The sequence below is a fragment of the Vipera ursinii genome, assembly GCF_947247035.1.
Source record: "Vipera ursinii genome assembly, chromosome: 3".
Lineage (NCBI taxonomy): Eukaryota > Metazoa > Chordata > Lepidosauria > Squamata > Viperidae > Vipera > Vipera ursinii.
Genome location: NC_139516.1, coordinates 79,300,596 through 79,439,502, shown reverse-complemented (window position 1 = coordinate 79,439,502; position 138,907 = coordinate 79,300,596). Strand labels below are relative to the sequence as shown.

General features: G+C 38.0%; 3 protein-coding genes and 1 long non-coding RNA gene across 4 annotated transcripts in view; 3 read left to right on the top strand and 1 right to left on the bottom strand.

The window, feature by feature from the left end:
• Nucleotides 1–41,350: 41,350 nt before the first annotated feature.
• DDAH1 (dimethylarginine dimethylaminohydrolase 1) lies at nt 41,351–101,321 on the top strand (the record flags this gene model as incomplete). Its single annotated transcript, XM_083357693.1, has 6 exons — nt 41,351–41,656; nt 84,132–84,231; nt 84,825–84,898; nt 85,277–85,396; nt 98,756–98,899; nt 101,096–101,321. The coding sequence occupies 6 exons, from the start codon at nt 41,351–41,353 to the stop codon at nt 101,210–101,212; spliced, it is 861 nt and encodes a 286-aa protein (XP_083213819.1). The 3' UTR covers nt 101,213–101,321.
• Nucleotides 98,907–107,341, bottom strand: LOC310637333. Its single transcript, XR_014491914.1, has 3 exons — nt 107,302–107,341; nt 103,966–104,048; nt 98,907–99,010 (listed from the first exon to the last, which is right to left on the bottom strand). It is a non-coding gene; the product is annotated as an uncharacterized lncRNA (long non-coding RNA).
• An 18,068-nt stretch (nt 107,342–125,409) lies between these two features.
• Nucleotides 125,410–134,519, top strand: BCL10 (BCL10 immune signaling adaptor). The gene is made up of 3 exons (XM_083358484.1): nt 125,410–125,592; nt 130,032–130,320; nt 131,564–134,519. Exons 1-3 carry the CDS (start codon nt 125,521–125,523, stop codon nt 131,917–131,919), a joined length of 717 nt encoding a protein of 238 aa, XP_083214610.1. The 5' UTR covers nt 125,410–125,520; the 3' UTR covers nt 131,920–134,519.
• A 2,800-nt stretch (nt 134,520–137,319) lies between these two features.
• LOC310637881 (UPF0690 protein C1orf52 homolog) overlaps nt 137,320–138,907 on the top strand; it is a 5,985-nt gene continuing 4,397 nt past the window's right edge. Inside the window, exons 1-2 of the mRNA XM_083358485.1 lie at nt 137,320–137,858; nt 138,634–138,841. Coding sequence (XP_083214611.1) covers nt 137,535–137,858; nt 138,634–138,841 — 532 coding nt within the window. The 5' untranslated portion in view covers nt 137,320–137,534. The remainder of the gene's footprint in view (nt 137,859–138,633; nt 138,842–138,907) is intronic.

The following is a 138,907-nucleotide window of genomic DNA, read 5'->3' as shown; positions in this document are numbered from 1 at the left end:
CCAGGCACTACCCACAAGCTTTGCAGGGTTCCCGTATTGATAAATAAATGATTTGCTTCAATTTCAAATAAACTGGAACAGAACCAAAAGAAAAAAGAGAAATTTCTTAAACGTCGAATGTCCATTGAGGTTCTCACAATGCACTAAGGACATTCAGATTGTTCCTATCTAATATTCAAGTTCATATAAGACTATTCCTTAGAAATACTACCGTATATTAGTATGAAGTTCTACACACCTTTTACTCCACAATTAATCCTGAAGTCTAGGAACTATGCTTGTCAGCCCACGTTGATAATATAGATAACTTATTTTTTCATCTTTTAGCAGATTATATGGCAGTTAACCAAGGGACGCGGTGGCTCAGTGGGTTAGGACGCTGAGCTTGTTGATCAGAAGGTCGGCAGTTTGGCGGGTCGAATCCCGAGTGCCACATAACAGAGTGAGCGCCTGTTACTCGTCCCAGCTTCTGCCAATCTAGCAGTTCGAAAGCACATAAAAAATGCAAGTACAAAAATAGGGACCACTACGGTGGGAAGGTAACAGCATTCTGTGTGCCTTTGGCGTCTAGTCATGCCAGCCACATGACCACGGAAACAACCTCAGGGGAACCTTTACCTTTTTATGGCAGTTAAAAGAAAACTTGCTCTTTCTTTCATTATGCATAAAATATGACAAAAAATAACAACCCAGAATTGATAATGTTATATTACCTAGAGAAGAAAGTTGTCACCATGGACTGAGGCACGTTAAACGAAAGGAAATGGTCCTGTCACATACCGACACCACTTCTTCCTGTGGAACAGGAAATAAAACCCCTTTCATGGACATTGAAGCTTTTCACATACTGAGCATTTCATGGCTAGAGCAGAAGAGCTGACAGCTAACATGTCTGCGATCTTTCCCCTCTACATCTTCACCTCCCGTCTGATGAAATCAGCCAAGAACAGCATCTTCTCAAGTAACACAAGAACTTGACTCAAGGTCTTGAAAGGAATTCTCACTATATCGGGTGTATCTCTTGGCGAAGGCCTTGGGTCAAGTACTGCAAGCTGTAATAATAAAACTTGGTTAAGAATGGTTACCCTGACCTGCAGTTGCTGCTGTCACCATAAATTTTTAAACTGCTTAAAATACAGGAAAGATGAAGTGAGGCTTTATTAGTCCTGTGTGTGTGTATGTGAGAGAGAGAGACTATTAATAGAACATAACTTACTGCAATGTTGTGAATGCTTATTCAGGGCTTCTGCTGAGGAAGATGATGGAATACTCCAGTTAAATTGTGGTGCTACCAGTTGAGACCGTACACCTCATAGTTTGCCTCTGGTAATCTTTTGGGGACTGGGATTCAAATATGTGAACAACCTGTTTGGATGCCGCTTCTGGAAGTCTATTCTGGGACTGGGCAACAAAAAATTAGCTATTGGTTCTGCTCAAGTGGTGTAAACCAGCTGAATCCCACCACTGGACTGGGCCCTGAGCCCTTAGGCCCCTAAGATCTCTTGAGTGAAGAATGGGATACAGGATGCAACATTTGTCCTTATGATAGGCTGGTAATAGAAAGCCTCTGGATTGATGACCTCTTATATAAATGTTCTCGATATTATAGGGAAAAAAAGCTTTCCTATTATTTTTGCATCATCTACAGAAAGCACAGGTAGTCCTCGACTTACAACAGTTCACTTAGCGATCATTCAAAGTTACAAGGGCAATGAAAAAAGTTATGAACATTTTTCACACTTATGACCTTTCCAGAATCCCCATGGCTGCATGATCAATGCTTGGCAATTGATTCATATTTATGACGGTTGCAGTGTCTTGGGGGTGGTGGTCCTGTGATCACCTTTTGCAAACTTCTGACAAGCAAAGTCAATGGAGAAGCCTGACTCACTGAACAACCATGTTGCTAACTTAACAACTACCGTGGCTCACTTAACCATTGTGGCAAGAAAGGTCATAAAATGGGGCAAAATTCACTTAGCCAAAGTTTCCCTTTACAACAGAAATTTGGGGCTCAACTGTGGTCTAAGTTGAAGACTACCTGTATTACTTAAGTTGAAAAACTGTTTTCAAATTGGTAGTGATCTACTTTGATCTCTGCACAGATCATTGCCCATGATCCTGTAGAGCAAGAGCAGAACAAGGCATATTGGATTTCATTCTCACAGTACATTTGATGGGTAGCATCTATGGAGAAAAGTCAAAACAGGAAAGATGGTGGATGTTGCATCACAATCCAAGCCGGGTGATTGGGTTGTCGTGCACACGCTCACCTCTGTAGATACCACCACATTTAATATAAATTTCCTCTCCTTCCCTCTGCATTTTTTACTCTGTCTTTTTTTCCTCATCTTCACTTAAGTAATTAATGTTCATACATTTGATTAAATATTTGTTTACTTTTCTGTGTATCTGTAATTTTGAAAATAGCTTGTGGACACAATAAGGTATTTCATTAATATCAAATATGCTACATGCTAACTTGAATTTTTGGGGAGTATCAAACAATGCAGGGGAACTAAGTAGGAAACTTGGAGATGACAGCATTTGTGATTTATTTTGAATCTTAGTGAGAAGTTCATGCTATCTGTAGATTGTAAATGTTATTTTAAATACTTCTTGAACTTCAGACAGTTAATTTTTTTCTATGAGTGATCAGAGATAATTTCTCCCAGTTATTCATTTCAACAAGCTAATGGTATTTTAATGAATAAATAAGACAAAATTGAAACAACAGCCTGTTTCTTTCAAAAGAATCTTCCTGGATCTTCATCAGACAAATTCTTCCCAATTAATGTCTTTTTGTGACAACTCAGAAAGTTAATTGGAGAAAGAAATATTTATATAGAGAGAGTAACATTCTTAGGAATGTTTAACAAGCCTTTGAAAAAAATTCTTGTTCCTTTTATTAGAATTTGGGGGAGGTTAGAAATAATCTCATCTCATATTTTGCTAAATTGCAAATACTGTTTGATTTAAAAAAAAAACCAAAACCCTGGAATACTGACTTTTAATGAATAACATTTTTTACTGTTAAAAAAATAAAATTCACTATTCATACCAGCATCACGCCCAGAGAACAGAGGTTAATTAAGTAGTGAAAGGAAGAGGGCTGTTGCCTTGATGTCTTTCTTGGGGCTTCCTGATAAGAATGAAGAAAAATCTTTCTTTGATTTTTCTGTGCAACACAAATACCATAATCTACTAAAACAACCAATTGTGACATTTACAGGGATGATAATGTCCATAATTTATGAAATCCTTTGGTATCAACCTGACATATGCTGGTTAGTACAAGCCATGTATATTTTATTGAGCAGTCATTTAACTTTTATTGGTTCACCCCCCCCCCATGGTTGCAATGTTGTGTAAGAATGTGGCTATTTTTGCAACACCCTTTCTTCTCCTCGAGCAAATTAATTTCTTTTTTGTCATAAATACCCATTTTATTCATCTAAATCAATAGAATTTATATTAATCATGGTTTAAGTCCCACTCTTTTAAAGAGACTTTGCATCCTCTGCCATGATTAATACTTTCTGAGGTTGCAGAGTTTCAACATCAGAAATCACCCAAAGGAAATTACAGGGCAGGGGTGTGGAAGGTGTGGAAGCTAAATTCTCAGTCCAAGAAAGATTTAGATCAGGTGTTCGTATGTCAATTAGACATTGTTTTCAGGTTTGCATCATGTGGGGTTTTGAAGAAATTACATTATTTCAGTTTCAGAACGTTGTTCTTTAACAGTGGCATTGTTTTATTGTAACATCTGAAAAATACTTCGATACGGAACATATGAGATGTATAGAAAAATAATATGACAGATACTTTTGAAATAAAACGCAACTGGGATTTACTGTTGTGATATAAGAAAAACTCAGGTAACATGGCATGGCAACTCCCTGATTACAGGTAGTCCTTGATTTACAACCATTTGAAGTTACAACAACACTGAAAAGAGTGACTTATGACCATTTTATATACTTATGACCTTTGCAGCATTCCCATGATCATGTGATGAAAATGACAAGTGGCATGTATTTATGACAATTGTGCAGTCCTGGGGTCATGTGTAAAACACCCAGCTGGCTTCCAACAAGTGAAGTCAATGGGGGAAACCAGATGACTCACTTAACAATCCACTTAAAAACTGTCTTGCTTAGTAATAGAGATTTGGGGTTCCATCGTGGTGAGAAGTTGAGGATCAGAAACAGACTGTACTTGCAAAGATACCACAGATGGCAAATAGCAGTTTAACAACATTACCAGTCGCTAACTCAAGATGCATGATGCAATATTTTAATCTTCTCTCTGTTACTTGTGTTCTTAAAATAGTAATCATCTCAGCAAGCAAAAGCACCATGCATTAATGTTTCCAAAAATAGGCATAATTGTTTCAGAAATAGTTTTTTTAAGTAGTTTTGCATTAGGATATTTTCTGGCCTAAAGTTACTTGCACTTCATTTCATTTGAACCAAAAATTCAAAGCACCGATCATGCTCTTGAATATTGGGTTTGAGAAGGAATATAGAGGAAAGGAGATGAAATTTAGGAGTTATGGGTGCTAGTTCTAAATATCAGGGGTAGTTAGGTTAAAGGAATAGAGGATCATCGATATTGCTACCAGTAATTATTTTAAGTTCTGTCCCTTTCATGCAAGCATGAAATGTCTTGCTGCAATACAAAAAGGGTAGGTTTTGCATCACGATTGGAAGACACTTTTGTTATTCTGGCTTCTTTGCCTCCAGGGGACTCCAGTGCAGAGGATGGTATAATGAGAGATGCTTCTAAACAGCAGTTTAACAAGAAAGCATTGTTAGAGAATCTGAAATGATATGCCTCTTGGTGAAATAGAAAGTGATGTTGCCTTGATATCTTCCTCAGGATGTCATTATAAGGATGTACAGAAATATCTCCTAGATTTTTCTCCCCTGCAGAAATAACGGGATCTGCTGAAACAATTCACTCTGACATTTTCAGAGCACATAATGTCCATAGGTTATGGAAATCACTGGTATCAACCTGACATATTTTTTAGCTCGAATATTGTGTTTAAAATGTGGATACTTGGGAAACGCTGAAAGAAATTCATATATTTAGGAAATTCTAAAAATTCATATATATTTTTTTAAAAAGCAGAATAAAGAATTTTGATAAAAGTTAAATATATGTGATACTGATACAGCTCTTTTTTCTCATAAGCATTTGGTTTACCATTATAGCAACTGAATGGTTGCTATAAATAATCATTTGGCCTGGTCCAGCTCAGGAAAAATAAGGCATGACATTTATTTAAAAACAGATACTGTGTAGTTTCAACATTTTCTGGCCACCCCTTAATGCCATATAACTATGATATCAGGCAAGTGAAGACCAGAAATGCTTGTCTTGAATACCATTTCCAAACCAGGCATCGAACTACAGCCATCTACCATTTTCATTTATTTGAATGTCTATGTGGAACTCAGAAAATATTGTTGTGAATTAAGGCTCTCCAGAATGCTAATATCTATTATGTAATTAAAATTATGTAGTGTGCTGGCAGGCTGAGAGAAAGGCGTTGTATAATGGGCTGTGAGAATAGCCTTGGGAGAAAGAAGGAAGGGCCATAGCCTAGACCAGGGGTAGGCAACCTTGGCTCTTTTATGGCTCGTGGACTTCAACTCCCAGGGAGTTGAAGTCCACGAGCCATAAAAGAGCCAAGGTTGCCTACCCCTGGCCTAAACAATGGTCTGGTAAGAGAAACCTAAGTCCAAAGTAGGGATAGGGATGCAGAAAGATCTCAGAAGGGACCCTTCCTAGTTGTCTGAAAAGTAAAGACAGGGTAGGGGAGCACTGCTTTCAGATTTGCAAGGTCCTGTTACTGTAACTTTACAATAGAGGTAGTATTACTACTCATTTTTTGATTTCCTATCTGGACTATCTCAAAGGGCTGATATTCCCTGGGATTCACAGGTATCAGATTGCCTATTAGAACAAAAAGAGTTCAGGTAACTGCACACCAATTTTTTAGATAATGATAAGATTAGGAATACAGATACATTAGTCATGATCAGGGGTGGGATTCAGCCGGTTTGCACCACTTTGGCAGAACTGGTAGCTAATTTTTGGTTGCTCAGTCCCAGAATGGACTTCCGGAAGCAGCATCCACACAGAGAACCGGTTGTTCACATATTTGAATCCCACTACTGGTCATGATCCAAAGATATACAAGTAAGTGTATAAGCAAACATATTTATACGCTCTTAGTTTAGATTAGACATCTTGTTTACAGTAAACAGATATATAGATTTTCAAGCTATGTACCTTTTTATGTATGTCTAGATTCAATTTTGATTTTTTTGGGGTTGAACTATGCAAAGAATTCATTGATGTTACATCCCTGGAAATAGTTCATTTTGCTATAATTTAGTTTTTACTGCTTCACAATTTGTCTGCCATTTCATGATTAAGACAATCTGTTCTTTTATAAAGTACATGTAAGTACTTGTACATTTTTTGCTACTTTGGTACACATTATGCTTTTCTACGCAGATTATTTCAGCACATATTTTTATTAGCTTATTTTATTCATATTTTAATCACTACTGCACTTTTAGATGCTTTCTCCCAGGATGGAACAGTCATTTTTCATCAGTTATTTCCTATTTGTCACATTTAGTGTTAATTATTGACTTCCAGAGAGATGCCATCCTAACAACTGATGAAAAATTACTGAGGAATATACAGACATATGGAGACTGTAAACATGGTGGGAGAGATCAGGATAAATTCCCACTGGCCCCACTCTTTGACAATAGCCATATTTGAATATATATGCAAAAGTGTTCTACAAAAGTGGAAAATAAAAATGTTCCAATAGAATTACAAATTTGTGTGCATATGATAGAGAATGGACCTCAAATGCATATGAAATACACAAACACACACACACATCTCTCTCTCTCTCTCTCTCTCTCTCTCTCTCTCTCTCTCTCTCTCTCTCTCTCTCTCTCTCTCTGTGTGTGTGTGTGTGTGTGTGTGTGTGTGTGTATTTGTGTGTGAGTGTATGTCTTCACAGATCAAATATATGAATAGAGGCTAGCCCTAGGCTAGACTGATATCTGATCTGTAGTTTCAGAAGCAAGGAATATAGGCTGAAATCTCTGAGAGGCTGGATAGATATGGAAGAAGCCATAAATATCTGAGATAAGAGAAACCGGAGTCAGTGGAATGCTACTACTACTACTACTACTGCTACTACTACAGCAGACTTAATGAGATAGGATATATGAAACATATGAGGGAACTATGAGATGGACAGAAGACTGATGTCTACACTAACTGAAAAACCCAATGCTTTCACATAATGCTTTAGCGTAATGAAGAGGAAGCTGCTTTGAGATAGAGCAATGATGTGCAGCCAACACCTGGAGCTGGGTGTGAAGATTAGAGGACTCAGCTATTGAGAAAATACAAGGGCCTGCATATCCATCTGAAGACCTGGAACCTGCTAAACAAAGGTTGACAGCACTGACTACCAGTCTAAGGAGATGTACTAGAGAAATACAGGGCAAGAAGATAAATGCTCTGTTTTCCAAAGAACCATCCAAGATGCGCTCCCAACTGCAGTGCAACAACACAGTAACACACAGCCACCAACACTTGAAACTGAACAATATTGGAAGAACATCTGGGACAAAGAGAAGTCACATAAAACCAGTGCAAGTAGAGAGGGTGTGGAAAATAAAGGCGAAAGTAGTCCCTGGTGATAGGAACACTTAGAGCTATGACACCTAAGTTGGGAGAATAGCTCAAACAAATCCCAACAACAGCTTTCTGTCCAGTGCTAGAACAGTTAATATACTGCACAGAACCCTCAAATTTCCAGGCCTCTGGTAGAGGACGCAAACTAAGGAAGACACTAATCACCCATCAGGGTGAGAAGGGATTTTTTACAGGCCTCTTCACAGATCAAATATCTGATCAGAGCTTAGGATGATATCCAATATGTAGTCTCGGAATCAAGGCAGATAGACTGAAACCTGTTGTTCAGAAGAGGAGTGCCAGCAGTTTTTGGAGACTCGTGGCCCTGTTCCTCTTCATGCTATTGTCTGATCACCTGCCCTCTTTAAACAAGAGAGCTGTAGGAAAGGAGTGACAGTCTACAGATATTTTCTCTTTCTGTACATGGTGTCCATTGATTTCAGAGAGGGCCAAGCAAATGGGCAATGGCAAAGAGAAGATGCACTCAAGAATAGTGCCCATTGGGAGCACCTTGATCTACCATTTCACAAAACCCGAAACAAATATTTACAGTCTGATTTTTATGTATTTTGTCACAATCATTTAAAAATGCTCTTCAATTCAGTAGCAAACACTTTGGTGTCTCAAACATATTGTGCTGCCTCTGATATTGGTAATATTGACAAAAATAATATTAGAGGAGTAAATGTGAAAAGATGCTCTTTTTCATTTGCCTCCTAAGCTACAAAGAGGTGTTGTTGAGATGGCACATCAGTGAAATTCTTATTTAGATTTCAGAATTTAATTAATAGATTTCATTCATGGCCCAGAAGCATCCTTTTATTTCACTGTGTTTCTATGGCTCCATTACTTACACCACTATCTCAAGTTTGCTTAATCTGCTACTGTCTGTTTAAAGTGAACTGTAATTCCCAGGGAAAAATGACTACAGCTAAGTAGGGATTGTGTAAATTGCATTCTAACTAACAGTTTTGCAAATATATAGCCTCGACATATAGGATGTATCTGCAACAACCTAATATCTCGACATATGGGAGGTGTCTGTAAATTCATGCTCTTTTTCCACGTAGATCCTACGACCTGAGAATATAAGAATTATGTAATATATGCTCATTGTACAGGTGCACATAGTGATACTGGAAACAATGTGTGGTCCATACATTAGCGCTCTCCTCTATAATCAAGACTGTAGAACTGCAGATGTCCTCTACATCTCCAGTTAAACAGGATCTCCAGCAATGGAGGCTGCTTCCAACTTTGAAGAACCACTACCAGTCAGTGTGAAAACATTGGCTGGACCAATGTTCTGTCTCAATAAAAAGCTGATTCATTTCACTGTTTATACACACTGTGCTATGCAATGGAGGAGACGATGTCAGTCCAAACATTCCAATGGCCTGCCACACACATAACCAAAGTGCTCATATACTGTGCTTCTCTACATAAAAAATTCTCTGCAAAGGAGCACAGTTTGATAGAATAAAAATCTGTGTAGCAGAACTTAATTGGGATAGTTCACAGTGATACTGAATTAGACTTTCTGAAGATACTGAGACATTTGACATAGTGCTTGCTTACATGTACTACATAGCATGTGGTAAAGCAGGTACAGCTTTGTACAAATTTGCCTAATTCTTCTGATTGTTTCATTCCTGTACTGAGGTACCAAAGGAATTAATCACAATTGTATACAGATGTATTCATCTGCAAGTAGGAGGGCCATTTGGCCTGGACTTCAGAGTCAAAAGAGATTTTCAAATTTAGGCAGTTGGCTTTGTAATTCTAGAATAATATATAAATTATTGTTCCTGCCCCCCAGCCCATTTTCAATGTGTACTTTATTTTCAAGGGTCTCATTTTAATTTTTATTACAGCTAGGGGCCATAACAAAACAAGCATCTATGGTTTTCTTAACAAGCTTTTGTGTATGTGTATGTGCACTGTGCATCACCGATTTTACTATATACTATAAAATGAATGTCCAAGTATGTGAAAGTCAGAGCTTTGATACTTGAAAGTCCTTCTGATGTACAGATGTTATACCACACAGCTGGTCAGCCAGGAGTTATTTGTCATTTATGTTGCCAAATTCTAGCACTATATTCTGTAACTAATTATTGGTTGAGTACTCAGCCAACATTGGGTGCTTCTAGATGAAACTTTCATTGCGTACCATCCTATCTCATTCTAGATAATATAATCTTATATTTGTAAGTCTTTCGTACTTTATCATCTTTACTTCTATAATTTTTACATACATATAACAATCATCTAAGAAGAGAGAAATACCTTATATTTTTGCTGGAAGAGGTAGAAAGAATCTATCTGGCAGCTCTTGTCTTGCTTTAGTTTGAGTCTTCTATCTTGTCCAATAAGATGTTTGAAGAGCCAGAAAAAATAAACTCTGTAAAAAGTAGACTACAGGATATAACTTTAAATCAGGAAGTTGCAGGCTGAAGGAAATGCCTCATTTGAAAAAATGTATTCAGCAGAGGTTGCTAGTCAAAATAGACAGATCTTTCCTTACCCATTCTAAATTTCTTTTAAGACAAAATTTATTTTTGAGGTGTTGGCCTTGAAGGTAGTTTGTGGAAAAAGAAGTCATGATGATTTGCTGGTTGGAAAAATACATTTTAAACTACTTAAACGTCAACATTTCATCTTATGTGTGGCTTTTGTTGAGTAAGTTGTCTGCATGACAGAGTAAGTGGTGGGATGTTCTGGTAACTAGTAATGACCCTTAATATTTTGGTTTACCACAGTACAGAACACCAAATTCAGGACCTTTTCCAGGAAAATGATACCCATCCTCAGAATTAACTGTAAGTATCTGATTTCAGTAACTTTTCTATTATTTCAGCCCTCAGTTTTGGAGTTTTATCCCTGGAAGAAAAAAAGGTTTTTTGACATTTGATTTTTTTTCCAAGGGAGAGGGTATTTTGTATGTTACAGTATATTCTTTGTAATATAGTATGAAGTTATACAAGTGAGATAGATTGGAGGGAAATCTTTCACTTGTTCTACAATTTTTTTAAAAAAAATCTAATATCTTTCATTGGGAATTCTTGGAATTATAAAACAACCAATTTTGTCCTGATTTCTTGCTCAGGACCCCCCAGAATCCAGTTTGGGTCCCACTGCTAACATTTGTATTGTTCAGAAAAAGAACAAAATGCTATATCCTTGGTTTTATTTCTTCCATAAAGAAAGGCAAATCTGTATGTGAAGTAACATATATTATACTGCTTTTCAGATATAAATATAAACCAGAAAATGAAATCTGAACTTAGTTTTCTCAAAATGACTCAAATTACAACTGGAATATGTAAGTCACTCATGCCATAAACAGAAGAGGTTTCAAGAGCCCATTATAACCAACCTTGATGAGCTCTGCTTTGTGACTCTTATGAATATAAAACAAAAGGATAGAATTAACTCCATTTCCTCCCATCTGGCATAATAAAAAGAATGCAGTGCAAATCTTCAAACACTTAAAAGGTTTATTGTCATTTATTTTCTTTGGAGTCCCATAATTATGGTAATGATTCACACATACTCAATAAGGCTTTGGGAGAGGGGATGTGACTCATGAAGTTAAAATGGCATATCATAGCATGTCTACTAGCAGCCAATAATATTAAACCTCAGAAAAACTATAATTTCTTTTCCAGGTTCATAAACATTTTTAAAAGGAATACGGTTACTTTTACAAACAACAAAAGGAGACAAACACAAATAAGGAAGATAACACTTTGCTCTTTTTCCACCTGACCTCCGTTAAATATGTCTGTCTTGCCGAAGAGTTAAAATCTCACACAGCTGCACGTCTCCGTCTGAAAACTGGAATTTTGGAATAATGGCTAGATCAGTCTGATGAGCTGAGAAGTAATATAATTTCAGGTCAGAGGTGAAATTAGGGCTGGTTATACTGCATAGTTGATACTGTAATGCTATTGTGACAATCACTCTGTACTAACATTTTGTGGCAGGAGCAGAATAAAGTGAAGTGGTCAACCACTTCAAGCAAACTCTCAGTGGTCTCACCGAGCAATGCAGATGGTGATATTACCTCTACAGCTGCATTGGTTGTTAGTAAACAAGCCATCTGCTAGCTCACTTTCCTCTTCTTGCACAGCAACTTTGCGCCATCTGAGAAAAGGCAACCCGGAGAAAATCCTATCCTTTCTGTGGAAGGGCACAGCAGTTGGCACAACATCTTAAGGATCTAGAAACCAAAGCCTCTTTCTTGCTTTCTGTTTGTCTGCTGGACCAGTCTAGCTTTTCAGTAACTTATAATAGATTTATTGCTGCTTTTTTTGTCTGGTGTTCTAAGTGGAAAATATCCAAGAAGCACAAATCACCATCATAGTGGGCACCAAATCATTTCCTTTTGAAAAACTGCATTACCAAAACAGAAGCCTAGGGAGTTTGCATGGTGGATTCCCCCCCCCCTGGCTACTTTTACAGACACCCTTTGGTGGAAAGAGCTACTGAGGTTAGTTTTGTAAAAAGTGTGTTAAATTGTATCCAAGTTTTTTAGAACAAATAGGAGAATTGAATCAGGAAAAAGAAATCTTCAGGTTCTTTAAAAATACTTTTCGCAAAGCACTATAAAATAATCCAATCGATAATACTAATGCAGGAACTTTATGTATGAAAATAGCAAAATATTGTATTTTCAACCAATTACAGTCTAAGCAGGAACAAAACTGGTCCAATATTTTCTTAACTATATGCAGACACAGCTGCCAATTAAGTTCCATTTGTGGCCTTGATAAGTATATCTAGATAGATAAAATTTTGCAACAAGTTAAAATATGAAAAAAGAACTGACTTGCGCCCATAATTTACAGTAAAACGTCATTAAAAGGCCCTGTATGTATGAAGTTTTAATATGTGGTTACTAATGGTGCATAATCTGCAACCAAAACTGCCAGACTGTTAATCTGTACCAGTTTCTGCTTTAATAACATAAAACTATAACTATTTGGGACATCAGATCATCATAGGTGATAAAGCTTTACACATATCTAGTGAAGAAAATTACTGATTATTTAAAACTTAATTTTTCTTAATCTTTTAGAGAACATTAAAAGCTGCGCTTATTATTCTCTCTGTAAAAAATTAAGAGTACAGGTAGTCCTCAACCATGGTCATCTGATCAAAATTCAGAGGCTTGGCAACTGGTATGTATTTATGACGGTGGCAGTGTCCCAGGATCATGTTATCACCTTTTGCAATCTTCTGACCAGCAAAGTCAATGGGGAAGCCAGATTCACTTAACAACTGTGTTACTAACTTAACAGCTGCAGTGAGTCACAGTTAACAACTGTGGCAAAAAAGGTTATAAAACAACTCTCTTGCTTAACAACAGAAATTTTGGGCTCAACTGTGGTCCTAAGTCAAAGACAACCTGTACGTTATGCCTTCTTACCCCTGCCATTAGCTAAGAAAGAGTTATTGCATCATCAACATCAGTACCTGTAAAATTGAGTGCCCAATGCGCAATTTTAGGTGAAGTTTCATTTTTGGTTAAACATTCAACTATCAAGTTAATATAAAAGTTATATAGAGGGAGACTAAGGATACATCCTTGTTTAACCCATTTTATGTAGGGCATGTTTAAGGGCAAATGACCTGTGTGTAAATAAGAGTGAATAAGTGGCAATCAATTGTTAGGTTTATTCCATATTTTATATCTTTGTTTAGCTTTTTCATCCATTTCTTCATTACATTAGTTAAACATACTGGGAACTGGTTAATTATAATGAAACAGGCTATAAAGTTGACTTGTTCCTCTGCCAGTATGTTTACTAAGTCCACCAGTCTCACAGTTTTAAATAGAGATGTCTACCATAGATAATATTGATTGTGTTTAGTAGCCTAATTGATTGTATATCATAGGATGGTCTAATAGAAATTATTATTAGCACCCAGTATTTTGAAATTCAGGCTGAACTTGTTCACATAAAGCCAGAATTGTAGCCCACCTCACAATATACCTTTTTTAATCCACAAGAGGGTCAATTTTGTTCTGGATAACTTAATAAGTTTCAGCAGGCTGACCAGTTAAACCTCCCCTGAAACCAGTTGGAGCCAAAGACTCTTTATTGGGGAAGCAAAGTTTTTCCAATGAACATAGAAATTATATGTTCCTCTCCCACATTACTGCTGGCACATGGCTTTCTAATAAGGTGATTCAGTGCCAAAAGGAGAAAAAAGATGGTGGAATGGTTGGATTTGGCAGCTGAAACTCATTGCTTCCTTGCTTTATTAAATCCATTTTCTGTGTTGTTACTATCAGTTGTTTATAGTGCTTTTTATTTTGTGTGGCATTCTGATGGGGGAAGATTTAATGCATTCATGGTGAAATCAGAGTTTTGAATTATAAAAGGGCAACTTGTAGTGCAACTTGCAGTCCACTTATTTGGCGGGTTTGCAATAATGGATGTTCTAAACTGTGAAATGCAATTGGAATTCCCAGTCTGTATAAGAAAAATATATATTTTTTTCACCATTTTACATAGGAGGACCTAATAGCTGTTGTTAGAGTGAACTGGAATAGATTTTTCACAAGTAGCTCCCAAGACAACAACAAAAAAGATTTAAAACTACTGAGAGATTACCACTATCAAAACTGCAATCAATCTTAAAGCTGCCAGAGAACTATAGCAAGCTAGAAAGGTTTGCTCAAGGTACATGGTATTCAGAGTAACTTTCAAACAGTTCGTAAATTCTCCAAGATAGTTCCTCCTGATTGCTCTATTTAAAACATTTAAATCTAAATTTCTGTAAGACTGCTAAAATATTACATACATGGTTAGCTTGGTGCACTACAATAGAGAGTGCTCTCATTTCTCAGGTTGCTATTAGAATTTAAGGGGAAAGGACATATTATTACATCTTATTAGGATTTTAATTTACCTCCTACAATCCTATGGGTTTAAAATATAAATAGTATGTTATTTTTTTCACTGCAATAATCGTTTCTTCTAGGGTGAAGTTTTATGGGAAACTCTTAATGCTAAATAGAGCAAGCAGGCTGATTTCATTCCATTTTGAAGATCACTCAATGTACAGATGGCACTCAATGTACAGTAGTTCTGAGGAAGAGCTAAGATCTTTCAGAGTACTAATAGTTTTTATGACATAGTTAGATTAAAGCCTTCAGGACATCTAGTGGCTGATTTTGCCATATACGAGAAGAAAACCTGGAGGTGCAAAGACAGGTTTACAGTGGGAACATGGAACATAGGAGGCATGAGTATGGGAAATCTCAACACAGTGAAAAGTGAATTAATTAATCTGTAATTTGACATTTTAGGCACCAGTGAATTGAAATGGACTGATACTACACATGTTAAATCAGAATTTACCCTATTTACTATTCAGGACCTGAAAACCAAAGAAGGAAGGAACAATCCTGCTTTTATAGTTAGGATGGGTACAGCAAGAACAGTATCTGACTATAACGCAATCAATGACTGAACTACATCAATTAGACTTTGTGGATATCCTTTAATATAATGATTGTTCAAGTTTTTTGTCCAACCATTGTTGCAGAAGAAAAGGTTAATGAGTTTTATCATCAAGTTCAATTTGAAATTGACAAAACATGCAAATACAATATGTTGCTTGTGATTAGAGGCTGGAAGGCCAACATTGGAAGTATTAAAAAGGAAAACCTAGTTGGATTGCATGGCTTAGGTCTTAGGACACCAAAATGAAGCAAGAGAATTACTTAACAGTTTCTACATTTAATCACGTTCTACATTAAGCTAAAGAAGAAGAAAGGCAATCAGTTTCCATGATATAATCTTCAAGATATACATATTTTCAAAGAGAACATCAGGAATTGCTTTGAAGCTCTGAACCTTATTGATAGAGAGCCGGAGCAAATATGTAATGAACTTAAAGAAGTCGTTAAGGATGAATATGAAAAGAGACTGCCAAAGAGGAAAAAAACCTCCTCAGGGTGCCGTTGGCCAGACAATGTCGGCTGGCGACCCCCAGGGGGAGGGCCTTCTCTGTGGGAGCGCCAGCCCTGTGAAACCAACTTCCCCTTGAGCTTCGGACAGCCCCGGATCTCCAGTCCTTTCGCCGCAGCCTTAAAACATTTCTTTTCCATCAGGCTGACCTGGACTGACGATAGGGATTTTTAAAATGTTTTTAATTTTTAATTTTTAGTTTTAATTATTTTATTGGGGCTGTTTGTTTAATTCTTTTTAACTTTTGCATTGCTGTATTTTTATTGTTGTTAGCCGCCCTGAGTCCTTCGGGAGATAGGGCGGTATATAAGTCCCAAAAATAAATAAATAAATAAATAAATAAATAAATAAATAAATAAATAAATAATCAATCAATCAATCAATCAGCTAAGAATTATCTCTCAAGAAAAAAATGACCAGGCTCAAATTATCCTACTTTGGGCACATTATGTGAAGAGCTAGTTTTCTGGAGAAGGTGCTAAAGCTAGAAAACGTGGAAGAAAGATTGGAAGACCTGAAGGACTTGGTTAGGGTCAGTTGTCATCTATCAATCTATCTTTGCAGACACTAAATGTCGAGATTGACATGATGGCACATAATCAATCAATTGATCGATCAGTCCATGTTTTTACAGAGAGCTCAATCGTCGTTTCACATTAGGTAGGCTTTCCTACTGCTGTAAGTTGTTTTCTATGAGTTGATCTATATTTTAATACCAAAATATGTATATTGACATCTTCTGCATTGATAATATATTTTGCAATTTAGATTCTATCCCCAAAGAATAAGATGAGGATTGTAACAGATTTGAAATTGTAAGAAACTTTACCATATGATGAATTCTATAAATCTATTATTTTCTGTTACATACATTTTTTACCTATTTCTTTTCCCCTTCAGTGATATATTTAAATTTCTAGAAGTTTCCTCAGCATTATTAAGACTGACATCTTGGATTTAGATAATTCAGTTTATACTGCTTGTTGCAACAGCTCAGACAAGGCAAAGTAAGAAAATGATATCTTTATCTTCAGCTACAATGCAACAAAATTAAGTGACAAGATTTGTAATCTCTAGACACAAAGGAAAATAAATTTTGCCTTAACTTGCTTTTTATGATATTTAGTTTTTTATTTGCAGTGTTTATCCTTTTAAACAGTGGGAAACTTTTCTGATCCTGGGAGATTTATGCCATACAGTTAGAATTACTGGGATTCTACCTATATAATTATGTAGCACAATATAGCTGCTAGACAACTACCGGTAAATTAAATATTACTGAACATTGAATTAAATAATATTGTTTTGTAACTGTATTAAAAGATAAACTTTCTCTAAATTTATTTAGGGATTTTTGACCATTTGTTTCTGGCTGATTTAACAGGGCTCATACTGGGCTGATATCTTTGTGATGATGTTGGGGATATGGCATCTTTGAAGATGAAGACTACTGAACAATCTTTGAAGATGAAGACTACTGAACAATCAAAAATATTTGTCATGGAAATTAGAATCATTGTAACAAATTACTATGTACAAAGAAAAAGAGATGCTTAGATATAGATTTCAGAAAAATCTTAGATTTCTTGTAATTAATATCAACTGCTTGCCAGATACAATGTACATATCTTTAAAAAAATTCACATACTACTCAGCTGAAAATGTGTGGTATTCTGTTCAAACAATTTCTGATATATGCCTTTCTAAAATATAGATTTTAAGGATATTACAGTGGAATTTGCAGAATTGGGGATTTTAATTATTGATCTAGGCCCTTTATACTTACAGATTCCACAGAAATATCATAAATTTATTGCTGCTGTTTGCATTTCATGACTTTTGAATTTCACTGTTCATATTTTTTCCTAAGTATGCACAGATATATCCATACAATCTGATATATATAATATACCAATTGAATAATAGTGCATGCTGCCAACTAGTGGTGGGATTCAAATATGTGAAGAACTGGTTCTCTGTGTGGATGCGGCTTCCGGAAGTTCATTCTGGACCTGGGCAACAAAAAATTAGCTACTGGTTCTGCCAAACTGGTGCGAACTGGCTGAATCCCACCACTGCTGCCAACCCTTCCCCTGTAGCCTGGTTTTTCTTCAAGAGGACACAGAATAATTATTTGTTTATTTAAGCCAGTTAAATAGCCCATTGCCATGTTAGTAGTTGAAGCAGTTCATTTAGCCTCATATCTTCATGAATAACCTTGTACACCTGGGATGTATCTTAATTTTTCATGTTCCTGAAATAATGTATTTTCTGTTTTGTAAGTTTTTCTAGGATAATATGCTTTTAGCTGTATTGTATTTAGAGGGCACAGCACTCAATCTCTTTCAGGGAATATTGCCAGAATAAAAGCTTGCATAATGGAATAAGTAATAGTTTGTGTACAAGAGGTCCAGATTCAGACTATAAAATAAGTCTGCAAAACAATATACAGCACATTTATTGATGAATAATTTAAACCATAGCGCCATGCACATTTGATAGCTCATTTCATTTTTTGTGAATTGTCTGATTTTTTTTTTCAGGCAGAAGTTGTGCTATGCATCAGGGAATATGAATATAATAGGAACAGAATGATCAGAAACAAGGACAGTGAGGGAAAAACATATAGATAATAAAGCTGTTTTTTCTAACTGCAAAACGCCTTAGAATAAGCCATTCTATTTGGCTGTACAAATAGGAATATAAAATATAAAATGTCTGCCAACCTTGGCTTATTTTTTTACTTTATTTGTAAAACTATACAAATTATAGAAAAAATAGAAATAAAACAGACATGTTAACTACATTGATTTCTTAGATTTCAGCTTAGGATGGTTGGATATGAGGAAGTACATTGATAACATATAAAGTTCATTGATTAATACAAAATCCAGCGTTGTATATAGCAATAACCCTCCCTACTACCCATAGGCATTATAGCAGACATGTCAAACACAAGGCCCAGGGGATCTGGATCTGGCCTGCGAAGTGGTTTCATGTGGCCTGTGAAGCCATCCTGGAAACAGTGAGGGAATGGCCCCCACTGCCTTGGCCCCAGCCCAAGCCAGCCAGGAGCCAATGTACAATTTTGTGGTGGTCATCTATGCTGAAATACATTCAGTCTTAGCTCCACAAGGCCATCTGGAAACAGTGAGGGACTAGCCCCTGTTGCATTGGCACTGCCCCCTGGCGCATGCTGGGGAGGTATCACCCTTTGTGAGGAATGAAGAAATGCACCATTGCCTGGAAGTGGCCAGCACACGGCCCTGCCTACTTCGGGCAGGCTAGGGGCTGGGCAGCATTGTGCTTCTCTTCAGATTCGTGCCACCTGGCTCAGCCTCTCGGCACTGTGAGGAGAACACCCCGCTGCCTGCCAAAACTGGGCAGGCTGGGGGCTGGGCAGCATTGCATAGGTAACATTGACTCTCACGCTGCTCATGGCATCCCCTCCCCCAGAGCCCACCAAGCAGGATATGTGAAGTAGGTGAGGGCCATGTGTTGGACACTTCCAGACAATGGTGAAGGAAGGAAGGAAGGAAGGAAGGAAGGAAGGAAGGAAGGAAGAAAGAAAGAAGAAGGAGGGTCTGAGGGAAGTCCTGCCTTAGTCCTTTCACCATCCCTGCCTTAGTCCTTTCACCATCCTAGCCTATCCTGGGGGGCCTATTGCTAAGGAAGCTTTGGATACAAAGTCAGGTCTCCTCACATGGAGAGGGAGTGGGCCTCCCTCTTTACTTTGCCCTTGTACCCATCGTGAGCAACTTGGCTAAGGAGAGCAAGCACAGCAACAGCAGCCTTGAGAAGGTAAGTGCAGCTGGGCGCCCCCTTGGGAAAGGGGCTGGGCTTAGTGCCATGGGTGCTTGAGGACTGGGCTGGGCATTTGACCTCCATGCCACCATCCAGCCCACCTCCCCACCCCCGCATGGCCTGAGAGGAACAGTTAGGCTCCTCCACTGGACCATGCCTTGGCATTTGCCCCAGTCCCATCTCCTTCTGCCAGAGACCCTCAGATCTGTCCCACTCCTGCCCAGGCAGCACAAAAAAAACATGCCGTCTCCGGTTCGTGGAAAAACCGCTCTCCATGGAATTAGTCCCTGGTACCCTAAAGGTTGGGGGTCTCTGAGCTAGATGAAGGAAACCAAAATCTTTCTTATGAGTATAAAAAGGCAGATGTCCAAACTTTGTTTTCCTATCCTATGTCATTTTTTTTAAAAAAATATTTTGTTGTCTAATCAGGGTCTTTGCTGAGGAGAGATATTAAGGTCAACTTCTGTCCATAGAGGATGGGGCATTATTTACAATAAGTGGTCAGACTGGTACTTTTACAGGTAGTTCTTGCTTCACAAACCGGTTGCTTATCCATCATTCGAAGTTATGACAGACTTCCCCAGAACTACTTATGACTCAATTTTGAAGTTCCAATAGCTGCATCACAGCATCCCATAAATTTTCGGCATTTTTTTTGCTGGTTTTGATGGTTTTCAGTGCTCGTTTGTTTTCAGCAAAAAATGCCTGTTGGGGAAAATGGGTTTTTTTTAATGATCACTGTATTAGTTTAATGACTGCCCCATTTACATAACATCCATTGCCAAAAGATTGGGTGTGGCCACGTTACCTGCTTAATGATTGCCACAACTTTTGACTTCCTGTAATTCAAAGTAATAAAACTAATCAGTAAAAAATATGATCAAAATATTAACAGATGCTTTAAAATTATTGTGATGTGGTGCAGTATGAAGAAAATGAATGTGGTCATAACTGAGCATTCTTCTCTGCTTGGTTCTTAAAGTCTTGCAAGGATCTGGAAAACTTTATTAAACATAATGACTGAAGAGTTTAGGAATTCTGCTTGGACAATAAAAAATTAAGAAACTGTGGGAAAAGAAAGTGAATTCTGCAAAATCTTGTGGTAGAAAACTAGTGAGTTAACTGGTTGCTACTTCCAAATCTGAGTTAAATTATTAGAATGTCAACTATGGTAAAAAAAAATCCTGCTTTTTGAATATCTATGGAGATTCTTGCTCATCCAGGTCATAGAATCAGGACAAGAGTCAGCAGTCCATCTGCATTTAAAAGACAAAGGACACTTTTTGAAGACAGCAAAATCCACATTTTGGACAGAGAGGACTGCTGGTTTGAAAGAGGGGTTAAGGAGGCCATCTATGTCAAAATTGAACAGTCCTCTCTCAACAGAGGGGAAGGGATACAACATCATCTATTTCTAGTCTACCACACAGTCCTTTCAGCAGTTCCAAGAAGGCTCCACATCCATTTGCACTACTCAGGTGACCCTGAAGACACAGATAAACCTGCAGGTAGCCTCAACAACTGTCTAAAAGAATGCAAATGACCAGCTATCTGCAAGGACTATACATCTTTCCATTCCCCACCATCCAGTCAGAGCTGAACAAGTTTCTTGGATGAGAAGTGAAATGTCTTCAAAGAAAAGTCCAGTTTCCTTGTAAAAAAGCACCATTTGGGTTACCTGCTTTTTGAAGATAACCAGAGATTGTATAGTACTGGTAGGTGCATTAAAAACTTCTAGTTCTGGAATAACTTGACATGAAGATAAGAGAGCGAGAAGAACTAACAGCTCATATACACAGAAAGATGGCTCCAATTTATTCATAAGTTGCTTGTCAATCCAAAATCTAAAAATCTCATCTCATATGATGGAAAATAAATATTAATAAATAGGATGTAACAAGGAAAATGTATAATCTATCTTTTTCATTTTTATTCAGAACAATTTTATTTTAGTTAAATAAATAATAACTTCATATTGAGTACTTGGACCTTGATCAAGTTGTCCACCTAGGGAAGTTTTGCAAAACTCCCAACAACTGGCATAATTTATTATAAGGACATTTGGAAGTCATTTTTAACATGAGCCAAACTTACTTGCTTAACACAAGAATGCCCCCCACTTACTTAAAAGCATTGATCCAAATTTAATGGGTTATGATTTTGTGCAGCTTTTTAACCTGATTTGTGATTGATTGATTGATTGATTGATTGATTGCATGCTATCAAGTCAATATCAACTCTTAGCAGATGCATTTTTCTACGTGATGATCTGCCTCTAACCTGGTCCTTGAAGTCTTTTTAATAGTACACCATTGGTATTGTAATTCGAATTGTCCACCTTGCTCTTGATCATACCAATTTGAGGTTAGAATCTCCTTCTGAGCTGAGAGTTTTTTGGAAGACTTTTCTTCTTTTCCATGTCTGTTCACATCTTTGAATGACTTTACAGATGTTATTTTTATACTACTTCTTGTCTCTTCTATGAGTTCTCTGAAAGTCTTTCTTAAATTCCTTCCTAAAATTTTTATCTTTTTTTTTTTGCATTGACTTCTATTCATTTCATGGCAATTTCCACAATTCTGACGTCCAGTTTGACTTCGTTTTTCCATCTTTGAGTGTCTCTTCACATTCATACTTTTCAAATACATACACATTTTATAAATACATATTTTTTGTAAATATATATATTAACAAGCATTTGACATATATCTCCCCTTGCTTCTCAGCTAACAAAGCGAGAGAGATCCTGTGGCTTAGAGGTGAAAACAACTGCCTAATGTGCAATCAGCCCAGGTTCGAATCTCAGAAGGGTATGGCTGACTGATGAAAACTAATAAGTTTGAAATGCATATCAGTCTCCCTTAATTCTTTGTTAGCAATTTAAAATGTACACAAATATGAGCTGTCACCGGTGTGACTACTGCCTGTCGATGGCCTTCAGGTTAGGCTGACACAGGAAATAAAGATTTGTCCCATGTTTGGGGCCTAGCAAGGTAATCTAAAAATAGTTAACAAGCATTTGACATATGCGTATATATATGCATATGTATATGTATATGTATATGTATATGTATATGTATATGTATATGTATATGTATATGTATATGTATATGTATATGTATATTAACATTGCATTGTTTTATTTATATTTATATTTGCTTGTTTTCTGTACTAGTTCTATATGGTCAGTTTATAATTTTAATGGTAGGTTTATTTTAACAGTGAGAGACAGAATAATAAAATGTCCAGAAAAATGCATTTCAAAAAGTTATAAATTGGTTTGCATTTTAATATATGAAATAAGTATTTGATTCCCTGTCAATCAGCCAGATTTCTGGCTCCCAGGGGTCATTTATACAGATAACGAGCAGAAATCATGATTAAAGGGAGTGCTTCTAATCTCAGCTTGTTACCTGTATAAAAGACACCTGTCCACAGAAGCAATCAATCAATCAGATTCCAAACTCTCCACCATGGCCAAGACCAAAGAGCTGTCCAAGGATGTCAGGGACGAGATTGTAGAGCTACACAAGGCTGGAATGGCTACAAGACTATCGCCAAGCAGCTTGGTGAGAAGGTAACAACAGTTGGTGTGATTATTCACAAATGGAAGAAACGCAAAATAACTGTCAATCTCCCTCATTCTGGGGCTCCATGCAAGATGTCACCTTGTGGAGTTGCAATGATCATGAGAATTGTGAGGAATCAGCTCAGAACTACACGGGAGGATCTTTTCAATGATCTCAAGACACCTGGGACCATAGTCACCAAGAAAACAATTGGTGACAGACTATGTCGTGAAGGACTGAAATCCTGAAGCACCAGCAAGGCCCCCCTGCTCAAGAAAGCACATGTACAGGCAAATCTGAAGATTGCCAATGAACATCTGAATGATTCAGAGGAGAACTGGGTGAAAGTATTGTGGTCAGATGAGACCAAAATCGAGCTCTTTGGCATCAGTTCAACTTGCTGTGTTTGGAGGAATGCTGCCTATGACCCCAAGAACACTATCCCCACTGTCAAACATGGAGGTGGAAACATTATTCTTTGGGGGTGTTTTCTGCTAAGGGGACAGGACAACTTCATCACATTAAAGAGATGATGGATGGGGCCCTGTACCATCAAATCTTGGATGAGAACCTCCTTCCCTCAGCCAGGGCATTGAAAATGGGTCATGAATGGGTATTCCAGCATGACAATGACCCAAATCACACAGCCAAGGCAACAGAGAAGTAGCTCAAGAAGAAGCACATTAAGGTCCTGGAGTGGCCTAGCCAGTCTCCAGAGCTTAATCCCATAGAAAATCTGTGCAAGGAGCTGAAGGTTCAAGCTGCCAAATGTCAGCATCGAAACCTTAATGACTTGGAGAGAATCAGCAAAGAGGACTGGGAAAAATCCCTCCTGAGATCTGTGCAAACTTGGTTGCCAACTACAAGAAACATCTGACCTCTATGACTGTCAACAAGGGTTTTGCCACCAAGTACTAAGTCGTGTTTGGTGAAGGGGTCAAATACTTATTTCACTCATTAAAATCAATTTATAACTTTTATGACGTGTTTTTCTGGATTTTTGTTGTTATTCTCTCTATTACTGTTAAAATAAACCTACCATTAAAATTATAGACTGATCATTTCTTTGTCAGTGGACAAATATACAAAATCAGCAGGGGATCAAATAATTTTCCCCCTCACTGTATATAATTGTTTTTGTAAAGATATACATTTTAACTATATTTTAATCTTTTTTTAAATAGGGCCTGAATTCCCTATGATGGGTCTTGTGTGCTTATTTTCCCCATGTTTTATCATCCTTTGCTTTTTATATTGTAGACTTATATTTCTATACCCATTTTATGTTGCATTACTTAATGCTGGTCTTTGCCCATAATAAAGTTTGTTCACTTGAGGAAAAAACATCATGTCATATAATAATAATAATAATAATAATAATAATAATAATAATAATAATAATAATAATAATAATAATAATAATAATAGTAATAATAATAATAATAAAGTTGGAAGGGACCTTGGAGGTCATCTAGTCCAACCCCCTGCTCAGGCAGGAAACCTTATACCATTTCAGGCAAATGGCTGTCCAGTCTCTTCTGGAAAACCTCCAGTGTTGGAGTTTTCACAGAAGAGATTTAGTTGTAATAGATTAATTGGTCCAATAAATAGAAGCTAGACTTTTAAAAAATCACCTAAAAATCATTTTGCTAATAAAGCAGATGGTTTTTATCTTTTAAAAAATTTATCCTGTAGGAATATGGAACCAAACAAAAAAAAGCTACGTTAACTCAAGTATGTCAGAAATGTGACAAAGTTTCATAGTAACAGAAAAATATGCTGATATGTCAGATGTTTCACAGTGCAATTAAAGAAGAAAGCTACTGTTACTGTTATCTGTAAATATCTCACAAATCATTAGTTACATTTAATAAGACATTTTTCTCCTTTTGTTCATACAGATAAAGGGGAACAGCTATTTTCACTCCAGAACTTTCAGAATTATCTGTATTTATTCATGTTTAACCACATGATATATGTAAAATATAATTCAAGGCTTTGATTAAAATATACTATGCATTTTTTGATGAAACATTATTTTTCTAGACGAATATATAGGACCTACAAAGTCATTTTACAAAATTAGTGAATTGATCTCAAATTTTGTGTTTCCCTCTGACTTCTTGTGTGTTGGACAAGGATAGGTTTGAACATTTTGACTTCTGCTTCTAGTTAATAGCAATGAATTGCCTTCAATGGATAAGAACATGATCTTGAAAAAGTTAAGGAATGTCAAACCTAGTTAATACTTGGATGGGGGAATCAATTGAGAATTCCAGGAATGCTGCCTAGACTAAAAAGAGAAAAAAAAACAATTCAAAAGAAGACAATGGCAAATCACTTCATTAAGTAATGATTAAGTAAAAGTGGTTAAGGTTCCAGCCTAGAAACCAGGAGACTGCGAGGTCTAGTCCCACCTTAGACACGAAAGATGGCTGGATGACTTGTGATTTATGACCCAATTTTGATTAATCATTCTATCAGCCCAACCCACCTCACAGGTTGTTGTGATGGGAAAAATAGGAGGAGGAAGGAGCATTAAGTGTTTTTTTTTAATCCCATTTATATCCCGCCCTTCTCCAAAGACTCAGGGCGGCTTACAATCTAAGAAGCACAACTCAATGTGCTTAGCAATAGCCTTCATTCTATGTATATGCCTGCTTATTAGGGCTTTCCCCCCTCCAAGCGGCATTTTTACAAAGTCAGCTTATTGCCCCCAACAATCTGGGTCCTCATTTTACCTACCTCAGAAGGATGGAAGGCTGAGTCGACCTTGAGCCTGGTGGGACTCGAACCTGAACTAATTGCAGGTAGCTGGTGTTTCTTAAGGAGGAATTAGCCCACTGCTCCACCAAGGCTCTTTTGTTTGCTGTCTTGAGTTTTTTATAATGTAATAAAGGAAGGATTGGAAAAAATCTAATAATAAATAATATGTATTTATTTATTTATTTTTTATTTTATTAAATTTATATACCGCCCTTTCCCAAAGGACTCAGGGTGGTTTACAGGGCATTTAAAACAACATTTAATATTGCCAAGGAAATGGCATAGAGGAATCCCAATAATCCCAAACAGCTAAGCATAACCCAAGATACCTTGTGTGCTTGCATCTCATCCATACCTTTAAGTCATGGCTAACAGGTACAGTGACTCTCAGAACAGGAAATCTCAAACTGAAATAGCATATTTGAAGTAATCACAACTGATTTTAAGCACAGAGTACACACATTTCAGCAAATTTCAGGCAGATATTTCTTTACCAAATTGCAAGCACCATCTTGACTTTTTTTGACTGCATTCTGCAGACATCTCTGCTTGTATGTATTATTAGTAGATGCTATGATTTTAGCTCTAGAACAGGGGTGTCAAACTGCCGGCCCGCGGGCTGGACGCATCATCGGGAAACCACGCCTACCCCATTGCCGGCAATGGCGAAAAAGCTCCAATACGTTGTGCGACGTCACGTGACATTGTGAGTTTGACATGTCTGCTCTAGAATAAAGTAGGAGATAGCAACATCTTACCAGGTAATCAGGCCTGCTTATATTAATCATTAGACATCTCTATATGTCATAACAAGCAAACACAAAGTAGTGTTTACAACTGGTTGTCATAGTCCAGTTAATTAGATCTATCCCAATAATATCCCTTGAAGAAAAGCTTACCTTTACTGAATAGAATATTTTGGTGGGAGTAGGCATTAACAAAGTTCAGGAAATCAACTTTTCCCATAGTGAACATTTTAAATAAGTAAATGTTACTTTTTCCTTCAGGAACAGTTGAACCATTTTAAGAGTCATGGCAGAAAACCCACCAATAGCACCACGTCAGGCAAGTCAAATGGCAAATTCTTAGAGGCTGAAAATAGAAGATTTTATGTATGCATGTATTCATCTTGTAACTGTTGTAATTTGCTAGCACACCTGGTGGCCGACAAACCAATGTACATCACAAAAAATGCCCTTGATAAATATAAATCAAATGCCAATCAACAAATAAGAGTTTCCCAAACCAACCCCAAATTTAACACAATACAAAAATAAAAGAGCTGACTGAACCCACCAAAATTTTGTTTTCCATTTTCTGAATTCAGCATATTGAGGTGCCAGCTTGATTTTAATCAAGACTAATGCTGCTAGAGAAAGTTGTCAAAAAAAACACCAACTACTTTCCTACACTTCCATGAGGTAGGGTGCTATCAATAACTTTTCTAGGGACAAGAAGCAAATTATTGTGCCATTAAAAAAAAGTCTGGAAATATTTACAAAATAATTGCCAAAATTATATTCACAACATTTGGAAATGTTAGAAGCAGTACTGAAAACAAAATTACAAAAATTAAAGGACTTATTTTCTGAAGGCAGATTTTGAAAGTAAAAAGGAAACAGTTAAAGAGATGTGAAAAGGTCATTGGGAGATTGAATTAAAGTTTTTTTTAAACTATTATGAAGAATGGAGAAAGACCAAATAAATATCAATTATTTTCTTTTTTTAAAACAAACAAACAGTAGAATTCTAGATGTTCAATGAAACTGAATGGCTTTCTGATTACTTTGTGAATATTAATAACAACAATAACAAACAGGCTTTTTTGCAATGCTTTCGCTATTTATAAATTATAATTTAGATCAGGGGTGTCAAACTCAATTTCATTGAGGGCCGCATCAGCATTGCGGTTGCCCTCAGGGGGCCGGGTGGGTATGGCCAGGGTGGGCATGGCCTACTGGGTGGGCATGGCTAGAGTGCATATGGCCTACTGGGTGGGCATGGCCAGCTCTACATCGTTCGCATCAAGGGTGCCTATGGAGTCCTGGGCAGGAGTGGGACAGGTCTGAGGGTCTCTGGCAGAAGGAGGGTCTCTGGGCCAGGGCCAAGGCAGTGGGGGCCGTTCCCTCACTGTTTCCAGGATGGCTTCGTGGGCCACATGAAACCACTTTGCGTTGTGTTTGACATGTCTGTTTTAGATTATATAAAAGAAACTACAGCTTGACTAGAACTTTGTGGTAATCAGCCTTTCAGACGTAAGCTTACTGTGCTGTGACCCTATTTCTATGCTGCTTTCAAATTCTTCAATTACTTGGCTGAATTTTAGACAAAAATCCATCTAATTCTGGGATCATTTCTGGAGCTGTGTTTTGTCACTCTGGCCTATCAAAAAGTATGCTTGCCTCTCTTTTTTTTCATTTCCTAAGCAGAATTTTTGCACTTTACAATGTCTTGGTGTTACAGATTTATGACTGCAATAAATACCTTGTGTGTGTAATTGGCAAGCACAAAACATGTAGACGCTTCCCCAAGTCTCAAGTAGTTCAGCTTTCAGAGAAATCAGCAACATAAAATGAGAACCTCTACCTTCATAAGAAAAAATTATGGGCACAGTATATGCTGACATTAAGAAAAAAGAAATTGACACCTGGTTGCTTAAAAAGTACTCATGTTTTTTATCCTTCAAAGAAAAAGAATAGGTCTATTGTAAAATATGTTAGGTAAACAATATTAGATCCGGTTACTGATTGATTTCATAATGATTTCAGGAAGTTGCCTCTCTTTGTCCTACTCTAACACTGCAGATGTAATTGCTTATACAGTTAATTGAATAGTGAGTGATTTATGCCCAAACTTTCTCAGCTTGCTCTAAATAACTTGGAGATAATGCTGCTTTTACAATATGCCTCATAGAATGAAGAAGATGGTTCCTCTTCTGACATCTTGAGCCAAAGAAAAAAGGCTGGATGAACTTACTCTATTGAAATCCTGCATAAAGAGTATGGAGCAATGGATTAAACAGAGTACTATTAACCTCTGAGGTATTGCTGCCTCCTCGGCAAGAAGACCAAATGACTAGTATTGCATTAATGGTCAAACTTCAGTCCATTTCTAAGTGGATGGATAATAAATTACAACTATAAAAACTGTCATATATGGACTCCAGGGAGATCTTTTGAAAGCACAGAAGTACAGGTTCTGACATTTGAGAAAGATTTCAAAGCTTGGTATACATACACGCACGCGTGCACACGCACACGCACACACGCACACACACACAGAGACAGACAGCCAGACAGACAGTAATTTTACATTAAATTGTAATTAAGCTCTTAGAAGTAAAAGATCAGTGTTTTGATAAAATTAATTATACATTTACAAACTGAATTACTTGTTGTATGGGGGAACTCAAAAATAATTCAAAAATAATTAATATTTATTTATTTTATTTTATTTTAATTCCATTTATATCCCGCCCTTCTCCGAAGACTCAGGGCGGCTTACAAACTTAGCAGTAGCCTTCATTCTATGTATATGCCTGCTTATTAGGGCTTTCACACACACCCCGAGCGGCATTATTACAAAGTCAGCTTAATTGCCCCCAACAATCTGGGTCCTCATTTTACCTACCTCAGAAGGATGGAAGGCTGAGTCAACCTTGAGCCTGGTGGGATGCGAACCTGCAATAATTGCAGGCAGCTGGTCTGCTGAACTGTACATGAAAGAAATCTCATTGGGACTTCCGGTGGCGATGCGACGCCGAAGACAGCCGTTTTCGGGCTGCCCGCTCCACAGCTGTGTTTTTCCATCGTAAACAGCGCCGATCAGCTGTTTAGATGGATTTGAAGCCCCCTCCTCGGGAGAAGAGGAGGGGGTGAAGCCCCAGGTAGGGGTTGAGCTCTCCGGGGCCGCCTGAGCTGAGAGTTTGGGTGGCTGAAGGATGAGCCCCCCCGAAGCCTGGGTTGCTCCGAGCTGCGCAGCGCCCCTGCTCTGGGATTTTTGGAGCAGAGCCAGGCGTTAGCAACCACCCCTGCCAAAAGGAAATACTTTTGATTATCAAGATGCAGGCAGAGCGGTACAGGAGGTCAAGGTGATGTGGACTCTTATCTTTACTCTCTAGCTCAATGGATTTTATAGCTTTAAAGTGAAAGTGCGTAATAAGTGAAAGTGGGGGAAGATGGCGGCTAAAACTTCTAAAGCTCTTCAGAATGCGGGGTCTTCTCTGGTGCAACAGACCTCATTGCAAGCTTTGCTTCCTCCTGCATCTCCTCCGGTATTGACGCTTAAGGATTTACAAGATGCTCTTGGAAAGCATTCACAATTGATGTCTGACATGATGGATGAAAAGTTGAAAAAGCTGGAGGAGAAAATGGAGGAGAAATTGGAGAAATTGGAGAAGAAGATGGAAGAGAAGTTTAGAGCAATGAGGGTGGACATGTTGTCTATGATTGAATCCGTAGCTGAATGTGTGCAACAGCTGGATGTAAAAGTGGAGGATCTCAGTCAAAAGAACTCTATATTAGAAGCAAAGGTATTAGAAAATGAAAATATAAGGGATAAAATGGACGGAGAATTGAGCCTTGTTCAGTATCATCAGATGCAGTATGCTATTAGAATCAGGGGTTTAAAGGAGAATTGTAAAGAAGATTTAAAGCAGCTGATTTCTGAGGCTCTGGAAGGGGTACTGGGCCAGCCAGCATCTGAAATTGAGGAAAATATGGACAAAATTTTTCGTGTAAATTCATGGATTGCAAGACAGAGGAAGTTACCCAGAGATGTGGTGGTCTATTTTACAAAGAGAGTAATTAGAGATGAAGTCATTCAAGCTGCTTATGATACTAAATTGGTAGTGGCTGAGCAAGAAGTCTTGGTTTTAAAAGAGATTCCTCCGAAGATCCTAAGGAGAAGGAAAGATTTTGCATTTTTAGTACAGGAACTTAAGAAATGTGATATTAAGTTTAGATGGGAGATTCCAGTTGGACTGGTGGTGACGCACGAAGGTAAAAGACATCGTCTGGTTACTGTGGCTCAGGCACGTGATTTTTATAGCAATGTGTTAAAAGCAACCCCCCTATCATTTTTGGAAGCTGTAAAGGGATACGGCGAGGGAAAGCTTCAAGATGTTGCAGATAGACAGACAGAGGACAATGGTGTTGGAGGGGATCAAGTCACAGTCTCATCGGTTGTTGCAGGAGGCCAGAAGATGACGCGTGCCGCCCTAAGAAGAGCGAGACGAGAGCAAGAGCAAGACCAGCAGAAAGTTATGGAATCTCCAAAGCGTACTTACAGTGAAGATGTGGGAGGGGCGCGGTCTAAAGAAGTTTTGGGGGTCATGACAGACGTGCTCCAAAAGCTTTGGAGCATTAAGATTGGTGATTAAATTTTTAAATTAGAATGTCAATGGATTAAATTTATCATAGAGGAGAAAGAAAGTTTTTTTTTAATATTTAACACAATTTAAGATTGATGTTATTTGTTTGCTAGAAAAGTATATTAGGGTTATGGACTAAAAGTATGTGTTGAACACTGCGAGACATTTGGCGTGATACATGCAAGAACTATTTTTGATCATAGTTTAGTTTGGTTGGAGATTATTAAGGTTAACAGAGATAGGCGCTTTTGGCGCGTAACTGAGAATTTGTTTAGAAATTAGAGAAAGGTGGGAGAATGCAAATAGTAGGTGAAAGTTTGGTTTTTTTTGAAATTAATATGAATAAGGACTGGGATTAAGAAAATCTATTCTGAGTAAAGCTCTTTTTCTGTTTTCCTCTTTTTCTTTTTTACTTTATTTGTAATATTAATATTGTTTGTATTCATTTTATATGAGCTAGAGGGAGATAGAATTAATAGTTTATTGTTGATAACATAGGGGTGCTTACGTTTGTTTTTCGATTTTATACCCTGTATTTAGCTCTGGGAAGTCGGGGGGGGAGGAGGGAATGGGGGAGAGGGATAGGGAGGGCTAGATAGGGGTGGGGGAGGGGGGATTAAAGTCAAAATGTATTGTAAAACTTTTTAAATAAAAAAAAGAAAGAAATCTCATTGTAAGGTGATTTGAAACAAGAAAAATGGACACTTACAGATTAAAAGCAAGAGACAATCTCCCACAGATATTTGTACCTGTAATTGTTAAATTTCAGATATTGGAGATCATCCTTTACAACCTTCAAGACAAGCTGCCTCTTTAAAACTGTATGAACATAAAATTATGATCTATTTGTATCTTTCTTAATATTCATAGAAAGATTTGTATTTGGTACTGATACTTGAAAGAAATTAGACACTTAAATATATGTTCTGTTTCACTCCTGAAGATAAAATCAGAAGATTTACAAACCCCTTTGCTGCTATGGATTTTTTTCCTACTTTGTGCTTTTCTAATGAGTAATAACTATGAGTTTCCAAGCTACTTTCATGCTTTCTTCCCAGGGTTTGAGAAGTGAGAGGTGGGTATATAGTTGCCTAAGCCATCTTACATTTTATGCTATTTTTATCAACAATTTAATATGCTTAGTACAATACAAAATGGCTGTATTGCTGAAAGAGAACTAACCTTGAAATATTTTATCTGCATGAAAATCTGATTCTTCAGATAGTTAGTTGTGATGTAAATCGATTCAAATAAAAATAAATTAAGGGACCAATTGGCAACAAGTTGGAAAAATTACAGATAGCATTAAGTGTCAAACAAGATATACAGCATTCTATGTTTGGAGCCTAGAATAGGGGAATCTATAATAGTGACTACTCAAATACAGCATAGGGTATTTGTTTTAAAATTGGTATGTAATTGTCAGTACTTTGAGGTAGACAAGTCTGGGAATCCAAAATTATGAATACAGGTAGTCTTTGACACCAATTATTTAATGCAGCAGTCTCCAACCTTTTTGGCACCAGGGACAATTTCATGGAAGACCATTTTCCTATGGACTGGGGTGGGACAAGAAGCATGCCATCTAGATCCCTCGCATGGACAATTTACAATTTACAATTCACACTCCTATGAGAATCTAATGCCTGATAATTTGAAGTGACACTGAGCAAGTGATGCTAGCATTGGGAAGCGGCTGCAAATACAGATGAGGCTTCACTCGCTCGCCTGCCACTCACCTACAGCTGTGCAGCCTGGTTCCTAACAGGCCATGGACCTGTATTGGTAACCTGGATTACTAAATTTGATGCTGGTTACCAGCATCAAATTTCTGGGTGTGCAGTTAACATGTAGGCTGGCGTGGTCGCTCAACATGGAGACACTGGTGAAGCGGGCACAGCGGCGCCTGCATTTTCTGTGTCACATGGGAAAAGCACATCTTCCTTCCCCTGTCCTTACCACTTTCTACAGAGGGACGATTGAGAGCATCCTGTCATACAGCATCACAGTCTGGTTTAGAAGCATCACTGCTTCAGACAGGAAGGCGGTGCAGAGAGTGGTGAGGATGGCTGAAAAGATAATTGGCAGTTCCCTCCCTTCCATCCAGGCCATATCACATAAGCGTTGCTTGAGCAGGGTCTGCAAGATTATCTGGGACATTACACATCCTCTTCATGACCTGTTTTCCTTGTTATCTTCTGGGAAGAGGCTCTGTGGTATCTGAAGCAGAACATCCAGATTCAGTCACACGTTTGTTCCATACAGTATTAACTTTGTGAACTCTAAAGCTTTCTCTTTCCGTTATGTACTCAAGATGGACAGTGATTAATATTTATATCTTACTTATATGTAAGGGTGTAGATCTATACATACGTTGTAGAACAGTATGTTTTAAATGTGTGTTATGTATGTGTACACTTTGAGAGGAAGCAACTAAATTTCATTTTTAATGTGTGCCATTGTGCCCATAGGAAAAAATGACAATAAAGGTTATCTAATCTATTGGTCCATGGGTCAGGGTTTGGAGACTCCTGATTTAATGGCAAAAAATGCCCATTCAGGAGAGTGGATTTGGACTGACAAGATTTATTAGCAACTGCCATAAAAATGGTTGAAAAATCAGGTCAGGTGCCTTGACTTAGGACCACAATGACTTACGAGTGGAATTCTGATGCCAATTGTGGTTGTAAGTACTAATACTACTTTTATTATAAAGTTACAGTAACAAAATCTTGCAAGTTTGGATGTATCTCTCCCCTCATTCCCTTTAGAATTAACTTGGGATAGTTAAACCTGAGACATTTTTTCAAATTACATTCCTACCTCAGACTCAGATTTCTTTTATCTGACTTTTGTCTTGGTTGCTGTTCTTTCTCCTCCTCAAGGTTATTCCTACAGTCTATTACAGTCCGTATCTCAGAGTAATATGAATATTGCAATGAGAAAGAATATATTATTTTTTTGATAATAACTAATTATAGTGCTAATTAACTTTTATTGCCCCATTAAGAATATTTCTGAAACGTTACATGCCTGTTTCTCTAAGCTATATTCTGCAAACTATCAACATATAATCTGTCTGGAAGATTTTAACTTAATTCAAGCTTTTCAGTTAGATAGGAGTGCTTCAAAAACTTTTGTTTTTTTTCAAAAACACGAAGGTCAGTAGAATTATATATACTGAAAAGCGACAATTAAATGTTATAAGGAATTAAGAAGGAAAAGGAAATCTACAATAAGGTATATATTTCAATTCTGGAATAAAGAGATTCAGTAGGTACAAATTTTAACAAATGTGAAATATACTTCTGTTTTAAAAATAAAATTCATTTGTCAGAAAATACTACTTGTTAATTGGATCCTCCAGGAATGTTTTAAAAAGGATGGGCATTACTTTTTTTAATGACATAAAAATAAATAGGTTTTTTTCATTCACATAATCTCATTTTGCCAACTATAGTCAGTTTTGGTTTCAAATCACTAATATATCAATACATTTTTTGAAGAAATATTATGGAGGAGGCAGAAGAGGGGAAGGATTTAGTCGTATTAAGGTCAAAGACTCTAATTACATATAAAATTACATTTTAATTATATTAAAATAAAAATAAAAGCAGGATAAAAATATATTACAATTTGGGCAAAGTCTGATTTTACAAGCAGCATAACAAAATTTCTCTGTGTTCAAGGAGACTGAATCATATTGATAAGGAAAGCTGTACATTAAAAAGATTAGAATTTCCCAGTTATTTTACCAGATAAGGAGATAGAGGGTCGTAGGATCCTTATGGAAAATAGAGTACAGCAGAATGTGACCTGTAGTTTCAATACCCCTCATCCACAGGAGCACGGTTTTAGCTGATAAAGGACTTTTTTATATGGGCTTGTCCAAAACTACTCTGGGGAGAGCATTGAAGTGTGTTAAAGTTAATATTCTTTGGAATTTGGCAGTGGTTATATGACATAAGTATCTTGCTGTTTTGTACAGGATGATTTGACCGCTTAGGAAATTTTCTTAAGTAGAGCAGACTGGTTCTCTTAATACAATACTGAGGTATTTGTCTGAGATGAGCAGTTTGTCATTACATGAAAAGTTTTCTTTTTAATTAAGCCTGGGGCACAGCAAAGATGTAATTGAAAGAAACTTAATCTTTTGTTTTTAAAGAACAGATGCAGAAATGGAGCTTGTAATCTATTTTTGAAAAAACTTTGTATTCTAAAAATAAAATAATACAATATGCTTCTATATCATGCAGATAAGCTTAAGAATTCAATTAATTTTTATGGAGCTTTTTTCCCTGTTGTTTTTTTGTCATAGTCAAGTTATCTTAATCACTGTCATATAATTAATTAGGTTTTCATTCTTCATTGTATAAGCTCTATATTTTTGAGATGTTGTTTTTTGCATTGTATTATTTTAATTTTAAAAACTTGTTTGTAGCAGTATAAAATGGCAAACTCATAACTAATAAAAAGTGTGTTAAAGGTTTCTTACAATAAAGGTTGAAATAATATTTTTGTTCTATCTAATCTTGTTAAAATTACTGAATTTATTAAATTAAGTATGGATCTCAATTGTAAAATTTAATTTAATGTTCTTTAAGGTGCTGATATGGCAATGGTAATTTATTTCTATTTCTGCAGAAAAAATGAATCAAACTTGGTGACCATGTGACAAAAGTCACACTGTTGACCTGAATTTTTGGTGAGTGGTGGCAGCAAGGTGATTCAGCATTCTGTCAATAGGAAATTGCCCATTTGATAGTTTCAAAAGAAACACTGTAAGACTGATATTGGAGATTTCTTCTAAATCAACAGTTGAGCTAAATGTTAATTGGATCAGCTTGCCAACTGTGGTGACAACTCCATAATTTCATGAAGATACCAAAGTGTTTGCGTGGAAAAGGTTTAATTTTAGAGCGGTGTGGTAGCAAGACAGTCCTCTTGGATATTCAAATAGCATCCAACAATGGGTTATTCAAATTAAAAAATGCCTTAGTTACTGAAAACATACATTTAAAATGACACATTGGTAACACTTCCTACTCCTAAAGAAAATGGGACTTTTTGTAACAACTCCGTTCTTCTGGAACACTTCTAGGATTAGGACAACTCCCAACCTTTTACAGTCCAGGAAGGCTACTAAGACCTAGTTGATTCAAGAGGTCTTCAGAAAGTAAAGTAGATGTGGGCCCCAGCAGTTTGCTGGTGCCTTGTGTATATATTGTTAAATGATTGTTATGGTTGGAGTGTACCCCATATAGAGTCTCTATGGTTAAAGTGGCTTTTAAGGCCAGGCAGTTGAGGATGGACGGGTGGGGTGTAGGTCAGGCAGCATCCAGTCAGGCCCATACAATTTTTATTATACATGTTTAGATACATGCTCTGGCAGAATGATTTCTTTTAAAATTTAATACATTTAAAAGGAAAGCTAATAATGACACTATTTCAGAAACAAGAATGCACCAATAAGCATTTTTACTATCATTTCAAATGGGTATGTATTACCTAATATAGATGTGATGTGCTCCTTTATAGACCCTTGCCTCTGTTTCTCAGCATAACAGAAAACCTTCTCAATTTCTCTTTGTGGAGCCAAAATAAATTTAGCAGACATGCGTCTTTGCAGTCAATGAAGCTGAACATTATTGACCATGCTGTTGTACCTCAGAACTCGTCCATAAAGAAGGAAATGAACATTCCTTTTTGGTTCTGCTTTTGACTTAGGTCAGATGACAATCCTAGTCCTGTAACTTGGGTCCAAGCATATAACATGTATAAAACTGTTGTTGTCATGACCTTTAACTGGGCGAAAGAGTACATCATAGGGCAGCAGTTTTTGAACCAATGTAACTCAGATGGGCTAATGTACAGAATACGTCTAAAATCTAGGACCCGTTATTCCTGAGGAACGTTCCCGTTCTTTGGGAATGTTGTGGCTGCTTTAGTCCTACTGCCTACTGCTGCAGTCACCTGATCTTTCATTTGCAATGTTCAGTGTGAAGTTTCCCAGCCAGTCTTGCAATCCCTCCCTCCTTCCTTCTCTCACCCAGCTGGAAGGAATTAACTCATCGTGCGGCTCTTAAAGAAGCCACAATTTTAAGGTGCGTGAAGAAAGGCCTGGATATTTTTTAATTGCTTTATGTGCCCCTTCTCTGGCACACAAACATGTACAGTACATGTATTTATATCCCACCTTGTTCATGAACTCAAGGCACATACTTAATGTTCCATCCTCCTATATATCTTCAAAACAACCCTGTGAGGTAGGTTGGGCTGAAAGTCACCAAGTGAACAGCTGTGGCTGCAATTGCAGTAGAAACTGGGCAGTGTCAATCAAATATATCAGCCGGTATACCTTAGTTTTTGCCCATCCTGCTTCAGTTTCCAGCTGCTTCTTACTCCAACATTGAGTGTGGTCTGCCCCTTCCTTTGACCACCAGACAGGTAGATTGGACTTGCCTTAGGCCTCAGAAAGTTAGGTGATCCTATTTTTAAACTTTCTTTGACAGTTTCCTACAATAGGAGAAATTGGCAGGGATTCTAAACATTTGTGCATTGAGAATGGCAATGTACAGCACTGTGTTTTTTAAAAAAATTAAAATATTGTCAGCATAATTATGCCATGTGGAAAGAGAGGGGGACGTCATGGTCAAGACAGAACACCATGTCAGGATGAGTGAGAGAGAACTCATAAACAAAGGGCTACTAAATAGATCTAACAAGACAGCCCGTGATCCACTGGGTCATCCTTTAAAAGCTATTTCCTTAAATAAACAGAATGACCATAGGCAACTTGCTATTGCTTTGGTTTTAAACGAAAACTATAGCAATATGTCTGTGGTCATTCAGTTTCTCTGTTTAGATAGGGGAAAGACCTCTGAAAGGATGAGTCAGTGGGTCACAGGATGTCTAATTAGATCTAATCTTGCAATGCATGTTCCTCCTTAGTCTTTGGCTTTTCATTCACTTTACATTTCTCATAAACAAGGAATGGCCAATCTTTTGAGGGGAGAATTAACATGGGGGGAAGGGTTGAAGTTCATGGTTCAAGGGGTAGCAAAAAGTCTGCAGAGCTGCCTCTTAAGGGGTGAGACCTGAATTTACTCCCCTTCTTTCTTGTGACAGGGTTATTTAAACCAGTTTTAAAATTTTATTTTAGGTTGCACATCACTTTTTATGTGTATCCTGCCATTGTTGAGGAATGTACTATATGAAAATATTTCTTATAAGTTAAACTTAGGTGTTCTTTTGAAATATGTCCAAATGTCCCCATAAAAGATGGGCAGTAAAATATAACCTAGCCCAGTGATGGCGAACCTTTTAGAAACCGAGTGCCCAAACTGCAACCCAAAACCCACTTATTTATCGCTAAGTGCCAACACGGCAATTTAACTTGAATACTGAAATTTTAGGGTTGGGTTTTATTTATTTATTTATTTATTAGTTGAATTTATATACCGCCCTATTCCCGAAGGACTCAGGGTGGTTCACAGGGCACTTAAAACAGTACAAAAAAGAGAATAAAATGAAATTAAATTAGTACAAGCCCACAATTAATAATAACAGTAAAAATCAAAACTTTAAAATTAATTTAATTTAATTTGATTTAATTAATATAATTTAAAATTTAAAATCCCTCAGTCCAGGCCAGACAATTCAACCAACCAGGTTTTTGGCGAAACGAGCGAAGGTCGGGTGCAGTCCGAAGCTCCATTGGCAGTTTGTTCCAAAGGGCGGGCGCACTCACAGAGAATGCCCTCCCCCTGGGAATCACCCGCTGGCAATCTCTAACCGGCGGAACCCTAAGGAGGCCCTCCCTGTGGGCACACACAGGACGATGGGAAGCTGATGCTGGCAGCAGGTGCTCCCTAAGGTAATCCGGACCCATGCCATTTACGGCTTTATAGGTAAACACCAGCACCTTGAATCTCACCCGGAGGGCAACTGGAAGCCAATGCAGCTCGCGGAGAAGAGGTGTTACATGAGAGTATCGGGACACTCCCATTACTACTCATGCAGCTGCATTCTGCACCAGCTGAAGCCTCTGAGTGGTCCTCAAGGGCAGCCCCACGTAGAGAGCATTGCAGTAGTCTAACTGGGAGGTCACGAGTGCATGAGTGACTGTATGTAGGGCATCCCGGTCCAGATAGGGCTGCAACTGGCACACCAGGCGAACCTGGGCAAAAGCCCCCCTGGTCACGGCTCCTATATGATCTTCCAAACTGAGCTGTGAATCCAGGAGGACGCCCAAGTTACGAGCCCTATCGACGGGGGGTAACACTTCACCCCCCATCATTAAAGATGGAGAAGAATGATTCACTTGAGATGCCGGTACGCACAGCCACTCAGTCTTGGCAGGATTGAGTCGGAGCCTGTTTCTCCCCATCCAAACCCGAACCGCCTCCAGGCAACGGGACATCACGTCAAGGGCATCACTGAGTTGGTTCGGGGTGGAAAGAAAAAGTTGGGTATCATCAGTGTACTGATGATACCCCATCCCGAAACCATGAATGATCTCGCCCAGCGGCTTCATATAGATGTTGAACAGGAGGGGAGAGAGGACCGACCCCTGAGGAACTCCACAAACGAGAGGCCTCGGGGTGTACCTCTATCCTCCCGTCAACACCGACTGTGAATGGGTTAAGCTTAGCCACTTTGTTTTCCAGTGAATGGAAGAAGGAAAGTGCAAAATTCTAGTCTAGTTTTCTCCAAAACATACTGCTCTAGAAGACAACATATTCTATATTCACTTCCAGAAAACTATAGAATAAAAAGCCTTATCTGTAATGGCAATTTTCCACTTTCAAAATTTAATAAAACATCCAGAATTTCCAAACCCAGATTAAGGTTGAAATTTTACATGTAATAATTTGGAAATTGAACTATGGAACTTAACAGGTTGTATATGTGAATATACTATATGTAAAGGTAAAGGTTCCCCCGCACATGCATGCTAGTCGTTTCCAACTCTAGGGGCCAGTGCTCATCTCCATTTCAAAGCTGAAGAGCCAGCGCTTGTCCGAGGACTTCTCCATGGTCATGTGGCTGGCATGACTAGACGCCAAAGGCACACGGAACACTGTTACCTTCCCACCATAGTGGTCCCTATTTTTCTACTTGCATTTTTACGTGCTTTTGAACTGCTAGGTTGGCAGAAGCTGGGACGAGTAACAGGCGCTCACTCTGCTACACAGCACTCGGGATTTGACCCGCCAAACTGCCGACCTTCTGATCGACAAGCTCAGCGTCCTAACCCACTGAGCCACCGCATCCCTATACTATATGTACGTATATCCAAATGCAGCAGATGTTAAATTATTTTTATTCTTCACAAGTTATTAAGACAATCTGAACACATTCCGGTTCACTTTCAGAAGAGTATTTCCCCCCCCCCCGCCCCTCCAATTAAAAAGCCCCACAAAGCACAATCTGTAAAGTGTGATTCCCAGAAGGACAAGTGTGGTGTTTGTACACACCCGCTCTCCTTCAAACTATCTTCAGTAGTAGGGAGGGGGAGGAGAGTACGCAATCTCTTTTTTCGCCTAAACTGTTATTCTGATGAAGAACTTAACATCTTTTTGACAGCTGTACTTCTCGTACATCCATCTTGGTTGGTGAGCCCGCATCGCATCGCATGGCATCTGCCCGATGTGCAGATGGGCCAGTGAACGGGAACGCAATGAAACACCAAGGCTGTTTCTCCAAGGTTCCTCCAAAGCTATAAATCGGCGCGAGGTAATTTTGACCGGTTTGAACCAATCAGGTATCCCAACCCAAACAACCGACCAATGGAGGCTTCTACGAACACGGAGCATGATGTGTAGGTACTATAGCAAGGCGGGGCCAATCCACCGCCGCTCCGGCTTCCTTAAGCGCGTTCGCGACCACCTCCTCTTGCCGGGGAGGGAAGGAGGCCATTTCAGCTGGCTCGGGGAGGAGAAGGGAGGGGGGGGAACGCTTGGCAGCAGCTGCGCTTCCTTACGGTGGTGCCGGGGCAGCGCGCGGAGTCAGGCGCGCAGGCGGGGCTTTGGGGTGGGGCTTTGTGGTTTTTTTGCTCCCGGTTCGCCTTCGGTTTTCACTTCCCGGCTTGAATCCCCGGCGTGACCATGGCAGGGCTGAACGGCGGCCCCTCCGGCTTCGGGCGGTGCAGCCACGCCGTGGTGAGGGCGCTGCCGGAGTCGCTGTGCCAGCAGGCGCTGAGGCGGGAGAAAGCGAAAGAGGTGGACTTGGCGCGCGCCGAGCGGGAGCACCAGCTCTACGTCGGGGTGCTGAAGAACAAGCTGGGGCTGCAGGTGTTGGAGCTGCCCGGCGACGAGAGCTTGCCCGACTGTGTCTTTGTGGAAGATGTGGTCGTGGTGTGCGAAGAGACCGCTCTTCTCACCCGCCCGGGGGCGCCCAGCAGGAGGAAAGAGGTAGCGCTGGACAGGCGGCGGGGAGCCGGCGGCGGTGGTGGAAACGGAGCGGGTTGGGCGCCTCAGAGGTTGGTTGGCGGCAGGAGGAATGAGGGGGGGTTTTCCTCCCTTCTGTCTCCCTCCTTCCCTCTCTCCCTTCTTCCCACAGTTCGGGAAGGTGGTTCCGAGCAACTTCCCGCCGAATAGACGGGAATGCGGGCGGGCGGGCGCGCACGGAGGGTGGTGGTGGGGTGTGTGTGGGGTGTGTGTGTGTGTGTGTTGGAGGTTGGGTGGGAATGCGCCGCATTTAGCAGCACCACCTCCAGCTGCCTCTACTCGCAGGGGTCTTCAAACTTGGGCCCTTTTATGACTTGTGGACTTCAACTCCCAGAATTCCTCAGCCAGCCATGCTGGCTGAGGAATTCTGGAAGTTGAAGTCCACAAGTCATAAAAGGGCCAGGTTTGAAGACCCCTGCTCTACGGGATGGGCCGGGGAGCTGGCGGAGCGAGCGGGGCTCCCGCCAGCTCCGTGTCCTCCACTGACAGGGACGGTTTGGCGGGAAGGTTGAGGAACCCGAGAGGGGGAAAAAAACAAACAAACAAACAACGCAGGCGAAGGTAAGGGCCTGAAAAGGCGGCTCGCCCCGCGTTAGAAGGGTTGGGGAAGAAACCGTGGAGGCCCGCTCTCTGTGGAAAGCCCGTCTTCGCTTTCCCTCGCCGCCGCCGCTGCCGTTTGGCTATGGAGTGCGGTACTGTAAGGCGTGGCCGCTGTGCTAGAAGGCGGTGGAAGGATGCGCGAGGAGAGAGAGGGCGGAGGAGGTGATTTATTTTATTTATTTTATTTATTTTATTACGTTTGTATACCGCCCTTTCCCGAAGGACTCAGGGCGGTTTACAGGGCGATTAAAAACAAGAATACAAAAGTTAAAAACAAATTTAAAAAAAAAATTCTATTCGTGATGGGAAGCGAAGATGCTCAGAGAAAATGCCTTGAACCAGCCCAGCCGCCCCGTTAAAACCAGCCTTCCATCAAGTTAGCGGCGCTCTGGGCAAATTGGGATGCCCAGAAAAAAAAAAAAGTCCTGTCTTGCATTAGCCTTTTCCTTACCTGAACCAGGTTTCAACCCTGAAGAGAATGCTGAGCCTAGAATGAACGGTGTCTTGTTTTAGAAATGTTTAATCTAGTCGGTCCACTCTTGTTTACAATCTCCCTTCCTCCTTCCCTATTAGCTTTATTATTTTGCAGGCTCAGTTATGCTTTTAGGAGAAACGTGATTCAAATCCAGTAAATTATTTTTTAAAAAAAAAAGAAAGGAAAAAAAGAAGACAGATTATACATTATTATAAACGCTAGGAATCTTTGCAGGGGTAGTAAGTAAATACGCTTAACAAACACAATGAGAAAGCTAGGCGTGGATGTTGCTGAGATCATATTTCAGATTCTGAGTATGTCCTTTAAAATACAACTCTCTGTGCCTTTGAAAGAATAATGATGGATATTACACAGGTATAGTCTTAATGAAGGAACAAATTAGGATTTTGTTAACCAATTTGTAGCATATTAAGCTGTTTTAATATTACTGCAAATAAAGAGACATTGGTCAAATTAACGCACAAAGCTCATAAATTATGCTCAAAGAGTTATTCTAAGGTAAGTATTTGTCAAATTGCAAACTTAACATGTAAACCTTGCACAGTTTTGAAATCTTTTGTATATCTTTTTATTATAACAGAAATATATTTTACCCATCATGATCAAGTATATATGCCAAATGTGAATACTAATAATGGTTGAATTATTTAATTGAATTATAATTAGCTATGCATAGTGGATATCCTTGCTCTACTATATATACAGGAGGTTCTTTTATTTCTTATTCCATTGATTATCTAACATAAATTCAGACTTCTATTTATTTTTGTAAGCAAAAACATACTTGGTGAGAATTCTCCAGTATTTTCATGTGTATTTTCCTTTATTTCTGTTTGTGATACAATGAAGTGGGCAATAACCTGAATATTCAGTCTTTATGTATGTTTCAATACATGTTCCAAAGTCTACTTTTGCAATCAGTTTTGTTAATATTAAATCATTTTAGTCAATGGACTATATAATGGCTTTTAAGACAGAAATGGTCATGTCAGAACCCATTCTGTAATTGGTTGAGATATACAGAGATAAGTTCAGTGAACTGGAAAATGAAATAAAAGCAGTCAGCACTTTGGGTCATAGCCAAAACAGATTAATAGCTAACTAAAAATAAGCTGCCTAATAATTCAACAGAAAAATAAGTGAAATACAATTGGACATTGGAAAAGAAAAACAAGTTCATAATTCAACCTAGAAAGTTAAATGGACTTATGTTTCACCGAGTTAACTTGATTTCAAAATTAGCAAAATTACTTGGAGGTTTTTTTATGGTATGTTGCTTCTGTTGGTTGCATGCTCTATAGCAAGGGTGTCAAACTCGCAATGTCACGTGATGTGTAGCGACATATTGTGACTTTTTTGCCATTGCCGGCAATGGGGGTGGGCGCAGTTTTGCTATGATGCATCCGGCTCATGGGCTGGCAGTTTGACATCCCTGCTCTATGGTTTGGATGTGATAGTGTGTTACAAGAACCTTAGATGCTAAAAGAAACATATTAAAGACTCTTGAGTCCAAAGCATGCTCATATGTATATACATACACACTAACTTATTTTATTCACTTACACATGCAATGTACATTCAGTTAGCTTCAAGAACTGTAATCAATATCTATGACGATAATATTGTCATATATTTTTTATAAAAATTGGGATAATTTTTGATCATAACTTTGGCAACTATAGCAACAGCTGTAATTTATTGATTCAGTCACTTTAGATATAGAGTTGGGGCTTTATGTCAATGAGAGTTAATGTTCTGGTTTGATTTCCAGTCAATGGGGATAGGTGGGAAATTGTTTACTTACAAAGATGCTGAAAGTGAACAGTTTCAGCTTCAGTGATGAATTAAATACATCTATTTTTAGTCCAGACTAGATATAAAACACAACTATATCTTAGTTTGGCGTAGATACTTATCATACCTCTAGATCACATCTAATTTCTAAAAGTGGAAGAGTCCAGCCTGAGATCACGGGAAACGTGTAGCCCTCAGAGATCTTCCAGAGTGAGCACTGAATTCCATTTTATTGAAATAAAAAGAAGAAAGTATTATTCTTGATGTGTATGGAGATTCTCAGTCATCCAGGCCATGGTTGTCCCAAAGAGGCAACTGAACTTTCTTGGTTTTTTTTGAAGGCGTTTTGTTTCTCATCCAAGCTTCTTCAGCTCTCTTGATTACCGGTATTCTTTCTTTAAATCATATTACTTGTATTTAAAAAGAGTTTAGTGGCAATCCTGCTTTGAAGTTTAAAATGTGATTTACCGTTTTTCTGCGCAGCACATAAAGCACCTGTTGGAATCACTTAAACCAGCTTCATCTTTTTCTAGTTCTGCAAAAAAGCTATATTTGTTCTCAGCAAGTGCTTACATTTATACCTATGCAAACTCTAAATCATATTTTCAAAGCAAGATCTCTGCATAATGTTATAAATAGCAAATGTGGCTTTGTCTTATCATGGTTTTGTCTTCTCACTTAATGTTGCCCTAAGCAGAGAAGAAGAAGAAAAATGAAAACCAACGTGAACTGGAAGAAATTAAATGAGTGATATAGTTATCTGCCTTTTGTATATGTTGCAGAACATAGTTTCTGAATTAGCTAATCTTTTGGTTTCCATTTGTGTTCACTTATGTACTGAAATAACATAATTGTATTAATCAGAACATACAAATGTCATTCTATAAATTTCAAGCATAAGTCTAATAACTAGTAAACGTTTATATTTGTTGCATAATTGAATATATCAAGATTTTTTCAAATGCTTAAGGAATGTAGAGAAACAGTTAATAAACGTATAAGTGACTACTGTAATTTATTTCTAGTAATCTACATGTTCAGATCATGCTGGATTTTGCTGAAACTAAAGATCTTTCACTAAATCTGCTGGGCACTAACGTATCCCTGATTTTTCATCTGTTACTTGAAATTTTCAATTTGCCCTTCTGGATAGTGAGGCGGAGAAACAGATGGTCAGTAATTAACATAAATTACATAGTTAAAGTGTGCAAGACAGACCTATTGGAGTGGTTTTTTTTAAAGACTAACTTTTGGTAATGCATTAATGGAATAGTAGTGTTGACTAAGTGTTCATTGAAAGAAAGAGATGGACTTGGATCTAAAAGGCCTTTACTCCAATTCCTGTTAAGATTTGTTTTAATCCAAGGAAACTTGGCAAAATCATTGTCTCCATTTTGCTTTCTTGTCTGTAGAATGCAGTAGTAATAATTTGCTCTCTATATGGAGGGTATGTTGGTTTTCAATTGGTGCTTGTACCACAGTGGAACTTAGTCAGAAGCTAAGAAGATACATGTAGTGCAATATAGACAACTTTGTCATATATTGGGGAAAAAAGAAAAATACCAACTTATTTTGCTAAGGCTATTCAAGCAATTTATTGTAACGTGGTATTATGCATAGTGATTCAGATGTAACCAGATTGCATCTAGTTAACAAGTGAAACCTACTTTGGAAAGGTTTAGAATAATATGTGTAGAGAATATAGGATTGGTAATTTGATTTTTTTTTCTCATTCAGCTCAGAAGTTCATTTGGATGGAGATGTAGCTCCACTCCATCGTTAGAAAGATAAAATGTAATCCTAGTATTAAGAGTGAATACTTTTAAGAGGAAGAGTGGAATATAAACATTATAAGTAAAATACTTGAATATCATGAATTGAAGGGATTTTGAATCCACCAGAAACATTAATCTGATATATATTTATATTTATATTGATTTTCATAAAAATATAAGTTTAAAAGATAAATCAACAGGGAAAATATTTAGAAAAATGTTCAAGAAAGAAAAAAGGTAGAAGTGTAGAAAACAAACAAATATGAAAGAGAAAAAGATGACTTCAGACTTTTTTTTGGTACAGATATGAATAAAGAAAATACATCTGAAATTTACATTATCTACATTATATAATTCTATCATTAAATCCCAAAAGCAACTTTTTATTTCTTTGTTTCTTACAAAAAAAATCCCATAATGGTTTCCAAATAAAAATAAAATTAGACAAAAGTTTTTTCTTTTATCAAGACTGTCAATTTTTCTACCAATTCCATCAGCTTCACCATCTTCTTTCCTTGTAAAAAAGGTAAAGGTAAAGGCTTCTCCTGTCCAGTTGCATCCAACTCTAGGGGGTGGTGCTCATCTCCATTTCTTGACCAAAAGAGCCAGTGTTGTCCAAAGACACTTCCATGGTCATGTGACAAGCATGAGTATACACCGAGGCACACAGAACTCTGTTACCTTCCTGCTGAAATGGTACCTTGCTGCTGCTGTTATGTATGAAAACAAAGTTCCACAAGATTCCATTTGCTTATCTGTTAGACCCCAAATTAAAGTCTCTGATTTCAAGTGTACATTCATTTTAAAATCTGCAAGTCCACCAAAGATGAAAAAAGTACCCTCATTTTGATTAGATTTCTAACACATATTTGAAATTGCTTTATATATCTTTGACCATTTGTCCAGTGTCGTGTACCAGGAGTACATTATTTTATAAAAATTGACTTTAAGATTATAATTCATTGTAAACGTCAACCCTTTCCCCCCACATACTGTCTCATCGGTCCAAGTCTGTATCCTAAAATTATTTGCCCATTTTATTATATATGATTATATATATGATTATGTGCTCATGATTTATCACTCGATGCTTGTATGTACATTTAGAGCTTATTCACCAGAGACATTCCTTGTGTGTGCAATCACACTTGGCCAATAAAGAGTTCTATACAATCTATAATTTGTTCATCTATTTCCATCTTTAATAAGAGTTTATACATCTTAGCAATCATATATATTTGTACGGGGTTTCACATTTTCAAATTCATAATTCTTCTTATTCAACCTGAATCTTTCCATTAGCTGAATATTAGAAACTCAGTAGCATATAAAACTTTCCAATTCCAAGTTTTCTCTTGTTTATAACTTTTTATAATTCCCAATTTTCCTTGGAAAAAATTCAGAAAATCAGCACAGGCTAACCATTTTTGTTTAACTATCATTTCCTTTCTAAAAACACTTCTTGGGGTGCCAAATATAAAAGGACTTTAGGAGTTATTTTTGCTTATTCTAAATTATCGGTATGTATGTCTAATAAAATGGTTTTAAAATGTACGTTAACTTTAACTGTACCACAAATAACTCGGCCAACCAAATTTTGAACCCTGTCTAATTCCAATAACCATATATTTTCTATCTCAATTTTTTATTTTATTCAAAACATAAAAATACAAACTCCAAAAAGAAAAAACCCCAAAACAAAGCTAAACAAAATTACACCAAAAAAGTGCATAGACAAAACAAAGCAGACATATACGTACTGTAAATTGTCCCCCCAGGTGAATACTGATAAATGTATTTCAAAGATAATAACTCCTCACCCCTTGCAAAGCAGGCACACAATTTATAAACTACTACAATGCTATTTACCCAAACTACATAGTTTGACATCTGTCAAATATATGAAAAGATAGAACAAGTAAAACCAAGAAATTAAACTTCTAAACTCTCTGTTAACAATCTTAATTTATTGTATTTCATTCACAGAAAGTCCACAACAGCTTTTGATCTACCATAGGTCACAGCAATCATTGTGTTGCTCCATCCAGGATCAAACATCCTCAATTGATTCTTAATAAGCTTTTCCTTAAGATATTAAACAGGATCTTTTCTAACAACTGGATTGTATTCCTTAAAGTTTTAAGTCTTTGTTGTGTATATTTCCACAGCATTTGTTGCACAAAGAAGTCTATGAATTTTAAGATATAATTTCTTAACATTCATTTTCTGATTGGGCATAATAGTTCCATTCCCCAATCATCTTTAATCTTCTAAGAAAAGTCAAGTTCATCACTGGTCAGTTCTATCAATTTTTAATCTTTAGAATCCATACCTTGTATTTTGTTTAACTATCAACTTGTATTTTTCCAGTCAGCCTCATCTTTCAGCAGTGAGTTGCATTCCAATCCATCTGGTTGTAAATTTTGTTGCAGTGCTGTTACTTGTTATTTCTAGGATCATTGTTACTTTATCAAGCATTTTATCCAAATTTTCAAGCTGAAATTGTAAATTGGAAAATATGCTTTTTGCACAGCTTTCCCAATAAACTTTGTCTTGGTATGTTGTTTGCATTTTGACTATTTTAATTATAACCCAAAATACATCTGTAGTAAATCTTAAGAGTTAGAGCTTTTACAGTCTGTTGTAACCAACTCCTCTCAAAGACAGGAAAAGCACCATAACAAATTAAGGTAAAAAAATGAGAAAAGCTTTCAAGAGAAAAAGAGAGATTTTTTATCAGAAATTAAGAAAAATTAAGACCAGAGTTTTCTTAATAAATTTATAAAATACAAAATCTCTGTAGTGAAAGTATGATAGTAATGCAAATCAAAACAGATCCCTTTCACTGTATAGAGTTCCTGTGGCTTCCATACAGAAAAGACAGAGTTAGTTTACGGCAGCTAATAAAACAATAAAAAGCATAAAAACAAGACACTAAGATCTAGCAGGAGGTTAAATTAAGTCAGCATTCAACCAGTAGATTAAGGTTTGAAAGTGAAAACCAAAAAAATAAAATAAAATCAAAAAGTGTAGTTCATACTCCAGAGTTCTTAAAAAGCAGACAGTGGAAAGAAAAAGATGGGAGACTCAATTCTCCGAGCACTCCCACCTAGAATTATTACCTTTAGTTCCTCTTCTCAGAGTTGTGATACGTCATGACACGTCAGGTGATGTGGCGAGTTTGACACCTGTGATTTAGAAGGTCATGAATTAAGATTTGGATGGCATAGTTATTTATGGTATGACAAGATAACATAAATATTGATTTTAACAACCACTTTGTTAGACATGTCATTCTAAGAGTTTGGAATAATATATAAAACAAGGTTTTATATGAACATGCCTCTTTGGGTGTGCCCTCAGGAAGCTTTTTTCTGAAAAGAAATGGTGGTGAAGTCAGACTGAAGGACTTTTTGTAAAATAATGTCTCTTAATTTTGCTGATCCTATCCTCGAGTCCAAGAAAGAACTAGAATCAGAAGGACACGTATGCCATTGGTTTACATATTTACAATTGAAAGAAAGATTTAAATTAGACAAAAAGAATTATGAATTGGAAATCCATATTAGGATTTAGGATTTATTAAATTTATATGCCGCCCTTCTCCCTGAGGTCTCAGGGCGGCTCACAACAATAAAAATTAAGAGACATAAAATACAAAAATTAAAAAAGAATTAAACAATGAATATAAGAAATACGGGACAATTTACACAATAAAAACCAAATTAAAAAACCATGGTCAGTCCAGGCCCGCTTGTTGGAACAACCATGTTTTCAGGTCACGGCGGAAGGATTGAAGGTCAGGGGCCGTCCACAGCTCCGGAGGCAGTTCATTCCAGAGGGTAGGCATGCCCACAGAGAAGGCTCTCCCCCTGGGGGTCGCTAGCCAGCATTGCCTGGCCGACGGAACCCTGAGGAGGCTGACTCTGTGGGAGCAAACTGGGCGATGGGAGGTTGACATTGACAGCAGGTGGTCCCGCAAGTACCCCGGGCCTAAGCCATGTAGGGCTTTAAAGGTAATTACCAGCACCTTGAATCGCGCCCAGAGGGCAACCGGAAGCCAATGCAGCTTGCGCAGGAGAGGTGTAACGGTGTATCGAGATACTCCCATAAGCACCCGCGCGGCCGCATTTTGCACCAGCTGAAGCCTCCGGGTGCACTTCAAGGGCAACCCCATGTAGACAGCATTGCAGTAATCCAGGCGAGAAGTGACAAGGGCGTGGGTGACCGTGCATAGGGCATCTCGGTCCAAAGAGGGGCACAACTTGCGCACCAAGCGAACCTGTGCAAAGGCCCCCCTGGTCAGGGCGGTTAGATGGTCTTACAGGTTAAGCCGTGAATCCAGGAGGACACCCAAGTTGCAGGCCCTTTCTGAGGGGGGGAAGAGCTCTCCCCCCATCAAAAGAGATGGAACATGTTGGACAATATTATTGCTGAGGTCTATAAAATATTATTGAATTTGAATTTGGAAAGTGAATATGTGAGCCTTGTATGATTTAGTGGGCAAGGAATTTTGGATATAATGTAAAGCTTGAACAATGGGAGAATATGTGGACAAAAGGTTTAAAATTTACATTAAATTACAATTTAAAAGAAAAATTTTATAAGATGATGTATCATTGGTATTTAAGACCAGATAAGTTATCAAGAATGTATAAAGGTATTTGAAATGAATATTGGAAATGCAAATGTAAAAAAGGGACTTTTTATCATTTATGATGGACATGTGATAAAGCAAAGAAATATTGGAGTAGGATTCATATTCTAATACAAAAGATTCTTAAAATGAATATAAAGTTGAAACCAGAAACTTCTCCTTTGGGTTTAATGGAAAAAGACATGGGAAAAAAATGGAACTTTGATGTTATATATGTTGATAGCAGCAAGATAACTATGCACAAAAATGGAAGGACACTTCGATCCCCACAATGGATGAATGGCTGCAAAAGTAGATGGAGTTGCAGAGATGGCTAAATTGACTGCCTTGATAAAAGAATAAAAAAAAACACAATTACTTTTGTTTCTACTTGGAAACCACTTCTGGACTTTGTGCTTGAAGTGGGGAAAAAATGAAACTTTGATTTTGGGTTTTACCGAATATACAGATTTGTCATTGTAGAAATGGCTTAGTTTATACTATTATGTAAAAGTAACAAGTTGAGGTCTGATGTTACTATCTTATTTTACTGCACCAAAGGGCATGAGAAGTCACTACCTTTTCTTTCTTTTTCCCCTTTTTCCCTACACTTTTCCCTTCCCTTTTCTCTCCTATTTTTCCTATTATTTATTTTTGTGTTTTTGTATTTTATATTATAGGGTAATAAATATATATATGAAAAAGAAATAACATGCAGTTCATATTAGTCAAAGTAACACCCAAATATTTAATCTTTGTTTAGGTTTAAAACCAGATTTCTTTATCAGTTATCTTAATCTTGTGTACTTATATTGTTAACCAACATCTTTGTTTACTGTTTATTAACCTTAAATCCACAACACACCAAAATCTTTTAATTTTTTCCTGAAAAACTCAGTACCTTTCAAAGGGTCCTATAAGATCAAAACCAGATCGTCAGGAAAACCCTCAATTTAAAGGTCTCATTTTTAATTTTTAGGCCCCTTATCTTTTCAGAGAAAATTTAATCTCTGTAAAAGTTCTAGGAAAGTTAGAAACTGAATAAGTCAGACCATTTATCTGTTAAGCCTTTTGGATGCCAAGATGTGTAAGCATGCATGAAATTGTATGATAAATATCTATCTGAAGCTGAAATAAACCAGCTTTTTTCAGTTTAATATTAGCATAACAATGACAGTAATTGATCACTCAGCTGTAAAAAATAAGTATCCAACTATGCTTATATTCTCTAATTATATGTATGTTTGAAGAAACTAGAGATATAATTCACTTGAGAAATGGAAATGAAAATTAAATTAGCCTTAGGGGAAAAATATTACTTCAAGTAATGGAAACAAAAAGGGTATACAATTTAGACTTTACATGTGATAATCTGCTTCTGGGCAATGTAAATTAAAGGGTTGGATCATATATTTAAAATTCTGTTTTATATTAAACGTATTTATTTGCACTTGTTGACATCTTAGTTGATCAAAAGGCTGTACATAAATATTTAAAATAAATCAGTAATGAGGAATAATTCTTGAGTTACATCAGATAATTGTTTTATTAGGTTTACATCTTTATAGAACATGAAAAGTGCCTGCTATCTGTACTTCTATGTAGGGATGTGGGTTTTTTTTGCCCCTCTACTTATTTATTTAAACAATTTATTTATCTACCCAGTTCAAAGATTTTGGGGAGTCTACAAGAATTAGACAATAACAAATCAATCCACGATATATACAGGCCCTTCTTCCTTCAACTTAATAACAGAAAAACAGTAACACCAGTGAACCAGCAAAGCTGGCTTAACCTCCCAGCCCAAATGTTTAGGGCAGGGGTCTTCAATCCTGGCCCTTTTATGACTTGTGGACTTCAACTCCCAGAATTCTTCAGCCAGCGTGCCTGGCTGAAAGAACAAAGAAAGTGAAAGAACAAAGAAAGAGCCGTATGTATACTGCAGGCACCATATCTAAAGTTGATATATTAACAAGATGTACAGAAGAAAACAGGTACAGAGCTTACAACTCACATGGTTGAATAAACAAACAACAAAATCTGCTCCTGAAGTAGACACATAACTAGTAGTAGTTATTTCAGTCACTGGTACCCTTGGACATACCACATTCAATTCTGATCACAGTTCCAGTCATGAAGTTACGCGAGTACCAAGCCATGTAAAGCTTTATAATTCAAAACTAGCACTTTGAATTGCAACCCAGAAACTTACTGGTAACCAGAGCAGGCCTTGTAGAAAATCTATAATAGGACCTCAGTAACTAGCACCAGGTAAAACCATGGACCATTTTATTTTGGACCAACTGTAATTTCCAGGTGGTCTTCAAAGACATCTTCAGGTAGAGTGCATACATTGCAGAAATTGGTGATGATATAGGATGAGTAACTACCCATGTCCTCTTAAGAAAAAGCTGTAACTGAGATAACAGATGACATTGGTTAAAGACTTGTGGTAATGGCCTTCACAGAGCTGTTCCCACAGGGGCAGTCCCACTCCATTGAAAAGCAATCTGATATGGCAACTAAACTGCAATGAACAAACATAAACTGTCTTGCTAGGCTTCGGTTTCAGTTTATTTATACTCATCCAGACTTTAATAGTTTCCAAACTGCAAGGCAAGACTGACAGCATCTCCAGTTGACCTAGAGGTGACCATACAGAGCTAAGTATCATCAGCACATGTTCACTGTATGACCGTAGCATCTGTCACATGCCCATGGACAAACTGAGTCTCCTGCTTACTAATATATGTGATGATGAATACGTTTAATTAAGAGTGTGACAGGGTTGTCCATTAAAAATGTGTTCATAAATGCCTTCTAGATCCTTTCTGGATCATCATCTTCCTACTCACTCCTTGGTTTTGAGGAGTATTTAATTGTAGCTGTTTCTTCATATGAAAATGTTCTGGACACGTGGTTAACTTACCGAATAGATCCACCATTGGTACAAAGAAAAAATTTTTTTTTTGAAAACTATGCATCTTGAAAGTAGTGTCAAAGTTCAAACAAGTAGCTATTTAGATCTTTGTTAATTGCAAGGATTTACAAAATCAAACTTCTGAGATCCCACATCATTAACAGAAGTTTGCAAGTTGAAGATATGCAAGGCAGTGATTTCATGTTTGCAATAAAAATAAAAAACACGCACCATTAAGCAATAAAACAATCCAGTTTGTATAATTACTATTATTACGTTCTATGGCAACACTAGTGCAGGTGGTGTCTTTCAAGCTATATACTGTAGTCAACAAAAAATAATACACATAAGAAAATAATTCATTATAATTAGATCAAAATTTCTAAATGTATAAATAACAAGTAAAGTAGAACCCTACCCAAATAAAACTCTTATCTCTTATAATTAGTACAAATCCATGATGCAACCATATTTGGAAGGCTTCTGAACACTACACCTTAAGAAATAATGCTATACAGCTGGAAATAATGCTGAAAGGAAAAATAAAAGGTCATGGAACAAATCCTAAAAATGCCTTTGATTTTTTCACTAAAATTCTTTTGTTCTTCTAATGAAATTTTGGCTGGGTGACTTGATATCCGTCTGTCTCTCAGCCCTACCCAACTTGTGGGGTTATTTTGCAAATAGTAGAAGAAAAGCTATGTACACCATCTTGAGTTGTAGAACTTAAAGCTGGGATACAAATTGAATATATTATTTAAAGGTCTAAATGTGATGTTGAATTCTATTCCTAAAATAAGGAATAAGGAGATTGAGCTTGAGGTATATAGAAAAGAAGATAATTTTATGAGGTATAGCAAAGAAGATAGTTTTATATAACTGGACTCACTGTTCTCATTTTAAGTAATGGATCCAGGATATTAATTCATTATCTATTTTTGAAAAGTTTCTGTACTCTAAAAATGAGAATATGACATTAGATTGTTATGTGATACAGATTTAATATGTTTAACAAATTAATTTCACTATAGATATTTATACTTATTTATGGATTTTTCTATTGTTTTGTTATATTTAATTTTTTCAACATTACAATATATTTACTTTTTTATTTTTAAATTATCACAATTCCATGTACATATTTTTAACAAGAAAAAATGTTTTTAAAATCTAAGTTAAATGTTTTTGCTTCAAATTTCTGTTGTAACTCTACCAACACTTCCTTGTTAAAAGTTTCACTCTTAAACCAAAAGAGACTAAAACATTGCTAAATAGAAAGTGTGCTCAGTTTTTTGTGATGCAAGAACTACATTTATTATTTAGTGTTTGGAGTCTGAAGTATGATTTTCTATTGAGAAAGATGGATGGATGGATGGATGGATGGATGGATGGACATTTTCAGGAATGGAGTGTCAGGGATTCTTAAAACTGCTGACTGTTAAACTTAAGATGTCAAAGCACCACTTTTTGTAATTACATAATCAAAAATCAACATCATAGCAAGGAGAATTTAGAAAAACGGATTTGGAGGTTGCACATGGTATTGTCATCCTAGCTCCAATCTCTGTTCTATAAACTGCTGTAGTAGCTACATTCAGGAAGACTTAATCCCTTAGTGACAGCATTATGGATACTGATGACATGATACTGAATAGTATTAATATTATTATTAATTTGGGTAAGTTCTTAATTACTAGGACAGTTCTTTTCCTCTTCCTGAAATGGCAAAACCAATTAAAGAGAACATACATGGAATCGCCTTCTTACTTGGAATAAAAAAAAAAAACGAAGCCTCTGATTATATTGCATCCAAAATTATGAGCATTTCTAACTGTCTACATCTGCAGGCTCTGCTTATGTTCTATCCTAATGATTAATGGATATGTATGGATTTCTCTATGGATAAATCATTGATTGTGAGATTTCAAGCTACAATGGCTCATATGGCTTTGCAGCAATGTTTTAAGGAAGTGATATTGTTTTAAGTAGCACATAGTTATCTACAAAATTTGTTAGAGAAAAAACTGCTACATAAATGGGCCAGAGAAAAAACTGATGACAGATAGTCTTTGATTTACCACAGTTTGTTTAGTGACCGTTCAAAGTTATAAGAGATCCTTGGTGGAGCAGTGGGCTAATGCCTCTTTAAGTAACACCAGCTGCCTGCAATTAGTGCAGGTTCGAGTCCCACCAGGCTCAAGGTTGACTCAGCCTTCCATCCTTCCGAGGTAGGTAAAATGAGGACCCAGACTGTTGGGGGCAATTAAGCTGGCTTTGTAATAATGCCGCTTGGGGGTGTGTAAAAGCCCTAATAAGCAGGCATATACATAGAATGAAGGCTATTGCTAAGCTTGTAAGCCGCCCTGAGCCTTCGGAGAAGGGCGGGATATAAATGGAATTAAAATAATAATAATGATAATGGCACTGGGAAAAGTGACGGACCATTTTCACACTTGCAATCGTTGAGTCATCCCAGTGGTCACGTGATCAAAATTCAGACACTTGGCAACTGACACATATTTATGACCGTTGCAACCTCCCAGGATCACGTGACCCCATTTTGCGATCTTCTGAGAAGCAAAGTCAATAGGGAAGCCAGATTCACATAACAACCTTGTTACTAACTTAACAACTGCAGTGATTCACTTAACAACTGTGGCAAGAAAGGTCATAAAATAGGGCAAGACTCACTTAACAAATGTCTCGCTTAACAACAGAAATTTTGGGCTCAGTTGTGGTTGTAAGTCAAGGACTACCTGTGCTACATTAAAAATGTATTTTGAATATAATAGTAATTATTGGGGAAAAAAAACCTTGTTAATTGTTAGCCGCTTTTACTGCTCAAATTGAATAGAAAGTGGAATATAAATTAAATAGGGGAAACAACTGAAAAAGAAATGATGGCCTTATGAACATAAACAGTAATTTAAACGATATTAGTTTTTATCCACTTCATATTATTTCCTGCTCAAATATAGTAATGCAAGTGACGATAACTTTACTATCACATTTGAAACGGGCAACAGTTTTTATGGCTTGATGTTGGCAGTGTGTTTTCAAATATTACAGACCGTAAAATATCAGATTGCTGAGTCTGTGGCTTGAGCAGAAGCCCAGCCTCTGGAAGGAATGGAACATAATGTTACTTTTCTGTTGACAAGTCTCCCTTCCCCTAACCTGCTTCAGTGCCTGCAAATGAAAACATAAATAAATGTTCTCTGGCATTGTATAAAGACAAAAATCAAAAGAAAGGACTGAGAAGCTACATATTTTGCAGAATTCTGCCACAGCCTAAAGACCTGTAAATTGTACAAGTGCTGTTATAAAGCACGATCCGGATGTTAACTTAAGATGAGTCTCTGAAGCCCTATGGCCCTGTCTCTTAGTCTATGCCACAGGTCTGCAACCCGCGGCTCCGGAGCCGCATGCAGCTCTTTCAGCCGGCTCCTGCGGCTCCCAGTCCTCTGCCATGCGCAGTCAAAAAAAAAAAAAGTGGGACTAAAAAAGTTCAACCAATCAATTTAAATATGCAGGGTAGGTGCATATCTCACCTTGGCTCCACTCTTCAGTCAAACCCTGTTCTGCGCATGCGCTCATGTACGCGCATGTGCACACATTTTTTGCGGCTCCCAGTTTTTCCTTTTGTGAGGGAACCGGTTCCGAGTGGCTCTTTCACTGTTTCAGGTTGCTGACCCCTGGTCTATGCAGAAGCCAGATCAATTCCTGTCCTTAAACAAGGGGAATCCTAAAGCCAGGTTATAAGAATTATTTGAACCAATAGATATGAACTTACAAACAGGGTTGGAGGGAGACATGAACAAAGGATTTATTTTATTTTTATTTTTTATTTTAATTCCATTTATATCCTGCCCTTCTCCAAAGACTCAGGGCGGCTTACAAGCTTAGCAGTAGCCTTCATTCTATGTATATGCCTGCTTATTAGGGCTTTCACACACCCCCAAGCGGCATTATTACAAAGTCAGCTTAATTGCCCCCAACAATCTGGGTCCTCATTTTACCTACCTCGGAAGGATGGAAGGCTGAGTCAACCTTGAGCCTGGTGGGATGCGAACCTGCACTAATTGCAGGCAGCTGGTGTTACTTAAGGAGGCATTAGCCCACTGCTCCACCAAGGCTCTTTCTGATTCTTTCCCACCATTTTTGTCCAGCTGATTTTAGAATTAGAAGCCTCCCTGGCACTAATTCAAGGACATAATTCTTTATTAAGTATGCTTATTGCAAGAACTAGAAATTCAATAGTAAATAAAAGACGAACCCTATTTAGCAGAGACAAGATTCAGTTTTTATATCTCTTTTTCCAAACAAGATGGCATAACAGGTTGAGTCTTACGCTTTTGATTAGGATGAGCTGTGAATATTTGCAGTGTCATTATCACAAAATACAGTAGTTTGATTTCAGGGTACTTGCTGGCCATATTTCACAATTAAATTGGAAGATCAAATCCTCAGGATTATTTGGCAGGAGTGTCTGTAGCACCATTACCAGGTTAATTAGATTCATAGATGCCATCAAGTATGGCGTGACTCTTGACAATTGCCCATCTCTACCAATATCTTATACTCTAATCCAGGGGTGTCAAACTCAATTTCATTGAGGGCCACATCAGCATTGCGGTTCCCCTCAAGGGGCCGGGTGGGTGTGGCCAGGGTGGGCACAGCCTACTGGGTGGGCGTGGCTAGAGTGTGTATGGCCTACTGGGTGGGCATGGCCAGCTCTACACTGTTCGCATCAAGGGTGCCTATGGGGGCCTGGGCAGGAGTGGGACAGATCTGAGGGTCTCTGGCAGAAGGAGGGTCTCTGGGCCAGAGCCAAGGCAGTGGGGGCCGTTCCCTCACTGTTTCCAGGATGGCTTCGCGGGCCACAAGAAACCACTTCGCGGGCCGGATCTGGCCCCCGGGCCTTGTGTTTGACATGTCTGCTCTAATCTCTTCGAATCACATCCATCTGCCACTGTGATATTCTGCAGTTCTCAGCAATAACTAATTTAGAGACATGAGAAAAATTAAAATGGACTACAGTACAGCTTCAACACCCTGTAGCCAGCCAGCAACGATTTTCAGAGCTACCCAATCAGTCTAGAGGAATTATGATGTCTTTATTTATCGCAATTATGTCCTACCTTTTTTTTTTACATTTAGAATAAAGCGGTTTACACGAGGGTGGAAGGCTCCCTTAATTTTATTCCTAATTTTTTTCAAGCAAAGCCCACTTCTGAAACCTACGAAAACCCTATGGAAAAATACTTGAATTGATGTCTATTTACTTTAACTTTTTTTCCCCTTTTCTTGGTGATTTATTGATTCCTGTATTGTAAGGCTCTTGGACATAGTTTCTGTAAAGACCGATTATAAATGGGCAGCACAGGGCCAAGAAAAAGACTTCTTACCATTTTGCTTCCAAAAAGGAGAGACGTCATTACCAATACTCCTAGGCAGTCTCTTTCTCCCCTTCTTTTTTCACATTTAACCCTAATTATTAAATTATTAAACTAAAGGGTAGGGTTTTTTTTAATTCCATTTATATCCCGCCCTTCTCCGAAGACTCAGGGCGGCTTACAAGCTTAGCAGTAGCCTTCATTCTATGTATATGCCTGCTTATTAGGGCTTTCACACACACACCCCAAGCGGCATTATTACAAAGTCAGCTTAATTGCCCCCAACAATCTGGGTCCTCATTTTACCTACCTCGGAAGGATGGAAGGCTGAGTCAACCTTGAGCCTGGTGGGATGCGAACCTGCACTAATTGCAGGCAGCTGGTGTTACTTAAGGAGGCATTAGCCCACTGCTCCACCAAGGCTCTTATTAGCTAAGTAAATGGGGTAAAAAGGATTAAATTTATATTTATTTATTTATTTTATTTTAATTCCATTTATATCCCGCCCTTCTCCGAAGACTCAGGGCGGCTTACAAGCTTAAAGACAATGAAACAGTTTCACTATTCATTCTTTGTATTACATTAATATATTAAGTCTAATGAAAAGTCATTATTCTATTGAAGACAATGAAAGTTAATTATGTAATGGTTCAATAACTGGATATAAATAAATAGGATAAAAGTTCAACCTGAACTGCATGCTAAGGAATCTAACATTTAAAGATCATAGTGCTAGAATAGTTTCATTGTGAATATGGTTATGAAACACACTGTTGCACTGCTTTCTAGATGACACCCCTCCCCTTAGTCTTTAATAATAAACAGAAACCATAAATTTCACAACACAGTAGCTTTTAATAAAATTGTAAACCAATAAATAGGTCAAAAAGGAAATTCTAATATCATAAATTAACATTAAAATTTCCACTGAAACTGAGCTTTGGCCTGAACAAATAAGGGCAGAACAAAAGTGCCAGAATACCACAAAAGTGTCTGTTGTTTTCTGGCCCAACCAGAAGCAGGAAATTCTTGTGAGATCCTGTGTTTCTGAGATTGCCAGCTAGCTCTGAGGCTTGCCTGTTATTGGTTATTAGAGAGCAAAGAATGTATCTGGATGCAGTATTTCTGGAAATGTAAAAAGCAGCGGGTAAAAGGGTAAAAATTATGCTATTTTTGCATTTTTAAAGAAATGGCCCCCATGCTTTTGTTTTGCCATATAACATGTGGCACAGCTTGCTAATATTGAGTTACCTACTTTGCTTTACTACATTTAGCCCAAACTTAAGTTGTTTATTCCTCTTGCTTTATAACTCTTCCTACTCTGCTCTCTTTTAGCACACCCTAATCTGGGTGTGGCTCAGTGGGTTAGGATGCTGCTGAGCTTGTCGATCAGAATGTCGGCAGTTTGGCGGGTCGAATCCCGAGTGCCGCATAACAGAGTGAGTGCCTGTTACTTGTCCCAGCTTCTGCCAACCTAGCAGTTCGAAAGCACGTAAAAATGCAAGTAGAAAAATAGGGACCACTGCGGTGGGAAGGTAACAGCGTTCTGTGCGCCTTTGGCGTCTAGTCATGCCAGCCACATGACCACGGAGACGTCCTCGGACAAGCGCTGGCTCTTTGGCTTTGAAACGGAGATGAGCACCGGCCCCTAGAGTCGGAAACGACTAGCACGCATGTGCGGGGGAACCTTTACCTTTACCTAATCTGGGTGGGCTGGGCGATAAAGTTCCACTAGAAAGCAGTAGTGCTTAAAATCTTATTTCTAAGTTCAGAAAAATTAAATTATTGTTGTCAACAGGTTATATTGAGATATATAACACTGTGATAGTACTGTCCAAGAAGAGAAAATATAGTATCATTGGTACAAGGAAGGAAAGGAAAACTTCCTTGGCTTTCCACCAAAAAAAGAAGAGATTATGATTTGTAACACCTCTCCCCCTTCAATTATGTTTTGAAAATGGTAGCGGAACTCAGGCAGTGTCATAATTTTTGCAGGAATATATGGAAGTTACGCTACTGTGGATCAGCATTTCTTGATAGCCTCCTGCCTTGGCACTAAAGGAAAATAATACTTAATGCCTTGCAGCTGGGCTATATGAAAGAGTGAGATTATGTATGCAATTTCTTCTATGGAGATAGAGAATTCTGATATTTTTAACATTTGCATCCTATTATGCAAACCACACATTGTTATTGTATGCACACTCCTAATTAAATCACACACTTTACCTCTCTCTTCATTAAATCAATAAAACGTGAACGTGGATTTATACATATCCTATATATTTGCACTTTCAATTATCAAATGGAGGTTTTGTGCAAATAAGAAACTACATGACAATAGGTCATGTAAATTAAGCATTTATCTAGTCTCAGCTTTCAAAAACGTATCTTGTATTTATTTCTCCGTATTTCTTCAGTGTACATATTAACTTGGTGTATTAAATTCAGATGAATAGCAGGTTGAATTGATCTGATTCAATTTTATCGGAACCAGGAGAGCTATGTAAATGCCACTGAAATTAATGAGACTCATTAATCAAAATTAACTGTATTGATCCAAGAGAATTTCTCTACTGTTTGTTTCTTTAAATCAGCTTATATTGAAGCCCTATTTGCTGGGGCAATATAATGAATGCTCTGTAAGGAAATAATCTATCTTGTATTGTGCTTGAAGCAATGAATTCTAGCTGACACTAGTTTTACTGGCCTAAAAGGCTCATCAAAACAGCTCTATAACTAGTGAATCATTTGTATAAAAGAACTATGTGAAGAAATGAGATTGAACTAAGCATGCAAAAAATAGGCCTTCCATTGGTGACCACGATTCAGATTATTAAACAGGACTTGAATTCCCAAGTTGCATAATTTATTCTAATTGAAAGATTTCAACATCTGTATGTCTACAGCCCTGGTTTTATCCTTTAAGATTAATTATATTAATTAAACTAGCAGTTACTGCAGGAGAAAATGTTCTGTGCTTTTCAAGCTTCAGCTTCCATGAAATATGTTAATTCCAGATGTTTAAACTTGGGGTTTTTTTCCAGCAGCTTTGTTACAAATGCCAAACTATTTTGAATTTCTTGAAGGCTTATCCAAACCCCAGCTGATCATCACAATATGTTGCATTTCATATTCAAGAGTTTAGTTATGAAGTAATTTCTATTGTTGCAGAAAAAAATAGGAAGCGACTGGTTCATAAAATTACCTTCCAGTGCAGGAAGGAAGGAAGGAAGAAAGGGCTAGGCCTAATTTCTGCTTTTATGTGGCCTATTTTGATGGCATAGAATAATAGATGAAAAGATCAGTGTATCAGCAGCACGAACATTGTAATTGTTAATAAAGAATATTTAAACTTCTTTCTTTCTCTTCTAAGTATGCTAATTGTTCACATTGTAGATCTGTGAAAGTTGAGTTTGAGTCAAAGTGCAGTTTAGATGTAATGTTATTTATCATGATTTATGAAGTCAGAAACAAATAATGCATACAGTTTATGTCTTCTATCACTGTCTTCTATATGTTGATATAGATGCAGAGAACCAGAGTTCTTTTTAAAATGGATACTTTTTTAAAAAAGAAAACAGTAATTTTGGCTGTAGGTAAACTATAGCATTGAGTTTTAGATTTATTGTTACCAGGCCACTGTTGTCAAACTCTGATGTAGTAATTTGAGTAATCCCAGCAAATTTGTGAGTTGTTCAATAAAATATGGTTCAAAAAACTATGTGTGAACTACATTACATACAAATATGCAGACTTTTGTAAATTTTCTCATTTTCTTTCTCTGATCTCTATTCTTTTCTGTGCTTAAGAAATGTGGTCCCCTCTAAAAGCAAAGATGGAACTCGACTAGTATTGGTTGCCTTTCGTATCTACTAGCTGTTTGGCATTGCAAAGATTAGTCTGTTTCTCTCTATCCATATCCTGTTAGCATATAGTCACTGGGAAAGAGCCTTAGTTACTTTTTCTCCTGTGGGGCAGGTAGCTTTCTTTTTGCAAGAACTTCTGCTTCATCTTGTCTTCCATGTCCTGGAATTCCCTCTCTACCAGAAGCGTCATGATTTTTTTATCATCATTACTGCTATCTACCTGAATAACTCCAGAGCCACTTCATAGGATCCCCCCTCCCATCTGTCCATAATGAGACACAGTGAGAAAGGTATTAGGGAGGAGCATTGACTGACTTTGCTGCCTTCTCATTGGCCAGTTGGAGGAGCCATTGAGTTCCATGGGAAAACGAAGTACAGCAACGTAGACAGTGACACAGCAGCTGAAAATACTGCAAAGAGTTTCAGGACAAGGCTCATGGTTAGGTAGAAACATTCATAGAAAGGAAAGTCTACCCAAAAGAGACTTGGGTAAACAAGGAAAAAAAGTAGTTAGTCAAGGATTTGACTTCAGAGGTTGTGGGTGCTCCATCACTGGAGGTTTTCAAAAAGAGATTGAACAACCACCAGTCTGAAAAGGTGTAGGATCTCCTGCTTAAGCGGTGGTTTGGACTAGAAGACCTCCCAGATACCTTCTAACTCTTTTTAGAAAAGATTACTGCATTTTGCATAAATGGTATAAGGTGCAGTCTGACGTAGAGTTCAACAATATCTAGTAGACCGTAAATTCCCTGTCTCTGTTTTGTTATACATGAACAATAATGACTTATTGCTGATTTGAAAATATGCGTCTCCATGAATTCCAAACAAGATCATACGTATTTAGGGAGGATACATCTTGAGATCTGATGTGATAGCCCATTTGTGACATTTGTTTTGGATTTACAATCTTCTTAAATGTCTATGGAGATTCTCAGTCATCCAGGTCATAGTTGTCCCAAAGGTGCTTTTTCACAAGGCAACTGGACTTTCTTTTTTCTCTTTGAAGATGTTTCACTTCTCATGCAAGAGAAGCACCTTTGGGACAGCCTTCTTAAAGTGTACCAACCCATTTTGTGCCCTTATAGATGCAGATCCCAAGCACGGAGGTTGTGTTGGGAAGGCAAGGTTCTGCTTTCTCAATGTTGCTTCGAGATCTACTTTCACACATGCTTACAATGGCTTGCAAAAGAGAAGAGTGTTGAGTTTACATTTGGTCTCGGCAATCTTGGCAATCTCATTTTATGTTTACTGTGGCTTTGTCTTCCTCATGATTTAGAGTTATGATTTAGAGCTATGTAAAACTGCCTCTATTGAATCAATTTACTTGTAATCTATTTTCAAAATTTCTCCTTTCTTCAGAATTTGCAGAGTAGTTCCGAGATATTCTGAGATAGAGGTGCAGTTATTCAAAATAATAGAAATGCATAAAATCAGAATTTCATGATGAATCGTATTTTCTGGCATTGACTGAGTTGTTAAAGTATTTATAATTGATGGGGTTTTCCCCCCTCTTACATAAGTGTTTAAAGGAACCAAGGGTACATATTACTGTAATGTGTAGCAATCTGGGTTCATCAAGCTCATTTGGCAGAGGATTCAGTGCATTTTAAGCAAAAATATAAATCATGCATTGTCACTTGGCTCCATTCTAATTGCTAAGACATTGTAAAATATTCAAAGAAGTCTTAATTCTGCCCTGCTTTGAGAAGAAAATTTTTAATTTGAAACATGTCATGTGTTTTTTTTTTTATACAAAGAATGACATTTTGGTTGCAAGATAAACTTCCGAGAAAGGAATTAATGATTGAATAGACAAACGGGATTGATGTCTCATTTTATGGTGTTAATTTCTTCTGGAGAAAACAAATTCAGCAATATTTTAGTTGCATGCAAACAGCCTGGAGCTGACCTTGACCACCAGTAGGGACAAATCACTGCAAATCATGTTATAAAGAAATACAACTAAAAACAATTACTCCATTTAGGACAGCACTTTTCCCTCCAGCTTCCTATTGAAATAGGTAAGACCGAGCAGCGTAATAGCCTAGTGGTGAAGACACTTGCCTTCTATTCTGAAGGTTGGGAGTACTGTACAATCCTAGGTAGAAAATGAGGGTGTAATGAAAAAATATCTGCTGCAAACTCCACATAGGCATTAGGAAGGGCATCTGGCCAGTAAATGCTCAGCTCCATCCAGTCGCCCCAACTCTACCGTGAATAGGGATTACAGGGTTGTAAAAGGGGAGTTTTATTGGAATAGGTAAGGATGCCTATGGGTATTTCCAATGATACCATCAACCTGAATTGAATATATATCTATATTTATATAAATTTATATAAACATAGTATATATTTATATAAATATATAAATATAAATAATGAAGCTGACATATGGCATATAAAAACCAGCTGCTAGCATTTTTTTTAATATAAAAAATGTCTCCAAGACCTTTTCTTAAAGTAAGTAAAAGGGGTATGGCTTTAACCCAGTTCCTTATATGAGAGTTTTTCTACCCAGCAAGAAGGAGACAGACTTTTGAGATAAAGAGCAAGGGACGAAATTGGGAAGATACTGGGAAGAAATTGCACTCTGGTTCTGAAAATCTGCACCTGAGTTAGATTTTCCGTAGAAAGATGGCCCGATACTGCTGTTCTACAGGAAAACATTTGGGTATTCCATTTATTCCAGAAGAAAAGAAATAGGAAAATGTGGAATTTTTTAAAGTTTCTTTAATGTGCTACTAAAAAACATCTTGAAATGATTACCTCCTTAAAGCCAACAGGCTCTGTCCCCAGAATGTCATTTACCATCAGAAGATAAGCCTAATCACATTTTAAAGCAATTCATCTCCTCTCCCATCAGTTTGATGTTTCAGTCTGGGATGCTGGAGGTCCATAGGACTTGGGAGTAGGGACTTTCCCCTTTCATTAAGGCTCTTTTTTTATTTAAAAAGTTTTACAGTACATTTTAACTTTAACAATCCCCCCTCCCCCACCCCTATCTAACCCTCCCTATCCCTCTCCCCCACTCCCCACTCCCCCCCGACTTCCCAGAGCTAAATACAGGGTATAAAAAACGAAAAACAAACATAAGCATCCATATGCTAACAACAATAAACTATTAATTCTATCACCCTCTAGCTCATGTAAAATGATTACAAACAATATTAATATTACAGATAAAAAATAAGAAGAAAACAGAAAAGGAGCTTTACTCAAATGCTAAATGAAATTTCTTAGTCCCAATCCTTATTCATATTAATTTCAAAAAAGAAAAAAACACCTTTCATCTACTATTTACATTCTCCCACATTTCTCTAATTTCTAAACAAATTCTCAATTACGCGCCACGAGCGCCTATCTCTATTAACCTTATTAATCTCCAACCAAACTGAACTATAATCAAAAATAGTTCTTGCATGTATCATGCCAAATGTCTCGCAGTTCCAGATCATCCTTGAGTTCAAATAAAAAAAAAAGATTTAGACAATCTAGCATGACTCAGGACACGCTTAAAAAACCCCATCTTTATCCATTACGTCTAGGACACCATTCCAATCTCCAATGAAAATAAAATAAAAAATTTAAAAAATTTATAGTCCAATTAGGTAACCTTTATATGTAGTAAATTAAGAAAAGTCAACTTCTTGTTGATTAGGAGCTTGCATACCCAATCTTAAATTCAAAAAATACTTTTAGTCCATAACCCTAATATGCGTTTCTTGCAAACAAATAACATCATTCTTAAATTGTTTTAAATATTGAAAAACTTTCTTTCTCCTCTATGATGAATTTAATCCATTGACATTCTAAATTAGAAATTTAGTCACCAATCTTGACGCCCCAAAGCTTTTGGAGCACGTCTGAAATGGCCCCTGTAACCTCTTTGGACCGCGCCCCTCCCACAGCTTCACTGTAAGTACACTTTGGAGGTTCCATAACTTTCTGCTGGTCTTGCTCTTGCTCTCGTCTCACTCGTCTTAGGGCGGCACACGTCATCCCCTGCTCTCCAGCAACAGCCGATGAGACTGTAACTTGATCCCCTCCAGCACCATTCTCCTCTGTCTGTCTACCTGCAACATCTTGAGGCTTTCCCTCGCCATATCCCTTTGCAGTTTCCAGAAGTGATAAGGGGGTTGCTTTTAACACATTGCTGTAAAAATCACGTGCCTGGGCAACAGTAACCAGACGATGTCTTTTACCTTCGTGCATCTCCACCAGTCCGACTGGAATCTCCCATCTAAACTTGATATCACATTTCTTAAGTTCCTGTGCAAGAAATGCAAAATCTTTCCTTCTCTTTAAAATCTTTGGAGGAATCTCTTTTAAAACCAAGACTTCTTGCTCAGCAACTACCAATTTAATATCATAAGCAGCTTGAATGACTTCATCTCTAATTACTCTATTTGTAAAATAGACCACCACATCTCTGGGTAACTTCCTCTGTCTTGCAATCCATGAATTTACACGAAAAATTTTATCCATGCTTCCCTCAATTTCAGATGCTGGCTGGCCCAATACCGCTTCCAAAGCCTCAGAAATCAGCTGCTTTAAATCTTCTTTAGGATTCTCAATTCTCCGTCCATTTTGTCCCTTATATTTTCATTCTCTAGTACCTTTACTTCTAATATAGAGTTCTTTTGACTGAGATCCTCCACTTTTTCATCCAGCTGTTGCACACATTCAGCTACACTTTCAATTGTAGACAACATGTCTATCCTCATTGCTCTAAACTTCTCTTCCATCTTCTTCTCCAATTTCTCCTCCAGCTTTTTCAACTTTTCATCCATCATATCAGACATTAATTGTGAATGCTTTTCAAAGGCATCTTGTAAATCCTTAAGCGTCAATGCCGGAGGAGGTGCAGGAGGAAGCAAAGCTTGCAACGAGGTCTGTTGCACCGGGAAACACCCCGCACTTCGAAGAGCTTTAGAAGTTTTGGCCGCCATCTTTCCCCACTTTCACTTGTTGCGCACTTTCACTTTAAAGCTATAAAATCCATTGAGCTAGAGAGTAAAGATAAAAGTCCACATCACCTTGACCTCCTGTACCGCTCTGCCTGCATCTTGATACTCAAAGGTATTTCCTTCTGGCAGGGGTGGTTGCTAACGCCTGGCTCTGCTCCAAAAATCACGGAGCAGAGACGCTGCGCAGCTCGGAGCAACCCAGGCTTTGGGGGGGCTCAATCCTTCAGCCGCCCAAACTCTCAGCTGAGGCGGCCCCGGAGAGCTCAACCCCTACCTGGGGCCTCACCCCCTCCTCTTCTCCCGAGGAGGGGGCTTCAAATCCATCTAAACAGCTGATCGGCGCTGTTTACGATGAAAAAAAAACACAGCTGCGGAGCGGACAGCCCGGAGACGGCTGTCTTCGGCGTCGCGTCGCCACCGGAAGTCATTAAGGCTCTTACCTCACTGCATCTTCTGCCATCTGAACTTGGAGATGCCACAGGCCAGGGGTAGGCAACCTCGGCTCTTTTATGACTCATGGACTTCAATTCCCAGAATTTCTGAGTCAGCTATGCTGACTCAGGAATTCTGGGAGTTGAAGTCCATAAGTCATAAAAGAGCCGAGGTTGCCTACCCCTGCCACAGGCAATCTTGCTTTGAAGCCAATCCTAATTCTAGTCAGTCTTTCACAAATGTCACAATCTCTGTTAAAAATAAAAACAGCTGAACTTGGTTCTTCTGTTTATATAAGCAGCATGCTTGGAGTCTTGCTACACCATATCTCCCAGCCTGTAGGCCCATGTTGGCGAACCTATGGCGTGCCATAGGTGGCATGCAGAGCCCTCTCTGTGGGCACGCGTGCTGTCGCCCCAATCCTGGGCCTTCATCTGGCTTTTATAAAACCTTTTCACTTTAGGCCTCCGCCACTGTGTGGGGGGAAAAAGGTTCAATCAATCAATTTCAACTTCTTGCAGGGGAAAAAATATCTTGCAAAGTTGGAATTGCTTGATTGAACTTTTTAGTCCCACCCAGTCTGCTGTTACTACCGCAGCCACCCAATGGGCCACACCAACCCGGCACCCAATGATACATAAGTGGGTTTTGGGTTGCTCTAAAAGGTTCACCATCACTGCTGTAGGCTTAAGGGAACTATCAGTGTACTTTTCCTGCTGCACACTATAGGTAGTCCTCAACTTACAACCACAATTGGAACTGTAACTTCTGTCACTAAGTGAGCCAGTCATTCAGTGAATTTGACTTGATTTTATGACTTTTTTTGCCACAGATGTTAAGTGATATGTAAATCACATGGTCATTAAGCAAATCCATCTCCATCAAGCAAATCCAAATTCCTGCATTTTAAAGCCCCCCCCGGAAGGTTCTAAATGGTGATCATATGATCCCCTAGGATACTGCAACTGTTGTAAATGCATGCCAGTTGCCAAGCTCCCAGATTTTGATGTGACTGTGGAGAGGCTGCAGCTCTGGTAAGTAATTTTTTCAGCACTGTCATAACTTCACTAAGCATAAGGGATGGTTGTTATTCCAAGAAACCACTTGTCTTAATAATTAAAAGGGACATATAAGTAATAATAGGGACATATAAGTAATATAGGGACGCGGTGGCTCAGTGGGTTAGGACCCTGAGCTTGTGGATCAGATGGTCGGCAGTTTGGCAGGTCGAATCCCCAGTGCCGCGTAACAGAGTGAGCGCCTGTTACTTATCCCAGCTTCTGCCAATCTAGCAGTTCGAAAGCACATAAAAATGCAAGTAGAAAAATAGGGACCACTACGGTGGGAAGGTAACAGCGTTCCGTGTGCCTTTGGCGTCTAGTCATGCTGGCCACATGACCACGGAGACGTCCTCGGACAAGCGCTGGCTCTTCGGCTTTGAAATGGAGATGAGCACCGGCCCCTAGAGTTGGAAACGACTAGCACGCATGTGCGGGGGAACCTTTACCTTTACCTATAAGTAATAAATCAGAAGACTGACTTGGAAAGCCTTCTTAGATTTACAAAAAGAATGTGTGAAACCAAGGAAACTCTTTGTGGGAGGAGATAAAGAGGAATTACCCAAGCTGTTCCCGAAAAGAGACAAAGAATAAATGATAAGAAATCAACATGTGAGACACTGCTTGATGGGACTAAAGATCAAGCTTTTTAAAAATAAAACTTAAGGCTTGTAAAGTGAATCTCTTTGATTGGGATTAAAATGTGTATGTTGTGGTTTATGGCAGTTGTTAATGGGATTTCCTTTTGACCAGGACTGAATGACCAATCTTTAAAGATTTGTTTAATAAGCAGGAAAGATGCTTTTTGCTTTATTTTTTAGAGAAAGTGATACATTGGGATTAGAAAATTGAATGTTTTCATTAAGATTAAAATAAGTATGCTAATATTTCTAATTGCTCTTAATAGACTTTTGCTTACAAGGACTGAATAATGTATTTTTGCAATTTGCTTATTGATAAGTGATGAGATATGGAAAGAAGAGGGGTTTTTAATTAAAATTTTAGAGCAGAGGTCCCCAACTTATGGGCTGCGTTGCACAGCCCACTACTGGGCTGTGGCCTCTTGGCCACCGGGCTGCGTAAGTAGCTGGGCAGTGCACACGCATGTGTGCGCATGCTCACCCCCTCGTGCCAACGTTGCCTTGAGTGTTGTGCGGGCAGCGGCATTGCCATGAACCTTGCATGGGCAGTGGGAGCACTGTGAGTGGCAGGTAGGCAGTGGCACACCACACGCAGGTGGCGGCATTGCCAAGTACCTTATGCAGGTGGCAGCAGCCCAGGAAAAGGCGGGCAACAGGCGGGCCACGGTGCGAGCCTCACGTGGGGCGGTGGTGTGATCCTTGTGCCAGTGCTAGCATCACCACGAGCCTTGCAGTGGCACCACAAGCCTCAGACAGGTGCTCGCATCACTGAGAGCCTTGCATGCATATTTGCAGCCCTGTTAGTGCAGTGCACATGCGCATGGCTTGTTTGTGAACACGGGTGCATATGTGGCCTCATTCACATTTGTGCATGAGCGTGTAAGATGCCTGCCCCTCTCCCTCTCCCACCAGGCCACCAATCCAGAAAGGTTGGAAACCCCCTGTTTTAGAGAATATAAATTATGTATGCTTGTCTATGGGGGGAGTCATATTTTATATATGTTATAGAAACATAGAAATAAAAACAGAACCTTTTCCTTTTCTTTTTTTCCTTTTTCCTTTCCTTTTTTCCTTTTTATATTTTGTTTCATTTGCATTAGGTTTTTTGATATCTGTATTTGTGGAAAATAAATAATTTAATAACAAAGTTGTTAATAAAAAAGGAAAAGGTGTCGAACAGAAGAAAAAGTGACGATATACCGTGACTGGTTACACAAGCATGTGCTTAAAAGAATTTAAATAAAAGTTACTGACAGTTCTGGTGAGATAACCGGCATAAGGTTATAAAGAGCTGATAACAATATTGCTTGGTTGGATTTGATTCATAATCTTCACTATATTGCTAAGTCTTTGAATGAGGTCAAGATGATTCCATCGCCAACTTTATAATACTTAGGAGGGTTTGAGGATTTGAAAACAACAGTGGTGCAGTTTACGTTTACGTTTACGTTTTATTTAATTTATATACCGCCCTTCTCCCTGGGGACTCAGGGCGGTTCACAGGGCATATAAATAAAAATACAGTACTATACAAAAGTTAAAACAAAGATTAAATCAGTGCCCAATTAAAAACAATAATGCAATCTAAAATGACAATTTAAAACCCAACTCCCCCATCAGGCCAGACCGGCCAATTCAAACAAATGGGTCTTCAGGCCACGACGGAAAGTTCGGAGGTCCGATGCCGTCCGGAGCTCCACCGGCAGTTGGTTCCACAAAGCCGGGGCACCCACAGAGAAGGCTCTCCCCCTGGGGGCCGCCAGTCGGCATTCCCTGACCGGAGGCACCCTGAGGAGGCCCTCTCTGTGGGAACGCACAGGGCGGAGGGGAGTTGAAGCTGGCAGCAGTTGAAGTACCCATAGACAGGTGTTCTATAAATGTATACAGATAGTCCTCAACTTACCACCATTCATTTAGCAACAGTTCAAAATTACAATGGCACTAAAAAGTGACTTATGACCAGTCCTCATGGTGATGACCATCACAACATCCCCCACAGTCACGTGATCAAAATTTGACTGTTTGGCAACTTGCACATATTTACAAAGTTTGTAACATCCTGGGCTCATGTGATCGCCATTTGCGACTTCCCGGGGAGCTTCCAACAAGCAGTCAAAGGGGGGAAGCAAGATTTGCTGAGTGACTGTATGATTCACTTAATGACTGCAGCGATTCATTTAACAATTGTGGCAAGAAAGGTCATAAAATCGGGTGCAACTCTCTTAACAGCTGTCTTGCTTAGCAACAGAAATTGAGGACTGCCTGTAGTGAGGATCATGACAATATTTACCCTAACCCACAGCTGAGGAATTCTGGGAGTTGAAGTTCACAAATCATAAAAGAGCCAAGGTTGCCTACCCCTGCCCTAACCTGTTCCAAATAACTCTTCCACCTTAAAAAAGAAAAAAAATACTTTCTGAAAATAATAAATAAGACAAAAGTATGTGTAACTTTATTAATTAGATAATTTTATAATAATTAGTAAAATCCTTTGTAGCAACACATACACATGGAAAAATCATTTATAATCCTAATCACACTACTAGACGTTTCATTTAATTTAGTAAGATTTACTGTAGAATAAACGTGTAGAATTGCACTACAGTATTTAAACTTCTATCTCAGGGGTCTTCAAACCTGGCCCTGTTATGACTTGTGGACTTCAACTCCCAGAATTCCTCAGCCAGGCACGCTGGCTGAGGAATTCTGGGAGTTGAAGTCCACAAGTCATAAAACGCCCAAGTTTGAAGACCCCTCTTCTATCTGCTAACAGAAACAAATTATTTATTTGATTTATTTAGGTGGCAAGCACATTTATTTGCATTGAGGTGACTCACAACATTAAAAGCTGTAAAACATTAAAGCATAAATATTTCTAAAAGCAATAAAAAAGAATTGCAGTCAGAAGTTAAATTCTATAGTCTATATAATGTGCCCTACTTTCTTTAATCAAGGTTAAAAGAAATAAGGTGCTTTGCACTTATATCGCCTGAAAGAAAAAATGCTTGACTCCATGCTGTTTCTCCTTCCTTCCTATCCTGAGCTGCATTTGGGCAGTCTTGGTGTTCTAACATGTTTAAACTAGAAAGAAGCTATTTGAAGTTGAACTTGGCTTTCATTAATTAAAATCGGGAGGGTCACCAGAATCCTAGAGAAAAATTCCCTTCTTTGAGATTTACATACGGTAGCAAGATCTACTTTCTAATGTGATCAAATTCTACAACTCAACAAGTTTTTGAAATATATTACTAGGAAATATATCCATCACCATAATAGTTTATTACACTTTATGCCACTGGACGCCTAATGATTCTCTGTCTGTCTTTTTCTATATATGCATACACTATGTTGGATTTTGCATTGGTTTTGATCTGTGCTGAATTAAGGATTCAGCATTCCAAGCAAACTTCAGAATATTTCATTCCACTAATTTGTATGATTCAGTGAATTTAAAAGATTCTGTGGAAATACTGTCTTTATAAATATTAAATAATATTAATCTTAACTACTGTACTTAGTGTGGCGGGGGGGGGGGAGAAATAAATCCACCATAGCGTCTTAATTAGCTCTAATATTCTTTTGTCATCCTTTCTTCCCCAAACTGCAGCTGTTCCATTGGGTAGGGGAGCTACACAATAAAGTAGAAGGGGTTGTTTGTTTTCTTGACAGCTCACAACCCACCCAACAGATGAGGTACTGAGCAGGCAAAGAGAAGCAAATTCGGATAACTCAACTTGTGTTGTTCTGTGCAAACAAATGGAAGACAAGATTTGACAGATCCATGCCTGCCCAGACAAAGGGGAAAGATAGTTTTAGTTATTTGCAATATCTCCCTTTGGATCCATGGACAAAGGGGGAACAGTGGTGGGATTCAAATATGTAAACAACCGGTTCTCTATATGGATGCCGCTTCTGGAAGTCCATTCTGGGCCTGGGCAACAAAAAAATTAGCTACCGGTTCTGCCGAAGTGGTGCAAAATGGCTGAATCCCACCACTGGGGGGCCCCCACAAATTTTCTTTCCTCTGTAATGATATGTGTAAATGACTTTGGAAGATGAGGCAAGAGTCATAGCCAGGGCAATGGCTGGATAAGAGGCAGCTTAGCCTGCAGAAGGAATATGGGTGTGTCAAATGTCTCAGAGGAGACTCCCTAATTTCTCAGGTTGAAAAGGTGAGAGGCAAGAAATGCACTTTCAGACTTGCAAGATTCTGTTTATATAACCTTACAATAAAGTAGAGCTAGTACTTCTGAATGTGCTTCTTGTCTGGACTACCTCACAAGGCTGACACCTCCAGCCAGACAAGATGGCTATACTTGCATTTCCTGGTGTAACATAGACTTAGCTTTAAAACTGAGGGGACACAAATTTAAAATCTACATTTGCTTTCCTTTCTCTGAGCAAAGGAGAAATGAATTTGACAGATGTTTACACCTGCAGGTCTACTTATATTTCAAAATCATTTCTAGTCACAGTACTGCTTTGATTAGGGGGTTCTTTCCCACCAGCTGGTTATTCCTGAAGTGGGAAGTATAATAAGACCAGAGGTCTTAATGAATGGTTGCATAACATGCCCTGCATGCATACCCCAAATGAGGATTCCTTCACTTGATGGCAGGCCAGAAAAGAGGCTATGGAGGCAGAATATGGATTGTCAGTGGGTACCCAAAATGTTACGCCAGTGTAGTATTCTGCTGACTTAAAAATGAATGCATAGTACTTTAACTGAACCATAGGAAAAACTCTCACATAAGCTATGTTTTATATCATATTTCTTTCTCATTTGTCTAGATTCTATAATAATAATAATAATAATAATAATAATAATAATAATAATAATAATAATAATAATAATAATCTGCTCATTGACAAAATGGTACTTAAAAGTGCAAAATGACAGAAAATGAACTTAAATATGGCGTGGATTGAGTACAAGAAGGCATTTGACTCATTACCCCATAGCTGGATTAATGCGTGTTTGGAAAACTTTGGAATCAGCAAAAACATCTGTACATTTTTGAAAGCAAATATGCAAAAATGGAAAACAGTTCTAACAGCAAATGGGGAGAACATTGGTGAAATCAACATCAGACGAGGAAACTTCCAAGGGGACTCACTTTCACCACTACTGTTCAACATCACATTAATTCCATTGACAGTAATCTTACGAAACACAAAACTGGGATACCACATCTCAAGCCAGCATGGCAAGATAAACCGTCTACTATACATGGATGACTTAAAACTGTATGCGAAAAACCACACTGAACTTGAATCAATACTCAACGCAGTTCAACTGTTTAGCAGCGACATCAGAATGGACTTTGGACTTGGAAAATGTGCTATATTATCCATGCAATGAGGAAAAGTGGGGAAAATAGAAGGAATAGAACTGGGAAATGGAAGTATTATGAAAGCACTAGCAAAGGATGATGGTTACAAATACCTAGGCATATTGGAAGCAGATAACATCTTGAATGGAAAAGTCAAAGAGTCAATGCAAAAGGAATATACCAGGAGAGTCCACAAAATATTAAAATCAAAGCTGAATGCTGGAAACATAATTAAAGCCATTAATACATGGGCAGTCCCAGTGATACGCTACCCAGCTGGAATTATCAACTGGACTTTGGCTGAACTGGAAAACCTAGACCGGAAAACGTGTAAACTTTTGAATATGCACCACGCTCTACATCCATGAAGTGACATTGACCGGTTGTACCTGCCAAGAAGAATATAGGGTAGACGGCTGTTGCAAATCCACCAAACTGTAGAAGAAGAAAAACGAAGTTTGAATGACTTATGTGCATCAAAGTACAGAAAAATAGCTGCAGGCAAGAAATGAAACAAGAAATGAAAAGAGAAGCTGAGGGAGGAGAAATTTTGGAGTTTTTCAATGAATGTGAATGGGTTGAACTCCCCTTCAGAAATAGCTTACCTAAATGGCCTTCCCTACTACAAAGAGAACCTATAAAAAAAAGAGAAAAAATTCTTTGACAATTTAAATACACAGATTTTGAAACCTATCTGTCAAAGAAAGAAAGCTAGAGTTAGAGTAAAGAAAATAGAGGACTTGATCTATTGAATGGGGCCTTATATTATCAAACAAGAATTTGAATATGGTTAAAAGAAACAGATCACCCTTAGATACTAAAAGATTACCATACTCAGAAAGATATGATTTATACTTAGGATGGTACACTTTTGTATGAGATGGGAAACATAAACATAACAGGATGGCTCTTAATAAGGGAAGTTTTTACTCACCTTAATGTAATTAATTTGGAGAAAATCGTAACCTATAAAGATATTTTGAAAACTGAAGGGAAAACAAAATTGAAATAAGAGTTGGGAAAACAGGGTATTGACAAAATAAGGTGACCTTAACTGCAAATCTAATTGAGATATGAGCTGGATAGAAAAGATGTTATAAATTGGAACTTTTTTTAGGAGATATAATATTAGAAAAATATGATGAACCATATACTTCTGTATGTGGTATGTATTAATAGCAGTAGGAATTGCATCTTGTTTAGCGTTTGAAAATTGAAGAAACATTATTTGAAGAAGAGACGATTAAGAAAGTACCAGAATGTCTAGAAACTCATAGAGCAATGTTGAAGAATAAAAAAAAAGACATAAAATAATTTTATTATGTATTGTTACGTAAAAAATGTACCCAGGTGTACCAAGCACCTATGATTTGTAAAAAATAGAATATTTATTTATTTATTTATTTAAATTTATATACCGCCCTATTCCCGTAGGACTCAGGGCGGTTTACAGGGAAAATTAAAAGTTAAATGCATCACATACAATTAAAATCGATAAAAAATTATATAAAAAATAAAGATATAGTTCAGTGGTTCTGAGATCACATCTGCCAGTTCCTTCAGAACCTTGGGGTGTAATCCATGTGGTCCTGGTGATTTGAACTCGTCTAGGCTGGACAGGTGCTCACTTACCATTCATCTATTTCCCCTTCTAAAAATCCATTGGATTCATTATATGCTCTCTATATTAAAAATAAATAAATAAATATCCGTTTAGAATACCTTCCTGAATCAGTCTTATGCATGTTCGAGTCTCAACTAGCTGATTTTTAAATAGAAATGTAAGGCAAATGTGGATAAGATCAGAAATGTGTTTCTTTTAATCAGACCAGTGTCATTCGTCATGATGCTACAAAAATATTTTGGTACTCTGGTATTTCAGGCCCATTTAGAGAGTCAACCACATGATACTATATTTACTATATTATATTTATACTGTAAATGTATGCTGATTCTGGAAAAGCAAGCCTAACACGTAACCGTATCTTCCATTTATATGTATTCTGAAGTCATTGGGAACTGTAGTCCAATATATGCATCTGGAGGATAATTTATTAGGGAAGGCTGTCTTAGTATATTTACCACAGTATGTTCCTACATCCAGTTCAAATATATATAGCTGCCAACTTGGTAGTTTTTGTTACCAAAAATTCTGTTCAATTGTCATTGAAGTGGAAGAGTTATTTAATATTAGGAGATTTTCCTTTTTGGTCTTTGAAGACTATTAATTATCGCTTGATCAGTCACCGTGAATTATTTTCATGACCTCAGGCAGTACTCCAATGTTAAGAGTAAATTGCTGCTTAAGCTACACAGGGAACTCATTCAGTATTGGATAGTGTTATGCATTCCTATAAATCATAACTTGGATATGAAATAGAGCACTTTTAAATCTTTAAGATTCCAATATTCTTTGTTCTATAATTTTAACCCCATACTCTGGCAAAACATTGATTTTTTATTTATTTATTTTTTATTTTTTTGCTAATCTCAGAAAATGTTTTTCTCTAAATAAATGGCCATGCTAGATGCTTACTGTTTGGTTTTACACATAAGAATTCTTATTTATTATTTATTTTATAAAATTTCTTTTCTAAATAAGAATGATAACTAAACTCAATATGAAGAGTTTCTAGGAGCAGGAAATAGCAGGCAGTTAAAATAGAATCGCTAGTGTTCTCTGAAATGGAGTAAGTATTCTGAATATTTTGTGTCAAGCTCTGAACAAACAAACAAACAACAGAACTGGAGAACATCTCATTGTTAGGAAAAAGGAATGTTCTTATATGGCTTGATTGTTATCAACATTCTCAGCAGTTCTATTAGCAATTTAATAGAATATTGGTTATTCATGGACAATAATAGCTCTAGTTGAAATGTCCATTATGCTATCTCTTTCCCATGCACTTTGGAATGAGTAGAATGTGATAGCTGAGCTTTCAGCAAGCTTCATGAATTTTAAATACTTTTCATTGCCTTCAAAAGGGGGAGGCACATGGCATGTGGTCAATGGTACAGTTGGAATTAGCAGTCACTCTAGTATCATGGGATATTAGGTGTCTGAAAGATAATGAATGCTTGGCTTATGCAGGTGCATTCTTGGCCTGCCGTGCATGTCCAGGCAGAATAGATTAAGCCTCTTTAGTTCGACGTCTTGCAAAATAGCCAATTGTTACTTTGTGCAAAGAAAAGTATTCAAAATACTGCTTTCTCAGCATACATGACTCTGGCTTAATTTTGGGGGGGGAGTTATTTCCATCATCTTTATTCAATCAATTTTTTAATTGATGTTTTTGCAGCATGGTAATTAACTCTAATTAAGTGTTTCTATACTTCCATAATTTATCTTCATAACTTACACAGATACTCTCTGGAGTTCTAACTTACTTGTTCTTTTATGTCATTACAGTTTTGAATGCGAATTTTCAAGTAAACACTACCATTTTTTCCCCTTCTTAATAATTATGCATTCCTCTTTGATGCTGCTTCATCCCTTCAAACAGAGAGGGAGACATTCCTTTTTCACTTTTTGGTACTGCGAGGCCTTGAAATGATTCACATCAGTAAGAATGATAATATAGGTAGTCTAGATCAACCTTTTAATGACGGTTCCAAGTGCTGAAAAAAGTGACCTGATTGGTTCTCGCATTTACAGCAGTCACAGGATCATGGTTTGGGCTGTTAGCAACTGTCATGCATTTATGACAGTCACAGCATCTTGCAGTCATGTGATTGCCATTTGAGAGCTTCCCATCTAGTTTATGACTGAATGATTCACTTAACGACCGCATATCACTAAGCAGGATGGTCGTGTGATATTTTGCTTAATGGCCATTTTGCTTAATGATGGAGTTCCTGGTCCCAATTAGGGTAGTTAAGTAAGGACTAATTGTTCTGCAACGCTGAAGCCTGCTATACTAGGACATTCCTAAAACCAGTAGGTGATGAAAAAAATGTATTAGTATGTAGAAATGTAGCTCTGGGAAGACTGATTGGGCATGTATGTTATGCCTTCTGACTGAGCCAGGTGGCACAGTTTCATTTGTAAATATTGGCTTCTTGGAAAATGCACAGTCTGTAATAGGCCCATGCAGCACTTTAGGTTTGATTCCAGAAAGGGCACACTCTGAAACATTTTTTTTGTATCTAGAGTGCTGCACGGTGTATTGTGTGATAATTTAAACGAGACAGCACATCTGGGTAATATTCAGATCCATGTTTGTGCATGAATATATGTGCATAAATACATAAACATAATTTTTAGTTATAAATGAGAAGATTCAGAACACCAAAAAGTTTAAATGCATAACCTATAGATCTGTTCTGATATCAGTTTGAATTAGAGGAAGGAGGACGTTTGGGGATAGTGATAAAATTTTTAGAATTTAATGATGAAAAAAATAAAAAAAAGTCTTTTAAAGCTTTTATATCTGTTTGCCTTACCAGTTTTCTATTATTGTTATTGTTATTATTAGTCGCACAGTCAGCCAGATCTTCAGACTGGATCTGGCATGTTTGGTCTACCTATCAAGTCCTTTCCAAGGACCTGGGGTAGGCAAATGTATCCTCTCATCAAGTAAACTGCTCCAAATAAAGCTGCCCTTTATTCCAAGCAAACCTGCCTTTTATTGTTATGGTTATTGTTGTTGTTTGTTGCTAATAGGCTAGCTTGCACTGTCACTTCTTTGAGAATGGTTTGGGGACTGAGGATGATATTCACTCACTTTTCCCAATTCTGACTAAGTGCAGCAGTAAGTATCAGACAAAGCAGTTATGCGCTGGAAAATTTATTGGCCTTTAAATGGCATTTTGGATTTTTATATGAGTTTAGGTTACAATAGAGTTGTTGCACTGGCCCTTTCAAAGAATTCATGCAAAGTAAAGTAGAGCATCTCGATTGTAGATCCATGTTTGCATAAACATATTTATAATCATTACTAGTCACAAGCCTGTTTTGTAAATTGTTTGCAATGAAGTATTAATTTTCCTCTCCTTCTTCTGCTTATCAACCTGTCATATTTCCTCTCAGTTGAAAACCATTTGTTTAGTTGCCAGAGCTGTGATAACTGAGCACCGGGAAATAATTTCTAAATCATGTCTTGTATTTAAAATATGTTGGCACAAATATAGAGGAGACAGGTATTTTACATGCAGCAGTTGAAAAAAACAAAACCTGATGAACAGCATCTGTGCATTGAGTAATGATCACCATTTTAAGGTCCAGGGGTTGAGGAAACCAGATTCTTACAAATGCCATCAAATAGATTTAATATTCTTTCCCTTCAAACAAAGTTCAGTTGGCCTAAACCCAGAGTCTCTCAACCAGACTTATTACGGATTAGATACATTCCATCTCACAACAGGAATGTGCTTATTAGGAAGGAGGAAAAATGGGGAACAAAGCAATGACGGCTTAACCATTCAAGTTCTTAATATACCAGTGGGAAATTCTTATTATAAAGTATTTGTATTTTATCTTAAGTTGAAACTATATGCAGATGTATATAAAGGCTACGTACAGATGCACCGTTTAGAGAATGATAGACACAGTTTCTCTACTCTTATAAATGTGCATTTTTATTTCTAAAGTAAAAAGGTAAAGGTAAAGATTCCCCCGCACATGCGTGCTAGTCGTTTCCGACTCTAGGGGCCGGTGCTCATCTCCGTTTCAAAGCCGAAGAGCCAGCACTTGTCCGAGGACGTCTCCGTGGTCATGTGGCCGGCATGACTAGACGCCAAAGGCTCACGGAACGCTGTTACCTTCCCACCGTAGTGGTCCCTATTTTCCTACTTGCATTTTTACGTGCTTTCGAACTGCTAGGTTGTCAGAAGCTGGGACAAGTAACAGGCGCTCACTCTGCTACGCGGCACTCGGGATTCGACCCGCCAAACTGCCGCCCTTCTGATCAACAAGCTCAGCGTCCTAACCCACTGAGCCACCGAGTTCCCTGATCTCTACAGGATATTTCAACTACAACACATCTAAAAGTTTAAGTTCCCTAATCTCTACAGGATATTTATTATTTATTAATTAAATTACATTAAATTAAATTATTTAATTAAACTATTTTATATTTTATAGGCCTGGCATATCATCACTTTGTGTGATTTCTAAATAGATTTCTAAATACATTGTTTTGGGGATGGATGGGTGCACTTAGGCTTGTGGATTTCAGTCTTGAAGGAGCTGCACTTAGACATATCATGGACTTAGGTTCAGTATTAAGATGTCTGCTCGGTGCTTAATATCAGTCTTCCTCACTTATTCCTTGTGTTCTTATCCTTCTGGATGGGACAATATGTGTTTATGTGGTCTAGAGTTAATGAAAAAAATAAGGATTGAATTAATCCCATAGTAATGCCCCTTCCTGGGTTGGGTGGCTCTTCATAGATTCATGCCCTGGTCACTGAAGACTCAACTATTGCAAAGCACTCTATAATGGGTTGCCCATGAAAACCACTCAGAATTTTCATCTAGTCCAGAATGCATTGGTGCAGCTAGTGATGGGCATGCCTCAGTATGCCCATGTGACACCACAGTTTTACAAGCTACACCAGCTGCCTGTATTTTTCTGGAGAAATTTAAGGCAATGGTCATCATCTATAATGCCCTACATGACATGGGGTCAGGTTATTTGATGGACCATCCATCTCCCGTATTTTCTACCCATCTAGCTGGCAGATCTGGCATACTCCAAATCCCCTTCGTTTGTTGCAGTACCTGCCTTCTGGAATGAGATCCCATCTGAATGCTGTGTGATTGACACTGTGTTGGCATTCTGTAAGGCCTCAAGACCTGGTTGTGATGTGACCAAACCCCATCTTATTTTGCTTTGTGTTGCAGTTTTGTGGTTTATTATATGGCGAACTGCCCAGAGTCATTTTGGAATTAAGCAAACACCTAAACTGAAGCAAACAAGCATTCCTGGAAATGATTACCGTATTTTGATCAGAGATCAGTGTTGGTGGGGAAAAGTTTAATCCTTTTTACCAATGTTGCATCCCACTATTGTTGCCTACTTTTAGGAAAGAGATTACTAGATCTGATGATATCAAATCAAACCAAAGCCTTTATTAACGCCTTTAGATCAAAGAACAGCACAATAAAAATACATAAACCTATAATTAATAAAAGTAAAAGGTAGATAAAAATACATCAAGTAAATTAAGTAGCACGTCTGTATGATACTACATCTAGTTTAGCCCAGCAAAAGATAAAAGACAAAAGCTTGAAATGTGTATAGAACATCTAAGATATTGTTGATAGACCTCAGACTGATAATTTGATCATTGTCTTTAATATAAATTTAATCCTTTTTACCCCATTTACTTAGCTAATATAGTATCATACTTACAAACAGCATTAATTTATAATATTAAAAATGGCTCCATATTTGAATTTTGATAGCATTAGGAAATTCCTTTTTTAAAAAAAGAATGCCATTTATCTTTTTATTTCTTTTGTCTGCTTTTTTCAGTATTAAGAGAACAAAGTAGCATGCTCTCAGCCTTGCAGAGTTCTCTTGGTATTGCTTTCCATTAAAAGACATTGCAGTCTATGTACCAGCATAAGTGTTGATATTTCCAAAAATGTCTCTCTAATTTTGCTTTCATCCATCTTATATTAGTCTGGTGACTATTTCTAAGATTGTGAGTTTAGTATGCTGAATGCAATCCAGTGTGGATACAATCCAATCAAAAACACAGAATTTGGAAACCATGTACTGTATGTTACCTTTCAGTTTATACAAACTGTGAGTGTGGTAGAAATCTATAGTGCATAATTATAGCTGCAATAACATCCATGATCACTGAAGAATATGGCACAGTTGAAAACCATTTATTCTTTGTCAAGTAACAAATATTGTTTTACTGTTGTAACACCGAAGCATCTAAGATTGACCATATTAAATATCTAATTGTAGTTCAAGAAATAATTAGCTAGACTTGATACAAAAATTATAGCAAAGCAGTTCTGTATTTATTGTTATAAGTGTGCAGCTTGGAATACTTAGTTACTTATTACATGCACTGCTTTTTTTTATATCTCCATACATTAACATAGTTGACATTTTTTTAACAGCAAGTTCAAAGATGACTTGGCCTAGAAATATTCTAGTTCAAAACTGGGGCAAATATATAACTGAATCAAAATACCTGCAGTACTTTAATGTGGCCATCAAAGAAATTGTACTGGATATGTTTTGCATTTTCTCCAGAGATTTAAATTACCAAGCTGTATATAACAGAAATGCAGGGAAATTATTTCATCAAAATATGCTATGATCATTATTCTTCAAGATAGCATTCCAAGTCAGACAAAGTCATTGTAAGTTTTACAGTGAATTGTGATTTTTTTTTAAAAAATGTTTTTTGTACTCATTTTGAAGTTTAATAAAGCTAACTTATTAAAAGAAGTGTGGTTCAGTTAGACTAGAAGCCCAGAAGTCCAGAAATGTGCAGATATTTTAAGTTGGCATCACTAAAATAGATTCTAAATTTTGTTTCATTTTTTCAAACAGGTTGAAGCAATGAAGACAGCACTTAACAGTCTTAGTCTGAATATTGTAGAGATGACAGATGATCAGGCAACCTTAGATGGAGGAGATGTTTTATTTACAGGTATAGTAAGGTTAAAAATCTTTTTAATGTTTGAATTCCGCAGACAGGTTGATTATAGCATTTTGATTTATCACAGTATGTAAAAATTCTCCAAACACAACATTAAATTAGAAAATTTGCTTTCCTATCATTGACTTTCGATACAGCAAATCTTTTTCTAAGATAAAATTCGCCCTTGTATAATAACAAGTGAAGGAGAACAAATATAATAAGTATTATTGGCATTATGTCATGTGATACGTGTTATGTGTTATGAAAGATTAAAAAAAGATTTCTTCTGACATTGACCTTCTTAGTTGTAACATGTATTGTAAATTACAGGTAGTTTTCTTTGTACAATATTGGTAACATTTAGCTCTTAATGGTCTTATATAGTTTATTACAAGCAGGGGAAAAACAAAATAATAAAATGTAAAATGTTTAAAAAGTGTAAAGTTTATAGCCTGAACAGGAAAGTGTAAGTAAAATCATAGCCTGATTAGGAAAGTGATAAAAGGATAACGAAAAAATGTTTGCAATAGCCCCATTATAACACACTTTTGGTACTTTTTGGATGCTGCTTTAAAGAAAAATGTATCTTTTCTGCTTTTAAGGTCGGGAATTTTTTGTGGGTCTTTCAAAGCGGACCAATCATCGTGGTGCAGAAATTCTGGCAGACACCTTTAAGGTTAGCAGATTTACAGATGTTCTTTCTGGGGATAAAAATACCGGTGCAAGGTATGGGAATTTGTACAGTTCCTCACTTGAGTCTGCCTCCTGACTGGGATGGTTTCTCTCTAACACCAGACCATCATGTAATTTATTTTAATCAACTGGGGTGTATTAAACATATTAACACACATGGCCATAAGCCATTTTGATCACATGATCATGGGGGTGATGTGATGGTCATGCAAGGATCAGTCTTAGGTCATTATTTTCAACGCTGTTGTGATTTTGCATGGCCATTGAATGGTTGTAAATCAAGGACTACCTATGTAATTGGCTTAATTTATAATGCAATTAATCTAAACAATTCTTTTGCAAATACCTCATTTATATACAGGATTATGCTGTTTCTACAGTCCCTGTTGCTGACTCCTTGCATTTGAAAAGTTTTTGCAGCATGGCTGGACCAAACCTCATTGCTATTGGTTCAAGTGAAGTTGCACAGAAAGCCCTCAAGGTAAACATTATGAACATTGCCTGTGTATTGTTTCTAAACAGCATTTTCTGTTAAAAAAGCAACAGTACGTATAGGTTGCAAGTATATAAAAAAATCTGGTCTCCATAAATTTGAAACGAAGGGCCAAATTCAGCCTGATGTGGTTCAATGCATGCTATATTAATATGCAGGTTTCTAAAGTTATAAATAAAATCACAAAATGGGGGGGGCAGAGAGTTGTTCATTATTAGAATAGCAGCAAGCATGGAAAATTAATCTCCCTGGTTGCAGTTATGAGAAGAAGAAAAATTCTGACATTACAGTATTGCTCTAGGAGTAAAATCAATGGACTGCTGATTTACTTATTTACTTAGAAAATGTATTAGCTGCCCAACTTGAACACATTGCAAATTGGGTGAGTTCAGTTAAATCCAAAGCATTAATAGCTGAATCAGAAAATTGCTTTCACATCACTCTGTTCATATCCTTCCATTCATCCCAGGCCCGAAGCCCAAGAAAAAAGTCAGTTTTTTACACCTTTCTGAAGGCTCCACCATAGAAAAGCCATACCTACTAGGTCTCACCAGAGGGCATTGTTTCAGAGGTGCAAGCCACCCTATTAGGCTCAGTCATGCAACAAAAAAAGCAGGAGAAGGGAATGACATGGTTGCCTTCTCATTGCAACAAAATATTGTATATCCTATTTGTGGATATACTGGAGCAGAAATTAAGTATCGGAAGTGATAAGTGAAATATTACATTTTGTACTGCAGAATCTGTGTTCATCTGCCTGTTCCCCACATTCTGATGGTGTGAGGGATTAATGTACTCAGAACTAGGATGAGTGTACTCAGAACTCTGCACCTATAAGAGTGCAGAGAAGCGAAACAAGATTGTAAAGGTCACAAAGGCTGAATCCTGTCATGAACAGTGAAAGGAACTTGATATGTTTAGCTCAAGAAAAGAAGTCCAATAGGAGACAACATGACAGTCTTCTGACACATGTTACAGGGAGCGGATTTATTTTTGCTAAAATTAAGCGTAAGACAAAAACCAGTGAGTAGAATCTTTATAGTAAGAGATCTAAACCTGAACTAAGAAGGAATTTCATGAGTGTGAGAGCTGTTAAGCTGCCTGAAGTTGTGGATGCTCCATCACTGGAGATGTTCAAGAAGAGACTGGGTAGCCCTTGGTTCAGAATTATATGAGGATTACATACTTAGCACAGGATGGACTAGAACAGGGGTGTCAAACTCAATTTCATTGAGGGCCGCATCAGCATTGCGGTTGCCCTCAGGGGGCCAGGTGGGTATGGCCAGGGTGGGTGTGGCCTACTGGGTGGGCGTGGCTAGAGTGCGTATGGCCTACTGGGTGGGCGTAGCCAGCTCTACATCGTTCGCATCAAGGGTGCCTATGGGGGCCTGGGCAGGAGTGGGACACATCTGAGGGTCTCTGGAAGAAGGAGGGTCTCTGGGCCAGGGCCAAGGCAGTGGGGGCCGTTCCCTCACTGTTTCCAGGATGGCTTCGCGGGCCACATGAAACCACTTCGCGGGCCAGATCCGGCCCCCGGGCCTTGTGTTTGACATGTCTGGACTAGAAGACCTCCAAGGTCCCTTCCCACCCCTATTATTTTGTCACAATGAAAGCATTGTGTTATTGGCAATAACTGTTTTCAAGAAGTTGGTCTGCTATCTGTTCTGGGTGGCATTGCACTCTGAAGGAACAGTTGTACAGGTTGGGTTACTCCTTGATTCTGCATTATGACTAGAATTTCTAATGATCTCAGTGCCATTAGGTTGTCAACATCAGTATTTCCTGGAAAAATCTCTAAATTAGATTACCGTAATGCGTATTTTGCAAGATGTCTTAAAAATGGCTTTAGAAGTGTATCAAGTATAGGAAATTAGCTAGCCTAATATAGTTTTGGAGTCCTGTTTTATCAGTTCTGAAAGAATTTCATTGGCTGCCAGTTCAGCAAAAAGGCCATTTCAAAGTATGATGCTCATTTCTAGAGCTCTAAGTGGCTTGGAATTGAAATATTTGAAATAATGCACCCTCTAAAATCAGCCTGCATTTATCTGTATGGGGGATGAAAGTCTTCCCCATGTAACAGATGAAACAGAAGTAATATTTTTGTCCACAAAATAGTAGAGGACTGTTCCCTGAAGCAACATCCCAATTTAAAATACCTTTCTAAAGAAATCAGGCTTGGCATCAGCATTTTATTGTTTGTTAAGGGTATACAGTTAAATACATTGCCCTGTGGTGTGGTGATGATAGTGATGATCCATAAAATGTGGAAACAAATTGTGTGGCAAGGAACAATGTCATAAGGTCGGAATAATACCCTCTTTGACTGAAAAGAATTTAGATCCAAGAATGCAAAGATGCATTCAGATTTCACAAGAATAAGAACTAAATATAGATGGCTCCATCTAGTGACTGACCAGGGTAGAGTATCCCATAGCAGGTTTTGAAAGGGTTTTTCTCCTAAGTTGAACAAAAGCTCTTACACAGGAAGGGCTGAATAGAGATCTTCTGTCTATTGACTTTTTCACAGATGCACACAAACATTTGCTTTGCCCTTTCCTTCAGCTTATACCAATGTAATATTCCATAATTTCATATGTTTATTCCTTGATGTGGTACAGATAGGTTCTTGACTTATGACTAAAACTGAGTCCCAAATTTCTGTTGCTAAGCGAGACGGTTGTTAAGTGAATCACTTCAGTTGTTAAGTTAGCAAAACAGTTGTTAAGTGAATCTGGCTTCCCCATTGACTTTGCTTGTCAGAAGGACACAAAAGGTGATCACATGATCCCAGGACACTGCAACTGTCGCAAATATGAGTCAGTTACCAATGGTCTGAATTTTGATCAAGTGATCAAGGAGATGCTGCAATGGTCATGTGAAAAATAGTCACGAGTCACTAAACCAGGGGTAGGCAACCTTGGCTCTTTTGTGACTCGTGGACTTCAACTCCCAGAATTCCTGAGCCAGCCAACCATTCTGGGAGTTGAAGTCCATGAGTCATAAAAGAGCCAAGGTTGCCTACCCCTGCTGACTAAACAAAATGTTGTAAGTTGAGGACTACCTGTATTCTAGAACAGTATTACTGTGTAGCACAGAACTTTAAAATATGACTTATACCTGCAGTCCCAAAGTTGAAATGTTCAGAATTTAACTTGGACTGCAGGAGACAGGTTGGCCCTTAGTTGGCAGTTTTGGAAGCTGTGGCTCCACCCACAGACAGAGAGTGCTAGGTTGGAGAAGCATGTAGAAGAATTCTTAAAAATGTCTTAGCATCATTTAATACTCAGCCTTCATGGTTGCCCAGTTGTGAACTGAGACAATTGCGCATACCATTTTTAGTTAAGCAAGAAAGAGCACAGAGAGCAAAAGGATGAACATCTAGTCCAGAGGTGTCAAACTGCCAGCCCACGGGCCGGATGCATCATGAAGAAGCCGCGCCCACCCCATTGCCAGCAGTGGCAAAACTGTCCTGATACGTTGCACATCACGTGACATCGCGAATTTGACATGACTGATGTAGTCGATGTCAATATACAGACTGTATAAGGAGATATTTTAATCCCAGATCAATGATTGTGCCCTGACTGCATCTGTTGTATTGATATAGTGGAAAAAAAATGAAATAACTTGCATTCTTTTGTTTGAGTAGGTCAGGAGTAAACAACCTTTTTTTTTTTACTCCAGAACACCTAGCATTATGGTGGGACTAATTCTCTTCATACTGCTCTTTTTTGCATACCAACAGTGAACCATCCTCACTATCTCTAACGTATCAAAACATAGATTTCATGCTACTCAGTACGTCTCTCATCAGCCTTATGCTTTGCGTAACCTGGTCACACTATCCTGTCTTTTGTTCCTAGAGTCATTTTTAGCAGTTTGTAGAGTACCGCTGAAGCAATAGTTGAAAAGATGCTAATGAACAAATCCCTTTTGCTGCAACCCACCTGTCATTTCAAACACTTAGGGTTGTGTGTATGGTAATCTACATTTCCAGTAAGACTTAAGTTCTACTATATATTTATATGCGAGCAAATAAAAATAATATTTTATTCCTCTTTGCTAGAATACTTTCTAGCAGACATCTTCCAGTTCATCAACTGCTATTGTGAGAACTGAAATAGTGATACATTTTACACCTGAAACGCTTGGCTGTTATGGATCATTAGGTTTTCTACTACTGAACTATTCTTCTATATTATATTACTTTACTTACTTTCCATATTTTTGCCACCTCATCAAACATCTCTAGTCAGTGTGCAACAAAATAAATAGTTAAAAATAAAACTATTATAACAGAGAATATATTACATAGAGCATATTATTCCACAGGAGTTTTTCTTACCTCCTGCATAGACCTTTGTGCAGGATTCAGCTAACATTGTCTTCCATTTATCATCAGTCCTGTGTCTGGGTATTTGGTAGGAGAGATGAAGAAATAGAGACTTGTTTTAATGAGCAGAAACTAAGCCAGTATAAGAAGTGTCTTGAACAGAACTGAACTGAGCTGTGGTGGCGCATGGTTAGAATGCAGTATTGCAGTCTAACTCTACCACAACCAGGAGTTCGATCCTGACTGACTCAAGTTTGATTTAGCTTTCCATGCTTCCAAGGTTGGTAAAATAAGGTCTCAGATTGTTAGGGGCAATATGCTGCCATTTGCAAACCGCTCAGAGAGTGGTGTAAAGCATTATAGAGCATTATAGAGTCTAAGTGTTACTGCTATTGCTAGTACAAGTAGGATAGGATAAAGATGGATGACATGACCCGGAAACATCTGAGTAGATTGTACAATAGCCCTCCTTGAAGCTGCTTAAACCTAGTTGCCAGGTGTTGTGCCTGGCAAAATGGAGTTCAGGTTCAAGTCCTTCTTAGCACATGGACAAATCAGTGCTGGTTGCAATCTCTGAGCTCTCTGCCTGATAGATTTGTTATTGGAATAAAGCTAAATCTCCTTATAAGATGGGATATTAAAGTAATATAATACAAAAATAATAAATGGCGTTAGCTAAAAGGGCTTGACAAGCTTATTAGGGAGGTATGTAAGATATTTATCCATAATGTTGCCATATAAATTTTGTAGCATATTTCAGCATGATAGGAGTTGATTACTGCTGTTTTGGTATGTCCCAAACAATCTGTTACCGAAGATGCTAATTTCAGTCATACTATTTCTAAATTTGTAGGAACCATAATTTTTCATAGGGCATATTTACAATAGGGTAATAAGATGGCTATGTGAAGTATGGACATAAATAAGACATGCAAACACCAAATAAACAAAAAGTATCATAGACAATTCCATCCATGACTAGAGTGAAACTGCTAATGAGGCATAATTTTAAGTTGCAAATCTTAGAACTATAGTTAAGATGTGTTGCTTTTTTGAAATGTACGTCTCCAAGTGGATCTGAACTGTTCTTCTCATTATTTATCTTTATAAAACACAATATATATGCAAGTGTCTGTTAAAAAATGTACACAGTGTATGTACATTATGCTACCATGGAGCTATCCATAACATAATGTCATTCAAGAGAATTATCTATTTTTTATCTATCTATCTATCTATCTATCTATCTATCTATCTATCTATCTATCTATCTATCTATCTATCTAAAGTGCGTATAGTCAAGGCTATGGTCTTCCCAGTTGCAATGTATGGCAGTGAAAGCTGGACCATAAGAAAGGCTGAGCGCCAAAGAATTGAAGCCTTTGAACTATGGTGCTGGAGAAGACTCCTGCGAGATCCTTGGACTGCAAGGCGGTCAAACCGGTCAGTCCTAGAGGAGATCAACCCTGACTGCTCTTTAGAAGGCCAGATCCTGAAGCTAAAACTCAAATACTTTGGCCACCTAATGAGAAGGAAGGACTCACTGGAGTAGAGCCTAAAGCTGGGAAAGATTGAGGGCAATAGAAGAAGGGGACAACAGAGAATGAGGTGGCTAGATGGAGTCACTGAAGCAGTAGGCGTGAGCTTAAATGGACTCCAGAAGATGGTAGAGGACAGGAAGGCCTGGAGGAACGTTGTCCATAGGGTTGCGATGGGTCAGACACGACTTCGCAACTAACAACAACAAATCTATCTATCTATCTGATAGTCCTTTTCCCTCTTTTTATTGTCACAATAGAATTTTGTCTAATTGCTAATAGGAATTCATAATCCTTAATAAATTATTGAGATTCTTCTCAGACCTTGCCCAAGTTGTGAAATTTAGTTTAAAATGCCATGGAGCTTGTGGTGGTGTTACATAGCTACTATATTATCGAGGTAAAAGGAACAATAAATAGGAAATAAACAGAAAGTGCAGGAAATTACTAACTTCTCCTAATATGTAATTATGAAGAATGAGGTAAAAGTGTAAAAGACGTGACTAATTACTTTTGAATAGGAGTTTTCCATGCAGCTGCTGTTTCTTTCTCCTCTTCCTGAATTCTTTTTCAGAAGTATTGTTTTGATTCAACACGTTAATTGCTCTGTACTAAAGCCATTGTTCTTTAATTGGACTCAGTCTTGTTTGCAAATTATTTTATATAATAAAGCTTGATAAAAGTAAACAGTGTATGGGGAACAAGGGATATGGGTCTTGATGACTCAGGGTTACCTCTGAGCTGAGGACAGCACACACCCAGTTGTGCAGGGACAATAGTGGGAAAAGTGTAAGTCTACAATGCGTAAGTGAAACTTGATCCAACAGTGCAATTCATATTATTTTGATGCAAAGTTGTTAAATTCCAGGAATATGTACATGGTTTATGTTCCAGAGAAACATTTGGTCAGCTACATACATGAATTATCTCAACTGAAAAATTAAGCTTATATCTGATTTTGTGAAAGTTATGGAAGCGTAGACAATTCATGGTATAATGTAGGAAAGCTAAATATATTATGTGGCATAATCAAAATGTCTATATTCTTGGACATATCTTTATAGATATTGGGATTGCGGTCTTAAGCAGCCATCTAAAATTCTAATAAACTTTAGGCTCAAGTAATGAGTAAGATAAATAATAGCTGTGTTAACATAACACATTTAATTCAATCATTGAGTTAACAAGCATTTTCCTTGCCTTATTATAGAATTGTAAACCAATACTCCAAATGTGGTAATTGATGTAGGCATCCTATTCATTGGATTATGACCTGTGCTTGGGACTCAACTTTATATACAAGATTTAATGAGCACCTAGGATGCTACAGAATATTAGAATGTTTCATAATTTGATAGTCTTCCACATTCTAACCTTTTTATAATTCCCTACACATGTGTAATATTCCTATCCCTTCTTTTAGATTCTCACTTTGTATACTTGCAGTTTTTCATTTATATGTTTTATATCTTCTAGCTTTTTATTTTTCTTTTATTATTGACTTATCCTTTTTGTTTTTAATGAATGTACCCCACTTTCCTACTGCTGAACTATGACCGTAATACAGATTTGGTTTGATAAAGGCATTCTTCCATTCCAAAGTATTGTGGGAATGTAAGGAATTCAGGAACCCTCTTAGGTTACGCATCTTTAAGCATCTAAAGCGGAGGTAGCTGTCAACTTGGCTTACGTAAATAGGAACTTTGTTTCTCTTGTTCATTTTCCTTTGCTTTTCTGAGGATCAGTTTCCTATTTCTTCCCTTGTGCATGTTCCAAGAAACAGGATGTTCATTCTCAAAAATTTGTCAGCACAACAACAATTTTAGCCATTTCCTTGAGCCTTTTCCTGGATAGGCCTTTTTCTTTTTGCAGGACTTCTTATGAAGTGGTTAATGCTGAGTTGTGACCTTGGCAAAACAGTTCATGGCACATTAAGAGTACCGCAGAATTAATGAATCACCAGAAAAATGCCTAAGGAGGCAAGGAAGGAGATGAGAGGCGTATAAGTTTAAAAAAGATATAGTAGACTTGTTAATACTCTGTCTGAAGAGATGATCTAGGCAAAGAGCACAAAAGTGTGTTGAGAAGTCTTCATTTTGGAAATATATACTTGCAGCTTCAGATCATAAAAACAACCAGCAATATCTATTATACTGGTGGAAGTTAAAGCCAGACAGCCTGATGTCTGTTTTTTTGGGGGGGAAACCTCTTCCTAAATTCAGGGCCTAATAAAATTATTTAAATATTATTCAGAGGTGTCTAATATAAAGAAGGAAATATGAGCTAAGGCAGGGATGTCAAACTGCCGACCCGCGGGCTGGATGCATCATAGTGAAACTACGCTCACCCCATTGCCGGCAATGGCAAAAAAAAAGTCACGATACGTCGTGACATGTCACGTGACGTTGCGAGGTTGACACTCCTGAGCTAAGGGGTCACCAGTTGGCTTTGGATGTGGGACAGGGTGCCAACCATCATGTGAAACTGCCTTCACGCCTGCTCCTGTCTCCTGCCATTCAAGCAAATCTCAGAAAGTGAAGATGCAGGCCCCAAATTTAAGGTACTTAACTACTTCTATATATTTATATGCCAGCAAATAAAATTAATATTTTCATGCCTCTTTGCTAGAATACTTTCTAGCAGACATCTTCTAGTTCATCAGCAGCTATTATGAGAACTGAAATAGTGATACATTTTACACCTGAAATGCTTGGCTGGTGTGGATTATTACGTTTTCCACTACTGAATTGTTCTTCTATATTACTTTACTTACTTTCCATATTTTTGCCACCTCATCAAACATCTCTAGGCAGTGTGCAACAAAATAAATATATTAAAAATGTAACTATTATAACAGAGAATATATTACATGGGGCATATTCCACAGGAGTTTTTCTTACCTCCTGTATAGACCTTTGTGCAGGATTTAGCTAACATTGTCTTCCATTTATCATCAGTCCTGTGTCTGGGTTTTTGGTAGAGATGATGAAATAGAGACTTATTTTAATGAGCAGAAACTGAGCCAGTATAAGAAGTGTCTCGAACAGTACTGAACACTGAGCTGTGGTGGCGCATGGTTAGAATGCAAGTATTGCAGGCTAACTCTACCCACAACCAGGAGTTCGATCCTGGCTGACTCAAATTTAAGGTAGTCTGGACTGAGTAGTAATCTCCCTGCTTCACATTCTGGAATTGGCTACTCCAGGAAAGGAAAATTAATAAGTAGTCTTGCCTACAATAAAGTACAGGCAATCCTCGACTTACAACAGTTCATTTAGTGACCATTCAAAGTTACAACATCATTGAAAAAAGTGTCTTACAACCATTTATCACATTGACACCTGTTGCAGCCTCCCCATGGCCACGTGATCAAAATTCAGACGCTTGACAACTGATTCATACTTATGACGGTTGAGGTATCCTGGGGTCATGCGATCACCTTTTGTTACCCTGATGAGCAAAATCAATGGGGAAATCCAGATTCACTTAACCACTGTGTTACTAATTGAACAACTGCAGTGATTCACTAAGCAAGTGTGGCAAGAAAGGTTGTAAAATGGGGCAAAATTCATTTAACAAATGTCTCAGTTAGCAACAGGAATTTTGGGCTCAATTGGTGTATGTTGAGGACTACCTGTATTTGGTGCTTGGTGCCCAAGATTGAATAGTAATTGAGAAGAGGAAACAGATAAATCCTTCTGAGCATCAGAACAAGCGTTTTGGCTTTTATTTATTTATTTTTTATTTTAATTCCATTTATATCCCGCCCTTCTCCAAAGACTCAGGGCGGCTTACAAGCTTAGCTTTCCTGGTTTCATATGATTTGCATTTTAACGCACCTGGTTTGTTATGTCAGCTTTTCATTGTTTTGTATTTTGTGATGTGATTCATTTTAGGCTGCTATCTGTCAATTTTTAAAACCCAGTGATGATTTTTATTTTTATTTTTGGTGCAGGTCGGTCATTTAGTTGACATTTAGTGGTTGGTTTAAAAAAATCATTTTAACTTTTTTTGTAATACAGATATGTCCAAAGCAATACAGGTTTGATTTTAATCTTTTGTATTAATGAAAAGATTATTTAATTTATCTGCCCAAGCTTGGAGCCTTATCAAGTTGTAAAATTTTCCTATATTTTTCAGATAGCAAATTGTTCATATGTGTTCCTCCTTTTGTTGGGGAAAATAATAGCTTAAGTAAGATCTTTTGTGGTTGTATTTCATTTCTCAATTAAAATATTGTTCAGTAATCTTATTGAAATGGGTCTCAACTCACAATGAAAGCCAGGATGACAAACTGATAGAAGAATATGATGCTTATTTTAGGAACTTACCTAATCACATTTTAATGCATTTACTTGTTAATCAAGACCTTTCATGGCAAAATGTACTTTGCAAAACACAATTGGGGAAAATTAGATTGGGAAGTTTGCAGATTAATTTGCTAGACATCAGAAAAGCATGACTCAGGTTTAGGGAATATGCAGCAAAATGATTCTTTATAGAGAGAGAAAATTCCCAGAAAGAATCAAAATGCAGGAAATGCTAGTATAACCCACCATGCAAAAATCTTTCTGGGCAGGAAATCAGACTCACATAAAATGAATTTGTGATTCTTATAATCTTTACAAACAAGGAAATTCTCCACAAACTTCTGCTTACAAATAGCATGACCTGGCAAAATGAATGTTCATTGTTTTTCTTCTGTTGATATTTGCATTCCAAGGTACTTCTGTAACATTATTCCAATCTGTTACAACTGTTCTTTAGTTACTAATTGATAGAAAGATTTGGGGAGAGATGGATTTGCATTTCCTGTTGAGATTTTTTGGGACCATTATTAGGAAAATTAGTTTGTGCCCACAATGGCAAAAGCTATCATGTACCATAATAGTTCTAAAAAGAAGTCTTACTTGTTTGCAGAACTACATTTTCACCCAACTAATCCCATAATTACTTGCATAAGTAAATGACTATTCCATTGTCCAATTTTGATTTAATTTGCTGCTGCATTTAAGAAAGTTTATGTATCAACCGCAGAAACTGTTGTCAAAAGAAGATGACTTTTCTAAAGGGCTGTATATGGAAAACAAAGGCAAATGCAGGGCTTTTTTTCTCATACAAGGTGGTTTGTATGACATGTGTGAGTTCCGGCACATTTTCCTTTTACAAAAAAAGCACTGGGCAAATGTATTTTATTTTTTGTGCCTTCTGTTTAAATGACCAAGCTGGCTGAATAAAAACACATACCTAAATGTTTTCACCCCAGATCTCCAGTCCTTTCGCTGCGGCCTCAAAACACTCCTTTTCCACCAAGTTGCGGAGAAAACTTTATCCTTCGCTTGAAGATCTTCTGCATATTCCACCAAATTTTTATCCAAAAAGCCTTGACCTTTTTACAAGATTAAACATTTATATGTTTAATCTTAACAGATATGGACAATCTGAGGTTTCCAGGATATGCAGTTTTGGGAAATCATTATAAAAGAAAGAATTATAATTTTTATATTTACATTATATAAGATAGATATTGTCAAAATTCAATGATAGGAAAACCACACAAACATTTTAGCTAGTGAAGAAACATGAAATTCTATTACAATGATGACATTTCCTCAGGAATGTAAGACATTGCTTAAGATTCATCACAGGATATTTATGATTCAATCTCCAATCTGGCTAATAAGACTCTTGTATTTAGAAATTCCATGCAGTTGTTAAAAGATTACGTGCCATTTGTCATTCAAGTACAGATATTTCCAAAGGCCTATTGTGCAATATATACACATAAATAGATTTGTATATTGAAGAAGAAATACAAAGAAATACAAGTAGATTTAGTCTTACCATTTAGTAGAGTGAGGCACCTACCTCAAATAATAAATATTGTCATTAGTTGTAATAATTGTCTCTGAAAATATCTTCTGCACTTAAACATCTATTCTCTATAAATGGAATATGAAATGGGAAGGGTTTTTTGGGACTGTATGAACTGCACCAAATCTATTGCACCTAAGGATCTGTCCATGGTACTGCAAGTCTTTCTGGTATTTTTTTCTCCTTTTGCCTGAATTCTTGACATGTATTGTTTGTCTTTCCCTTTGGAAAGACACTGCGGGTTTAGAAGTTTTTGCTTTTTTTTATGGTTAAAAATAAAGTATAAACCAAGAAAAACAAACCTACACTTAGCCAAAACACTGTACTCTAAGCTAATGCACTAAAAATACAACACCTTTTGTACAATCAACAGAATTACCACATTACTAAATTTTGACTAGCAATAGAAATTGAGGGGAAAAAAGAGAGCGTGATATCTAAGATAACCTGCCAGCTGAGAGAAGAAAGAGCATTCTCCCCTTCACCAAAATATATGTAAAAGGCAGTGGGCAAGCATGAAGGAAGCTGATTTTGTTTCTTGCAATGGGCAGTGTAAATTTACTGTTGCATGAGAGTGTTGTTAAATCTTCCAACAGCAAGGGTAGGAAAAAAAAATCTTAGGTTGTGTGTAAGAGCTCTCCTGTCCATTGGGTAAAGAATATCCGCTAAATATTTGTTGTGAGAGATGTGTCTTCCAAATAGGACTGATTTGTTCAAAATGTAGGATTGTTCTTAAGTCATACTGAATATCATTGTCAAGGGTCTGTTGCTTTAGTTTTAACCAAGCTGCCTCAAGATCAAGTGAAATCTAGTGCTGAACTAATGAGGCATAACATCTGAAATCTAAATCTATGCCTGTCTTTCATGATGACATAACGTTTTTCTCTAAAATCAAGGTGGCTAGGTAGCTTTGGTATTTAATTTTAATGAAAAGTAACTTGAGCCAAAATTTCAGGCTAATATTTTTTCAGGAGTGCTGTATATTCTTCAAAACTTCAATTAGGAAGTAAAACTAGAATAAATTTTATGAATTCCTTTATTCCATGCCCAACTTTTTCCTTAGGAGATGTATTCTTGAAATCTTAAGTATGACAAATGTAGGATACTTTGAAATGTTTCTGCCCAAAGAACAAAATAGGACAAAACAAAATTGTTTACTAGGAACAAATATGATGCCTTTCACAAATGAAAAGTTGAGTTTGTTTGTAGAACTATTTGATACTAATAGCAAGTCTGGCTAAATAAAGCAGAACAGTACGAATTACTCACAATGGCTAATCTTATGTACCTTAATTGTTTAGGTAAAGGATGCACAAATTTATATTAATTGTGGCAAATCCGAGTTTGAATACAGCTTAATATATTCCACATATATATGCATGCCTTTCAGAAATGTTGAACATTTGGAATTTGTGTTAAGAAACCCTTCTGTATATATTCCTATATAACTTGTATAAGGTGAATTTCTTGTTGGGAACTGTCACATTGCACTACAACAGTTTTTGATATGATTTTTTTAAAAATAAAGCAATTTCCCTCCTTAATTTCTGAAGAGTAACAAAGCCCTATTTTATATAATCCTGACTTATCTTTTTATAACAGACTATGCAGCAGATGAGCGACCATCGTTATGACAAACTTACAGTTCCTGATGATGCAGCAGCAAACTGTGTTTATTTAAACATTCCTGGCAAAGGTCATGTTTTGTTGCATCGAGCCCCTGAGGAGTATCCAGAAAGTGCAAAGGTAATGGCAAAAAGACTAGACCCGTTCTTATAAAATGCTGATCAGTTGCAAGTTCAGATTGCTTGGGAGAGAAGCATCTGTAATTCTGTCTTCAAGGACTATCCTTCCCTCCTGCAAAAACAACAACAACAACACTGCTTCCACTGAAATAAGGAAAATAGCAAAACAAAAAAATACTGGTGGAGTTTGAGGACGTATGGTATTAAACAGAATGTAATAAATAGAATCCAGCACTGGCAGGTGATGGCAATGGCAAAAAAAAGGTTAGATGGTAGAAGTGTTGTTACAATGCACTTAAAAATGGGGCAAGCTTCCACCATCTTGCCTTTTTTGCCCCTTCACCATTTTGTTCCCCCCAGAAGTACTGCTAGGAAAGATGCTGAGCTTCTCAGTTGAGCTGACAGCTTGGGTTTGATACCCGAGCTCCACCCAATGGGGTGAGGTGCCCTTAGTTGCCCCAGCTCCTGCTCACCTAGCATTGTGAAAGCATGCAAATGCAAGTAGATTAATAGGTACCACTTTGGCAGAAAGGTTACAGTGTTCTGTGTGCTTTTGGCGTATAGCCATGCTGGCCTCATGACCACAGAAATTGTCTTTGGATAATGCTGGCTCCCTCGACCAAGAAACGGAGATAAGCACCGTGCCCTAGAGTCAGACATGACTGACAGGGAAACCCTTTTATTCTTTGTTCAGAACCTGGCCTCTGACTCTTTGGCTTCCCATATTATTTTCTCATTTTGTTGTTTAGGTTTTGAGTTTCTTGAAATGAAAAAGGTTTTCCTAGACATTCAACAAATTATGCCATATAGAAATGTGTGTGTACATTTGTGCTATTCTTAGCATAGGAATGCTGTGCACCCCAGTCTTCTTTTGGTGTGGCAGTGATGCTGTTGCAAATCAGAGGGGGTCATTCTTTGAATTTTAAGTATATTATTTCAAATAGATCAGAACATAATTTTAAGCTGTACGTGGCCATTTTTCTTATCACTGAGTGTTATTGGTAATATGCTTGGAAGTGACTTGGGCCCAAGTGAAGCATTTGATCTTATGTCATATTATGTCAGTTTCTAGGGAACATTTTTTGGATAGCTGAATAAATTGTACAGACTTAGATGAGAGGGGGGAACTGGACTGCATGAGTGGCAGGCCGGTGCACTTATGCGTACATACAGCTTAACTAGCATGAGTTGAGTTGTGCGCACATGCATGCACACTGGCCTACTGCTCGTGTGGCCCAGTTCCAAATAGGCCATGGCCCGGTAATGGGTTGGGAACCCCTGCCTTACTGACACTCCCCAACAAACATGATAAATATAAATCTGTGACACCTCACCTGAACTTTGGCTTTATAATTTGGGCTAACTCACAGTTTACTTCAAAGGTGCATATCCACAGGTCTTTATTGCTTATTTAATCTTGATATTACTGAAAATGCAACATTATGTTTGACAATTTTTATTGCCTAACATGTTGGGTCTGAAGCAATGCTGCAACTCACGGAGTAGAGAGTTGGGGTGTGACCACATAAAACACTCTGTTCCCCAACTCCTCTAATAATATCTTAAGTAAGTAAGCAGGGGATAAACTTTATGTGGGCTGTTATTAGACTTTAAATCATGACACTGGTTTGTCACAAATTCCCCATAACTTTAGAAATAAAAGTCAGCATTACTCTTGCCATATGACATATCAATGACATATCAAATGAACTAAAATATGACACAATAGCACATTTATCAGTCTTCTGCTCCCCCTTCTCCTAAAGTGTATTAATATGCTAACTTGAATGCCAAGTGTTCCAGTTTTGATCCAGAGTATCCAATTTGAAGCTGAACTGTTTTACTAAGGTAAAAAAAAAAGATTCCTTTCAAGTTGATTTTGACTCCTACTGATTGCATGGATATGTTCATATAGTCGACTTAGCAACAGAATAGAAGTGGTTTCCCATGGCCTTATTCTAGGATATTTTTATACTTTCTTAGTCGGGCTGACAGCCTTGGGATTCCCTGGTGCCATTACATTCAAACACTGTTCAGACCTAGTCTTGCTAGTTTCCAAGCACGAAGGTCAGTCAGATGCCACTGTTTGCTGAGAGTTTTCTACTAAGATATAAACTATTCTGACTGAAGATTTCTAAACCAATGATAAAGATTCAGCAAAAAAAGATTCATAACTTCTCATTTCCTTTCTTAATAGGTATTTGAAAAACTGAAGGACCACATGTTGATCCCTATAGCGAACACCGAGCTAGAAAAAGTAGATGGAGCACTCACTTGTTGTTCGGTCCTTATTAATAAATCTTCACAATTATGAGTTTACAGATTTCCTTCCTTGTATATGGCAATAATGTACACGAAAGGCAAATGAATCTGTATTTCACTTGTATTGGTTTTCTTGACAATCTACTGTACCACTGTGCTACTGACCTTTGTTTACAATGGTGCCCCTTCACTCGTAATTAAGGTTCGTGTATAATGCTTTTTCCTGACATATAAAGATTTGAAGCATGTTTGTCTGGATTTCCCAAAAAATATGTTATGAAAATCAATGGTTTATGTAGTGGATGTAAAATGATCTCAGAAGCGGACAAAGCGGAAGTAGGGGCCACTTCTAGCATCACTTTTGACTGGGGCACAACAACAACCCGATGCATATCTACTATGCTGAACGTTACTATCACTTAGTTTAAGGACTTGAGTTTGAAAGCAAGTCATTGAAGACATATGGCAAAATGCCATACAAAATGTAATATTGGACTTCCTCACAATCCATTTTATGAATTTGTCATCATCAAATTCTTTCTACCCCAATGTAAAGAGTAAAACACTTGTTTTTATATTGCTAGTGATTTTGTCATAGGAACTTTATTATGCTCCTTTTCCACTGCTCTGCTTAAGTTCCAGGACTGACATTGATAAGTCATCAAATATTTACCAACTGCAAAAGGTGTAAAAGTGGAAAATTACACGTGCGTACAATACCACAGTAGTTAGTCTTCAGATATGGGCTATTAGGAAGATAAGGGCTCAGAGACACACAGCTTCATACACTTGTTTTTATATCAGCTCAAGTAATTTCTTTACCTTGCTTTGGGGAAGTTTATTGTAATCAAAACATGAGAGGGAAACTTGCACTGGACAGAATAATGCCCGTATTTTATATATGTTTCTTTAACAAAAATTAGGTACCGTATATACTTGAGTATAAGCCGACTCGAGTATAAGCCGAGACCCCCAATTTCACCCCCAAAAACTGGAAAAAGTTGGTGACTTGAGTATAAGCCGATCCGCCGTTCTGCAAGCCTCCGCCGCCGGCTGCTTCGTTCCGCAGCGGAAAGAAGCAGGCAGGCTGCTTCGTTCCGCAGCGGAAAGAAGCAGCCTGCTTCGTTCAGGCTGCTTCATTCCGCAGCGGAAAGAAGCAGCCTGCTTCGTTCAGGCTGCTTCATTCCGCAGCGGAAAGAAGCAGGCAGGCTGCTTCTTTCCGCTGCGGAAAGAAGGCTGCTTCTTTCCGCAGTGGAAAGAAGCAGCCTGCTTCGTTCAGGCTGCTTCGTTCCGCAGCGGAAAGAAGCAGGCAGGCTGCTTCGTTCCGCAGCGGAAAGAAGGCTGCTTCTTTCCGCAGCGGAAAGAAGCAGCCTGCTTCGTTCAGGCTGCTTCGTTCCGCAGCGGAAAGAAGCAGGCAGGCTGCTTCTTTCCGCTGCGGAAAGAAGGCTGCTTCTTTCCGCAGTGGAAAGAAGCAGCCTGCTTCGTTCAGGCTGCTTCGTTCCGCAGCGGAAAGAAGCAGGCAGGCTGCTTCTTTCCGCAGCGGAAAGAAGCAGGCAGGCAGGTCACGGAGATCCGGAGACCTGCTGACGTTTGGGGAGGTTTGGGCACCTCCCCAAACCTCCCCAAACGTCGGCAGGTCTCCGGATCTCCGTGCCTTGCCTGCCTGCTTCTTTCCGCTGCGGAAAGAAGCAGGCAGGCAAGACACGGAGATCCGGAGACCTGCCGAGGTTTGGGGAGGTGCCCAAACCTCCCCAAACGTCAGCAGGTCTCCGGATCTCCTCCCCAAACCTCCCCAAACGTCGGCAGGTCTCGGGATCTCCGTGCCTTGCCTGCCTGCTTCTTTCCGCTGCGGAAAGAAGCAGGCAGGCAAGGCACGGAGATCCGGAGACCTGCCGACGTTTGGGGATGTGCCCAAACCTCCCCAAACGTCAGCAGGTCTCCGGATCTCCGTGACCTGCCTGCCTGCTTCTTTCCGCAGCGTAAAGAAGCAGGCAGGCAAGGCACGGAGATCCGGAGACCTGCCGACGTTTGGGGAGGTTTGGGGAGGTGCGCGCGCACCTCCCCAAACCTCCCCAAACTTCGGCAGGTTTCCGGACGGCGGCTGCTTGGGAGAGGTGCGCGCAATCCCGGAAGCACCAAAGCCTCGGCCGCGCACAAGTCCTCGGTAAGTTTTTTTTGTTGACTGGAGTATAAGCCGAAGTGGAATTTTTCAGCCCAAAAAGTGGGCTGAAAAATTTGGCTTATACTCAAGTATATACGGTATGTGTTTAAACAGAACAGCCTCATAGGAAAATGTTGTTGAAAGTAGCTTAACATGGATCCAAAAATGTCTTACAGAATACTGAAGGATTTTAGAAATAATACTGGAATTGGCCAAGTTTTAATCTACTCTGACTTTTGGTGACCTTTCTCTTCAGTTATGCATTCTGCTTTATTGACGAGGGGACAAAGAGCTCTATCCAAGAGTTTCAAGTTAAAAAATAACCAAAAGGACATTCAGTAAGTATTCCTTTAGTAACAACCATAGTGAAAAACAAATTATAATTATCCTAGAAAATTATTTTCCTTTTAGTGCCTTGGAAGAAAACTGTGAATGAAATTAATTACAAAATATAGGTGGATTACTGTGAGGGTTTAAGGCAATTGTGTGTCCAAAATGCTGTTTTATTTATTTGCACATTTTTTAAAAAAATTCAGTAGATATTCAGGTGGTTCACAAGTTAAAACTTTTACTGAAGTTTTGATTCACAAAGTTTTAACAAAAGAATAAAACACTTTATTTTACTGACACATCTCATACCTTACCGTACTTTCATGCAAGTACTTGTTGTTATGGTTTTAAATATGCATTTGATCAGGAGAGTTCTTTTCCTTCAATGCTGAACTTTCTGAAAAACATAAATAGTAAACAAGACATGGCAGGGGGTTGTAGATTCTTCCAGATATTCTATTGTGCAACACTCTTGTCTTGGATATAACATTTCATGTGAGGCAGAAGGATCCTGATGATTTTGTCTTTCACTTGTAATTCTCCTATGTATTCCTGCTGCTAATTACCCTATTTTCTGGCATATAAGATGACTTTTTAACCCATGAAAATCTTCTCAAAAGTCAGGGGTCATCTTATACGCTGAAACATTAGGGACAGGGCTGGCTGGAAAACCTGGAGCGGATCTCCCATTTGGTCTGCGCAGGGAAAGCGGAACCAATTGGAGAAGAAACTGCAATCTGTGATTTTTTTACAGGCTGGGGTCTGGGCGTCTTTCCTTCTAAAGTTGAAGAGCAGCTGCAGTCTATCCCAACTTGAAAGGCAGGTGGGGAATGCAGCAGCCAGAGCAGCTGCTTAGCTCTAAGGACACATTTGACTCAGGAACTGGGCAGGCTGGCTGGAAAACCTGGAGCGGATCTCCCATTTGGTCTGCGCAGGGAAAGCTTTAGAGTGAATTAGGAAAAGTTTAATCCACTTGCACTGTTTTATGTTTACATGTTTGATGACAAACAGCCTTATGTTTATAAGTGACAGTTTTCCTACTAAGTACCTGCATGTCATAAGCATTTTAATTAAAATTACCATATGAAAATCAAATCTGATGTTTTTTAATTTTTATTTGGTGTGCGTTGGAAGAGGGGTAGTCTTATACGGCGAGTATAGCCCAAACCCTATAATTTAACAGGAAATGTAGGGGGTCGTCTTATACGCCCAGTCGTCTTATACGCCAGAAAATACGGTATATTTATTTTATTTCTGAGGGGGAAAAACTAAGAAAAGATAGAATGACAGAATGTACTTTGGTAGCATTCTTGGCTCCTGTTGTTTTCCTGTAGTATATATCCGTGTCTTCCAAGAGACTCCCATTACTATTATGTCTAAGGATTCAAGTTGTGCCTGGAAATGGATATCTTTATTTAAACTGTAATTCAGTTGAAAGAAATGTTTATTTTGGCAAATTCTGCAACATACTGAAGCAATCAGATGTCAAATTTTCAACCTTTGTATATATAATGAGAATTTAAAATAGAATTCTCGGGAAATCTACTCAGTCATTTTAACAATGATGAAATTAAAAAAGTAAATTTTCGTCAAGGCTTAACATTGCCTTTATCATTTTCCCGTTAATGCTTCATTTTGGGATACTACTTCTGGTAACTGGCTAATGTACAACATCACAAAGTTCAAGTAACCAATTACATTAAAACTATGGTTGAAATTATCTATATGTAAGAAACAGAGAAACATATGGAATCCAGGAAATGCAACATGGGGAATGGCATATGTAGCATTTGATTATCTTTTAGATGAATTAATTATACTTAAAAACTCTAATTATTCTTCTGACCTTTCCTTTCTTCAATAATAATATTTTCTCCTAGAATGAAAAATTACTTATTTTCTTGTCAATAAATTCATTTGCATAATGAATTTATACAAAATTTGCATAATTAATGGAAGGAAAGCTGCGTATTCTTAATGGATAATTTATAAATATTTAAAAATGCAGTAGGGATTTAACTGGAAAATGAGGTTTTTGTTTCCATGTGAATTTCAATTCATAACAGAAAATAATAGAAATATTTTAGAGATATTGTGAAAAGCCTTGCAAAATAACAATAATGGTTGTGTGAACTTAAGTCTTCAGTAGTTGCTCATTTCTTTTAGCTAACGTCACAGCCCAAAGAATACATGTTCTGCTTTGTTTTTACTTCATTAATACTTGCCATCAGTAATGTTAAACAAATTTAAGTTGGCCATCTTTTAACGAAACAAAGCCAGAAAATACTTGGTAAAAATGGTTTACATTTTGCTTTTTTGTGTGCCTGCTGTGACAACTGCATTGTCAGTAGATCCATACCAAGCATACTGTATTTCTACCTGAAATATTGTAAATTGTGTCATCTGTTAGTGCATACACTGCTTGCTGTATCAGACAATCTTTTGGTTAATTTTATGTGCTAATGGATTCTATACTATTCTAAATATCTAGGATAGTTTATAGTTTATATGTATGCATAAAATATCTGCAGTGCCTATTATGTTTCTAGTTTTCCTGATGTTTGTCACAGTGATCTGGAAAAATCACTGTTATTGTACTGATGTACATAATACATTTATATAGTTAGTGAATCTTTTATTAAGTTTCAAAGTGACCCTTTCTGTTATGTTCTCATGCAGTCTGTACTTCTGAATTAATATTTACAATTCAGATTCAGCATAGCAAAATTCTGTATTGGGTTGGATCTATACAACTGAAAATGCAGACTTATTTTAAAGTAGCCCTGTTCTTATCTGGAAGACCGTAAAATTAAAAAGAAATTCCATCAAATTAAGTATCCTTAGGTTTTTTTAGTGTGGTTTGGGCATGAAAAAAAGAAGCTTAAGAGTAATGCCCCAAATCTAATCATATTTCAGCCTTAGATACTGAGCCTCTGTCTAAATAATGCTTATATTTTTATTAGCATGGACACCAAAGGCAAGTTTTAAGATCAGTTCAATGAAGTTGTAAAGCCTTTTCTAATACTACCTCAGTAGTGCAGTGACTCTGTATTTAAAAATAGCATATCATCAGGTGAGATTAACTTGTCCTTCCTGCAAAATACAATATGTTCTTCAGTGTGCAGAGAATGGGGAATAAGGAAGTGTTCAAAAACATTAATTCACAATAGCACTTCTGCGGCTGCATAGACCGCTCCTGATTTTACTAACATCTTATGTTCCTTTATGTTCTCCAATTCCATAACTTAAAATATCTAGCTAAAGAGTAAGATCACTAGGGAAAACTCTCACTGATGTATTCCACAAATCTACAGTTCTTTTGATCCGGAAGCTTAAAAGTTGGAAGCCAGAGGTAGATACCCCTATTTGATCCCTAGCTGTTTAGATTGTTTTGATTTTTTACGGGGTGTGTATGTGTGAACAAAATGATGCAATATGTGGGTTTCCTTGTTGGACAAAATGTAATCAGTGTCAGCTAAGGTTCTTTTCCATGTGCCAATGAGAAGTGTTTATACATGCTGTACCTTATATTGCTATACTTGGCATCCTTCCACTCCCTCCCACACAGCCAAGTATACACATAGTTCAGTCTTTCACAGATGCCGTGTTTTAGAAGTATAGTGTGGATTTTGAGGACATATGGAACATACTTAGTCTCTGTGAGATTTGATCATAACTCCTGTAGAACACCATTTTCAGCTAGGTGCAGAACTGTCCAAAATGCCTCTCTCTTCTCCCTTAACAACAACAACAAAACCTGTTAACACTTGCTTATTGAAACTTAAGGGCAGAATTAATCTGAATCAAATGTTTCTAAGGAGCTGGTGGTACATATCCATTAATGATGAGAGGCAGTTCTTAAGGAGCATTTTTCATCTGCAAGGTGGCTAGGAACAAAATATGAGGCACCTCACTTGAACTCCCAGAAAGGCTTCTTGTAAATGTGTGATGTAGGATGTAGTTTCAAGTCACATATGAAATGTATCTAGCCTTGTTTTGCAACGTGCAGCTACTAACCACAGAATTCAAATGTGTTATCTTTAATATATCCAACTACTACTTTGTGTGTCAGAATTTTTGCCTAATTCCATAAATTGTTAACACTGGAAAAAGTGATGTTTATTTTACTTAATTTTGTGTTGTGCATTTCCAACATTATGTACACCCATCACTATCGAATAAAGTGTCAGCTGAAGCTAAACTATATGAATGTTATTTAGAGTAAGACTTCAAGCATCTTATTTCTCATACATTTTGCTTCATTGATCAAGTTAATTTTTTTCACCGTACCATATTTTTAGAAATGAAACATGATTGCTACTGCTGCTGCTTTTAAAGGAAATGGATTTAGACCAAGGCTTTTCTGCACGGCAACTCTAAATTACTTGTGTCACATGGTAAAATTGCTTGGGAATTAAGCTGGCTTAATCCAGATTCAATCCATTTGTGAGCTTTGACCATATTGTTACTCAGGTGTTCTATCCACATAGTGGCTACTGTGGCCTTTGGGGAATTTCCTAAGCCTTATCCTCCACCATCTTCTCTGCTAAGAAAGCAAGTACTAGACACTTTCCATGAGTAGGTTTGGAGACCATGGTTTCCCCTGATAGACCTTTTGTAGCTTTTTGTTGAGTGTCCATCAAATTTGACTCTTCCTGTCTAGCATAAAAACCCCATAGTTTTACTCGTATTAGGGGAAACTTGTCAATTTCATCTGTTAAAAAAGAAAAAGAAATACCCTCACCTCACCACTATTTCACTGATTGTCTAATTAACCTTAAACAACCAAGTGATGATGATTCTCTTTAACCAGCTGTCCCTTGCCCAGGTGCTGGTTCACAAGGCGCACATGCAGATAAGTACAAGCAGGGCTTTTTTTCTCATAGAATGCTCAGAACGGGCTTCCAGCACCTTTTTTGGATGGAACCTTGTAGTATAAACAAGGTGGGTTGTATGACATGTGTGAGTTCCGGCACCTTTTTCTTTTACAAAAAAAGCACTGAGTACAAGTGAACTGATTTTTCTGAGCACTATGTATCAAGAGTTATGAAAGGAACCCACGTAATGCCTGAAACCTGCTTCAAAACAGGGAAGGGTTTCAAGTTTTACAATCGGCACATTGCTGTCCTTTGATGTAGATATCCCCCAAAATGGCTGTGGAAAGTCTACCCGGTGACCAGAAGGGAAGGGAAGTGCTGGCATTTCTGTACAACCCTCGACAGGAGCACAGATTATTTGGATCAAACTGAAGCCCAGCAGAGAAACCAATACGTCAGAAAACACTACTCTGAAACAGGAAAGCGTGACTGCAGGCCAGGATAGGGTGGACTGATAATAATAATAATAATAATAATAATAATAATAATAATAATAATAATAATAATAATAATAATAATAATAACAAAATAATAATAATAATAATAATAATAATAATAATAATAATAATAATAATAATAATAATAATAATAATGTTGGAAGGGACCTTGGAGGTCATCTAGTCCAACCCCCTGCTCAGGCAGGAAACCTTATACCATTTCAGGCAAATAGCTGTGGTTTTGTCCATTCAAGCCTGCTCAGTGTGACTGCTAAAGCATTGCCTGCTCATAGTTATCTGTCTAGCGAGGTGCGCTTAGAAACCCCCCCACCCCCCAAAAAAATCAATTATGTGATGGGAAGCAGAAGCTGCTAATTTACTGAACCTAAAAAAGCCATTACTACCAAAGGTCCACTGTCTATCTCAGGTAAAAAAAAAAATTATAACGGTCTTTATGATTTTCTTACTTACTGAATCCACTTATCAGCTTTAGATCCTTTTATTTTTTTATTTTTTAATACATTTTATCTTTAACAATCCCCCCCTCCCTCCACCCACCCCTACCTAACCCTCCCTATCCCTCCCCCCCATTCCCCCCTCCCCCCCCGACTTCCCAGAGCTAAGTACAAGGTATAAAAACAAAGAACAATCATAAACATCCATATGCTAACAACAATAAACTATTAAGTCTATCGCACTCTAGCTCATATGAAATGACTACAAGCAATACTAATATTACATAAAAAAGGGAAAAAAAGAAAAGAAAACTTATTCAAATGCTAGATGAAACTTTTTAGTCCCATATTTGTTCTGGATATAATCAATTCACTTTTTCCACTCCATAATATAACGTTCTTGCGAATGATCTTTCAAATAAGCCGAAATCTTTGCCATTTCGGCCAGGTCAGAAACTTTAGATCCTTTTAGACTTGAGATTCACTTTCCTATCTCCTCCCTGGGATAGTGATTCTTCAGTGCCACAGAATTTTCCATACATCTACTGGGGACATCCTGCTCTCATGGTAGGAGGATTTCTGTCTTCTGGCCTCAGGACTCTTTCATTCTGTTTTTACTTCCATCTAATAGCAGTTCAGGAAGGGTAAGACTGCTCTGCCCATCTGGTCTCAATCCATGATTAAAAGAATCAACGTCGCTTAATAGTTCCAACTCCCAAACTATTTTAAATAATGCAAGTTAATATGAGTAGCATATTAAGTGTGCAACTTGTGGAAATTTCATAATGGCTCATATTTATTATCTCAAGGCATTCCTTACAAACTTCCTATCCAAATAGGAAATAGGAATTCCAATAGGAAATCAATATTCTCTGCAACAAACATATTTTACTACAGCCATTGGCCAGCCTGCAAAAACAATAAAATTCATTATTTTTTCCACGTTGTCTGAGATAAGGGTGGTGGTGACGGACCTTCCAAAGGTCGTTTTTATAAATGCTGAAGATGAATTTCAAATCAGAAGTGTACCGATGGGCCACTGATAAGTGATAAAAGTGTGAATGCACTTCATATACACGGCAGGTGGGAAACAAGTTGGACTGGAATCAAAATAGCAGGATTTTTTTTCACGTAATTGATGAAACAAAAATTGATCTCAGCCCCTCTCCCCTCCCCAGACACATGAAACTCTCCAGATCAGGGGTCCCCAACCCCCAGTCCATGGACTAGCACCGGGCTGCGGCATGCCAGAAACCGGTCCGTGCAAACAAGCAAAGCCCTATCCGTGGGATGCAGGCAGTACATGAAACCACACCCCCTCCGGTCCGCAGAAAAACCTCTCTCCACAGAACCAGTCCCTGGTACTCAAAAGGTTGGATAACTCTGCTCCAGGTAGAAACCTATTGGGACAAAGAACAAAACTACTGCTGCATGTAGAGCAAACGTTTTAAACTCTCTTTCCGGAATATGTGGTTTTAAATCTAATCGGGCTCCATGGCTGCTGTTTCAAAGACTTATGAAATACCTTCAATCATATCTTGCAATTTTATGCTTTATTATACAGGTAGTCTTCAACTTACAACCACATCTGAACACCACACTGCTGTTGCTAAGCAAGGCAATTGTTAAAGTGAGTTTTGCCCCATTGTATGACCTTCCTTGCCACAATAATTAAGTGAGCCACTGCAGTTGTTAAGTTAATAACACAGTTGTTAATTGAATCTGGCTTCCCCATTGACTTTGCTCGATCAAGTCACAAAAGATGGTCACAAGACTTTGGGACACTGCAACCGTCATAAATATGAGTCAGTTACTAAGTGCCTAATTTTTGAACACGTGACCGTGGAGAGGCTGCAACAGTCGTAAGTGTGAAAAATGGTCATCGGTCACTTTTTCCAGTGCTGTTGTTGTAACTTCGAATGGTCATTAAACGAACTGTTGTAAGTATACCTATATGTATTATGAATTGTTCATCAAACTCAAGATTAAAACTAACACCATGATGAAATTGTTTCATTTGATCCTCCATCTCCAAATGACGAGGGCTAAACTATCACCTTGGAACATAGCAACGACAGTAAATTATAAGTAAACATCTCTAACACAGAGACTTACTGCCTGCAGCCTTTATTGGTGCTTTGCAGACTTCTTATTTCAGTAGGGAAAGATTGGATTAAAAGGACTTGATCAAAGATGCACATTTGAACAACTTCACTATGGTTTCATTCTGGACCTTCCCATTTAGTGCAATTTAGTTGCTAATATTTTGTGATCCCGAAAAAGTTTAAAAACAACAAATTATAATAAATTAAAGTCAGTTATAAGATTATGATGAGCTGCTATTGCCTTTAAATTCAAAGAAGCTTTCTCTTTAAAGGTAAATCTGCTCCCATATTCTCAGCCATCACCAAGCATTTTCCAGTGCAAATAGAGCTTTTGAGAAACAAAGGGACTAAAAATAGAAAGAAAGATGGTTATTTGGGATTGTTGAGAAAAATTCTAAGGGCATGCATAAAAAGAAACATAAGGACATCCTACATATATATAATGTATTTATTTACATAAGAATCTTTATTGTTACCTTTTAAAAATATGTTTTTGCAAGGTAGTTTATGGTCATATTCATAAAATATACAGGTAGTCCTCAATTTTAATGGAGCCTGTGTATACAACCATCACAATTTATGACCATAATGGAGCCTGTCCATTATGATCATAAATTGTTATGGTTGCGTAGACATGACTAAGCCCATTTTATGACTTGTTTTGCAACACAGGTAAATTATCGCAATTGTTAATTGAATTCACGGGTTCTTAAACCCATTGGACTTACTGGGGTGTCATTGCCAGAAACCAGAAGAAAACAATGGTTTCAGGCAAAAACATCATAAATTGCCATCATCTGACTTCAAGACACTGCCAATAACCATAATTGACCACAAGAGAGACTCAGAACTTCAGAACTCAGTCCTAAGTATCTTTCAGACAATCCATCATAACTTGGAATGTTTACTAATTGGACCAGTCATACATCAAAAACTACATGTACCTAAATTGAAACATAGATGAATTTATTTCATTTATGTTTTAAACTTATCAAACTATTGCATTTTATGAGCATTTGCTTTTATGTGTGCAACTCTGCATTGATATACTTGGAAGAGAGAATTTTCATTTACTTAAGTATATATGCCCCTGCAGCTTTAAAATCAAGTCCAGTAATATGTGTATGTGGAGTGAAATCTCACAAAGTGTAGTGAAATTTACTTAACTTTGTGGTAGGAGGACAAAAAGAGCAATACTGCTAAAATATGAAAAATAACACAATATGTTTGAAAGATATGTTTGTGGTAACAATCTGTTGCCATCTAGTGATCACTGATGTAAATATTATCATTACAAGCAATGCTACTATAAATTATGGCTGGCATTTTTGCTGTGTTTTCTTGTGCCATATACACTATTCCCTATGCAAGGACAATACCAGTTTGGGCACATTTTGGCTAGTAAGCCACAAGTGTAATTGGTCTAGCTTTACTCCAGCATATTCATGCTTTTGTGGCAACCTAGAATCTCTAATCCAGGAACTACAGTACACACTGTACTACTGTCTAAAACTCACCAATTAGGGGGAACGTGAGATAATACTGGAAGCATGTATTAGTACAAATCCATTTCTTTAAAGGTGGGAAACAAGTTGACTTCTGTGGGCCTCATGAATCAGAAAACTGTTGATGGGCAGTAGGCAATTTTAAGATTCCCACCCTCTCTTCTTATGGCTGTTTAAGCTGGAATTGGATTAACCAGTCAGTCCTTCAAAAACAGCACTTCTGCCTGTAAATTAGGACTTTTGATTCATACTGACACCTATAAAAGACAGCAAAGGCAGGTGGCTAATGATTTTTTCAATGTGGAATCCAAGTAAGACGTGCAAGTACAATTAAACCATCAAGCAACTATGTTTTCCTACATTGTTGAGGTTGGTAACCTGCTCCACAGTTTTTCTAAATTAATAAAAAGTGTCCAATAAAATCTCAGTTGACCAAAGTCACGGGCAGAAGTCAATAACTATGGTCACCGTTATGTATGCTGATGAACATGGTTTCTGAAAGACTGTGACTTTTAATGTTGAAGGAATAATTAAAAACATGAATAAAAAAGGAAGAAAAAATAGATACGTTTTGTATCTGTAAAATTAAAAGAAAAAAGTCAAATGCGATCGAAATGAAAATGGTCTAATCCAGTGGAATAAGAATAAACTTCAAGGAACTTTAATTACCTTTAATTATGAATGAAAGAGCTTAAATATACTTCAGAAACTATGTCCTGGTGTTTAGCTGGGTTGTAGGAACCTATGAGTTGGCGGTAGTTACATGTTACTGCTAGAGAGTCTGTTTGGTGTAGTGGTTAAAGCACCAAGCTAGAAAGAGGAAGCGCATGAGTTTAAGTCCTAGCTAAACCATGAAAGCCAGCTGGGTGGCTTTGGGCTGATCATTGCTTCTCACCCCAACCCACCTTACAGGATTATTGTTGTGGGGAAAATGGGAGGAGGAAGGTGTGCTGGATTATGTTCCCTGCCTTGAGTTATTTGTAAACGTAATAAAGGCAGGATACGAACAAACAAACAAACTTCACTGAATGAGAATGGAATTGACCGGTGTAATATAATAAATATCTACATTTTAGGTTTGGAGCTTAATCTTAGTGCATTTCAACACTAATTCAACAGAAATTAACTTAAGTCATATAGAGAAAATGCGCTAAGATTAAGCTTCAAAACTGATCAATTATCAGGAAGAGAGAATGAGTTGATACAAAGAAAAAGGCAGATAAAACTGGTTGGATGGAGCTGATGGGATCCTTAAGAAGAGAAGGAAGAAGTTTAAAGAACAAAAGATTCTTAACTGGACGTAGTGAAAGCAAGGATGGTTTGCAAGGATAAAAAATTATGGAAAATCACAACAAATACTATTGGCGTGAATTTGTTTCATTTCTTTCCTTTCCTTTTTCTTATTAATTATTGGCGTACTGTTAATTTATTAATTTATTTGTCATGCTATTTCCTACTCACAATCTGAACTTTGTTTATTCCGGAAAGACAGCACGATTGATATGTATGTACTTCCTTTCTCAGCATTAGCATATACACATTAGCCGTACTCTCTTATTTTTTTAATTAACAAAACACAAGTAGCCAAGGTAAACATGTGCTTTTTAGAAGGTTTAGAATGAAGAAATTAAAACCACTTACATAATGGTGAAAAATATAAGGAAGGGAGGATTCTTGTAAGAGTACCAAATTACGATTGCACCATAAATTATAATTGGATATAGCTGCTAAAAATAATTGGCTTCCAACAAATTGTACCAATAAAAATGTGATTGGCTAGAAAATTTTAAATACAAAACTATGCTGGGAAAGCAACGCTCTAAGTAACTGTCTTCTGAAAATTTCAAAATTTGCAATATTGAAGTATGAGAGGCATACTATGTTCCCGCACAGGCATGGTAAGGAAAGAACACACCAATGGTAGGGAAAGAATGCATTCACCTAAGCCAAGTATTTATTATCTTTGATCGTAAATGTGCAAAAAGCTTTGTTTTGCTGGCTTCCATCACATTGCATCACATTGGGAAGAAATTCTGGGTGGCTTTTCTGACTGAATTATTTGCTTTGTATGGAAAGTGATAAGTATTCAATTGATCCTTCTGAAGATTGCCAGTGACATCCAGATTTATATTCAGTTTTACTCTACACTCCGGTTCTGAATATGGTCCTGAATACATAGGAGTGGGCGGCAGCATATAAACCAAAGGGAAAGCTGGAGATATTAACGGTTGCCTTTTGCCTAGTACTGATTTGGGCGTAGGGGGATGAGGGGTGATGGTGGGTCATATAAATGGTACTGACTTTGAAGGGCTGTTTATAGGGGGAAATTCTTAAGAAACGTCAGCTCAATTTCTCCACATCCTGTAATGGACATCCGGATGACAAGTTAACGAGAACTTCTTTAACTGAGCCCGAATGTGTTTTTCTTGTGATGCATATTTATGGCTAGGAATTTTATTGAGTTTGGCCCCTTTACTTTGGCTCCCAATGTATTCTTGCAACTGTATTAAGGTACTGCTTCTTACTTTAGTCTCTGTAACCAAACACCATCTGTGCTGGTGAATGCACACTCCCAAGGAAATGTCTGACTAAGGTCTATGCAGGAACCCCTGCTAAGAATACATGAAATTTTGATCTGCAGGCACTATAAATACTTATTTGCCACAGGTTCACCATTACAGAAATTGCATTCAGGAGACATTCATAAAGCCAGCTCTGTTTTAGACCTGTGTGCATAGTAATGTTTTTCCAATCTTATTAAATGTCCTTCTTCCACTACCAAGAAAGTATAGCTGTTCTTAGTTGTTCTCTTGCTAGCATTCCACATTCTGATGTGTCAGTTTGGTTAACTGCTAATTGGTTGCATGTGGTCTGTTTTGCTGATTCCAGTAGTCACATTTCTGTTTTATACTTGTCATTTTTTTTATTATGGCTCAGTGGGTTAGGACGCTGAGCTTGTCAATCAGATGGTCGGCAGTTTGGCGGGTCGAATCCCGACTGCCACGTAACAGTGAGCGCCTGTTACTCGTCCCAGCTTCTGCCAACCTAGCAGTTCGAAAGCACGTAAAAATGCAAGTAGAAAAATAGGGACCACTATGGTGGGAAGGTAACAGCGTTCCGTGAGCCTTTGGCATCTAGTCATGCCGGCCACATGACCATGGAGACGTCCTCGGACAAGCGCTGGCTCTTCGGCTTTGAAATGGAGATGAGCACCGCCCCCTAGAGCTGGAAATGACTAGCACACATGCGTGGGGGGACCTTTACCTTTACCTTTATTATTTGGCAAAAGATGGAATGTATATTAAAATAATGTTATTTGTTTCAGAAGGTAAGTTCTAAATAGTTTGGATACAGGAGTTTCTAAGAAGATAATAACATTTAAAGTTAAAAAGGAAGCTACGGTCACTGCAGCAAATGTGGTCTTGGACCTTTCCTGTCCTGCGTCATCTATTCTGCCACATAATAAACTTAGTACCCTAAACTTCATTTCTCTGAAGTACACTTAAACTGGGTTTAATACAATAGTTAGTTTGTAACTTGTGGAAGATCTCCACTAAATATTCAGTAACACCTCAAAAGTAAAACGGGATGCCAAGAAGCTCTATATTTGGTGAGCTAACTAGGATCTGATGAAAGCAGTAAATCAACTGAGGAAAGTTGCACTTATGGATTCACTTTCTGCATTTCCATTTTGGATATATGGCTGTAAAAGGGTATATTACTGAGTTGGTCATATTGTACAAATATGAGTTTTGCATCAGAGAGGAAATAAAAAACAGATGGTTCATTTATGATGCAGAGTCAAATTTAATGCGGCAGAAATGACATTCGCAGAGATGAAAGCTATTACCACATTTCCAAGAAAATATCTTTGGCAGAACAGATAAAGGTCAAAAATGTGAACTTTACAGACATTTGCATCCACGATGTAGTTTTTCCTTAAGTCTCTTGCCTATACTGTATTCCCAAGTGACAAGATGAATTGAAAGTATGGCTTTTTCCAGAAGCAGCCAAGTTACTTTAATGCCATGGAAATAAACCTTTGAACCTCCAGGGAAAATGTGAAGAAAGGTACAGTGAAGAGCGGTTCATGGATATGTCACTCATACATACACTCATAGAGTACTCATGATGAACAATTCAGTATAGGAATTACTCTCAGCATTAATATTAGTGGAAAATTCAAATCATTCTTAAGTTTAGACCAAGGGTGGAGGAGAGTCAGGACTCATTCAAGTGCTACATAGTTTTATGTATGTATGTATTTATACATACATACATATATACCAATCATGTAGCCACCCATCTCACTGAGGTGACTCTGGTGGTGTGCTAAAAGGTAAACCAGAAAAATTGCCATTATACCCATGAATAAGAAACTCAGATTTTCTACTCCTAACTATAGCCAGGCACAATACTAAAACATCTTGCATGCTTGGAGTCCAACATATTTTCTTCATTGCAAAAGAGTTTGGCTCATTATGCTTAAGTATCTTAACAATTTCTACTGAAAAGCATCACGTCTGAGAGTGTATAGATGAAGCTTTGGGAAAGATATAAAAGTAGAATATCTCATAGGCAGTGAGGAATGAATTCTATTATTATTAAAATAATTGCATCCTTTGGGAACCAATACACAATGAGCATCATTATTGCTTCATTTATAAAACCCAGCTCTCTTTGACGTCCTTTAAAAACTTAACCTTTTTGATTTTAAAAATAGAAAACTGGCATGCTGGAAAGTAATGCATCACCTCTCAGGCTCATTTTTACCCTCCAAGTATGCCTTTGGGTCTCACCCCATAAGTTTTCTTAGACAAAAAAAACAGATGACTACAGTTAGTGCTTTACTTGGAAGCATGATCCCAGGGACATGACAGGTAGGCGACTGACTGGAGGGGATAGTAGGTAGCCTTGTATTAAATCAATACTTTGTAACTGGCTGTGTGTCGCAAGGCATCTTTTTTGAGATACTGTGGAGTGCCTCCAGCATCTTCTTAAAACTCTCAATGTGTAGCCCAATCTCCCAAGGCTGTAAACTCCTAACATTATTGGGAGAAGAAAAATCTATTGCATCTTTTTTTCCCCACAAGTGCCCACTAATCTAGGAATTATGAAGTAAGAGATCACTGAATCTAAAAATTTATTTTCAGAAGCAGAACTTACCTAAACAATGTTTTCACACACGCACGTCTATTTGTAGCTATCCTAGGATAAACTTTCTTCACTTTGCCAGGCTAATTTATATAGAAAAGGTAATTTTGTTCTCACTATTATTGAACCTACTACGAATTATAGATCAGGACCTGTTTTCTACCTATTTCTGACCTGGTCATGTGTTTGGATTTCCATTTGGATAGCAAATACTACAGTAGCAAGCATAAGTGACCATGTATACATTGGAACTAGGAGTGAAAATCCTAAAGGAGTGACTCCAGATACATTAGGCATTTTCCCAAACTTGAAAGTCTATGGAGATTCTTAGTCATCCAGGTCATGGATGACTATGTAGCGTATTTACTGAAGAAGCTTCTTGGATGAGAAGCAAAACATCTTTAAAGAAAAAAACAAAGGAAGTCCAGTTGCCTTTCAAAAGGGATCTTTGAGACACCCAGACCTGAAACTTTCTGAGCTGTCTGTGTAAGTGGTCACTCTGTCTTCATCCTAGCCATTGTGGGAATGGCCACAGCCAAACTGCATTTCTTCCAATAAAACTTCGAGAGAGCGCAGAAATCAGCCTTCTGCTAAAACTGCACTCCACCAGTGGCAGACTGTGTTAGTAGGAATATAAACATACTGGAACAGGGACCATCTTTACTGGCAATATTCACTTGGTTGATGGCTTTGGTTAAAAGCTATTAAACAAGAGAGGGGGGAAACCCCATGACAATGTTCACAATGAATCCTGAAACTGGCATAGGATCTGTTTTACAATGCATACAAATTGTTGCCGCATAAGAAATTGATTTGGGCCGTGTTGGTAGCTGCTCAGTTGTTAGTGCAAAATAGTGGAAAACCGAACTATAACAGGCATGGATCAATAAGCATCTAAAAGCACAAAAAAAAATTGTTTGGGCTGAAAACTTAACAGAAAGCTATTCAAGGGGAATATATTTCATCAAATTTGATAACAACTGATTAGCTATTTTAACAGTATCTTTTCTCATGGATTGTTCTTGTGTACAGTTCTATTTTGCACAGAAATATTGACTATAGTTGTTTAAAATATTCATATATCTCATAAGCATTTTCTGTTTCTGGGTTATTTTTTCAACTCTTCCTCATCTTTTTCTTCTTAATACTATATTGGTGTTGCAGTTGTTTAATAATTAAATTTAATATGCAATGTTATTATTATTTAGAACTGGATATGTCTGCAAAAATGATAAAAGGGAAAAATGGCCAATGTTCCCCTTTCCTATTCATGCCTCATGGGATTAAAAATAAATAAATCTTCTTTGCTCTTTTAAACTAAAAAGCAGAAGCACCTTAGTGGAAAAATGACCAGGTCAGTTCAGCTGCCCAAGGAACAGAACATTAAGTAAATGTTGCAGAGTGTTGCCAGTCTGGAAGTGCCAATTTCTATATAGAAAGGCCAAAGTCTAGTGCTTAAAATGCAGGCAGCTATGCTTAAATAAACAGAATATATTGTGGCATATAATAATGGAGTTTCATGCATATCCAATCTTTGTACCATTTATATATGAGCTTTATGTATCTGATATATTACTTTTATCCAAAAATAAAACATTATCCATCTCCAACCTAAGCTACTGTTTCAAGCATTATATAACTTATATCTGGTATCAAGAGGATTATGAGCCAATTGGGTGGGTCAATAATCTTCCCACAAGGTGATAATAGGAAATTATTTCCATCCTGCTGCCAAGAAAACTGTAAGACTGTACCAGGAATCGAGATGAATATATCTTTTAAATTATAAAATGCGCTTTAAGTGATTCGTCTTTCTCACAAATTTTTCCCCTTATTTGTATCTCAAATGACCTTCGTTCATTTCACCGGGACCTAAAAACCTGGCTCTTTGAGCTATCTGGTCTGGACTGAGGGGTTTAATGTTTTTAAATTGTGATTTAATTTTTGTGGCTAGACTTAATTTAATTTATTTTAATTTTATACTGGATTGTTTTTAAATTTTGCCTTGTAAACCGCCCTGAGTCCTTTGGGAATAGGGCGGTATATAAACTGAATAAATAAATAAATAAATAAAAAGTTCTTTAACCTTATGTTAAAAATTCAGTAACTAAAAGTAGTAAACTATGGTATACTACAATTAGAACAGGGGTGTGAAACTGCTGGCCCGCGGGCCGGATGCATCATAGCGAAACCGTGCACACCCCATTGGCGGCATCACGATACGTTGCAACACGTCACATGACGTTGCGAGTTTGACACCCCTGAATTAGAAGAAAACATTGCTATTAGAATTAAATATGCAAATAGCACTGTTGGCAACCACTTAAACCAAATGTGGTTTTCCAGGAGAAAAGCAACTTTTTGAAAAAAGCTGCTAATAGCTGCCACTTGTGTGCCCATGCTCATTATTTTAATCTGAAAATCTTCACAGTCCTACTACTGTAGGAATAACTTGAAAAGGGGCCTGGAGGGGAAAAAAAATCTTCATATACACAACTGCAGAGACATCTAGTGGCAAGCCAAGATTTAGCAGTGATTTAAAAGGAGAAAGGTATCTTAGCATAACTTCCCTAGATTTTATGCCCCAATGCAAGGGTTAATATTTAAGGCAAGGAACTTATATAATTTTTTCTCAGGACAAAACAGCACTTGAGCTTTGAATGACGCATATGGGATCACAATCCCAAAAGTAAATGAAATCAAGACAAAAACTAAATTTGGTTTCACTAGAATTCCAAGGCAGAGGATACAAATTAGAAACATATAACATCACAATGACACAAAATGATATTTTAAAGAAGGACTAAGGCAAGCCAACATCCGTTTTCTCCAGAACTGACTGATTCCTCTCATTCCAAAAAGAATTCTTGGAACATCTGTGGCTTAAGATTGTTTATTGAAATCCTAGCTTCATTGGACCCATTTTGAAGTGGGTGTTATGTGGTCAATTGGAGAACAACAACAAGAATCCTGTCTACTTTCTCGGGACCAATAGGCTCAAACTCCTTCCAGATTACCTGACATGTTCCCCCAATTCCCCAGCTGTGCTCCACCAAACCCCACTCTCATCTGTATCTACCTGGTCCCTCCCTCCAGGAACTCTGTTCAGCTGATCCACTTTTTTACCTGGAGAAAGATGTCCCTCTTTCTCCTTATCACTACCAAGTTCATTCTTCTCAAAACCTCATTTCAACTCTTCTGTTTCCTCAGAAAAACACAACTTTTCTTCCCATTGTCTTCAGGCAATTTGGAACCCACCAACAGTCCTTGGAACGTTCTCCGCCATGCTTCCAATATCGATTCTTCGTTAGATGGAGTTCTTTTTCCCCAGAACAGACCTCGGAATGGCCATCTTCTTGCTCTCCCTTTTTTCCCTGGAAAGTCACAAGCAATCAAATGGCAGCTATGCCAGTCATGATGCTCACTCAGGAGGCAAAACTAAACCTAATGTGTGATCCCAGTCCCACTGTCTATACCAGGGGTAGGCAACCTCGGCTCTTTGATGACTCACGGACTTCAACTCCCAGAATTCCTGAGTCAGCATAGCTGACTCAGGAATTCTGGGAGTTGAAGTCCGTGAGTCATCAAAGAGCCGAGGTTGCCTACCCCTGGTCTATACTGTCCTACTGCAGCACAACGTTGCCCAAAGCATCTAATGCTCTCCTAACTGGCTTTCCCAAATCACTCGTTCTCTTGTAGGCAATGTTCTTTAACCCAGCAAATCTGTTAATACAATGACTCCTACTGGCATTCCCATACACCTTTTCCTCCATTTCATGCCTTCTGTTCTTCCCCCGTCCTTTTCCCTCCCAACAGCTCATCCACTCTTCACTAAAAGAGCATACGGTGTTAAATTTAACATTCTCAAATTCCACCATTGACAAAACTCCTTCATGTTCACTATTCCTTCCCAAACTACTACCATTTCCCAGTGCTAGCTTGCCAAAATTCTATGTAAAGAAATATTCTGCTGCATTAAGAATTACAAGGTGCTGAACTAACATAAGGAAGATGCAGGTTCTAGCGCTGACTCAGGAATTCTGGGAGTTGAAGTCCACGAGTCACAAAAGAGCCAAGGTTGCCTACCCCTGTTCTAGTGTATATTCCACCAAGGATGCTAACTAGGTGGCTGACTTTGAGCTACTCATTCTTTTTTAACATACTTCAAAGAGTTTTTGTTGTGGGGGGGGGAATGGGAGGATGGAGCACTGCATATTCTGCTTTGAGCTCCTGAACAAAAATAAGAATAACAATAACAAATTAATTAAATGGCAACTTTTAGAATCCTTGGAGACAAACACAATCCAAGAAGATCTATCTGTTCATCCCTTTTTAATATGCCAAAAAACCCACCCCTAATTATTTTAAGCATGTCGGAGCAATCCTTAACAGAATTATTTTCCTTAATGTTAAGATTTACATATAAGCCACAATCATTTTAGGCTATACTTATTTCCCATGTGTGTAAGGTTTGTAACTAAAAATAAACATTTCATTTAAAAGCCTTCACAGTATATTGGAAACAGGAGCCTATGACACAAGACAAGTTGGTTGCTAATATTCACAACCAGCATGGCCCCTAGGGAGTTGTTTCCCTGTGCCTGCTTTAAATTATTTTTTGGAACTAACCTTATCATCCACTGATAAGATTGCAGAACATCACTTGTAAAAACAGTTGTAGGCTTGCGAAACAAACCTTAACAGCTGGTAGCAACTAACCCTCATCTTAGTGTGGAAGCTAAGCAGGACTGGGTTGTTAAAACAGCAACTGAGAAGACACTTTCATCTTGTGAAACTAACAAAATAATAAGACCTTACAAGCTGCTCCAGAATGTGGTCAGGGAAATAATTATGTGCATATATCAGTACATCCATGCGATATCTCTGCTCAGAGTCCACTAGTTAAAAAGGAGAACCCAAGTATAATTCAGATTGGTAGTTGTCATTCAGAAAGTTCAACATGATACTGCCTTTCTCCAAATGTCTCTGCCCATCCTGTAAGATCTGACAGGGTCCCTTCATTTAAACAATGCTACCTTATGAGGTTCCAAGAGATGTGCCTTTTCTGTTGCCGTTCTTCGAATATTATTTTCCCAGAGGTCCAGTAGTAGAAAGGCATAACACTTCACTTTTCAAACAAGCCATGAACTGAAGTGTTTGCTCATATTGATGAGTGAGGAAAGATGAGCAAAAATTTTCTTTATGTACTTCCTCACAGCATTATTTACTTTCTATACTGTTTGCATTCTGATTGTTTTAGTAGTGTTTCAAAGCAACACTCCCTTGAGTCTCTGATTGGCAGCCATATAAATCTAACAAATGAATAAATAAATCTTGTTGCCAAGAAAATTAGAAGTCACATCCACCTAGTTCAGGGTTTCCCAACCTTGGCAATTTTAAGTCCTGTGGATTTCAACTCTCAGAATTCCCCAGCCAACCATACATGGATGCTGAAGCACAGCAGCTTTTTTTTTTAAGAGAAAAAGTTATCTTTCCTGTAGATCTTTTACTAATCTCTCTCTCTGTGTGTGTGTATGTGTGCATGTGTGTATACATATACACATCTTTTGAGAGCAGGCATCAGAATTTCATTTTTTAATGTGTGTCAAGTGTGTTCACAGAAAAAAGGTTATATAATAATAATAATAATAATAATAATAATAAATAATAATAATAATAATAATAATAATAATAATAATAATAATAATAATAATAATAATAATAAGAAGAAGAAGAAGAAGAAGAAGAAGAAGAAGAAGAAGAAGAAGATGATGGAAGGGACCTTGGAGGTCATCTAGTCCAAGCCCCTGCTAAGGCAGGAAACCCTATACCATTTCAGACAAATGGCTGTCCAGTCTCTTCTTAAAAACTTCCAGTGTTGCAGCATTCACCACTTCTGGAGGCAGGTTGTTCCACTGGTTAGTGGTTCTAACTGTCAGGAAGTTTCTCCTTAGTTCTAGGTTGGTTCTCTCCTTGACTAGTTTCCATCCGTTGCTTCTTGTCCTGCTTTCAGGTGCTTTGGAGAATAGCTTGGCTCCCTCTTCTTTGTGGCAGCCCCTGAGATATTGGAACACTGCTATCATGTCACCCCTCACCCTTCTCTTCATTAAACTACACATACCCAATTCCAGCAACCGTTCCCTATATGTTTTAGCCTCCAGTCCCCTAATCATCTTTGTTGCTCTTCTCTGTACTCTTTCTAGAGTCTCGACATCTTTTTTACATCGTGGTGACCAAAACTGGATGCAGTATTCCAGGTGTGGCCTTACCAAGGCATTGTAAAGTGGTATTAGTACTTCACGTGATCTTGATTCTATCCCTCTGTTAATGCAGTCTAGCACTGTGTTGGCTTTTTTGGCAGCTGCAGCACACTGCTGGCTCATATTGAAGTGATTGTCCACTAGGACTCAGAGATCTCTCTCACAGTTACTACTATCGAGCAAGGTACCACCTATACCAGGGGTAGGCAACCTCGGCTCTTTTATGACTCGTGGACTTCAACTCCCAGAATTCCTGAGTCAGCTATGCTGACTCAGGAATTCTGGGAGTTGAAGTCCACGAGTCATAAAAGAGCCGAGGTTGCCTACCCCTGACCTATACTATACCTGTGCATTTGATTTTTCCTGCCTAAATGTAGAACCTTACTTTTTTCACCATTGAATTTCATTTTGTTAGATAGTGCCCAGTGTTATCTCATTTTATCTCATCTCGTCTTACTACTTTATGAAAAATTTACACTAGTTAACTAAAGCCCAGTCTATGCCAGCCACCCTATTCAAATAATTATTATAAAGCGAACATAAGACCTAGCACAGGGGTAGGCAACCTTGGCTCTTTTACGACTCATGGACTTCAAATCCCAGAATTCCTGAGCCAGCTTGGCTGGCTCAGGAATTCTGGGATTTGAAGTCCATGAGTCATAAAAGAGCCAAGGTTGCCTACCCCTGACCTAGCACCAAAGTTATCAAGGGGGATAATCATTTCCCGTGTCCTCAGCCTCCGAGACCCGCCAGAGAGACCCGCTTTGACCCTAAGCACTGAAATACCACTAACCTAACTCTAAACTTAGGACTGAACTACAAAAGCGGGGCGCGGATCGGCATCCACGTCTCAATAAGGGAGCCTACTCCCGAGAAAAGCGCATGCGCGATATTAGGCGCGCCGCCTTCGCGTGGGCCTGCCAAGTAAGGGCGTGGCGTCGCTCACCTCAGACACAGGAAGTGGAGCTCTTCCCTGAGGGAGTCCACCTCCGGGCAAGCGTTTCTCGCTTTGCGAGAGGGTCGCTTTTCCCTCGTGGCCCCCCCCTTTTTTTTCCCCCTGCGCTGCTGTTTCCGCCATGGCGGACGCTGAGCCGACGGCGGCCGGGCGGTCGCTCACCGAAGACGAAATGGCGGAGGTGAAAAAGGAAGTAAGCGAGCGAGGCGCCGGGTTGCGTGTAACGACGGCGGGAGGGAGGGGGGAACTGGAGTTTCGTCTTTGGGAGGAAGGGGGCGCCCCCTGCGTGATGATAAAGGAGGGGGGTCCTTAAAGGGGGTGGGGGTGGAAGCGCAACGGTTGCCATGGCGTCGGCTCGTCAAGTTTCCGTATCGGGGCGGCGGATTGGTCGTTGGTCTTCGAGTGTCGCCGGCGCGGGGAATTCCGCCAGGTGTGGCTTTTCCTGCCGCTGTGACGTCATTCCTGCCATGCGTGGGGGCTCCCTTAAAGCGGCTTCCCTTCTGCTGACTGGGAAGCTTCGAGCATCTCTGGCTTTGTCTCCATCTGCTGACAGCGGAAGGATGGAATTTGGAATTTGTTACAGTTTGGAGAGGGGAATAATAATTTTTTTTAAAATTCCATTTATATCCCGCCCTTCTCCGAAGACTCAGGGCGGCTTACAAGCTTAGCAGTAGCCTTCATTCTATGTATATGCCTGCTTATTAGGGCTTTCACACACCCCCCAAGCGGCATTATTACAAAGTCAGCTTAATTGCCCCCAACAATCTGGGTCCTCATTTTACCTACCTCGGAAGGATGGAAGGCTGAGTCAACCTTGAGCCTGGTGGGACTCGAACCTGCACTAATTGCAGGCAGCTGGTGTTACTTAAGGAGGCATTAGCCCACTGCTCCACCAAGGCTATTATAACAATAACAACAACTTTATTGATACACTTTATTTATCTTAACTTCTGTATTTATTATATGTTATTGTTGTTAGCCGCCCTGAGTCCTTCGGGAGATAGGGCGGCATATAAGTCCCAATAATAAAATAATAAATAAATTAAATAAATAAATAAAAAGCCTTGGTGGAGCAGTGGGCTAATGCCTCCTTAAGTAACACCAGCTGCCTGCAATTAGTGCAGGTTCGCATCCCACCAGGCTCAAGGTTGACTCAGCCTTCCATCCTTCCGAGGTAGGTAAAATGAGGACCCAGATTGTTGGGGGCAATTAAGCTGACTTTGTAATAATGCCGCTTGGGGTGTGTGTGTGAAAGCCCTAACAAGCAGGCATATACATAGAATGAAGGCTACTGCTAAGCTTGTAAGCCACCCTGAGTCTTCGGAGAAGGGCGGGATATAAATGGAATTAAAAATAAATAAATAAAAATAAATTTAGCAAAGCATGTTTCCTAGTCAGTGCGAGTTTTAAAATGGACAAATGAGGATTGAAAATTATTCAGCAGCAAATGAAAAAAGTACCTCTGTTCATGGCAGGTGTTTTATAAGCAGGAGGCAAATTGGGATCTATTCAGAGGTCTCTTTGACTGTTTGTGTTATTTACTAGATTTGTTTGCTGCCCGCCTCATCTGGGTGGGTTTACTACATTTATAGTAGATTTATAGTAGATTACCTAACATAATAGCAATGAAACAAATTATTTCCTAATTTCCGCCCCCCCCCTTCCTCCTTAAGGGACAAAGAGTTTGTTGCCCAAAGCCTCCAATTTGAATTCTCAGCCATTTTAATTAAATGCATCAGCTAACAATTGAAGAGGCCGTTCAAAAGTTACTGGATGGACTCTTGTTTCCATCCCTATGTACTCTTAGAACAGGGGACCCTAAATTGTTAGCCATCACAGCTCCTTGTAGCGTAATCTTAATGTACGTGCCTCTCATAAAAATCCAAACCCACCTTAATGGACAAAGAAAACAATGCAATGCAACTTTTTTTTTAATTATAAAATTAAAAAAAAAAGATTGTGCCTTCTCTATCACCATGTTACTCATTTGAAGCTAGTGTGTTTGGAAAGGGGGATTTATTGTAACAGTGTCGAACTAAGGTTCTTCACACCTCTCCTTAATTCTGTCTTACCTCCCAAAGGTAGGTACAGTTTGGGTAACTCTGCCCTAGAAGCTCCAGGTGGTGGTTATAGCACTTCTCATATAATAATTGGGTCCTTCTGAGTTAATAGATAAAAGAGAACAACTAGCTCAAACTCATTCAGGAAACTTCGGTGACAAAGGATGGATTTGACTCTTGGTCTTCACAGTCTCTATTTCATATCATAACTGCTACACCATATTATACTTTCTTTCCATGTTCCTTTCATTCTCCTTGTTCTTCCAGGCCCCTTTGGTTTCCTTAATGGGTAAAAGTCTTCACCAAATTCTGCTTTTTTGTGTAGCGGATTCTCTGGAGTGCTTATAGGAATTCCCCTTGCTAGTATCTGAATGCTGCACATGAATGAGTCAGTAGAAGTTGGTTTTGCCTTTCTCCTATTTTTCTAGCTATAAAGAATAGATTTACAATATATAGAATATTCACTTTTTGTTCAAGATAAGTCAATTTCTTTTGTGATCTTTTAGATTGTATTTATTTTTTTATATTGGAACAGTAGTCAGAGAATAATATATTAAAATTTTAAATAAACATATAAGAACATTAAATAATAGATTTAACTCCATTGTAACTTCCCATGCTTGACAGTCACCTTCAGTGCATTTGGGCTGACTCTTGACAGCCTCACACATCTGGCAACAATCACTTGTGCTCTGTCTCAGTGGCTACCTACCCACCCTCCCTTGCTATCTGGCAGCAGCCCCCCCCCCGTCATCCCTGCCAAGCTCGCACCACCCACACCACTCTGCCCACTTACACCTTCTTGCACACTCCTCCACATGGCAGCAATCACCCAATTCTGGCTCTGCTGTATGCATGCCGGCCACTCCTCACTCACCCTCATCCAGCAGCAGCTACTTACCTGCTTGCTGGCTTGCTTGCCAGCTCCCTGGGACTTGTGACTTCCTAAATATTAAGACTTCCCGTTCAATTTGCTTGTTATTAATACAAAGAAGATCAAACAAAAATGGAAGGAGTATACTGGAATATTGCTATTCCTTACTTACAAGAATCTCTAAATATTAGACGATGAAGTTAGAGCACTGTTCTAATCTTACCAAGTCAGAAGAGTACAGGAACTGATAGAATACCCATGGAAATACAGCAAGCAACGTTATTTGTAAACTACCCAGAGTCATCTAGATAGTGAAATGGATGGTATAAATTTGATTAATAAATATAACAGAAGAAGAATCGGTAAAGGTTCTAACCAAACTACACCAGCAAATCTGGAGAATGAAGGAGATTTAACTGGAAAAAACCCCCCACCAAGATTTGACTGAGTATGCAAACTATCACACAATATAGTCTTAATTTCACATGCTAGCAAAATAATGCTTAGGATCATCCAGTGTAGATTAGAGTCCTATGTAGGAGGGAGATGCCAGATGTTCAAGTGGGCTTTAAAAAAGGCCAAGGAACATGAGACATTGTCACTGATGCACACTAGAAAACTGAGAAAGCCAATAAATAAAAAAACTAGTCAGTATGTATGTACTTAATTGTTTATAGAAAGGCCTTTGATCATATTAATTGCACCAATCTATAGAATGTGCCTAGAAAAAAACAGGTATCCCAGAACATGCAAAATCTATAGGCGGGTCAGGAAGCCTTGGTATGGATCCAACCAAGGAATTGGAAAAGTTGGAATACATTCAGAAATGTATCTGCCTTGAAAATAGCTCATGTTGAACTATATAGCAGAGTCAAACATTAGCACAGGAAATATTTGTATCATAAACTGTTTTATAATTTTTGTCATAAATGTCATATATATGTTTTACAAAATTTGCCAAATTTCAATTCCATGAGAGTTGTATGTCCCAGATTTTGGATGTATTCTGTAAGTTAGTCCATTTGATCAACCTTAGTTCAAAAATTGTTGCTCTAGGATGCACTATTTCACCCAGTTAAGTGAAATGACAGTTTTTGTAATATATAGAAAGTGTTGTTGTTGTTAGTTGTGAAGTCCTGTCCAACCCATCATGACCCCATGGACAACGTTCCTCCAGGCCTTCCTGTCCTCTATCATCTTCTGGAGTCCATTTAAGCTCACGCCTACTGCTTCAGTGACTCCATCCAGCCACCTCACCTGGTAGCCAGCCACCTGGTGGCCACCTAGTCACCTCATTTCAGCAACCAGGTGGGGTCACCTGGTGGCTGGAATGAGGTGACTCCATCCAGCCACCATAGAAAGTATAGTATAATATAAAGTATTTTAGAAGCCTTTACCTAAAATTGTGAACTTCCATTCCCTTTTAGTGTTAAATACTTATTCCTAGTGCTTAGTATTTTGTGATATTTGATTGCTAGTTCAGTAAACCTTAGATTAGTACCATGAAACATTATCTCATGGTAGAGTTGAAATTTGAGTCTTAAGACATGACACTCATTCTGGATAAGATACAGTACTGCAAATTCTAACTAAAACTTATTTTTCAGGGATTATTTATCATTCATAGTAAATGCAAAGAATAATTTATACTTTGATAAAAGTTAATATTTTATTAATGTGCTGTTATTTTTATGCTAGGTTTTAGAACGATTACGCCGCTATCTGTGTGACAAAATAATTGCAGAAAGACACTTTGACTACCTACGTTCAAAGAAAATACTGAGTAGAGATGATACTGAAGAAATTTCTTGTCGAACCTCAAGTAGGAAAAAGGCTGGGAAACTGCTGGATTATTTAGCAGAGCATCCAAAAGGACTAGATGCATTGATAGAATCTATCAAATGTGAAAAAACGCAAAACTTCCTGTTAGAAAAAATAACTGATGCTGTCTTGAAAGCAAAAAATGAAAAACTTGAAAGTCTTAAAGGTACTGTTTTAATAACTGAATACTGTACATTTCAAAAGGGCTTATAAAATATGTAGTTACATAGCCTATTCCTGTTTAGTTTTAACTTTGTTGCTATGAATTCTGTAAGTCGCACACAAGGTCAGTCAAAATAATTTGCCTGCCTTTGTATCAATGAAGGAGCAAAAATTTAGGAATAATGACATGTATTCAAATATAAGAGCCACACAACAACATAGCATTAAGAGAATGCAATCCTATTAGCTTAGTTAATGTTGTACATTGCATTGTGGTTCATTCAGAGTTGCAAGTAGCATTGGATTAACCTTTAATTTTCTGGCAGTTTTGCTCAGAAATATCACAAAGAGCCTTTTTCTCTCCAGTGTTAAGTCAACTGGGGCAGTCCCCAGGAGTTGTGGAGCACAATGTCTCCACTTTGTTGATGGCATGAATAGAGTTGTTTTTCCCCCCAAAAGAAGCTGTAGAGACATTGAAAGGTCCGTGACTGGATGAGAGTGATAGATCTGAATTTTATTAAAATGGAAATTTTATGGATGGGTAGTTCCAAGTTCCTGACACAGGTGGAATTGCTCTCTGTTCAGCAGAGAAAGTGTTTATAAAATAATTGTTTCTAAGATGCCAGGAATATAAAACTCATTACTACATAAGACATAACCTTTGGCTAGTATGCCAGTAGTGCTGTTCTTGGACAAAAACAACTTCTTTTTTTTTATACCCCATGCACTAGTAGCTTCCCGTGCTATGTATGGTTCTCCCCTTAAGCATCATCCAAAATTGCCGCCAAATAACCCTATAGTTAAAATGCCTGCATTGGTCGCCAATTTTCCACTTGGACAAGATTTTGTGTTAATAATATTGATGTGGCAAAGAAGTGTTTTATAAATACTTGGCAACCTGATCCACAGGGCTGTATAGGCAATCTGGATCATAACTAGGATTTCCAGACTTTTTCTTTCCAAACCATCTCATTTCTTCAAGAAATAACATTAGAGGTTATTTCTTAAGCTGAATTTTATTTATTTATCTATTAAATTTATATGCCACCCATCTGATTGTCAAGCGACTGTGGGTGGTTAATTTTGGGATAAAAATGCCACATAAATCTGAAACTTCAAAAAAAAAAAAGCAGTGAAGTTAAATAGATTAAAAACATGTCAAAATGAGGCAAGTTATAGCAATAATTAAAATACCTTGTACAAGTACCATATCTGTAAGTAATCCAATATATATATATTTTTTACAGGAACACGTTGTAACAACTGCATGGCTTCAATTTGTGAGGAGGTAAACAATCTTTCTAGATCGCAGTCAAATGACTCTAATTTTTTTGAAAAACAAAGAGACAGAGAAAACACCTACCTTCACCCAGAAGAATATAGCACAGCTGCTTTTGTATCTGCCTCTTCTCTTCGTTCAATGAATTTGCCTATTACAGAGGTTGGAAACATGGAAAATTCAGTTTTCTCTACTCTTCCGGGACCTGGGGATCCTGGAGCACCACCTGTTCCCACAGAATTGCAGAGTGAGCAAGAGGAAATATCTACCGCTTCCAGTGACACTCCCTTTCTACCTTTACGATCCCGCTCACTCTTTCCATAGTGGTGGTTTTGCTTGAATAACTTTAAAAAGATAATATGCTAGATGTTGCCTTACGTAATTTTGCAAAAAAAAAAAAAAGGTTTCATCTTTTAAAATTTTCTTACCGTACTTGGTTGTATTACTTTTGAAAACTGAAAGTGTTTTCCATAAATATTCATGTTTAAGCAATCATGAAGCTGCTTGTATTATGCAAATTATAATACAATCCTGTACATAGACATTCAGAAGTAAGCCCCACTGATTGCAATGGGATTTATAGATAAGTCAGTAGTGGCATTTAAAACCATTCTTGCTATATTGAAAAGCGATAGGGGAATGCTTAAAAGATGTCATATTTTTACACTTTAGTAATAGTTTACTATATTCATTCAGTTCATAATGTCGGACAACTTCATTTTCTTCTTTCACAGTGGCAGACAAAATAATGGCTGGAATTATTTCACATTAGATGCCTGATTACAATACTAAAAGGTTTATCTAATTATGCGAATCACAGTCACAAGGACAATTATTTGTCGTAGGGGAAACTCCAGATTGAATCTTGGGGTTATTTCTCTTATCAGTTATTACGTTGGAATAAAGTTCTCAACTGAGCAATTCCACTTATATTCAGAAAATATTGCAGTCTGTTTGAACAGAAGGATCAGGAAGTAATGAAAACCTCAGCAAAGAGGGAAAAATACCTTCTGAATTACAGCATTATGACTATATCTATGAAGATTGATTGAAGTGCTGCGTGTTCACTGACCTGCTAAATGAGTGGTTCTTAACAACCAATCCTTGAAATTCTGGCTGTTTTGCAGCACTCCAGCAGTTACCTGAATGCAATCCAGGCACTCGGGAATTGGCCTTGATTTCCAACCATCACTGTATCCCACAGTCACGTGATTCCAGTTTGCTGCCTTCCTGCCTGCTTCTCACAAGCAAATTTGAGGAAATTGGCAGGAAGTTGGGAATTGCAATAATTTGATGTCCTTGCTTAATGTCCTGTGCAGTCCTTGTTTAACAGTGTAACTAGGGACTTCTGGAACTGCCAGTTAACTAAGCAGTGTAGTTATGTGATGAACTTTACAATTGCATCACTTGATGGAAAGTCCTAATTGCCACTGTTAAGCAAGGGCTATCTTTTATTCTGAATGGTTGAATTCTCCAAGTTCACTTTTTAAAAACTATAGCAACTAAGAAATCCCTTTTGAAATTAGGGAGTTTATAAGATATTAGGCATTAAATGCATACTGTTCTTTAAGAATTGGAGGTTAAAGTATCTGTAGCATGATTACTTGGACAGTAGGTTTCGTTGAGCTCAGTGGAGCTTACTTCTAGTGGATTTATTTAAGTGCACTTTTACAATTTTGAGAATATTTCTAAAGTGAAACTTCTCAATTTCCACGCTTATTTCTCAAGATGAAGCAATGTTGTGTTGGATACATAATTTCTACTATGCTATCTCAGGGAGTACGGTATAAAATCATATCTCAATTTTTTTTCCTCATGGCTTGAATGAGATGCAACCCTGTAAAGAAGAGATTCAATTAAAAAGCATATATTCTAGGTAGCCTAAAAGCATTTCTTTCTCTTCATTTTTATCTTTTGCCATTTTTATTTCTTGGCCGGTAGGAAACAGTACTTTATATTAAATTCAAATTTTCCTGGCCAAAAGCAAAATGACTTCTGTGGGGCTTCTGGGACAGTAAAAGTTTTATTTAAAAAAATGTTCAACAATATTTTGGATGAAACTGCAGCCAGTTATCTAATTTAATTAAGTAGCTTTGTGTTGCACATGTTACTTAGAAAAATATCTCACTGAGTTCTGTAGAACTTGTTTCCAGATAGACATGCATAGGATTACAGTCCAGTATTTTAAGAAGACTATATCTTTTGGCTTGCCTGGGCCGCATTGAATGAAGAGGAATTGTCTTGAACATATAAAATATACACTTAACGTATACTTAATGTATATAAATCACATAATGTTAAAAGTTATGACCTTGTGGGGTCACCTTACTAGCTGGGCAGGGCTGAAACCTGTTCTATACGAGTTCAAATTGGTGCTAGGTTATGTTACACAGTGCACTGCCCATCTTTCAGGACACAAATTTGTATCAAGCCTCAATCTAATTTAATTGATTTTTTGAGTCTCTTGTAATCTGACCATTTCTGTTAACAGTTTTTTAATTCAAGTGCTACCTCAGCTCAAACTTCCATGATGTTCTTTTACAGAGCATGAACCTCTTTGACTACCAGCTTCAGATGTTGCCAAATTTATAAGAAAATACTGAATCTGTATACTTATGGACTGATTGTCCCTATTTCTTTGTCACATTTTCTTTAAAAAAATTCCTAGTGCCTTAGTATTGAAATTAGATCAGGGATTTTTCTCTCTATATTGTGCTTCATTTCATGTATGCCAATACCTGTGTGAATTATTATAGGTATATAATGAAAAATAACATACTGCTCTATTAAATATCTTTGGAAATCATTATATTCTTAAATCACACTTTTTAAATATATATATTTTATATAAAGCAATGTATTGAAAAAATATTTGGAAGTATGTGTTTACCGTTTAATTCTGACAAATATTTACAAGTGGGCAATCTATGAAGCATTTGTATAATAAACTTAATTGATTTTTAAAAAATAGTTTTCTCGATGAATTTCATGTCCTACTCTTGGCTTCTCTTCACCAATAGTCATGTACTTATAGTATTAGGAAGCATTTTTTTAATTAAGTATTTTACAAATATATTCAGAACAGGTCCTATGATGCAGGTCCCCTTGTAATTTGAAACCCAATGATCTCTGGTCCAGAAACCCCTATCTTACTCATTTACAAGTAAATTCTATGTCAGATAGAGTATACTCATTATACGTTAGGAACATGCTCCTCTCGAGTTGCTTTCTGTTACATTTATCAGATTCTTGAAAAATATCTTGTTGGCTATTTGTTGGAAGCAGGATACTCAGCTATGTGATACCATTTAAAACAACAGGTATATTTTGGTTTTCTAAGGAAGAAACCCTCCCTTTAGAAAAACTGAATTAACAAAATGGATGTCTTGATTCTATTTAATAGTTCCCATGATTATTTTCTGATATCCATTTTCATTTTAAAAATGTCTCGAATATTCACAAACATCAGATAAGAGTAAAAATTTATTTAAGACTAATAAGGCAGAGTATTAGTAACAAAGGCCAGCTTTTCAAATATTTGTTGAATTTATTGTAAAATAGATGTTAATGCGAAATTTTGCACCCGATTTATCCTATTAGTCATAATAATTCCTATAAATAGGAAATAGTGTGGGAAATACCTGCCAGCTTTATCTTCAATGTACTGTGGTTTCTGATAAATATATTAAAGTTTACCAAAGTTTTCATTATGTGATGACTAAGTGGTAGTAAATAGAAAAGAAGCTATGAGATAACAGCCAATTTGTAAGCTTTCTATAATAAATGCTAGTGATCCCTCCGCATTTTTTCCTTTTTTTCTTTCTTTCTGTAACCTGTGTTCTTTTTCAGCAAACCCAAATTGACAGGAGGAGACTGTTGGGGAAAAAAACAACAGATCTAAAGGGAAATGGTAATACTATATAAGAAAAGGACATATTGATAAAGGAAGTAGTGTAAAAAAAATGGAATTTTTTTAAAGAAAGATATTGCTGAATATCCAGACTGGCTATAATTTTTAGCAGCGGTCCCCAATCGTTTTGGCACCACAGACCAATTTTGGAAGAAAAATTGTCTTCCATGGACCGGGGGCAGGATGGTTTCACCTGCAACCTAGATCCCTTGTGTGCACAGATGAAGCTTCACTCGCTTGCTTGCTGCTTGTGCAGCCTGGTATTAGTCTGTGACCTGTGGGATGGGGATCCCTGATTTATAGTATACTTCCTTATTCTAAATTATCTTAACTATACTTTCTTTAAGAAAGTGTTTCTTTTAACTAGCCATGTTATACTCATGAATCTGCTGAGGGGATGGGTCGACATAGCATTACTACATATGCAGTGCCTACTATATCAGGACTGGCAATCTACATCCCTGCACCCATTCCTTGCTAGGTGCAGGGGACCAAGTTTAACGTTAGTTTTTACCAGCAGAAGTTTTTCACAGAAAAGTCTATATATGCCACAAGCTTCTGTTCAATGAACTTAAACTTATTCCAATCTGGACTGGCCAGCTATTGTTTAGGGATCTACAGTGGTAATGTTTTAATATCATCTAACATCTTGTTGCTTACCACTTTTTTTAACTGTTGAGGTTTATATGCTCTAGAGAAGTTTATTGTGCTGGCAAAGATGGAAGCAAAGAGGAGAAGGCAGTAAAGAGAAGAAGGCAATCCGCAGCAAGGTGGATGAATTCAATTACAGCAGCAATGGGTTCACTGGTGGGAAATCTGAAGAACCAGCCTGGGAACAATCATCCTAAAGAAAATCAACCTATGTGGTTGCTAAGGCAATGTTCAATGGGATTTGCCTTGAATAAACCTCATTGGCTATGTCACTGTCACAGTGTGAATTGTCACTAAGAATTGGTAACTGACCTGATGGCATTTAAGCAGGCAAACAAGCAACAAGATAAAAATTGTTCTATACCTTTTCTGAAACTTTCTGAAGTTTCTCTTATTGCTGGATCCACATAAAATGGCAAATGATAACCGCTTGCTTTTTCTGGATAATGCAATAAATTCAGCACCACATCCTAAATGTGTGGATATGCTTTCATTTCTTATTGCTTGTTATCCAATTTTTATTTTCCATGATAAAAAAAATTATTTATCATCCCCTGCTGCTTCCACATTCTTTTTGTATGTGTTCATAGGCTTCCCAGTAAGAGTGACTAAATCAATATTATATTGTAATTGTATAGTCTTTGAAAGTATTAGTTTTGTGTTCTGCCTTCTAATCTAGTTATAGAGCTCGAACACTGTATATTTCTATGCTCTGTATTTTATCTTAACCATGCTAAGCAGTTATTTGAGCGCTTCCTACTTTAATCACAACACAACTTCTGAGTAAACATACACGGAAGGATCGTATTGGTAAATATTGTAAAGGAGTGAAGGGCATTTTTTCAGTTCTACTCAAACGAATGACTGACTACACAGCAAGAACTTTGAATTCCACTTTTAATTGCAGACCCGCATAAAAATATAACTGACTGCATACTTTTTAATTTAAGATTGTCATCTGGACTGCAAAAATAGGGACCCCCACATGGAGCGGTGGAGAATTTTAAATCTGTTTTCATTTAGTTAGTACTCATCCGGATTTCGGCCGCCCATATACGGCAAGCCCTGTTTTGAAGCATCACGTTTAGAATTGATAAACTCACCTTCGGAATCATCAAGCGGAAGGTTCGGAAAGGGGGATAGAATGTTCTTTATTATTTCTCTTTAAAATTAAAACATAAATGGATTAGAAAGAAGCTACTGCAACTCCAGAGTTTAATAAAAACGAAGCGCGTGCTAAACCCAGGGCCGAGAAGAAGGTAATATTTCCGAGCGGAGGCACGAATCCGACCGAGGGGAACCCTGGGCGGGTAACACAGGCAGAAAGGAACCAGAGAGGCTTCCCGCAGACGCCACGAGCTCGGAACTTTCGCTTTGCATGCGCCGGTTCCCGAGGACTGATGTGCGGGTTGCACAAGTCCCTGCCATGGCAGCAGCGGAAGGGAAGGACCCGCTAGGCTTCTTCGCGGCGTACGGTAGCGACAACAGCTCGAGTGCCGGCTCGGATGCCGAAGACGAGGAAGGCTCGGGCCGAGGGGCCAAGGCGTCTTCCCAGCAGCCCCAGAACGGCATCCCCGAAAGGAAATCGCGCTTGCCTGGGCCCGACGAGCTCTTCCGCAGCGTGAATCGACCGGCTTTCCTCTATAATCCGCTGCATAAGGAGATCGACTGGGAGAGTCGCGTGGTGCGAGCTCCCGAAGAGGTTAGCAAAGGTTCTTCTATGCCTCTGGGCCAGGGGTAGGCAACCTCGGCTCTTTTATGACTCATGGACTTCAACTCCCAGAATTCCTGAGTCAGCATAGCTGACTCAGGAATTCTGGGAGTTGAAGTCCATGAGCTGACTCAGGAATTCTGGGAGTTGAAGTCCATGAGTCATAAAAGAGCCGAGGTTGCCTACCCCTGCTCTGGGCGTATTCCTCCTGGCAGGGAAGGCGCCTGGCTCCCTTATCGTTAAGGGTAATCCTAGGATTAGGCAGGATCCAGAGGGGTGTTTATTACAACTTGGTTAGATTTTCAGATGCAAGAGTACATGTAGACCTCGACTTATGACTACAATTGAGCCCAAAATTTCTGTTGCTGTGCGAGACAGTTGTTAAGTGCATTTTCCCCCATTTTACGACATTCCTTGAGACTGTTGTTAAGTGAATCACTGCAGTTGTTAAGTTAGTAACAAGGTTGTTAAGTGAATCTGGCTTCCCCATTGACTGCTTGTCGGATGGTCGCAAAAGGTGATTCCATTACCCTGGGACACTGCAAATGTCATAAATATGAACCAATTGCCAATCGTCTGAATTTTGACGACGCGGCTATGGGGATGCTGCAATGATTGTAAGTGTGAAAACAATCATAAGTGCTCTTGTAACTTTGAACGGTCACTAAGTGAACTCTTGGAAGTCGAGGACTACCTGTAATTTGTACCTGTTATAGTTATATTTTTCAAATCTCCTTTACTGGTCTTTTCATATTTCTTTCAACAGCCTCCTAAGGAATTCAAGGCATGGACCACAAATGCTGTGCCTCCCCCGGAAACTTACACTGTCAAAGAAAAAAAGGCTCCGCCCCCTCCAGAACGTGATATGGCAATCAAATGGTCAAATATCTATGAAGATAATGGAGATGATGCTCCAAGGCATGTAAACAATGTACATTTCTTACCAGAAGAAGAACAAGAACACGTTGAATCAGGTAATGGTGTTCCGTTTCGTTCAAAATAAATAATGTTGGCCATTCTTGTGTATGACTCCTTTAATG

What these genes read in the sequence shown, in the direction of transcription:
- BCL10 (XM_083358484.1), top strand. Translation starts at nt 125,521, where the DNA reads ATGGCGGACGCTGAGCCGACGGCGGCCGGGCGGTCGCTCACCGAAGAC. An exon ending in TGGCGGAGGTGAAAAAGGAA is followed by an intron (nt 125,593 to 130,031) that starts GTAAGCGAGCGA and finishes TTTTTATGCTAG; the next exon opens with GTTTTAGAACGATTACGCCG. An exon ending in AAAACTTGAAAGTCTTAAAG is followed by an intron (nt 130,321 to 131,563) that starts GTACTGTTTTAA and finishes TATTTTTTACAG; the next exon opens with GAACACGTTGTAACAACTGC.